The 144,179-nt window shown below is 41.3% G+C and overlaps 2 protein-coding genes and 1 long non-coding RNA gene across 9 annotated transcripts in view; 2 read left to right on the top strand and 1 right to left on the bottom strand.

Annotated features, from left to right (window-relative positions):
- Positions 1-10,397: 10,397 nt before the first annotated feature.
- Positions 10,398-86,196, bottom strand: syk (spleen tyrosine kinase). Of its 5 annotated transcripts, none has more exons than XM_076757256.1 (15): positions 85,394-86,196; positions 63,475-63,595; positions 59,124-59,582; positions 55,574-55,734; positions 31,208-31,346; positions 24,939-25,020; positions 24,753-24,799; positions 23,965-24,027; positions 22,617-22,698; positions 18,939-19,098; positions 17,045-17,254; positions 15,360-15,549; positions 12,896-13,036; positions 11,735-11,847; positions 10,398-11,592 (listed from the first exon to the last, which is right to left on the bottom strand). In XM_076757256.1, the coding sequence occupies exons 3-15, from the start codon at positions 59,523-59,525 to the stop codon at positions 11,520-11,522; spliced, it is 1,863 nt and encodes a 620-aa protein (XP_076613371.1). In that variant the 5' UTR covers positions 59,526-59,582; positions 63,475-63,595; positions 85,394-86,196; the 3' UTR covers positions 10,398-11,519. The 5 variants fall into 5 exon arrangements, with proteins under 5 accessions (XP_076613371.1, XP_076613373.1, XP_076613372.1 ...); XM_076757258.1 differs by lacking the exon at positions 85,394-86,196 and adding an exon at positions 63,001-63,062 and having other exon boundaries at positions 63,475-63,973; XM_076757257.1 differs by lacking the exon at positions 63,475-63,595.
- On the top strand, positions 67,368-71,838 carry LOC143338212 (uncharacterized). The gene is made up of 3 exons (XR_013079229.1): positions 67,368-69,945; positions 70,744-70,919; positions 71,140-71,838. It is a non-coding gene; the product is annotated as an uncharacterized LOC143338212 (long non-coding RNA).
- A 13,836-nt stretch (positions 86,197-100,032) lies between the features above and the next one.
- The window catches only part of chd1 (chromodomain helicase DNA binding protein 1), a 57,453-nt gene continuing 13,306 nt past the window's right edge, over positions 100,033-144,179 (top strand). For 2 of the 3 annotated variants that reach the window (XM_076757419.1, XM_076757422.1), the window contains exons 1-27: positions 100,033-100,385; positions 101,827-101,941; positions 102,737-102,944; positions 103,349-103,459; positions 103,729-103,925; positions 104,230-104,504; positions 104,782-105,007; positions 108,521-108,621; positions 108,732-108,910; positions 110,577-110,701; positions 112,292-112,508; positions 112,713-112,802; positions 112,957-113,147; positions 114,944-115,132; positions 116,096-116,258; positions 117,045-117,197; positions 122,828-122,899; positions 123,004-123,153; positions 123,497-123,645; positions 123,825-123,921; positions 124,456-124,551; positions 124,661-124,837; positions 124,995-125,155; positions 125,243-125,284; positions 125,372-125,505; positions 125,604-125,742; positions 127,431-127,581. In XM_076757419.1, the coding sequence (XP_076613534.1) occupies positions 101,889-101,941; positions 102,737-102,944; positions 103,349-103,459; positions 103,729-103,925; positions 104,230-104,504; positions 104,782-105,007; positions 108,521-108,621; positions 108,732-108,910; positions 110,577-110,701; positions 112,292-112,508; positions 112,713-112,802; positions 112,957-113,147; positions 114,944-115,132; positions 116,096-116,258; positions 117,045-117,197; positions 122,828-122,899; positions 123,004-123,153; positions 123,497-123,645; positions 123,825-123,921; positions 124,456-124,551; positions 124,661-124,837; positions 124,995-125,155; positions 125,243-125,284; positions 125,372-125,505; positions 125,604-125,742; positions 127,431-127,581 (3,846 nt within the window). In that variant the 5' untranslated portion in view covers positions 100,033-100,385; positions 101,827-101,888. Of the gene's footprint in view, positions 100,406-101,826; positions 101,942-102,736; positions 102,945-103,348; positions 103,460-103,728; positions 103,926-104,229; positions 104,505-104,781; positions 105,008-108,520; positions 108,622-108,731; positions 108,911-110,576; positions 110,702-112,291; positions 112,509-112,712; positions 112,803-112,956; positions 113,148-114,943; positions 115,133-116,095; positions 116,259-117,044; positions 117,198-122,827; positions 122,900-123,003; positions 123,154-123,496; positions 123,646-123,824; positions 123,922-124,455; positions 124,552-124,660; positions 124,838-124,994; positions 125,156-125,242; positions 125,285-125,371; positions 125,506-125,603; positions 125,743-127,430; positions 127,582-144,179 lie in introns of all 3 variants that reach the window. The other variant, XM_076757421.1, reaches the window with a different exon arrangement.

Consider the following 144,179-nt stretch of genomic DNA (forward strand, 5'->3'; position numbering starts at 1 on the left):
TCAGCCTGTGCAGGTGCTTTAAGCAGGTCATACAAAGGGCTGGCAATATGGGAAAAATCTTTGATATACTGCCGGTAATAACTCAACAGTCCAAAGATGACTCTCAATTCACCAACAGTGCCTGGCTGTTTGTTTTTCAGGGCCGTGACTGCAACTGTCAGCTGGGTCCATCTTACTTCCATCAGCTGACACGATCCTGCCATGATATCATACTTCTGGTTTAAACAACTCACATTTTCGAGGCCTCAGTTTTATCCCATGCTCTCTTAAGTGCTGCAGCACCCTCCTGACACCACTGACATGATCTTCAAATGTTCTGCTATACACAAGGATATCATCTAGATAGGGCACACATATTTCTTCTCTTAAACCATCCAAACACTCTTTCATGCAGCGCTGGAACACTGCTGGTGCATTCATGAGCCCAAACAGGATTCGGATCCATTCATATAAGCCCCAGGGGGTGACAAAAGCTTGACTGCCCTTGGCTATGAACCCCTGGTGATATGCCTTACCCTGATCCAGCAGTGTAAAGAGGGATTTTCCTCCCAAATTGTCCATAATGTCCTGTACTCTGGGGATGGGATGGTGATCTGGGTGCGTTTTTCTGTTGAGCTCCCTATAGTCAATACATAACTGCCGTCTTTTTTCCTTACACAGACGACAGGGGAAAAGTAGGAAGAAGTGGACTTTTCAACCCACCCTTGCACTATCAAGTCTTGCAAATAGTCTTTCATTTCCTTGTATAAAGGTTTTGGAACAGAGAGGTATGTTCTTGACACTGGCTCGTGATCTTTTAATGAAATGTTCATTTGCAGATTTTCCACACAGCCTATGTCATCATCAGACCTGGAGAATGACCTGACCCCTCTCCCAACATCTGGCTGACTTTTGTTTCTGCTGTTCATCAAGGTGGGCCAATTCAACAGGAGGATCACACTGTTCATGAGCAGGGGTGCTTTCGCTGGAACTCTGTGCCTGGACATGGTGGATAGATGCAGTTGGTGCATATTCTGTTTTAAAAATGTTGGCAGGATACACTGACCTGACAGACTGCACAGTTCCAATCACAGTTCTTCCTCCCGGTATGATGTCATGACTAGTAGGGTTCTGCACACTGACAATAAGCTTTGGGGTTGTGCCTGCCTTCACTGACACAAGAGTATCACAAAAACTCTAGTCCTTCAGGGCATTGTGGGTTCTCATGAGGTTCAAAAATCAGAGTCTTATCTTCTCTGAAAGGTGGAGCCTGTATGCAGCACTCAACTAGCACAGAGCTACGTTTAGGCACACTGATTCTTTCATTTGCTGTCCTCACATTATGTTCACATGTCTGTCCCACACTCACTGCTTTAATAAAGGTTTTTTGATGAGGAAAAGCCATTTTCACTGCCTTCACAAGTTTTTCCTTGTCTCCATGTTCTTTCTTGTCCTGCAAACTGTCCAATAAAAGGCATTCAATGACATTAAAACCTATGATAGGACACTGTTGCTGGTCTCCTTTTAGCACTTGTATGAGTATTATCAGTTCACCATCACTAGCAGCAAACTTAAAGGATACTTCAAGCCAACCAACATATGGCATTTCTGTCACATTGGCAGCTTCAATTTGTAGGGGATCAAGTGGGTCAATGAGCTCTGCAACGTCTCTCAGTGGCACATCAGGTAAGTGGCTTGCTTTTCACGCTTCATCTATAGAACAAACTTGTGAGCCTGTATCCCAAAATGCCTGAACCTTCTCTTTGTGTAGGTAACATCGGATGGTGCACTTTTTTCCTACTAACTCCCTTACTGTAGGTGTTTTCTCTGGGGCACCATTTTCTTGTTGCCTCATGTGACTTATGTGACTCATGTGACTTTGTTTGCTTCTTTACACTTGAACATATATGTGGTTTACAGTGTTTTTTGTGTGTGGGCCAGTGAGCTTCCTGGCATTCTTTTGAACAGTACAGTGTAGTCTTGCAAGATGAACAGCATTTTAGTGTCTCTCTTGTTTTTTCTTTTTCACAACTTACACAAAATTGGGACTTTATCATGTCACTGTTAGTTTAAAGGGCTCTTCCTTGCTGGTTCTGCTCGTCTCTGTGCTTTACAGCCTGCTCTGAAATGTTCACTGCTTCCACACTTAAAGCAACACTGACAGGATTCTTCACCTGCTTGGACACAAGCTGAACACCTTGAGTGGGGGCGTGGTGCTGGGTAATGTCACTGTGGTGCAAACCTTTGTTGGAATTGAGCCGTTCCTCTCATCCGTCCGGAGCCGAAGCCTTGCTGGTACTCCTGCACTGCTGTGGGTGACTGCTGGTGGTAAAAAGGCATGCTGTTTGATTCAATCTGATAAGGTGAGGGCTGTGGATGTGGGAACACTGGATAGGGGGTAGAAACATTTGCTGGCTCTGCGCTTGGTGGGGGATACAGTGGGGTTATAGGTGTGGACTTTTGGATGGCTTCCCTGATTTGGCAGACCACAGTTCTCAAATCTTTCAGCAGCACCATATCAGAATACATTTCTTTAATCTCAGACAGTTCTTTGCTGGGTGGTACTTTTCTTCTCCACTGGATCTTCACTTGACTGGATTGTACTCACATTAGTTACTCCTGGTGGAGCAGCATGTTTCTTTTTGTCCTGTCTGTCTTTCTCATTGGTGCAGGCAATGTTCAGTTTCTCCAGCAGCAGTTCATCTGAAGTGTTTGTCTGCAGGAGGTAAGGCTGCAGGTCACTTTTAAAATTGTCATTCTGCAGGCCAGTTGAGACAGTGTGCATGAAAAGCCTGAGAAGCGAAAAGAATTTTCTGTCTCAAGTCCATCGCCCTATTCAGGAAATTGTGGGGGATTTCTTTACTGCTCTGCACTTCAGAGGTGAGTTGTTTATATAGTTCTGTAGCACCTCTCTCCTGGTAATGACACCTCAGGATTCTGCGAAGGGCAGGCAGTGTCAGTTTTCCTTTGCCTTCGAGCACTGCCTGTCCTCTGGTTCCATATTCTTCCACTTCTTCCAGCTCTACTTCTGAAAAGTCATCCAGAGACTTCAAGCAATCCAGATGAGGCAAGTGACTCTTGAAAATGAAAGTGGACAGTTGACTGCCTTGCCTTCAACAGTGACTTGAGCAGTGCATTTTGTTCCTACTAGCCCTGTTGACATTCTGATGCATGTTGTTTCAGCATAAATGCACTTGCTGGCCACTCTCTTACTACTTACTTTGTTCCTCTTTGCCCTGGACCGGGGCTACTAGCAGCTTAACTGCTGGGTGGTGCAGGTCTGATGAACCCATTGCTGTTGCCTCCCTTTGAGCAGCTGTCTCCTCTCTTCAACCAAAAGAGGATTTGGTTCACTCCCACAGTTGACTATAAGGTGTCCGTCCACTCCCCCATAGGCACATCAACTTTCATGGAACTCTTTCGTGAGTGTGCTGATGCCACTGTCTGGTGACTCTGAGCTTAGTCACCCAAGCTTAGAGCTTTGCAAGCTGATGTTTCTTATGGTCTTAATCTCTGCAGTTTCTGGGTGGTCATTCTCAGTCTCAGCCACTTCTAAATCAATTACAATTACAATTAGTCATTTGGCAGACTTCGCGACTTTATCCAACATGGTTATTCGTCTTAATTCAGTCTGAAACCCTAAAAAAGAGACAGATTGTGAAAACGGACAGTTTATTCAAGTAACTTCAAAACTCATTGTCATTTCCTGAGTGAGTTTTAAGTGTCGTTTCGTGTCCACTGTGGATAACTCGGCATGAGCAAAACAGAGGATTTGTTTCAAGTATTCATCATGGAGGGCGGCACAGTGGCGCAGCAGGTAGTGCGGAGGTCGCTGGTTCGATCCCCGGGTCGGGTAGGGCCTTTCTGTGTGAAGTTTGCATGTTCTTCCCATGCATGCGTGGGTTCTCTCCGGGCACTCCGGCTTCCTCCCACAGACTAAAAACATGCTCATTAGGTTAATTGGTGACTCTAAATTGTCCGTAGCTGTGAGTGTGAGTGTGAATGGTTGTCTGTCTGTGTGTCTGTCTATGTTGCCCTGCGATCGGCTGGCGACCGGTTCAGGGTGTACCCCGCCTCTCGCCCATTGCTAGCTAGCTGGGATAGGCTCCAGCCCCCCGCAACCCCGAAAGGGATATGCGGGTATAGAAGAATGAATGAATGAATGAATGAATGTTCATCATGGACTGAGAACAAAGGGGTTTCACCAGTGCCGTGAGTTCTGAAAGAAGACAGATTTGGTTGTGCTGGAGAAGAGTGAAGTAAACATCAGACACACTATAATTGGTTAACCATGCGTTTTTCTGTTTACAGTACACATCCACACACACGCCATTGGAGTGACAGTGGTAGGATCTTCTCGGGTTCCCTACCATCCAGCAAATTCTTCTCAGTGTCTCTACTCGGCTCATCTCCCTTCAACAGACCGGTATTTGGTTCCATTTTTATTTTCAGTAAACAAGAGACTAAAATATGGTTTATTTTCACTTATTAAACTTAGCAAAGTGAATGATTAACATCATCACTGACAGTTCACTGGAAAATGGATGAGTTATTTGTTTACAGACATTTATTGAGCTAAAGGGAAGCTTAAAGATGTTTCAAAGACTTGTTAGGGGGAAAGTTGATGTTGATGTTCAACTGGTTCTGATTTAAAATTGAACTGAGGTGGAAATATTTGGGTTTATCTGTATTGTGTGATTTAATGTTTTGAAGTGAACAGCGACTATAAGGAAATATTGAAATTGCTGAAGGGAAAAAATTTGAGGAAAAAAATGTCATTGTATATATATATATACATCATATATATTGTGGAGGATATACACTGAACAAAAATATAAATGCAACACTTTTGTTTTTGCTCACATTTTTATTAGCTGAACTCAAAGATCTAAAACATTTTCTATATACACACACACACACACAAAAAAATATTTCTCTGAAATATTGTTAACAAATCTGTCTAAATCTGTTAGTGAGCCCTTCTCCTTTGCCGAGATAATCCATCCCACCTCACAGGTGTGGCATATCAAGATGCTGATTAGACAGCGTGAATATTGCACAGGTGTGCCTTAGGCTGGCCACAATAAAAGGCCACTCTGAAATGTGCAGTTTTGCTTTATTGGGGGGGTCTGGGGGCGGGGGGGGGGGGGGGGGGGGGGGTCAGAAAACCAGTCAGTATCTGGTGTGACCACCATTTGCCGCACGCAGTGCAACACATCTCCTTTGCATAGAGTTGATCAGGTTGTTGATTGTGGCCTGTGGAATGTTGGTCCACTCCTCTTCAATGGCTATGCAAAGTTGCTGGATATTGGCAGGAAGTGGAACACGCTGTCGTATACGCCAATCCAGAGCATCCCAAGCATGCTCAATAGGTGACATGTCCGGTGAGTATGCTGGCCATGCAAGAACTCGGATGTTTTCAGCTTCCAGGAATTGTGTACAGATCCTTGCAACATGGGGCCGTGCATTATCATGCTGCAACATGAGGTGATGATCGTGGGTGAATGGCACAGCAATGGGCCTCAGGATCTCGTCACGGTATCTGTGCATTCAGAATGCCATCGATAAAATGCACCTGTGTTCATTGTCTATAACATATGCCTGGCCATACTATAACCCCATCGCCACCATGGGCCACTCGATCCACAATGCTGACATCAGCAAACCACTCACCCACACAACGCCACACACGCTGTCTGCCATCTGCCCTGAACAGTGAAATACGGGATTCATCCATGAAGAGAACACCTCTCCAACGTGCCAGATGCCATCGAATATGAGCATTTGTCCACTCAAGTCAGTTACAACAACAAACTGCAGTCAGGTCGAGACCCCGATGAGGACGACAAGCATGCAGATGAGCTTCCCTGAGACCGTTTCTGACAGTTTGTGCAGAAATTCTTTAGTTATGCAAACAGATTGTTGCAGCAGCTGTCTGGTCTCAGACGATCTTGGAGGTGAACATGCTGGATGTGGAGGTCCTGGGCTGGTGTGGTTACACGTGGTCTGTGGTTGTGAGGCTGGTTGGATGTACTGAAATGCCTTTGGAGACGGCTTATGGTAGAAAAATGAACATTCAATTCACAGGCAACAGCTCTGGTGGACATTCCTGCAGTCAGCATGCCAATTGCACACTCCCTCAAAACTTGCGACATCTGTGCCATAGAGCTGTGTGATAAAACTGAACACTTTAGAGTGGCCTTTTATTGTGGCCAGCCTAAGGCACACCTGTGCAATAATCATGCTGTCTAATCAGCACCTTGATATACCACACCTGTGAGGTGGGGTGGATTATCTCGGCAAAGGAGAAGTGCTCTCTAACAGATTTAGACAGATTTGTGAACAATGTTTGAGAGAAATGTTTGTTTTTTTTTGTGTGTGTGTGTGTGTGTGTGTGTGTGTGTATATATATGTTTTAGATCTTAGAGTTCAGCTCATAAAAAATGGGAGCAAAAACAAAAGTGTTGCGTTCAAATTTTTGTTCTGTGTGTGTGTGTGTGTGTGTGTGTATGTGTATGTGTATAAATATACACACACATATATATATATATATATATTTTTTTTTTTCATTCATATCTAATTGGGATTCCACTGAACCTGAAAAGGAATACAAATTCTCCAAAAGAAAAAGTCAAATAATACAAAATTGATGTGTAATAAATCCAGTGTACTATTGTGAAACTTAATTTTCTCATGTTCTTTTATGTGTATGTGACTGACCGTAGAGTAGGGGCATCTCACTCATCCAGGTAGATCTGGGGAGGGAGGGTTCATGCTTGGACTGGTAAGAAGTTTGAACTTATACTATAAACTTCAGGTAGCTATTGTGATAGAGAGAAATCCTGAAGCCCACCTCACCACATCTCAGGCAAGTTTATTATGCTAAATTCATGCAGCAGGATAAGCACAAATATACCTATGTGTGTACAGACACTAATCATATTGGGCGGTAGGGACATAGATCCTGTAATCATCCAATTGTCTACGGTAAGGACACTGTATTTACCCCTACACAATGGTGGCATTACCCCTCCGCTACAGTCAGTTATTTCTTATCCTGCACTCCTTTAATAAAAGGCAGTAGCATCAGAGATGGCAAAAGTACCCAGATTCCTTACTTGAGTAGAAGTAAAATACCTATGTAAAAAACCGACTTGAGTAAAAGTAAAAAGCACTGATCCAAATATCTACTCAAGTAAAAGTAAAAAGTACAGGCTCTGAAATGTACTCAAAAGTACTTTTAAAAGTAAAAAGTATTTCTATTGCACAATTCACTGGCTGCAAAGCTATTAAACAGGATAATTTATATGGAATCTACTTTAGCAATGTTGTTGTTTGAATAAACACTACCTGCCTAGTATCCCAATGTACTTCACTATATAGTCCTTTAGGCATTTGTATTGTACACTTAAGGTTAACACATCACACTTCTGAACACTGAATTTTGAACCAGGATTAGCTTCTAAACTATGGTGTCACAAATCATGCTCATAGGCCCACTCTTAACCAACTTTTTTAATAGCACTTTTTTTAACAGCACATCAGGCAACAATTGTTTCTCACTGTACAGGTGTTGTGTTATTGTGAGTAACACACCCAGGGACTGCAGATGAAAATAACTAAGCTTCTCTAGCCATTATGTCCCTGCCAATTAAATTAATAAAAAATGAAAAGACAAAACAAATTTGTACACTGTGCATTCAGTGAAGCTCAATGAAAAACCCTTCACATTAAAGACACAATTCTTGTGCTCCTCAGATAAGATTATTATAATTATTATATGTTTACACCTACACAACACATACTAGACCCCCCTCTCCATCTCTCTACACTGCATCACTCCATCCCTCTAAGCGAGTCTAATGTGAAGGCATGATAAACAAAACAAATCTAACAAAACCTTTTGTCGAGCTTCATGAGAAGCAGGTTTTCCAAGTTCCCAGAAAGTAGCTTAGTCCTCTTGGGTCTAAAAATCATTCCTGCTGTGCTAAAAAGCCTCTCACAGGTAGCTGAGGCAGGTAGTGGTGTGTTGAGCTTAAGAGACAGGTGGCACACAGATGGAAATGTTTTCAGGATGTCCATGGTATCAGTTGGACTGGCCAGGTAGGACTCTAGTTGCTTGGTGTTACCATCCCGTTGATCTGTCTGTTTGAGTGTCGAAAAGAAGTCCTCCTCCTCCGCCGACGACAGAGAGTCACCAGACTGGGCTCCACTACTTCGGGTGGGTTTTGAGCACCAGAGGTTGTTTCTTGGTGGCTCTCATTTTTTCATGTCTGAGTCATGGTTCAGATATTTTTTCTGATAAAATAAGATTCAATACAAAATTGGGAATTGAATAAAACCTACAGATTAACATCTGACTTCATGAAATGAAAAAGAAAAAACCCCCACAAGTTTCACTACAACATTACTGCTGTTAACAGTACTGTTTACCTTTTTTGAATTTTAACAGTAGCACCACCTACCTAAAATCATTTCCCCAGACAATGTTTGTATCCCTAAGAACAAGAACATGAATTCATGTTAATCTAGATGCTCATAGCAATAATGTCTGCACTGTAAAATGTCAGGTACTCAAATGAGCACTAACACTCTTGGATGTGGTGCTCATTTTAATATTTTCAGCACTCATGAGTACTGAGCACCAAGCTTATGTGCAGCCCTGGTCATAACATTACAGCGCACTAGTACAAAAAAAAGCGCAATTTCGGCCGTTTCTGCTTAAACCCAAAACGACTGTGGCAGCTAACGTTAATGCTTGCCAGCTTTCAGCATAGTCTGATAACTAGTGATGGGCACGGCAGTTCTTTTAGATGTACTGAATCTCGAGAATCAGTTCACTAGAAAGATTCGTTCAAAAGATTCGTTCACCGAATCACCGAATTATTCAGTGCTTGGCAGGAGGAGCCTGCGACTCCTGAATTGATATATGGCTGAACGGTTCAGGTTTCAGTTCAGTTCACAGCTTCCAGGACCGGGAGACGAGAGTGTTGTGACTGTGTTGCTTTGACAAACACATTTGTAAATATAAAACTCGTTTATAAATCATGATGTTTTAAGTGTCCTATGGTATGCTATTTAACTGGTCTACTCGGCAAATTGGGCTCAGTGAGTGATCCGTTCACTGATCGTATACCCCACAGTACATTCAGTGAAGGATTCACACTGAATATGCACCGTTCCCTCGCAAATTGTCGCAATGAGATGATCAGACAGTCACGCATTTTCTCAAACTGCGGGTTTTATACACTACTTGTTACATGCTGTGTCCTACTGTACGTGAGTTGTTGCGGTGGCAAATTTAGCAGAGTTTAAAAAAAAGTTAGTTTTCTCTGAGGTACACTTGAACATAACACACCCCTGTCTCCCTCCGTCGCTCCTGCCTAGTGCCTGCTACAGCCGGTGAGTCTCACTCTCTTCTCATTACTGCCAGCCTAACGTTTTAAGTTTGTTTATCTGGAAACTAAATCTGTTAAAACAATGGGGAACAACGGTCGCCATGAAAGTGTATCCCTCAGAGGAAAATGATTCAGGAGAGTGTAGTTCACTGAGTGATTCATGCGTCGGTGACGCGGTGCAGTCGGCGCGTGCGGTCCCTCCCTCAAGTGATTCGTTCGTTTCTCAGTTCAGTTGAACTGTCAGCAGCGCCGCCTGCTGACAGTTCACTTTCTCAGTTCATTTTCTCAGTTCAGTTGAACTGTCAAGTGATTTGTTCGTTTCTCAGTTCGGTTGAACTGTCAGCAGGTGGCGCTGCTGACAGTTGAACTGTCAGCAGGCGGCGGCACTGCTGACAGTTCAACTGAACTGAGAAACGAACGAATCACTTGAGGAAGTGATTCGGTTCAGTACGTTCACTTAAAAGATTCGTTCTTTTGAACAAATCGTTCGCGAACGAGACAACACTACCTCCAAGAACGTGTGTAAAAAACGCTGTTTTGCGCATCAAAATGCGCGTAAAATACACGCATTTGTGCGCATCACAACGCGCGTAGAAAACAGCGTTTTCCTAGTATGATAATAATCTCCATCCTTCTTTTCTCTCAGCCACTGAACTTGAAGCGTCTGCGCCCAATCGCTGATCAAGACAAGCAGACCAAATCAGTTCAGCACAGACCTCCTTTGTGGCAAAGTTTGTCCTGACTTACCTTGTAGTTTATATAGAGGTTTTGGATCAACATATTTTGCCAAGTAGACAGCATCATTTTCAGGGAAGGCCATGCTTATTCCAGCAAGACGGTGCCAAACCACATTTTGCATGTATTACAACAGCATGGCTCAATAGTAAGAGTTTGAGTGCTACACTAATGTGCTGCAGTCCTAACTTGTCACCCATGAAAATGTTTTGCACATTATGAAATATAACAGACTCCGAAATGCCTATTCCAGACAAGAGATTAGCAGATGAAATCACAATTCAGTGAAAGGCATGATGTCAATGTACTAATACTGAATATCATCAAATGATATATAGTATTAAGAGTTGGTGGGCGACTTAGCAAAGCAGCAGTGGTAGAAGAGATGAAACATCCTATCATACCAGCCTAAGATTTTCATATTTCAATCTAATTCTTTGACATGCTCATGAAGAGTGGGTCATGGTGGTCACAAACCTGTTATCCAGACTATGGCAAAAATATTGGATTCCTGGTGCCACTGTCAGAAAAATCCTCTCAATGTGTTTGTTGGCATCGCATATTTGCCCCTGGATTAAGTTTCTTCATCTCCCTTCCCTTCATATATTGGAGTCAGTTATTTTGGACCCTTTGGAGTAAAGCTTGGAAGGAGTGTTGTGAAGCACTATAGTGTTTTGTTTTGATATACATGTTTGAATGTAAGAGCAATTCACATTGAAATGGCATCAGAACTTGGCAAAGAGTGTCATCAATGCCCTTTGGCGGTTTACAGCTTAACATGCTCAAGTGAAACAACTACAACCTGACAACCAATTGTTGTGGGAGCTCAGCTTTAGTTGAGGAAGGCAACTAAATGCTGGAAGTCAGATCCAAATTTGCATTAAGCACACTTCAGCGACATTTTACTAGTCATGTGACTTTTACATCTCAGGTCATATGCTGACCATGTGACTTCTTTGTGTATATTTCTTTCCAGAGTTACTTCTTCTCATTTTACAACTGTTGATGTTGTTTGGATAAACAATGAACAGGATGTTTTTTTTAGTTTCACTTTAATGACATTGCAATGGTGCAGCTATCACACATTAATGCACTTAATGAATGAATGAAACACTTCCACGAAATGAATCAGTTAGCTGTAACATGAATGTTTGTTCATAGAATAAGCTGGATTTGTATTACAGCTTTCATATTGTTTAGATTAAGGAGGAAAAAGAAATGTAATAAAAATGTCATTTGCATGACTGTGGTTTATGTTGAAAAGTAAGATAAATTCTCCATTTGAAGTCAGTATTTTACAGTAGCATTTATAATTCATAACCATCTCCAGTCATTCCTGTATCATTAAATGCAGTTTTTTCTCATCAGCCAATAGTTTGCATAGTCTCATAGCATCCATGTGAACGATCACTGCGCAATGTCGTAATAATACTCTCGTAGTCTTGGCTCAACAACATTGAATCCAGGCCTTTCGTCTGCCCTGTAAGACAAGAAAACAGCAAGTAGTTAACAAAAATTAGGTCTCCTGACATACACTGCCCTTATTATTCCCATCTGGTGTAAGACAGTCTTGTTGATCCAACCATTACCTTGTGATTACTTAGAGACAACTTGTGACTTACTTGTATGTCCAGCAGGTCCTCATCAGGTCATACATCTCTGGTGGACAGTTCACTGGGGCATCCATACGCTTTCCACTTTCAATCATCTGCATGACGTCATTTCCTTTCATTCCCTATGAACAGTGATATGTTCAGATTAAAAGTGACACAATCAGGCAGATACTGCTTAGCACCTATGAAAGGAAAAGGTTGATACACAATAGTTTCTCTGGAACTTCATATAACATATGTTTTGTTTTTTTTTGTATTACTCTTTGAGAAAGTAATCAGGGTACTCAATATATAACCTTTAAAGCCTAGGAGGATCGTGACACATGCAATTAAGAGGTCATTAAAATTTGCAAAACAGATTAGAGTCAACTAGAAGTAGTCTAAATTAGCTGAATGCTTTACACAATAGCACAAAATACCATACATCAACATATAAGTAAAACACGAATTTAAAAACATATGTGAATTGTTTTGGTTTAGCCCTTATGTATATGAAACAGCTGTTTAAAAAAAAAAAAAAAAAAAAAAAAGAATCTGGAGCAGCTTTCACTTCCAAATTGAACAAACAATAGGCCAGTTTCAGTTTTACATACATCTTGTCTTGGGCAGTGGTTCCCGAACAGTGTGCCTTTTTCTTGAGTCTGTCTCAGGAGGAGGAAAAAGCCTCATTTTTAATTTTGTGACCTGTCTGGATTAAATGGGTGTTGCTACTTTGATGTAATTTTACAAAGTTTCAAATGAATTCTTGAATTATTTTGTTAATATACACTGCATTAGTAATATAGTTTTATATAGCTTCAGATTGTATTTGGCAACAGTAACTAAAAATAAATATTTACAGAGTGATGAGAGTAAAGATAGCACATGTTATAGAGGCTGTTTTGCACAGATATGAATACAGGTGTGCTTTGAGATTTGCCTTTTGGTGTGCCTTGGGCACAAAAAGTTTAAAAATGATAGGGTCTAGGTCATGGAGGTAATTATCTCTGAACAGACTGTGAAGTATATGTCTAGTCATTACAGTCAGACTAGTATGTCCCTCAACACTGAAATCTGGTCTTTGCATCCAACCTATCACTGCTCCAATAAGATATTGCTTGAATGAAATATTTGGCTTAATCTGTGAAGTAAGTGTCATCATGTCTCTGGTTGGTTAGAGATTGCTTATACCTTGTATGGTTTCTGGCCACAGGAGTAAGCTTCCCACATGAGCACCCCAAAGCTCCACACATCACTTTTGGATGAGAATTTGAAGTAATTTATACATTCAGGAGCATACCATTTCACTGGCCACTTGCCGTGACCCTTTGCCTGTAGGATGAGACACATACAAAACATCAGTGGGCGTGATTTCAAGTTATGTTAACCACCCTTCGATTGCAGTCTGCTCACGACACTGAGGGGATTCTAGTTATTCTGATGCATGTAATTTTCTTTCTTTCTTTTTTTTCTTGGTTGACGAGCAAGTGCAACTACCTATGATTGTCTGCTGGATTATATTTACTATATGCTAATGATAATTGAGATACAAAAGTAAGCAGATAGGTTCTTGTTAATATTGCATTAATTGTAAGGCTTTGCATGTATGCAATGAATTAGATTAACTGGCAACATGTTAGTGACATGATTGGGTATAAAAAGAGCATCCCAGAGAGGCTGAGTCTTTCTGAAGTAAAGATTTGAAGGGATTCAGGGGCAGCTGTGGCTCAGGAGGTAGAGCGGTCATCCACCTATCAGAAGATTGGTGGTTCGATTTCTGTGCTCGGCAGTCCACATGCCGAAGTATGCTTGGGCAAGATACTGAACCCCAGAACCGCCAGATGCACGATGCTGTGCCATAGGTGTGTGAATGTATAACGCTCATAATGAGCAGGTGGCTTAGATACCATATGAATGTGTGTGCAAACGGGTGAATGCAGACTTCAGACATAAAAGCGCTTTGAGTGGTTTTCAGACTATACAAATACTGTACAGATACAAATCCATTTACCATTTCGCCACTCTGTGACAGAGCTCTCGGGCTCATTTAAAATGGACTGTGGTGAAGTGGAAAGCTCTCTTGCAATCTGATGAGTCAAAATTTGAAATTGTTTTTGGAAGTCATGGACGCTGCATCCTGCAGGCTAAAGAGGAGATGGACCATCCAGCTTGTTACAAGTGCACGGTTCAAAAGTCATACATGATGGTATGGGGGTGCATTAGTGCACGTCATGGGTAACCTCCACATTTGTGAAAGCACCAATAATGCTGAATGATATATACAGGTTTTGGATCAACATATGTTGCCAAGTAGACAGCATCTTTTTCAGGGAAGGCCATGCTTATTCCAGCAAGACGGTGCCAAACCACATTTTGCATGTATTACAACAGCATGGCTCAATAGTAAGAGTTTGGGCGCTACACTGATGTGCTGCAGTCCTAACTTGTCACCCATGAAAATGTTTTGCACATTATGAAATATAACAGACTCCGAACTGTTGAGTAGCTGAAATTGTACATCAAGCAAGAATGGGAAAACCCACCATCAACATTACAGCAGTTGGTCTCCTTAATTCCCAAACACCTACGGTGCTGTTAAAAGCAGAGGTGATGCTACAGAGTGACCCTGTCTCAATTTTTTGAAACATGTTGTTGACATGAAATTCTAAATGAGGATATAATTTTTAACAATAAAATTTCTCAGTTTCAACATTTACTATGTTGTTTTTGTGCTATTTTCAATTAAATATGGGGTTTCAGTGTTTTTGAGAGAATGCCAAGAGTGTGCAAAGCTGTCATCAAAGCAAATGGAGGCTACTTTGAAGAATCTGAAATATAAAACATATTCTGGTTTGTTTAACACTTTTTTGTTTACTACATATCCACTACTACATCCATATGTGTTCCTTCATAGTTTGGATGTCTTCAATATTAATCTACAATTTAGAAAATAAAAAATAAGGAAAAAACATTGAATGAGAAGGTATGTCCAAACTTTTGACTGTATATATATATATGTGTGTGTGTGTGTGTATACATATGTACACATGTATATATATATATATGTGTGTGTATATATATATATACACACACACACACACACACACACATATGTGTGTGTGTCTGTATACATATGTATATATATATGTGTGTATATGTGTGTGTGTGTGTGTGTGTGTGTGTGTGTGTGTGTATATACTTTTGCAAAACACTGAAACCCCATATTTAATTTTAGATAGCACAAAGAGCAAGTTGCTGATAATCAAAAAATGGGACTCATCTTTAAAGTGCTTCCCAGTGTTTCCCCGTATTTTCTCTCTCTCTCTCTCTCTCTCTCTCTCTCTCTCTCTCTCTCTCTCTCTCCATTCTCATTCTTATCTCTATCTATCTATCTATCTATCTATCTATCTATCTATCTATCTATCTATCTGAGAGAGGAAAATATGGAGGAACACCGGGAAACACCAACTTTACAGTCTAGTTCCATGTTCTGATTATCAGCAACTTGCTTTAATGATTTCAGTTTTGGTCACCAAGAGCAGGATGTTGCAGTGTTACACAGGCATTCAGACAGAACATGGTCGTCGGATGAACTTCATGCTGAGCTACAACCAATAGGATGTATCCATGACTGTTTGTTCCTGTCAGCAGTTACCTTGTAGTAGTTTTGTTCCTCAGCAACAGCTTTGGACAGGCCAAAGTCACTGATCTTGGCGTAGTGCTGTGTGACCAGCAGCACGTTCCTGGCAGCAAGGTCCCTGTGGACAAAGTTATGCTCCTCCAGGTACTTCATACCCATAGACACTTGGTGGACCAGCTCTGTAATGTTCTTTAGGGTTGTTTGCCTGTAGATGATCAATCATTATTTTAAGTATGAAAGTCATTTATTCAAATTATTTAAACTGTAAGTGTACCTCAATGGTATGAATGCTGATTTGTTAATAATTATATAAAAGTATACATTTGATAATAGCTGAAATGTTGAACTGAACTAAAACTACAATAAAACTTTCTTTAAAAATCTATTAAGCTATTAAGCTCCTGTGGAAGCATCTTCCAGTCTGTCCAGTCTCTACACTTACAAGTAGGCTTAAAACTTTCGTTCCTGGCTCAGGCTTGCCTTGGACCAGCTCTTAGTTATGCTACTATAGGATTAGACTGTCAGGGGACTTCCAAAGATACACCAAGCTCCTCTGCTCTTCTCTCCCTCTCCATCTGCATGCTTTCATGTCTTACCAAAGCATGTTACTAACTTAGCTTCTTCCCCAGAGTCTTTGAGCTTTGTCATCTTGTACGTTCTTATGGATAGTGGCTGAACCTGGATTGTGGATGGTAGGAACTTGTGTTGTTGTTCAATAACAAAATTATTTCAATTAGAGCCAGCATTGCTGATGTAAACACAGGTGACCTCTGCAAACCCAGTAAAAAAGATCTAACCATGGAAACAGTATCTTGTATAACATTAATTAAAGCTGAATGTAACCCTTTACCTACAGCATTTTTAAAGTGGGGATTCAACAGTGTTTCAAGTCATGAAAGTCATGAACGAATCTCTGCAAACAGGCATCTTCCCAGATGTCTTCAAAACAGTTGTTGTAGCTATTACTATTAAGTGGTTTTACTCTCCATCTTAATTCACATAAATTTTCTGTCCTTGTTTTCAGGTTCATTCTGTGTCTTTTTTGATGAGACCCACTTCGTGCATATGATTTCACTGTTATGAAGCATTTTAAGCTACAATTCTTGTATGAATGGTACTATATAAAGTTTATTATTACTACTATTATTATTATTATTATTATTATTACTAATAATTGCTGCCAAATGCATTGCTACAGGCCAGCGCCTTTCAAAATCTTATTTCAAATAGATGTGTATAATCATATGCTTAGTAGTAATTAGTAATAAGCAATGTCAGGAACCAGTTGTACAACCCCATTCAAGAAAAAGCTGGGACACTGAGTAAAACGGAAATAGAAACAGAATGTTACGATTTGCAAAACAAGGAAACCCCATATTTAATTTAAAATAGCACAAAGACGACATATCAAATGCTGCAATTTAGAGTGTGAGGCCAGCAACACATTTCAAAAAAGTCTGGTCAGTGGCAACAAAAGAATGGAAAAGTTATGAATTGAAAAGAAAACACCTGGTGGAACATCTCACAATTAATTATGTTAACTGGCAACTGAGATCTTTTTTGACGTGTTGCTGGCATTGTCTTTGTCCTATTTTCAATGAAATATGAGGTTTCAATCTTTTACAAATCATCACATTCTGTTTCTATTTCGGTTTTACACGGCATCCCAACTTTTTTGGAAATGGGGTTGTAATACATACTTGTTTTTCTGCAGGAACTTGTTGAGCGGTCCCAGTTCAGCCAGCTCCATTACCAGCATGAGGTTCTCTGCTTCACAGATACCAATCATCCGGACAATATAAGGATTGTCCAGCTGCTGCATCACATTGGCTTCTCGCAACATTTCTTCACGTACTGATGGGTTGTTATCATCATTCTTCAGGATTTTGACTGCAACTGGCTTCTCAGTCCTAATATATAGGGAGGGTTAATGTCAAGATGACTGTACTGTACTGACAATAATTACAAATGCACCTTGCAGATATTTTGGCTCAAGCACAGTAAGCCACATTTTTTTAAACAGAAACAAGGATCAACAACATACAATGACTAACGGGATGGAATAAGGGTAGACAATAACACACACTGAGTCTACATCAATGCTCTACATGCAGAGTGCACAAGTAAGATAAAGGGTGTTAAACAGATTTACTTTTTGTGGTGTATTACTGCATTAACAGTAATACCCATAAAATGGGTTGAGGGGGCGATAGGGTTATGTGCTATGGTGAGTGCCATGTGAGTAATCAGCAACATTGAAATAGGTCTTGCTGCAGTTCTTGTAATCATTCCTTTTGTTCACAGTGCACCTCTGAATAGTGCACTTTCAATGTATGCAAGTGATGGGGGACAAAAGTTCCCTTTCACTGGAAAAATTATTTCTGAGGCTTATCTGAAGTTGATGTGAGGCTTCAGCAGTCTGAGTGAAACAAATCAAATGAGTGTCTTCCAAAGTTTAGTCTTTTCAGTACAAAATCCTCTCTTCATGTTAGTATCTCCCCATAACAGCTCAGCACAGAAACACTGTTTGTTTAACTGTCTCTTTAAATATAAAGAGGAGATTTCATACTGAAAAGAAACTCTATAAGATCTGCAATTGATTTGATGAACTTAGACTGTTGAAGTAAACAAGGATTGTGGACTTCGTCCCCCAATCATTTTATATTTTAGAATGTGAGTATTATTTTAAGCCGAAGCCGAAGTTGCTGTGATATCTGAGGGACTTACCAGAAGTGCTGGTGCTAGCTACCACTGCTTCATTTGAGCTGGAATTTGCTGGAAGAAAATGTGTAAGCGCATATATGCCATATGCTATGCAGCACCCCTCAGTGAAAATATGTTCCCACACAGGTACAAGATGTTCAATTAATGAAGTGAATAAAAAGGGTTATACATCATAGACTAGTTGCTGATTTAAATCCAACAAATCCAATTAAATACAATCTATATGTATCAATGAAGGGATGACTGGTTATGCTCATGGTTTTATCACACAAGTGATCAAGTTTGGCAGCTTTAACACTGTTGGTTCTTTTCTTGGTTCTGATGAATATGATCTGTGTGTTTAGGAATTTGATAGTTGAATAGAATTTGTCTTACAGAAAATAGAATAAGATCCCAAAAATGTTTAAAAAAGTTTGGGTTTTTGCCTTTCTGTTGGGCAGGGAAATCAGTGCTTTCTTAGTCCCACATAAAGTTGAATGTTTTTCTAAGCAATATGATTGAGTATCAGTTCAGGAAGGGAGGCATTTCTCAAAAGAAAACTAGGATCTCTTGAACTAGGATCTTTTATTTTAGAATCTTGGGAGATTGTGCCAGTTACATCTTAAAAGTTTGTAACTGCAGTTTTTCCCTGTTGTGCTATTTTAATTAGTGTGCTAATCTTTTGCCAGTTTTCTCCCAAAACTCAAAATACTACTTCAAGTCAGGACTATGATTTATGATGAGGAGAATAATATCCAAATTTAGGGATAGCAAAGTCTGCAGATGTCTGTCAATCCATAATCATGGCATCATGACATACAGGGCAATTGAAGTGGAGGAGTGGTGGTGTGTGTGTGCAGATGTAATGTAATGTGACCTGATTTAGCATACTTCCTCATCTTGTAGATGCCCTTCATGACTGTACCAAAGTTCCCAGAGCCTAGTTCTCCATCCTCCAAGAACAGCTGGTTGCGATCCACTGTGGAACTCCTCAATTCATCTGGGTCTGCATATGGACTCTCATATACCTCTGTGTCCATTGGCATGGCCTCTGGTGGAGAAATGGCATTGTCAAATTAGAGGAATAGTTTTAGAATGGTTGACACATCAGTCTGCCTTTTACAGTATGCAAACTTGTATATGAGCAAGTTGAAACATAAACAGGTTTTCTTTCCAACCAAGTGTCGAACCTGAATGATGTAAGTAATTTGTCATTGCCTTCGAAACTGACCCATATGAGCCATTACACAGTAAAAATGATTTGGTTAAGCTTTAGGAAGTCTAAGCTTGAGGTTTCTAATCAACCAGCCTGACTTAGTAAAATGACATGGCATAAAGCATGAGGAAAGTTCACCTATGGAGGAGGTTGGGGTGTTTGAATTAGTCAAACACAGGAATTTCATCCAGGAGATTGGGATTTGTGTCCAGTGTGACATCTGAATTGAAGGTTGATTTCTTTTGTAACGTAATGTACATGTGTTAATGTACAGATGTAACATATGTAACTAACATACAAATGCCACCTGCCAATAAAACAAGAAGGCTCAAAAATTTGTGCAAGTATATCACCAAATGGAGGATGCTGATCTTTTTGTCAGTCAAAGTTGTGCTTTTTGTAAAACATGCTACACAGATTTTTGTATATCACATGGAGGGAAAAGTGACAAATCTACCAGCACAAGCATGCCCATGAAGAGCAGAAACATGCTCCGCCAATGACCGTATTTAGAGTATGTCTCCCATCCAATTTTGGAATCACCCTCTCTCACTCATTGTCTCACTTGCCAGTAGTTTCTCTGAAAAATCATAACTGAAGTAAAATGTGTCAGTGATGTGTACATATCATTCAAGTAATATGTATTGCCCTTTAGTGTTTTCACTTATATAATGTCGGTGTTACGGCCACCGACCCCCCCCCCCACCACCACCACCACCTTTTTTTTTTTTGGTCTAACCCGCCGTGCATCTGAGGAGTGTGTGTGCGGAGCAGGCGGAGCAGACCTCGGCGTGGGATTGGCTCGTTCTGCAAGTGTGATGTCCCTTCGCCTCCCACCGTCGGCTGTCCGCTCGCAGGATTGGTGCAGAGTCGGGCCCGTTCACCAATCACCAGGCGCCAATCGGGGACGGGATGCTGAAAGGCGGACCGGTACTCTGGGCGGCTGAGGAGCAGCGCGCCAGACGTTTGTTGTGTGTGGTCATAATTTGTGAAGAGGCATTTTTGTAGTTGGTGAAGGACTGGGCCAGGGCCAGCTTGAAAACACTGATCTCACTAGTGATACCGTGGTAGTGAAGTTTTGTTAGAGTACACTAGGAAGAAGGGGTGCTGATCTGCTGTTTTTGTTCAGTTTTAGTTAAGCAGAGAGGGTTTTATTTTTGGATGGTTTCTTTTGTTTGACAAAGTAGGATAGTTCCAGAGAGTCCTCTTTTGGTTTTGATTGTTTTTTGATTTATCAGCACTCTTTCTGTGCTGATGTTGCACTGTGCTGCACTGGTGTTTTTTGTTTGTACATATCATTTACCTTACCTTTGAAATAAATAACTTTGTTTAACCAATTACAACTGGTTTATGTTGCTTCCCTTTTCCCACTACGTGCTAGGGGTTGTAACAGTTGGTATGTTCACAGCGTTTCACTTTCAACCAGATATATGATTCTTACTTCATGTAGGAACTAGTTGACCCAGTCCTTGATGTTCTGATACATGAAAGCAAGGGGTGGTGAGACGGCACAGGCTGAGGTGCTGGAAAATTTCCCTTAATTTCAAATCCCAGTGTTTACAGGTATGCTATATGTTATGAGTTGGGAGTGAGAATGTTTTGGTTTGAACTTTGTGTATACTGTAAGAGTTATGTGAATAAAATCCAGGTTGTAATACACTATTTTTTCCTTTAAGTTTAGTCAACAGCAACTGCTTAGTTATGGTTAGGGAACAGCCATGGTCATTATTAAAAGAATCCAACATTAACTGCATCCCAGCTGGCAAGAGATGGGATGCAAGTTCTCTTGCCAGCTGGGATGCTAACAGTGGTTTCTGGTGTGAAAGTCAGAGGCTTTGAACTTTGCTGGCCCAACCATAAAGCTCAGCCTCCTCCCTAAGTGGTGACACCTTTTGTCTGAGAGTCATGATTGGCCACTAAATGTCACTTGAGTGTAATTATTAGTGTTTGAACAAATGACAAATGCTGTCATTGCTCCAAAATAGTTCCTAGCCATGGAGTCACTTGTTTCATTTGCTGATATACTGAATTGCCTCTAGGATCTCTGTCACCACCACAACAGGTGCAGCATTCAGCATTTTAATAAAACCCTTAAAACAAAAACGATTCCATTTGAAAAAAAAAATAAAAAATACAACACTTATTAAGCTATTATCACATGAGGTCTAGTCCAGTCACAGTGGGCCATCATTGGTCACCCCAGAGATGTTACATTTGCGCACGCAATCTGGCAGTTGTTCAGCAAAAAATGGTGACTGAGAAGGGCAATGGATTCTATATTGTAGGCATATGCTGCTACAGTTAAATGAATGCACTTGTAGTTAAAGGATATTTTGTGCATTTTTAGTCAGGCTTTCGCCCTCTGTTTTATGTTGAATACAGTAACACGTCAATTTCCAACTATGTAGAAGCAGTGTATTTAGGAAATCATATCATTCCTTTTTTTATATACCTGCAAATGCATTTCCCATTGAAACTAGAAGTTGTAGAAAATATAGACAATATGGGAGATAGAGTTAAATACCCCTGCCTGACTTGACTGTCTTCAGATTACCTTTACAGATAGTTAAGGTCATGAATGAACAGTGCAGCACAGTGCACTGCGCTCTCTCTCCTGTTAAAAGTCATTGCAGCTCACCCAGTACTCTGATTGCTCTGTTTCTCCCCCTCTCCTTGCAATCAATTTAAAGAGTAATCCAGTCAGATCAAACAAAAATGAATTAACAGGCATTAAAATGTCTGTTATTGTAATGAATTGATGTATATATCCACTTGATCCGTAGTGAAAATATAGATAACGAGATAAGCTGCGTGTGCCACTTGTAATAAATACCAACTTTTGCGGTGAAATAATAAGCTACAGCATGTAGCCAATGTTTTTTAAAAAGATTTTGAACATGTCATAATCAGTTAGATGTACTAGTCTCCTTCCACAGCATGATACCAGTCATTTTTGTTTAAGTGAGACTACCAGTTGGAAACACTGTTAACTTTTGTAATTAAGAGGCCCACCCAAAGTAACTGTGGCCCATCAAAAATTGAAATCCTGGTGCTGTGCCTGCACCACAATACAGCAGATGGAAAAATCATTTCACTTGTGGTGGCCAAATGAAACTATAAGGAGTAAAAAATATTGTGCAATGTCTTCTTTAATTTGCATAGACTAACTCTTTAAAGGAAGGTTGTTTAATGAAGAGAATATACATTCGTACAGAAATCTAAGTGATCATGTGCAGGGGAGCTTGTGCTAATTAACTAGCAAGTCAGCAATAGCCACTGAACATCGGGACACTCAACTTTGTGTTGAATGCAGGGTGTACTTACACATCCACTGTGTATTTTAAATAACTTACCTTTGTTGGTTGCTTGATTATTGGACACTGTGGTTTCATAAGGATTGAGATGATCTGTGGTGTTGTGTCGAGATCCCCGGCTCTATTATCAGTTCATCAGAGAAGACAATGTTTGAGAGAACATACAGAGTGAAAACACATAAAGCATATTTTCACAGGGCAGGCGTAATCTACAATGAGTGAATTAATTCAATACTCAATATTCTGATGTAGCAGGATGCCACTATTCATATTGAACATGTGTTACAGTGATAGACTTTCCCTCAGAATGCTTAGGTTTAATAAAGATGGATTGTTCCAAATACAACCTCGATTCCAAAAAATTGTGATGCTGTGTCAAACAAATAAAACAGAACGTGATGATTTCTTTATCCTTTTTGACATGTATTCAATTGAAAATAGTACAAAGATAATATATTTAATGTTTTACCTCATCAACTTCATTGATTTTTGTAAATGTATGCTTATTCTGAATTTGATACAAGCAACACATTTGAAATAAGTTGAGACAGGAGCAACAAAAGACTGGGAAAGTTGTGGAATGCTCAAAAAACACCAGATTGGGACATTTCACAGGTAAACAGGTTCCATGGTATTAGTTTTAATTTCAACAAATAAGTGGAAATAATGACTTCAGAGAACTTGTGGAATTCACAAATTGTCTTGTGATTAGAATTTTCTGTTTGGTACTACAGAAATTTGTGGTTGGTCCAGACCTGTCATATAAATTATGCAGACATAGTCAGCATGCAACCACAACAATACCTACTTGACATAAGGATCATAATGCCTCAGTTTAAATATGATGCCAAATTCTTGTTGTTTAATTCTGGTGCAGTTCATTTGTGATGTGAAAACAAAACAGACCAACGACAGGACTGTGTGACAAATTTAATTTAAAAGCTAAACTGCTGTTAATTATTGCAGATGAAAAGCTTTTTCACTAGCTAAATGAACACTTCGAGCTGCTAGTGGATGGAAAATTCCCCTAAGTCATAATTTCTGTAGCAATCAATAGCAATAATATTTCAGATATTTCAGTGTCTTAGTGATTTCTTAGGAAACTGCAGAACCCCTAACATATATTTCCCCATCAAATAAACTCAACAAAGTGACCAGTGCACAGTAGATATTGGGATACAGGGGTCTTAAAAGGATGCACCAGTTGTGAAACTGTCTGCTCTGCTCTGGGATCTGTCAGAGACATGGAGAAGGGACGTGATAAAGCAAAGAGTGTTAGTAAGTCGTAATCCATACTGAAGCAAAATCAGACACGGGGAAGAGTTAAGGTGGGCTTGCACACAACTGTGACCAATAGATTTATTAGGCAGAAGGAGTGGTAGAGCACCTGTTTTCGGCCAGGTATGGGAACAGTTCTGAGTCTGGAGAGAATTCCACCTGCCGCATTTTGCTAGAAACCAACATGTCAGAGAAGTTATCAGACGGTGACCTGGTAATGTAATAGTCATGCACATGATCATTACAGTAGAAACAGATTCAGGGGAAAGGTTATCTCCAAACAAGGATGTGTCAAGTTTATCAGTCATCTTACTGATTCATTCAACTACAAACTATGGGAAGTAGAAAGACACTGTTTGAAGTATTGTTTAAACAATATACAGCATTTCCATGTACAGTTTACTGCACAGTATGCCTGTCAGGAGGAAGACAAAAATAAAAGAGCTGGTTCATCCAAATTATGAAAAGACATTTTCCTGACCTCTCTCTAGTGGTATCTATTCATGTGGACAGATTATGTCCCCAGATATCTGCCTTTGAGATTTCTGCCTCCAACCCAAGTCAGTGGAGGTGAAAGATCTAGTGGTACTATGTGTATATATACACACACACACACACACACACACACACACACACATCAGAAAACAGAATACCAGCTCAATCTATGATTTAAACCCATTTCAGGCACAAACTTGTGATTAACAAAATATTTAAAAAATAAAGATAATACAAGCAGCATCCTCATTTCTATTCACAGATCATATTAAAGATGTAAGTGAGTGTATGACCTTACTTCCTGCTTTTTGGACATATGCAAAGGGTCATGACAATATGCAAATGTATTAATGACACATATGTACACATACATGCACACAGACACACACGCACAGAACTTACAAGGGCAGAACTTAATCCAGGATGGTCCCGTGGGAGTATTGGTCGTCCTATCAGCAATATGATCACAGAATATGACAAAGGGGCATCAGATTTGAAAATACTCCCACACTTTTGTTAGACATTGATTAATATGCAGTGGATTTAAGTTTGCGTGACAGTCATGCATTCATCTTGTAGGTGTCTTACCAGTTTCTCCATCAGGTCTTGGACAGGGCTCTGTTAGCACTCGTAGCAGGCCGTCTGGTTTGCATGAATAGTGCTCCACCAGCTGTGGAAATGAGAGAAGTTCACACACATTAGACACTCATCACAATGGTCAGGACTACATACATGCATCAATAACTATGCAAGACTAAAAGTGCAAAGTCTGAAAAATAACACACTTTTTTCATTTTATATGGATCTTTTTATTTTGATGTGTTATTTGTCAAAGCCATTTTTTTTTTTTTACAGACTCACTGGTTTTCAGCTTCAACTTTCTGTCACCTTTTTGGCATGGAAGAAAGGTTTGAGGGGAGGGGCAAAGAGAGTGTGATTTACAAATCATGTAAACTAATGATTTACATACTACATACAATATTGGCCCCCACTAGTTTGCCAGATACTCCCAAACCAGAAGTAAGTTAAGTCTGGTTCACTGTGCTATTATTTTTCCACATAAAACCGGCTGGGTTTAAGATAGGGTTGAGCCGGGTACTCGTTTCAGACGAGTATCCGGTACAGATAAAGCATTTTTGACGAGTACGAGCATGATACAAGTAAAACTCGTCAATATCCGTGCTCGTGCCGAAGGAAAATCCTCATTGGGTAACTGACTGTCTTCACGCTGTGCTCTGTTAATATAGCTGAACACACAAAGTAACCTATATTAATATATTGATTGTATATCAATTTCAGACTTAAAATAATGTACTGATTTAAGCCCCACCCATTTCCAATTTTACTATCACGACCATTTCTGGTTTAGCTCCCGCCCACTCCAAGTACAGATATGGATACAGGTAATTTAGATGGTTGAACAGATACAGATACAGATACAGATAGTGGTGTACTCACTCATCACAACTTTTCACTGACGTTACGTTGGTTTGGCAGCATAATTTCTACCTTAGGTTAACAGCAATGTCAGCTATCAGAGCTAAGCTAAATCAAATCCAGCCATCTGGTTTTGATGTGCACCATGCAATTGCAATACAAGTGCTTGGAGTGGCTGAAAAAAGGACTAATAAAGACTTTTTATACCCAGCAAGATTGATGCCACACACCTATGGTTCTAAGTTCACCTAGAACTCCCAAACTTCAAATAAATCTGATTCTCTCTTCCATTGTTTTTCACATAGAACCTAACTTTAGCTATGATCACCAACATTAGTTAGCGTTGGCTCTGATAGATGACATTAGCTCTCATTAGCTATGATAGCTGACATAAAGATAAGGTTAGAGCTTGTTCCAGCTGACCGCTGCTAGACCACTATTACATAAAAGTTATCTTTCACCCAGCCTGATCTTATGTTACGACAGTTTTACGGCCACATTGAGCAGAAAAACATTTTTTGAGATCTTGAGAATAAAGTCGTAGTATTATGAAAAAAAAGTCATAATACTATGAGAATACAGTCATAATATTATGACAATGAGGTCAGAATTTTATGAGAAAAGGATATTACGGTACCTATCCTACAACAGAAGAAAACAAAACAGGCAAGAGCACGGGCAGCCCCCGAGCAACCACTGTCTCCAGCGTTGTGCCCTGCCACAGAGTCTACAGGAAATGTCACGGTTTTGCTCATCAAGGAGCTTCCAAAGAGCTTACATTAACTAATTTATGCTAATGTGTGTGAACAACAACAACAAGTTCTCCACGACCCTCATTTTAACTGCACTTCTGATATCTCTCTTCTAAAATAACAGACAAGAATTATGACTTTATTGTCCTAATATTTCAACTTTATTCTTGAAAAAATACGACTTTATTCTTGCAGAAATTATTACTTTTTTCTCGTAGAATTACGGCTGTATTCTCGTAAGATTACGACTTCATTCTTATAATATTTTGACTTTATTCTTGTAAAATTACGACTTCGTTCTCGTAAAATTGCAACTTTATTTTTGTAAAATTACAACTTCATTCTCGTAAAATTACAACTTCACTCTCATAAAATTATGACTTTATTCTCGTAAAATTCTGACTTTTTATTGTATTATGACTTTTTTCATATGAAAGAATGACTTTATTCTCATAATATTATGACTTTATTCTCGAAATCTTGGATTTTCTTTTTTGCTCACTGATCAACCCCAAGATTTGGGGTACAGTAAAGTTACTTGTGATTTATGGCTGCTTCCAAAGAGCCTACATTAGCTAATTTATGCTAATGTGTGTGAAGTACAACTTCACCAAGTTCTGCACGACCCTCATTTTAACTGCTCTTTTGATATCTCTCTTCTAAAATAACAGACAAGAATTACAACTTTATTGTCCGAGTATTTCAATTTAATTCTCATAAAATTACGACTTTATTCTCATTAAAATACATGTTTATTCTCGTGAAATTCTGCCTTTATTTTTGTAATATTTTGAGTTTATTTTCGCAAAATTATGACTTTTTATTGGCAAAATTATGACTTTGTATTGTAATATTATGACTTTTTGTCTTATGACAACAATTTTATTCTCATAATATTACGACGACGCAGGTAGTGCGCGTGCCTCACAGCAAGAAGGTCGCCAGTTCGATCCCTGGGTCGGGCAGGGCCTTTCTGTGTGAAGTTTGCATATTCTTCCCGTGCATGAGTCGGTTCTCTTTAGGCACTCCGGCTTCCTCCCATAGACCAAAAACATGCTCATTAGGCTAATTGGCAACTCTAAAAAAAAAAATTGTCCTTAGGTGTGAGTGTGAGCGTGAGTGGTTGTCTGTCTCTATATGTTGCCCTGCAATCGACTGGCGATCGGTTCAGGGTGTACCCCGCCTCTCGCCCATTGACAGCTGGGATAGGCTTCAGCCCCCCCGCAGAAGATGAATGAATGAATTTTACGACTTTATTTTCATAATTTTTGACTTTAATCTCGAAATCTTGGATTTTTTTTTTCTCAGTGTGATCCCAATACTCCTGTAGGAGAACCAGTGACCTCCAATTCACCTTTCCCTCCCGCATTCCTTCAGGAGAGCTGCAGTGGAAAAACATTCCAACTACAAAGAGTTACTTATCATTTAAACTGTTTGCAGGAAGGTGTTAATGTAGAGAGCCAAGATGTCTGGCCTTAACACCTTTTCCTCCGCATTCCTTCAGGAGGGCTGGGAGGAAGAATATGTCAACTACAAAGGATCACCTATTATTTAAACTGTTGCCATGGAGATGCTAATCTTTTCTTACAGCTCCACACTAGATGAAGGCGTTAGACATTCAACAGGCCTCAAGAGGCCTCAAGAACCAGATAGCCCTGACAAGTTGCAAAGCAAGCATTCCTGGAGCAAACTGTTTTGCAAGTCTGTGTGCTTTCTCTTCTACCACATCAGGATAATGCAAACGATATGTTTGATTCAACGTTGGATGTTCCCACAGCACTAAACTCATAATTTGTAGGGTATCAATGTTTTCCCCGTGTTTCTAGCTTGTAAAATGACAAACTATGATCTTAACTCTCATATGCATTTTTGTCTGGGTTTCTACCATGGAATCATACTGCCATCTAGAGGCTAGAAGCGGTTAGGTTTCAGATACGCGACATGAGACAGTTATAATTACCAGTGCTTAATTCCCCAAATATAATCTGCCTTTCCTTGTTTCTTTGTCCTATTAGTAAGTTATACTATTAGTTATCATATAAGTTAGTATTAGTAGTGGCACGGTGGCACGGTGGCAACACTGTCGCCTCACAGCAAGAAGGTCCTTCACCATGCCTTCGGTGCCTGCTGCAAAAAAAAGAGGGCCTTTCTGTGTGGAGTTTACATGTTCTCCCCGTGTTCACCTGGGGTATCCCCCGTAAAATATATCCCCACTAAAAACATGTAAGAAGATCACCACCTGACCAATGGTGACAAAAAGGAACTGGGTGGCAGCCCACCGTTCCCGGTATGCCGTGGAAGAAGGACGACCGGGATGGGTGAAACGCGGAAGACAAATTTCTCCTTCGTGTGCAGTGTCCTGCATGTGCATGATGTGTGACAATAAAGGGGAATGTCTCCCACTGATTCTTCTTCTAATTATTCTTCTTCTTCTTCTTCTGAAGTTGCCATTAATCAACAAAATGTGTCAGATACATGTATATTGGTGTCAACATACATGTTGTAAACAATGTTGATGTGTGATTGAAAACTGATCATTTAAACTCTGTGACTGACCATAGTGAAAAGCAGATGAGTCCATCACACGCAATTGTTAGTTAATGTTTTCTCTCTATAGGATGCAGTAACAACATTCACCTGTAAATCATTCTAAAGCAAGCAAAGGCCTGTTTGTCACAGACACGCCCCTGAGCGCCAGAGGGTATATTCCCCGCAGCCCGTGGCAAGCACCCATTTCTTTTTGTCACTTCTTCTTTTACTTTTACCTTGACTTCATGTTTACTGACTTCACTTCTTCGGCACTTTTGTTTTTCTTTAGTTTTTCTAACTTCAGTTTTTGCTTGTCAGTTGTCTCTTGCCCGCCTATTGGCGTCTTATTGTAATCTTTTGTCTACTTTTGCTTGCCACAATACTTTTTCAGAGTTAAAGCCGAACTTTCTCTAACCATTAAGGTAATCACGTAATAATATTTTTGCAGATATTTTCAACTGGCCATTAAAAGTATTCTCAACTTTATTATTAACTGAGAAGTTTTGCCATATGGCCGTCAACCTCTTCGGACTGAAGTCCTACAGCCAGCCTCAACCTATCTGTCTGGGTCAAACAGCCATCGAAAGAGCTGCTCCTCGTCTGTTACCGACGGCAAAGGTCCAGCCCCCAAAGCGTCTCTTTCCAATATTGGCTCTCAACACCGCGGTTGTACTGGTTCCCCCCATTGGACTGCGGTGCAGATCAGAGCCACGAGTGACAGCCTGGGGGCCCCATCCCTTTGTGTCAGTTCGGGACAGACCACCATCAGAGCACCGCTGGCACAGAAGTAGGCATTTTCCATTGAATAAGAGTTGGTGTCATAGGCTCATTTCAAAAAATGAACACTACCTTTGTGTTGTTAGCCCCAATTCTTTTGTTGGAAGCCCAAGAACAAGACTGGAGAAATCTTCAGTTCACAGATGTAGAATTTATTCAGGTCACAGGTAAAGTAAGGCAGCACTGAGTTTGAAGTGGCAGAGCTCTCACAGGATCTCAGTCAAAACAAGCCCAGATATCTGGGTGTATTCCCATTTTGTCTTCTTGGGCTGGGGCCTGCCCCGTATAACTGTCTTTTAGTTCTATTCATGCAATCAGATTTAGATGATAGGGCCTGTGATCGGGTTTCAAATGTGTTTCGCCAATGTTTGCGAATCATTATCTCCTGGGAACGGAGCTGTTTGTACTAATCCATTCACCACTACTACTCTAGTGGAACCATCTCTTTCAGTTGCATCATTTGACCCCATTCCTGCAGCAACCCCGGTTCGAATCTGTGTCATGGCACCAAATTTGTTAGCCCAGCTAGCTCAGTCAGTAGCGCATGAGACTCTTAATCTTAGGCTCGTGGGTTCAAGCCCCTCGTTGGGTAACCTACGAACACCTTGAAGTGCCTTACCCATTGGCTCCACCACAGGCGTTTCCCCCAATCTTGACCCCTGTTAAACATAACCACACATGTCTAGTGAGAACTGATGCCACAGGCTCACCTGTTGATGACATCTCAGACGACTGCTGTATTAATACCATCAATGTCACTTCAAACCCAGCGCTGCCTTACTTTACCTGTGACCTGCATAAATCCTCATTTTTCTTCAAAACTACTTCTCACTATTGCCAAACACTTTCCTTTTATTATTTTGCTATAGCTTCTTCATCTAGTTGTTTGTGTTACATCATAGAATCCATATTATTTGTCATATCATTCATTTTTCATATCCATTCTCATTATTGTGTCAAATAAATAATACTTTTCATTTAAGTCATTGTCAGACAGTGTCTTTTGAGCTGGAAATGGACAGTCACTGTATCGAGAGCTTACGCTTCAGATGATGAGACTGATCTACCATTAATTCATTAATTATTATTAAATCAGCATTAAAAGAAAAGAATAAATTAAATCCTGGATGCAGTCACAGCCTTGGGATGTGCTCAGCACATCCCAAGACAGTGTTCATAAGGGATGTTATTGTAACTTTCACAATCATGAATTACATTATATTATTTCTGAGAAAATAAAATTGGTCACAATCACTGAACAATCAATCAGACACCTGCAGGGAAACCCTGCATCTAATGCTGCGACTCATAGTTAAACACCAACATGAAAATGACCAGATATATGACAATAATTATGTTAACCTGCCACAGGGTGTCAAACTTCTTGCCATCTGGAATAGAGAGCTTGCCCGTCCTGTCCCTGTCAATGCGATAGTGCATGACTTGTCCTTCATGTAGTAAACACAGAGCATAGGATCCATTCAGATCTCTTTGTCGGATCCTGCACACACAAGAAGAAGAAAAGGAAGAAAAGAAAGTCACAAAGTAAGAGGATGATGATGAGGACATTGGCAGATGAGGAGACAACAACAACAACATGTAAGTTTGCAACAACAACAACAACATGTAAGTTTGCAATTAAAGCCTTTCTTCTGTTGTTTTGTTTGTATTGCCAGTATGGTGAAATCTGTTTTCTGCAGTGAATATGGTATAAGTATGATCTATACCTCAGAGATGTGAATGATGTTTCGTGAGGTGCCAGCATAGTTTTGTGAAATGTATACCCAGTTCACATGACAATAATCAGAAATGCAAAGTATGAGTCAGAGATCTGTGTCTTTTTTTGTCTTTTATTCCATCTGATACAACCAAAGTAATAGCATTGTTATGTCATGGTAAGTCAAGAAAAAGTCCACACATGCATCAAATAGCATTTGCATTTTATTCACATGTATTCATTAGGAATGCATTCAGAATTATGTCACAGTTGTATGTCCTGCGGAAATTGAGTTGTCTCATCGAAATGACTACAAGTTTGTTTCACTCAAGAGTACTACGTGTTGCTGCTATAACCAACAGCTATCACAAAGACAACTTTGTAATGACCCTCTATCCTGACACCTGAAAAGTATGGCATCTCAGTAAGTAAAGTTAGTAGGGCACAGATATTGGTAAATGTGCAAAAATCACAGATATTTTCTGCAATGGCTGCAACATCTACGGTGACAGCAGCATCTGCCATTATGTAACAGGTGGAAGGACGAGAGGTAACTGGCCATGGCTACTGCCAGATAGAGGAGCAAGCGTGTAACAGGGAAGCCAAGGACAAGAAGTGAGCTGAACGAGGGTGTAGCTGAAGTGTAACATTAAGGAAGGAGAAACATGGGGAAAAAAGGGATGACAAAGGGAGGTAGTTTTTGTGCCATAATGACAATGATGAATGGTGATTAATTCAATTAATGACAATGATAATAACGAAAGATAACATGATCGTAATGCTATCACAAAGTGAGACCATCAGCTACTGCTGGTCCTCACTCACTCAGTCATTCAATGCCAAATAACATAGCATGAGCTATTTGGCATTGTTTTTGTACCCTAGATAGTTCCCTAATGCTGTCGCAATTTTGGCTGACTGTTCTAGTTAAATAGCTAACATTAGTGTTGGAAAAGAAGCGAGTGATCTAGGTCCATATCAGAACATTACCAAAACTAGAATTACCGGTTCTTGTTTGTGTGCCTCCGCCAACCAGTCAAGTTGCAGTTTACATGTATTAGTATATGTATGCTCACATTATCCATTTCACCTGGTGCAATTTCTAAGTTGTGTATTTCTCTCAACTGTGCAATAACGCTATTTATTATCCATTTTGACAACTGTATTTTTATAAAACTGTATATATTGTGCATATACATAAACCCAGTATTTCTCAAGCAAAATAGTATTTCCTCAAGTACAATAGCCTTCTCAAGTGCAATACAATATGCAATGTCAGCAGTAATAAGACTGCTAGCAACAATACCTCTCCACAGCAGTAGGATTATTTGGCATTTACTATTTTTTATAAACCGTAAAAATGTACATACACATTGTTGTTTTTTTTATATTCTGTATCGCCTAAATATATTATATATTATTATTTTTGGACCTCTTATGCCACTGTGCCTGCTTTTTGTAACCTGGCTGTAATGACTAAATTTCCCTGGTGTGGGATCAATAAAGTCCTATCTCATCTTAATAAAGACTCCAAAGATTTGGGGTATTTTTTGCCATAATAAAAGTTATCACTATATTGACATGTATAATGTATAATAAGTACTGGCAGAAATGAAGAAAGTTCAAGATTTCTAACAGAAGTTAAACCACCAGCATTGGTATGTATTACAATTACAATTAGTCATTTGGCAGATGCTTTTTTCCAAAGTGATGTACATATGAATTCACACACCGATGGCACACCATCAGGGGCAGTTTTGGGATTCAGTCAGGGATCAAACCACTGACCTCCTGATCAGTGGATGACCACTCTACCTCCTGAGCCTCAGCCACTTATGTTATGTAGCTCAGACTGTGAGAAGACCATATCCAGGTAGAATAAGATGTGTACTTCTCACCGACAGTAATGTTAAAATTAGGCAGTTAGCAAGTTAGCAACAACTTAACTCTAGTTAACATATTTTAAATGGCTAATGGCATTTAACTTCAACAATTTGAGCTATTTACATGAGTATTTCCATTTCATGCTACTTCATGCTGCTGCTCCATTCCATCTCGGGGGGAAATATACAATGCTGAAACAGGGCTGTTTTTTTGAGCTCATGAAAAGTTGATTGGAGATATCTGGTTCTGACATGACAGCATCACTCCAAACATTGGATGATCTTGCTGATGTTGCATTGCTGTATATCAAACTACCCAACAGTATATAAAGCAAGTTAAAATGAGCTCAATCATAAGCAAAATGCAACATACACATTAATGCATGAGTAATAATCCAAAGACATCAGATATCATAAGAACACAACTGAGTCATTACTGACTTTTACTTTTCATACTTGACGTACATTTTGCTGGTAATACTTCTATACTTTTTCTTAAGTAAGTGTAGCCCCGGCTAATTTAAGTTACTCCTTAATATTCAAATAACTGTTTCTTGAAAACCAATATGTTCATGTAAATCCTGCTCCATATTAATATGTGTTAATGTTATTAATGTGGTTATTTGAATACAAGTGTTATACTGCAGCTTTAAGTTGGTTGGTTGTAGTGTACTTTACTTGCATGTGGCATATGCCGACTACAACCTATGTTGTTTCATTTTAATGTTTGTGATTCGCTGCTCGTTAGTGATGTTACGTTTCAAGTTGTGTGATTGGTGGTGGAGCTGGGAGGTGGGGTGGTTGGACGGGAGGAATGGGAAGTACGACTGCGGGAGATGATCAGGAGAGTGAGACGAAATAAAAGTTTAAAAAAATTACTGAAGAGTTTTTCTTTGGGCTGATTAACCCAGTCAGTCAGCAATCGTCGGTGTAGGAGTTCTTTCACCACAAGTGGAGGTGAGGAGTGAGACCGACTGGAGACGTGACTGTTTGGAGACGGAGAACAGCGGCTAGCTGCACTTTTAGCCTATCGTGGAGGAAGACGATTTCTGCCGCCGAGGGTCCTCCACGGTCATTGCCTGCCTGCCTGCATCTCCTGTTGGCGCTGAGGTGCAATTCTGAGATTTTTAGGACACAAACTAGGATACTGTGAGTACTCACCTTCTGTTTCTGCAGTCAAAGTGTGCGGATTTCCACTATACTCGGCCGCCCCGCTCCCCAGCTTTGATCAGGCCTGCAACGGGGGTTTGTTCATGTTTTGCTTTTCCTTCGTTGCCGGCTTGTACGAGTGTGTGTGTGTGCGTGCGTGTGTGGCTGGGCCCAGAAAAAAAGGTGTTAACAGCGGTTAAATACAGAACCATATTATTGGTTTAGTAAGAGATTTGGAGGTTATTTCAGGTCAGTGCAAGTATATGGGGGTTTTTTTTTCTCTTTTCTTTTTTTTGTTGTTATTAATAAACTAAGTCAAATCCATTGGAATCCTACTTGTCAAGTGATCCTTTTCTAGTGAAATTAAAATGACATTGCTATGTGGTTGAAAGAGTTCATGATATATAAATAGAGGGTTAACTAACTCATTTGGGAATTAAAATTTATGAACCTAGGGCACTGCCTATGGTAAGGGGTACAGAAAGCACTACATAAGGTTTTGAATGCAGGACTTTTACTTGTAGTGGAGTATTTTCCACAGTGTAGTATTAGTACTTTTACCTCAGTGAAAGATCTGAATACTTCATCCAACAATGAAAATAGCCCTAACTCTAGTAAAAAAAAAAAAAATAAAAAAAATAAATATCCAAGGTCTCTACACTTCATATACTTGATTTATATACTTAATTTCTAGTAATTATTCATTTAACAGCTTTTCTTCATTTGACATCACTAACTAGCCTGTTATTTTCACCAAGATTTGAGGTTTAATGCCCTTGACAAAAATCCAATCATCACCAGCTTGCAAAGAGTCTTGGATCCAGCCATTGGACCCATCAATTTCCTGAAAAGAAGGCCACATTTCTCGGTCGCATTTGAAGGAGCCTTTGAACAGGGACAGTCTTGTGATGCTGTGATGCATTCAGTCATTAAATGAAGCCCCTGAATGGAGACACAGCTGTTGAATCTTATGCAGAGTGTAATTGGCCCAGTGAGAAGACGCTGTGCCCCCCATCATAGTATGAAGTTAAGCTAGGGTATTGCGAAAAAACAGCACATTGTCTACGCTGCAGACAAGACACCTACAGGCCCTCTTTCTCATCTCTGGGGACTTCAGTCATGCCTCTCTGCCACTCTCTCCAACTTCACACAGTATGTTAACTGCCACACAAGGGACAATAAAACTCTGGAACTTCTGGATGCTGATGTCAGGGATTCATACACCTCCACCCCCCTCCCCCCTCTCGGTCGCTCTGATCACAACCTCGTCGACTGTTTTAACACCACCAACTGGGACATACTGTGCAGCTCTCATGGGGAGGACATTGACAGTCTGACTCACTGCATCACAGACTATATCAACTTCTGTGTGGAAAACACCGTGCCCTCCAAGAGAGCACACTGTTTTCCCAACAACAAGCCCTGGGTGACCCCTGAACTGAAGGCTCTGCTAAATGAGAAGAAGAGGACCTCATCTCAGGGGACAAGGAGGAGCTGCAGAGAGTACAGCTGGGGCTGAAGTATAACAATAGGAGCTGTAAGAAAAACTAAAAACTACAGAGAGAACCTGGAGCAGTGCCGGGAGAGGAACAATGTCCGAGATGTGTGGAGAGGTCTGAAACATATCTTGGGCCGTGGCAAAAGTGGGGATGGGCAAGCCGCCACTGGAGATCAGGCCTGGGCAAATGAGTTAAACTTGTTTTTTAACAGATTTGACTCTGCTCCCACTCCAGTCCTTTCTCATTGGGGCCCCACTTCTTCACACCTCTCCAGGCCAGTCGTCTCCCCTCAGCTGCAGTCCTTAACACCTCAGCTCCCCTCAAACCACTCTGCTCCAACCCCCGTTGTCATCAAGGTCCCCCCACCACCACCACCTACAGCTCTGAACTACCCCCACAGTCACCCCTCTCCCCCCTCTCTATCACTACGGACCAGGGGCCTCATTTATAAAACATTGCGTAGAATCCATACTAAAAGTGTGCGTACGCCAAAAAATATTCGGATTTATAAAACGTGCGTACTCACACCTGCACGCAATTTTCCCTTTATAAATCACACTCCACCTGGAAGATTGCGCAGGTGGATTCACCTCACATCCCGCCCCCGACACACCCACATTTTACCATGAATGGTCAATGCAAAGTACCTCATGAATGACTTTGCATATAAATATACCTGCTGATCAATGGCATTTTACGTTCGATCATGGCAGAGAAAAGAAAAAGAAATTTTACGGAGACTGAAATCGAGGGGCTTGTGGGTGAGGTGGAGGCCAGAAAGGATATTTTGTTTGGTGGCCACGGTAGTGGCGTCACGAATAAAATAATAATAATTAAAAAAAATGAGTGGCGGCACGTCGTCACCGCAGTGAATAGTTCCAGTGCCACAGCGCGATCTGTGGCAGAAACTACAGATCCCTACACTACTGTGCGTCAGGATGAATGATTCATGTGCTGACCCAGGCCACCGTGCCACTACATTCGTCAAGATCATGTCCGAGGTACAAATAATTTGTACATTGAGTGAATGCACATTTTTTCGATTCACATAAGCAAATTCATTTTCACTCGGAGCCCTTATAGCAATGTGAGTGCAGTCAATTGCGCCGATTAAATTTGGGAAACCGGACATTGCTGCAAATTGCCTTTTAATGTTGGCCTGTTCACCCACAGTGTAAGGAAACCTGATGTATCGACTGGTCATTTTTATAATGCCATCCAAAATGGCTGGCATTATGGCGCTGAGGGATGGCTGCGATATCCCAGACCTAAGGACATAATTTAACTGAATTATACCCAAAAGGGGCTTTAGACAGACAATGTAATATTATATAATATTAATCATATCAGACACTTACCTGTCGGCTAATTCCCACTGAAAGGAGCCAGTCGCCAGAAACCCCAGAGTGGTCAGCACCTGGATATGCACCGGGATGGCGCGGTTCCGGCGAGTGGGTCTATCTAACACTGGGCCCAGTTCAGCACATAGATCCAAGAGCACCGCTCTAGGGAATCTAAATCGGCTTATTAGCCAGTCATCATCATGGGCCAGGGAATCTCCGTGGTCCCGAAAACTTCTCTCCATCCTGATGCTACCATTTGCGTGATCTTCCAGCAGTGCCAGCACATCCATTGTGCAGCATTACGCACGACTGTCACCGCACTATTTATATGCTTACTCAGCAAACTGAATGATTGTTACACACCTTGTCACAATTAATACTAATCCATCAGTGCCATCCACCGCTCTGTATCATTTGAAGATGGAAGTATGATATATGAATATTGTGCATACATATTGTGTAGGCCTAACGGCTCATTAAAGGAACACATCTATAACACTGCAGACTTGGGTGTTTATGATTACGCGGGTCTATAAGTCTGATATGTGATGACATTAAATGTATGAGATCAATCTGGCTTCAATTCACCACCTCACCATCTGCACCGCCAGTTTCCCCGTCTCCAAAATGTTCGTACGCAAGCATCAAAGTTGGCGTACCGGTGCGCACATTCTCACGCTAAGTTTATTTTTATAAATCACAACCTTTGCGTAGAAAGTTGCGTACGCAACTTTTAAGCCCCGTTTTGTGCGTAAGCAAGTTTTATAAATGAGGCCCCTGGTGAGGTGGGAGCTCAGGAAGACAAAGGCCAGGAAAGCCACAGGCCCAGACATCATCAGCTCCAGGGTGCTCAGGGAGTGTGCAGACCAGCTCAGTCAGGTGGTTCTGAACATGTTCAACCTGAGTCTCAGGCTGGAGGGAGTCCCGGCCCTGTGGACGACCTCCTGCGTGGTGCCAGTTCCAAAAACAGCCCATCCCAGGGAACCAAGCCACTACAGACCTGCTGCCCTGACCTCCCACCTCATGAAGACCATGGAGAGGATTGTCCTGGGCCACCTCCGCGCCCAGGTGAGCTCTGCACTGGACCCGCTGCAGTTTGCATATCGACCTGGTATCGGGATGGACAACGGCATCACGTACCTGCTACACCGGGCGCTATCTCACCTGGAGTCCCCCCGAGAGCATTGTGACAGTCATGTTTTTTTACTTCTCCAGTGCTTTCAACACCATCCAGCCGTCAATGCTGTGGGGGAAAATGGAGGAAACTGGTGTGGACAAACAGCTGGCTGCGTGGACTATGGACTACCTCACTGACAGACCGCAGTACGTGAGGCTACACAGCTGTGTGTCAGATGTGGGAGTCAGCATCACAGGGGCCCCCCAGGGAATGGTGCTGCCGTTCCTTTTTGCACTCTACACCTCAGACTTCATGTACAACTCCACCCTCTGTCATCTGCAGAAATTCTCTGATTACAGTGCCATTGTTGGCTGTGTTCCAGAGGAGAATGAACAGGAGTACAGGGGGGTCATCACGGACTTCGTGGACTGGTGTCAGCAGAACCACCTGATCCTAAACTCCAGCAAGCCCAGGGAAATGATTATTGATTTCCAAAGGAAACCTTCCCCTCACACACCGGTGAACATCCAAGGCTCGGTCATTGACATGGTGGACTCATTTAAGTACCTGGGTGTTCCCCTCAACAATAAACTGGACTGGACAGACAATACTAACGCCCTGTACAGGAAGGGCCAGAGTCGCCTACACCTGCTGAGGAGACTGAGGTCCTTTGGTGTGTGCAGAGCTCTACTCTGGACTTTCTATGACACTGTGGTGGCCTCTGCAGTGTTTTATGCCATAGTGTGCTGGGGAGGGGGCAGCACGGACAGAGACAGGAAGAGACTGAACAAACTGAGAGAGAGAGAAAGAGAGCCAGCTCTGTCCTGGGTTGCCCACTGGACTCCATCGAGGAGGTGGCGGACAGAAGGATGTTAGCCAAGCTGACATCCATCATGGACAACTCCTCCCACCCCCTGCGCCACACTGTGAGGACCCTGAGCAGCTCCTTCAGCACAAGACTTTTACGTCCCCAGTGCAGGAAGGAGCGCTACCGCAGGTCATTCCTGCCCACAGCCATCAGACTGTATAACAGTGCACAATAACATCCACTCAAATGCAAGTTGAACTGATAACCTGATCACATCTCACATTTTTCCTCTGTTTTCATGTGCAATCATCATTTTTAAATTACCCCAGTGTGTATGTATTGTATATATGTGATGGAATCTAGGAAAACCTGTCAGATGTCGCGCTGGCACTTTTCCAGGAAAACGTGAAAATAGGTCAAAAGTCAAAATATTGGAGAAATTGGGTTTTCATTAAACTATTATTTTACAACATATTGTCTAACGTTCCTGAAAATATCTCATTATATTTCGCTTGTTTAATATGTTAAAAATCTCCTATGAATGAAAAATGAACAGCGCATGAAATCCGCCCCTAATGTGTTAGTCTACATAGCCTACAAAGACAGTTTATCTATCATAGTTAGGGTGACCAGATGTCCCGCTTTGTGCAGGACAGCCACGCATTTACATTACTTTTCACACGTCCTGCAAATTGTGACGTTGTCGCAAATTATTATTGACAATGTCGCTAACAATTCACGATAACGTCACAATTTGTTGGACACGAAAAGTAATGGAAATGCATGATTGTCCTGCACAAAGCGGGACATCTGGTCACCCTAATCATCAAAACATTATTTTGACACCTAAGTCAGATGCTATGAGATACACAGAGAGAGATGTCAAAGCTTCAGAGACGGAGAGAGTTTGAGGTAGCTGGTCGTGTTCTGATTTAGAATCCTTGTCTTTAAACCTGTTTTTCCCAAAATTCTGCTCCAAAAAAATCCTACTGGTCAGCTGACTTTGAGTGATCATAACACTTGATACAAACCAGATATAAAAATAATGACAACAGATTTGAAAAGAGTTTGAAATAAGCTTCTAGGTGATATTAAAATCCCCAAAAGGTAAAATTTCGACCTGTGAAGAAATAGGAAGCCTGAAGACTGTGACTGACTATGTCACTTGAAAAAGCTAGGACAGGACAGTTACTTTGGCAGTTCATGGACTCAGCAAATAGAGATATTGTGGACTTACTACTAATTTACTAAAATGGAGGGTCTGTGAACAAGGTAAGCAATGCCCTAGCAAAATCCCAGCCAGACACAAGGAAACACCACAGATAACCACTTGGCTAAGGTTTGCAGGTTTGCCAGGAAATGCCACAACTGTGGGAAGATGGGACTTATAAAAAGGGCCAGCAGAATGGGAGTGGGAAAAGAAACATTCCATTCAGGAGAGAGTGACAAGGAGGAAGTTTTCACTATGTATATAAGGAAGACTAGTGACATGACCATGTAAAATATGAATGACGACATAGTCTTTCTCCAAGGAGAGCCAGTAAAAAAAAAGGAAAAAAAAAGAAAAAGAAAGAGCTAAAAGTAAACGGAGAAAATGTAACCTATGAAGAAGACACTGGCTTTGGATACATACATACATGTCATGTCATTTCAGTTGTTCAAGTTGTTCAATCATACAAAGAAATCCATGCAAGCCATGTGCAATATAAAACTGAAACTGAACTGAACATATGGTGGACATAAAGTGCTGATATTTACAATGGTAAAGGTCTGAGTGGAACACAAAGGCATTGTTAATATGTTAGCAGCTGTGGTTGTCAAAGATTCAGGGACCAGTCTAGTGAGATGAGGTTGAATTAAGGCTCTCAAGGTAGCATGGCAACCAGTACAAAAGATAGAGGACAGAGGAGTTTAGAATGTTGAAAGGCTTCACAGCAAAAACACATGGAGCCAGTGATACCCTGTTTCCTAAAGCCAAGGTCAGGGTGTTTTGCTTTGCCAGTGAAATTTGCAGAATGGGCTGCACACATTGTACAAGTCCTAAAACCAGACTCCAGGGCAGGATTTAGTGGAGATTATAACCTGACAGTAAACAAAGTGTCACTCACCGAAAAGTACCCCATTCCAAAAATGGGCATGATAGTCAGTTTAACTGGGAGAGAGAAATACACAAAGTTAAGACGTACACCACGCATATCAACAGATTGTACTAGATGAAAAGTCCAGAAAGTACACCACAGTGAAAACAAAGAAGGTGCTGTACACAAGGTTACCTTTTGGGGTAAGTTCCAATTTTTCACTACTACAGAGGGCGTACTACAGAGAATCAAAAATGTTGCAGTGTACCTTGATGACATCATTCTGGACTGGAAAGGGTGACAAAGACCACCTCCAGACACTGGACCAAATATGCTTTAAGATAAGCAAGTGCCCATTTATGGAGAAAGAAGTGACATTGACCAGTGGACAAGACAGGGCTTCATCCACTTCCAGCAAAGTTGAAAGCTGTGCAGGAGGCTCCAACACCCACCCCAGTGCCTGAGCTCAAAGCTTATTTGGGACTTTTGAACTTTTACAATAAGTTCCTGTCAAACCTTATTGATACCTCTGCATAACTTCCTTGGGAAGGACGAACTGTGTTCTTGGGGGCAAAGCAAGAAAGGGCGTTCAAGCACTCAAAAATAACTGATACTTCCTGTGATGCTTCACACACAGAGTTGGAGCAGTACTAGTTCACTGCATGTCAGATTGAGAAAAAAAAAAAAAAAAACCCAATAGGGTTTGCATCACTCACACTGTCACCTGCAGAAACAAAAACTATTCCTAGCTAGATAAAGAGGGGTAGGCTGTTATTTTGGGAATACACTATTTTCACAAGAATTTTTATGGAAGGACATTTCAATCTGCACAGATCATAAGCCAACGATAAGTTTATTTCATGACATGAAAGCCATGATAGCATTCCAAATGGCATCACTGCATGATGATGTCATCTCTGAGGAAAATGAGATGGGCTGTACTGTTAAGAGCATATGAGTATGTCATCATGTATACAGCAGGCAGAAATAATGGCAATACCGACACTCTGAGCTAGGGATGAGCGAGTACACCACTATCTGTATCTGTATCTGTATCTGTTCAACCATCTAAGTTATCCGTATCCATATCGTTACTCTGAGTGGGTGGAGCCTGAACCGGAAGTGGGTGTGGTAGGAAATTGGAAATGGGTGTGGCTTAAATCTGTACATTATTTTAAGTCTGAAATTGATATACAATAAAATATTAATATAGGCTACTTTGTGTGTTCAGCTATATGTGTGTATGTGTGTAAGTGGTCTGTAAGACTGTTTATTTTTTAATGATCTGTGTGAACTTGGTGATTCATGCAAACATCCAGTAATGGGAAACAGGGAAATAATGTCAGCCTTGTTCACTGTATTCTTCTCAAAAGCACCACGTTCAGTACGAGCAAAGTTTTCCAACTGACTTTATATCACCAACCAAACTAAGAGCAAGCAGACGGTAAAAAAAAAAAAAAAAACCCGACCGGAGTGGAGGTAGTGACCGACGCGACACAAGCCGTTTTCTGCTCTGTCTTGTCAAATACATAGCGTACGTTACGAAACAAGTCATGAGAACAGAGCAGAGCGTGAAGACAGTCAGTTACCCAATGAGGATTTTCCTTCAGCACGAGCATGGATATTGACGAGTTTTACTCGTATCATGCTCGTACTCGTCAAAAATGCTTTATCCGTACCGGATACTCATCTGAAACGAGTATCCGGCTCAACCCTACTGTGAGCTCTCTTCCACAGTCTATAACCAAAGGAACCAGGGGATGTCTTAATTTTGGCCCAGGAGCTTGGACCACTGTTGGCATCAGAACAGCTTCCGAAATGGACAACTAAGGATTCCTTTCAAGGGTGCATGAGTATGTCCCGAGAGGATGGCCAAATAACTGGCACAGAGATTTTATTCCTTATAGGCAGACTTAATATGAACTAAGTGCACAGGATGGTTGTGTGCTGTGGGAAGCCTGCATGGTGACTCAAGCTCTTATAATGGAACAGCTACATCAGTCACACCAAGGAATGAGCTGCATGAAAGGCCTGGCAAGACGTTACATGTGATGGCCCCACATGGACACTAACATAGAGAACGAGATAAAATCATGCACCACATGGCAAGAACACAGAAAGGCACTTGCATGTCCACCACTCCATGCCTGAGAGTGGCATGAGAAGCTATGGAAAAGACTCCACATAGATTATGCAGGTCTGTTTATGGGCAAAATTGTTTTTGTCTATTTAGTGTGTTTTCCGTTGTTTTTTTAACAACGGAAAACACAATGGTTGCATGCAGTTTTACAACTTTTTTAGTGGCCCTTATGTTACTTTTTGCACTCTTCATAATGGTGGGCCATACAGAGAGGAGTTGGGGCATTGTTTACACATGCAAGCAGCTGATCGCGTTGTGTAAACCCATGCTCCTGCTGGGAGAGAGGATTGTAGTCCTGGATGAGTTAAAGAGGCGACGTCAGGGCTGCAGAGTCGGAGCTAAATGTAGGACCAAGGCATGGAGATACAGATTGTCCGTTCTAGTGATCATCACGGGGAATGTGAGGTCTTTGGCGAATAAGACAGACAAGCTTGTCATGCTGGTTAGGACTCAGTGGGAATACCATCTAATAGCCTTTACCGAGTCATGGCTTCACTCACACGTACAAGACCGGAGCGTGGAGGTACCCAGCTTCAGCTGTGTGTGGGTGGACACAGATGTGGCTGAGAGTGGTAAAAAGAAGGGTCGAGGGATGTTTGGGAATGAGAAGTAGTGTAATCCCAGACATTACTGTCAAGGAACGTTTCTGTAGCCTGGACATTAAGCTGCTAGCTGTGGGGATGCAGCCTTATTATTTGCCTCGGGAGTTCACTTCCGCCATCATGATCACTGTTTACATCCCTCCGAAGGTTGACGGGGAAGCAGCGCGTGACCACTGTAGTGGAGCTACAAATGCAGCAACCAAATGTGTTTATAGTAATAACTGGGGACATGAATCACAACACTTTGGGACAAAACTCTGCCAAATTTATTAACTGCCCCACCAGAGACAACACCACACTGGACCTACTGTATGCTAATGCACTGTAGGACTGCTTTGAGACAACAGACTGGGATGTGTTGTGTGAGCCACATGGGAAGGACATCAACAGCCTGACAAAGTGTATCATGGAGTACATCAAATTCTGTGAACAGACCATACTGCCAACCTGGACTGTACACTGCTTTCCCAACTACAAGTCCTGGATCACCAGTGACCTGAAAAGTCTGCTTAATAGGAAGAAACAAGCCTTCAAGTCAGGGGACAAAAAAGAACTGAGGAGTGTTCAGCACAAGCTGAGAGAGAAGCTGAGGCAAAGCAGAGATGCCTACAGGAGGAAGTGAGGCCAAATTCCAGCAGAAAAGAGTGTGTGGACAGAAATGAAGGCAATCACAGGGCTCAAGGCAAGAGACAGACCAGCAGCCTCGAGAGGGCCAATGAGCTAAACTATTTTTTCCAACAGGTTTAGCTCACAGCCAGGAGTGGCCTCGCATTCTCCCGCACCTCACCACTGTCCACAACAGCCTCAACAACCCCCCTCTGTCCATGCTTTCTCTCTCAAACCCTCAACCCCCCCCCCCCCGGGATCCCTCCCTTGGACTAAACTCCCACATGCCTTACCATTCCCCACAGCAACCCCTCCACTAGCACCATCCCCTGCCTGACTGTGGGCCAGATAAGAAGACAGCTGGAGATGCTGCACCTGGGCAAGGCTGCTGGCCCTGATGGTATAATTTCCGGAGTCGTGAGGACTTGTGCCAGCCAGCTATCGTTCATCTGGGGATGCCTCTTCAACCTGAGCCTGAGCCTGCAGAGAGTCCCGGCACTCTGGAATACGTCCTGCATGGTTCCTGTTCCAAAGAAGAAGTCTCCATCTGGCCTTAATGACTACCGACCCATTGCCCTTACATCACTCATGATGAAGGTGCTGGGGCGGCTGGTCCTGGCCCACTGCCAACCGCAGGTGGAATCATCACTGGATCCTCGACAGTTTGCCTACCAACCTCATCTAGGTGTGAACGATGGCATCATACACCTGCTGCACCTGAACTGTAATGGCAGCACAGTGAGGATCACTTTCTTTGATTTTTCCAGTGCATTTAATAGTATCCAGACGCTGCTACTGTGTGAGGAGCTGTAAGTGATGGGGGTTGACGTGCCCACAATCTCCTGGATTACTGACTACCCGACAGACAGACAACAGATTGTTTGACTGGGCAGCGTTCTGTCTGAGACCGTAGAAAGTAGTAGAGGAGCACCATAGTGGACCGCTCTGTGTCCTTTTCTCTTCACCTTGTACATCTCAGACTTCCAGTACAACTCCTCATTGTGCCACCTCCAGAAGTTTTCAGACAACTGGCGGGGTGTATAAAGGATGGACGAGAGGAGGAATACAGAGCAGTGATAAATGATTTTGTAGAATGGTCTGGTAGAAATCACATGCTGCTTAACGTGACCAAGACCAAGGATGATTGATGATTGATTTCAGATGGAACAGGATGACCACACAGCCACTGTGTATTCTCTGGGAGAATGTCACAGTCATGGAAATACCTCAGAGTGCACCTCGACAACAGACTAAACTGGAAAACCAACATCAATGCTGTCCACAAGAAGGGGATGAGTAGACTCTATTTCCTGAGGAGGCTCAGATCATTCAACATGTGCAGCAAGATGTTGCACATGTTGAACATCCTCTTCACTACCTCGTGGACAGACAGCGGACACCCTTCTCCAATAGACTGCTCCAGCTCCACTGTCACAAGGACTGCTTTAGGTAATCATTCCTGCCTCGAGCCATCACACTATACAACAGTAAATCCCCACCAACCTCACAAATTCCAATAGGTTGATGTTTACATAGTATGTGAACTACTGCAGCATTGCACATTACTGTTTAATAATGTTGATATGTTTAATAATGTTTGCATTTTGCACACATTTTTTCTGGTATATAGTTTATAGCTCTGGCTCTCTGGCTCTCTTTAAGAATGGCTGTTATTCTTTGTTTCTATACTTAGGTAAATTGTATTTTATTATAATACATATTCTATAACTATATGCTTTCTTATATTTTTTTAAGAACATTTGTCTTATTTTTATTCTCATCCTTATTCTTCTTTATTGTATATATTTTATGTTTGTTTGTACAGTCATGGACGAAAGTATTGGCTCCCCTCTGGAAGTGTTAGATTTCTAGCAAAAGTCGCAGGTTTGGAGGTTTTTGATAAAATAACCAAACCAGGATCATTTCAATAACTTAACACAATTAAAACAACAATTGGTTTCCCCAAATTCAACACAAAATACCACCAAAATGCTGCAGGAAATGAAAACTGTGTGGTCAAAAGTATTGGCACCCCTTCACGACAAGTGTCTTTTATACTAATAAAAGCACATTTGTCATTGTTAGAATCTTTTGTTAAGGTTATGGGTAGTCAGACATCAGCTCTGGTAGCATTCCTGACAAATATCAGTCCATTTCTAAAGGACAATAGGCTCCAGTTGACTAACATTACAGTTCGATTGATTTCTATGGAATGCATGATGTTTTCTCCTTGGATTTCCAAATATGTCAATAAATCAATCTTCTCCTTCACCTTCTACTGATTTACAGTGCCAGAGGAAGCCAAATAGCCCTAGAGCATCACCTGGCCATAGCCATGTGAGATGTGAGCCGAACATCAGCTCCCTCATCAAGAAAGCACAGCAGAGGATGTACGTCCTATGGCAGCTGAAGAAATTCAATCTGCCAAAGACAATGACGGTGCACTTCTACACAGCCATCATTGAGTTCATCCTCACCTCCTCCATCACCATCTGGTACGCTGCTGCCACTGCCAAGGACAAGGGCAGACTGCAGCATGTCATTCAGTCTGCAGAGAAGAGAAGTCTGCAATCTCCCGTTTCTTCAGGACCTGTACACCTCCAGGACCCTGAGGCGTGCAGGAACGATTGTAGCTGATCCCTCCCACCCCGGACACAAACTCTTCGAAACACTCCCCTCTGGCAGGAGGCTGCGGTCCATCCGGACCAAAACCTCACGCCACAAGAACAGTTTTTTCCCGTCTGCTGTCAGCCTTATCAACAAGGCCCAGAACCCAGAATCCAAAGAGCCACAAGGACCTTCTGCCCTTCACCACATTCCAAGACAGCAATAACATAACACAGGTTTGAAAACTCAGTTTTGCTCCAAGGCTCGGCCTTGTACCATTGTATGTCAAGGGTAATGCTCAACACCAACTCAAACCCACTGAGTTACACTACTACTATAGTTACACACTGTGTGTGCTAACAGATGATGTTTAATCTATGGCAACAAATGCAGCAAAATAAATAGTAAACAATATATTATAAAGAGAACACACACATCACAGTTGTATCAGCACAAAGATCAAGAATAAACCATACAGGAAATATATTGAAATGACAAGAAAAGCTTGACTTGACTTGAAGAGTCTGTAGGGGAGCCATGTAGTGTCTCTTTAAAATCATTTTTATCTCTGTAACGACTTGCCTGTCATTAAAGTTGTTTGAGAGGATGAGGTCCTGTATGTTTGTGTGACGCGCTGCTGCTGGTTCATAAGCACGCTGAGTCCAGGAAAGTTCCAATCATTTAATACCTCAAAACATCACAGCTACTTCAGCGGCTTTCAGGTTACACACGCCTAAAGGATGGTAAACGTGCACTGGCGGCGAATATGTAACAAAGCAATAAACTGAACAAAGGCGGTCAACAAAAATTGCAGCTACCTACACTCCTCTCTCTCCTGCCCCGTGCAGGTAAACCAGCTCCCTATATCACCTACGGCAATCATCCCCATTTAAGAAAAATTATGCAATATACAAAATCATTAATTTCACATGTGCGTTTTTATAAGGTGACAAACACATGCCGTAAAAATGTGAAGCTAGGTGGGCGCATGTGCCTGTATGCACCAAGGATGAAGAATTCAGTGGATTCAGTGATGTGGAATGAGACCGGGAGCTTGAACTTGCTCACAGGTAACTTGCTTGTTGGACTTGCCGGCTTGTTATGTTAATTTAACCTATTCAGCCTCCCAGGTATGTTCTTTAAGCGATTGTTTAGCTGAATAACTAACATACCGGACACCTATTCAGCCTGTTGTTCTGTGTGCTATTGTATCGTTGAATAACTGTTAATGTATCCCTTATATATGTTTATTTCCCATTCATGATGAATTTTTTGACTGATATGACTTATACTCTGGAGTGACTTATAGTCCAGAAAATACGGTAATTCATTCTTGTTTCCTTGAACCTCTGTAGTCCATTTCAATTCTGAAAACAGCCTTGGCTGTAAATGTTGAACCTCATCTTCAGTTTATAGGAAATGCAACTGCCAAGCTGTCAGAGATCCCACTGACCACGGTTACAGCACTTCATAGGTTGGTTTACAGTAAATGCTAATTCTATATGAAATAGATCTTAAAGAGCCCATAGTACCTTATTACCCCACAAAAACACTGCATTCCCAGAATGCAGGCTTACTTATGGTTCCTAAAGTCTCCAAAAGCAGAACGGGAGCCAGAGCCTTTAGCTATCAAGCTCCTCTCCTGTGAACCATCTTCAAGTCTTTGTCTGGGAGGCAGACACTGTCTCTACATTTAAGAGTAGGCTTAAAACTTTCCTTTTTAATAAATCTTATAGTTAGGGCTGGCTCAAGGCTTGAGCCAGCCCTAACTCTCTAAACAATCTATGCCCACTCTCACCCAAACTTCCTCATAAAAAACCCCACCAGTCCATGGCTCCCAGTGTTATCAGAGAACAACAGGCGGTGCTCAGAGCAGCCGAGAGAAAATGGAGCAAAACCAGAGATCCCTCTGACTTCAGGGACCATCAAACTCTCACTACTCAACCCTCCATCCCCTCCAACTTCAACTTTGCTCACAGGCGATCACTTTGCATCTTTCGTTACTGATAAGGTTTGCTTACTCTTCTCATTTTCCCATGTCACAGAGGAGCAAGTCTCCAATCTTCTGTTCAACTCTCGCTACTACCTGTCCATTTGACTCTATACTCTCCAACCTCCTGCAGACCATCTCACCCACACTTATCCCTGCTGCTGTTGCCCAGTCATGCCAATTTGCCCTGTACAACATCAGGAAGATCAGAATCAGAATCAGAAATTGCTTTATTGCCAGGTATGATTTTGCACACACGGGGAATTTGTTGTGGTGAAGTTGGTGCAGACACATCTACTAAAAATGAAAGTACAAAATATAACAATATAAATATATATACACAAGTCTGTTTTTTGTTTGTTTTTTCCAGAAACACAGTCTGTTGTTTTTTTTTGGGAAAAAAGTCCAAACTGAGCGTTAATGTAAAGCATAGAGTTGTGTGTGTCTGTGCTTCCAGAAAAAAAAAACAAAAACAAAAAAAACAGACTTGTGTGTATATATATTTATATTGTTATATTTTGTACTTTCATTTTTAGTAGATGTGTCTGCACCAACTTCACCACAAGAAATTCCTCGTGTGTGTAAAATCATACCTGGCAATAAAGCAATTTCTGATTCTGATTCTGATTCTGAGGCTTTTTCTGCTGCCTCCACATTGTTGCTTATGGCTCTTCTTCGGGTGGCACTTGTTATGCCCAGTGTGCCGTAGGCCTTGCTCAGGGAGTGACTAGCAAATCCCCGACTGCCCATCTCCACTGGCATACACCTGGTCCTCCACCCGTTCCTTCGACAATCCTCCACCAGCTCCTGGTACTTCTCCCTCTTTCTTTCATGCGCCTCCTCCATCCTCTCCTCCCAGGGAACCATTAGCTCCAGCAAGAGGAGTTGTTATGTGGCCTCTGAGACCACAATGATGTCAGGACTGGGTGATGTGCGGTGGAATTTTCAGCTGCCTCTCCAGGTCAAATCTCATCACCCAGTCTCGGGCCACAGAGAGCAAACCAACAGAACGGTTCTTTGATGTATTCTCTGGGCTTTGTCCTTCCTTGACAAAGTAAATGGCCTTTGCTGTGGCTTGAGTGTATCGGCTTCCTTTGAGCCCCTTGCTGATTGCTTCAGCGATGGATTTGAGGACCTGGTCGTGCCTCCATCAATACTGGCCCTCACCCAGCGCCTTGGAGTAGCTGCTCAGTATGTGTTCCAGTGTCCCTATTTTGGAACACAGGGGGCATGCAGGTGTTCCCATTTTGCCCCGTCTGCACAGGTTGAATGGGCTTGGGAGGACATCGTAGACCCCCTGAATCAAGAACTTGATCCTCTGGGGATTCCACTTCCAGATATCCTTCCAGGTGACACTCTGCTCCATCGCCTGCTCCCACTTCATCCATGCGCCCTGCTGCCCCATGGCCACTGCTCTGCTGGTTCGCTCTTCCTCGACTGAAGCTCACATCTCCTCCTGCACCAGCCTCTGCCTTTCCCTCCTGCTGGCAGTGTCGTATCGGGTTGCTGTTAGGCTCCCAAGTCTGGCTCTGCCTTGCGCCACTGTTCCAATGATGGCCTTGTGCTTCAGTCGAGTTTCAGCTTGCTGGACTGCCTCGGCTGCCCTCCACTTCCTCCCTGTCCTCACAACAATCCCTGCCCCGAACACTCTGGCACTCTCTCTCTCTAGATCCAGATTACTAAAGATGTTCCCGTGCCCATGCCACGATACACTCCTCCCTGACTGAGCTGACAGGGAGCCTGAGCTTACTGGTGTTCCAATACAGAGCAATGTTACTTCGGCTGCGCAGCAGTCCCAGCCATCTGCATAGATAGCTGCTCACCCTTTGCTCGAAGCCTTCCATCACAGTCATGGGGACCTCGTAGATGGGCAGAGGCCAGAGGATTCTTGGGAGGATTCCATGCTGATAGATCCATGCAATGAATCTTCCAGGGAGCCCAGACCTGTCCACTGTTCTCAACCAGCCCTCCAGTTCTGCACTGGTTGCCTTGATTGAATCTCTGTCATTCAGACTGCAGTTGAAGACCTTCCCCCGACTCTTCACTGGCTTCTCAGTGACAGATGGGATCTGGTGTTCTTCCAGCCTGAAGGAGAATTTGTCTGTGACCTTCCCCTTCTTTAGAACCAAGGACCTGGACTTTGCAGGTTTGAAACTCATGCATGCCCATGTCATGAGCCTCTCCAACCCCTGGGGGATCCACCTAGCTCCCAGCACAGCTGTTGTTGTCAGTACACACTGTACCTTGTTGGTAGATGACTGGATGTAACTATTTTCAAACATCAAGAAGAACCAGCACTAACAATAGAGTAATACAGAGAAGATCAGTTACAAGAACTACAGCCATGGCCAAAAGTTTTGAGAATGACACAAATATTCATTTTCACAAAGTCTGCTGCCTCAGTTTTTATGATAGCAATTTACATATACTCCAGAATGTTATGAAGACTGATCAGATGAATTGCAATTGATTGCAAAGTCCTTCGTTGCCATGAAATTGAACCTAATCCCCCCAAAAAATTTACACTGCATTGCAGCCCCACCACAGAAGGAATAGCTGACATCATGTCAGTGATTCTCTCGTTAACATAGGTGAGAGAGTTGATGAGGACAAGGCTGGAGATCACTCTGTCATGCTGACTGAGTTAGAATAACAGACTGGAAGCTTTAAAAGGAGGGTCTTGCTTGAAATCATTGTTCTTCCTCCATTAACCATGGTTACCTGCACGGAAACATTGCTTTGCACAAAAAAGGCTTCACAGGCAAGGATATTGCTGCTAGTAAGATTGCACCTAAATCAACCATTTATCAGATCATCAAGAACTTCAAGGAGAGAGGTTCAATTGTTGTGAAGAAGGCTTCAGGGCACCCAAGAAAGTCCAGTAAGCGCCAGGACCGTCTCCTAAAGTTGATTCAGCTGTAGGATCGGGGCACCACCAGTGCAGAGCTTGCTCAGGAATGGCAGCAGGCAGGTGTGAGTGCCTCTACATGCACAGGGAGGTGAAGACTTTTGGAGGATGGCCTGGTGTCAAGAAGGGCAGCAAAGAAACCACTTCTCTCCAGGGAAAACATCAGGGACAGACTGATATTCTGCAAAAGGTACAGGGATAGGACTGCTGAGGTCTGGTATAAAGTCATTTTCTCTTATGAATCTCCTTTGCGATTATTTGGGGCATCCGGAAAAAAGCTTGTCCGGAGAAGAAAAGGTGAGCGCTACCTCCAGTCCTGTGTCATGCCAACAGTAAAGCATCCTGAGACCATTCATGTGTGGAGTTGCTTCTCAGCCAAGGGTGTGGGCTCACTCACAATTTTGCCTAAGATCACAGCCATGAATAAAGAATGGTACCAAAACATCCTCCAACAGCAACTTCTCCCAACCATCCAAGAACAGTTAGGGGATGAACAATGCCTTTTCCAACATGATGGAGCACTTTGCCATAAGGCAAAAGTGATAACTAAGTGGCTCGGGGAACAAAACATCGAAATTTTGTGTCCATGTCCAAGAAACTCCCCAGACCTGAATCCCATCCTCAAGTTGTGGGTGGACAAACAAGAACCCACAAATTCTGACAAACTCCAAGCATTCGTTATGCAAGAATGGGCTGCCATCAGTCAGGATGAGGAAGTTAATTGACAGCATGCCAGGGTGAATTGCAGAGGTCTTGAAAAAGAAGGGTCAACATTGCAAATATTGACTCTTTGCATAAACTTAATGTAATTGTCAGTAAAAGCCTTTGACACTTGTGAAATGCTTGTAATTATACTTCAGTGTACCATAGTAACATCTGACAAAAAGATCTAAAAACACTGAAGCGGCAAACTTTGTGAAAACCAAAACTTTTGTCATTCTCAAAACTTTTGGCCACGGCTGTACAGTGGAACTCAAATATTCATACCTGCACTGGTCGTTTGGGAACTAAATTATATTGTAATAATGTAAAAAAAAAATGTTATAGAATTAAAAATATCAACATAGCACAACCAATTGTAACAGTGTTTTGTGCCACCCTTGGCCAGAGCCTAAGCCTTGCAAGGGACTCCAGAATATTGTATGGGTACACTATGTCTGGAATATTGTCATAAAAATTAATATTAAGCTATGATCTGAACATGAGGTTGTGTTTCAGTGGAAATACAGTTTTTCCTCCTAGACACATCATGAGAAAAGGGACAGAACAGTCACCTCTCGTCTTAGTGTCATTCTTCCTCTTGTTTGGCCACTTCAGGAAGTCCTTTGCAAACTGCCAGAGCGGAAACCACATTGTGTGTGTACATATGTGTGTGTGTGTGTGTGTGTGTGTGTGTGTGTGTGTGTGTTGTGTGTTTTACTGTGTTTCTTCAGCTGAGACCACTGCCTCTCAACTGAAGCTTCAGCGGCTATAAATATTCTACTTTCGCTTTGTTCATACGTAACAAAGCAAAAAGCATTTTAAACCTTTAATATATTGACAGGGTCATATTTACCACTCTGTTGCATCACCTCTTCTTTTAACAACACTGTAAGTGTTTGGGAACTCTTTACATTGAAACACATTATTCTTAAATTGTTGCACTATTTGCTAGCAGTCTGTCGCAGAGCGGTGAACCCCTCCCCATCTTTACTTCAGAAAGACTCAGCCCTCAGCTCTTTTAGCATTTCACAACTCTTCCAGTCGTTTGTTGCCACTGTCACAACTTTTATGAAATGTGTTGCTGGCATCAAATTCTAAAAGAGGATGTAACATTTGATATGTTGTCTTTGTGCTATTTTCAATTAAATATGGGGTTTCAATGTTTTGCAAATCATCACATTCCCTTTCTATTTACATTTTACACAGCATCTCAACTTTGTTGGAAATGGGGTTGTAACTTTAATATCTGTACATTGAATTAAATAATTTCCTAAATTACTAACCCAAAAGCACAATGTTTAGCTGTGCTGGTTTTCTGTCATTTGGTCGTTGTCATGAATATAAAACAACTAAAGCTTGTATAGTTAGTTGTTATCAGATCAAATATTATTCCCATGCAGCAAGGGATAAGTTCTTTGCATAGGTAACCCAAACCCCATTTGAGATGAAATCTCAGTTATACACAGAAATGAAAGCATCTTCCTAGTGGGTATCCTGATATTTAGACTGAACCATTTCTTCACATTTAGTTCATTCAGTGTGGCATCATGTTCATTGTAGTCATTTGTGTTTAGGAGGTGGGTCTATTTTGTTTAATTTTACCCTGGGGCATAGGCTGAAATATCTGACCCATTTTTTTAAGTCTTTTTCCTATGCAAGTACATTGAGTGCAATGTTAAACTTGTATGTTTATACATACTTGGCAAATAATGCCAATTTTGACTTAACAAAAAAATGAAGTAACTCAAATCCAAATGTTTTCTTTCAAGCAGGGTTTCAGATGTTCTTCAGATGTTCAATTGAGGTTAAAAGTTTGGAATTGTTTTCTGAGATTTTCTTTAATTGTTTTCTTTAATCATTTGAAAGTTGTTGGGGGACTTGCACAGGAAAACCTGCCTGAAATGATGACTTCAATGGCAAGAAAGATTTTAAGGAATTAACCTTGCGATGAAGTACGTTTTGGAGACAGGTTTATTTTTGTGTGACCTAGACCATAACAATGCATCTTCATTCATTCATCTTCTATACCCGCGCATCCCATTTCGGGGTTGTGGGGGGCTGGAGCCTATCCCAGCTAGCAATGGGCGAGAGGCGGGGTACACCTTGAACCAGTCACCAGCCGATCGCAGGGCTACATACACACAGACAGACAACTCACACTCACACCTACGGACAATTTAGAGACCAATTAACCTAATGAGCATGTTTTTGGTCTGTGGGAGGAAGCCGGAGTGCCCGGAGAGAACCCACGCATGCACGGGAAGAACATGCAAACTTCACACAGAAAGGCCCTGCCCGACCCAGGGTTCGACCCAGCAACCTTCTTGCTGTGAGGCACGCGCACTACCTGCTACGCCACCGTGCCATCCTAACAATGCATCTGAATTTGATTATTTAATGTGGAGAATGGTGTTCTTCATGAGTATATTCTTTGACCATATTATGGATATTGTGAGCTCTGGATATATTTGATTCAAAAAATAGTGACATAATTGGCAATTTGAATGTTATTGTTAGAATTCATTTTACATCATGTACCATAAGTACAGCCAAAATCTATATGGTGACAGAATACTTACAGAAATTTTCCATTTGTACGGGAGCCATTTTGAAGCCTGGGCTCAGAGTCTTCTCGTGTTATTGTTCCATGGAACCAGGGCATTTTTTCATGTGCAGTGGTGGCAATGAGCTTCTCCAGCTGTGGCCTCTGGCTGATGATGGCCTGTTCCAGAGCTGCTCCCTGCACACACACATTAGCTATGAGCCCACACATAAAATACTGTCAAAAACTTCTGATAACATTTGACAACAAAATGGCATTTTATGATGAATACAACTACTTCTCCAAAGGTGTCCCCTGTATGTGATTTGAACCAAATGTGGGCATTTTTACATTATATGTGAGCGCCCATCAGAAAAGTGTCTGGGAGCAAATAACACACCTATCTGAAACACTTGATTTAGAGATGGACTGCTCTCAATAATGTACGCTGCTGAATGACAATTAATGGCAGAATCTTAACCACACTCAAAGACAGCTGTGGCATGTGGCATCAGCATGCACTGGTGCTAAAAAGATGTTGCCAGTTAGGCAGTAGCCACTGCACGATCTTTGTATTCTTCATTGGAATCACTCTTTAATAGAGATTTTATCTATGGCACTCCCTGGTGCTAGGATGAGAGGGGCAGGCCAGTTCATGCTTGAGGGTAGGAAAGAGGCTGTCAGTGCAGCTAAAACCATGATATAAGCTTTTACTATTTTGTTTCCTTATTTACTTTGCAAGGCACTGATAGGATATATCCTGCCTGTATAGTGGAAATAAGAGAAAGACACATGGGGAAGGGGTAGATCAGGGTATCTTTTACTGTCTTAGTCATAATGGCATGGCTGTATCGCAACTGTTATGCGTTATGAATTTATCAAGGAAGAAAAACATTTATTTGGTTATTATCAGTTTCAGGGCAGGGATGATAATGGTCGATGCCATGGATGCCCAAGTGTCTGGACGTAATGCCCCTTCTACCACATGGCCAGTTTGGCATGCCCTGTCGAGAGCTGTGTGTTGTTTCCTAAAAGAAAGTTGTGGATTTCTCATTTAAACATTACAACAATGTCAGGTTTCCCGGTGTGTCCACCATTATGCTGTCTCCCACTAAAATAGCACAGCTAACCAAAAGAGGCTGGCAGGGAGTTGAGGCAACAAAATCCAACATCTGTAAAGTTTCTATGGAAATACAGTTTATTTTTATGGATTATATTGATGGTGAATTGACAAGAAGACTGTAACCATATGATGCCTTACATCTTGTTGGCCAAGAGTAATGTGTTCTTTGCTTATGCATCAGGAATTGTTAATATGTCATATTCCTTAAAGGGAGTTAGGCGTATTATTTTCCCTGGAGAGCACAATGAGCTTCCATTTAATTCAAATACTGCATGTATATTTTTAATGTTTTGTTACCACCACAGAAACACTAGATAACAGCTAAAGTATGCTATGGCAGTCTGGCATTCATTGACTTTGGTTAGTTATTAGTTTGATTAATGGTTTACAGTCTAATAATGTGTGTTTGTTTTGATTACTGACGGTGGCTGATCAGGCTACTCATCTTCGTTTCTAACTACAGTACGCAATAAATGGTTGCACTTGTGTGTGTTTTTAAACTACTTTTCTACACCTGATATGTTCGATGGTGTCATTAGAAGAAGAATCCTTTATTAATCACAACACAACATTAATTACTTAGCTCAGCTCAGCATTGTTGTTGCCCTTTTTTGCTTCCCTTTTATAAGTAATATTAACATTTATTTACCCAGAAGTATCTAATATTTCTCTATTAATATGACCTCCTCTTTCTGTCAGATATTGTGTGTCTGCAGTGTGTCTAGTGACAAGAATACACTACTTCAATACACTAACTTCTAATTGTTGACTGGATACTGTTTTGTCTTAACAATCTGCAATTATGACTTATTGCTATTGCACCACTGGTTTTTCCTGTGATGCCCCAATAAATCTTTATTTATTGGGGCATCGCAGGAATCTAAAATCTAAATCTAAAAATTATTTAATTCCAGGCCTGCTGTTTCATTTATTTACCTGTCAATGGCCTGGTACACAGAGGTTATTTGTTGATGTTCACCTTTAAACCTTGTTGCAAATACAATGAATGAAGAAAAAGAAAAAATTGCAGTAACATAGTGATTTATATTTGTCATATTTAACAGTGATTTTGAAAGTTAAGGTTATGTTTTACATGTAAAGACATGAGAGTGATCTACTTCTGTAAAACGGAGATCTGTGCATAGAGAGCATGGGATATAAAATGAGACACAAACATGCATTCATGAGCCACCAACACACCTATTGTGTTCACGGTTGCTAACACTAACATGAAGCAGGAAGACTTCAGTGAGTACTACCAGTGCATTTTGGAGTCCATTTATACACTGACTACTGACAGGAATAAATTAGCTTTTGGAGAACCTGATGATGTACCTCGTCAATCAGAAATATCAGGAAGAACAAATTTCTTTATCTCATATATTGGCAAAATTTGCCAATGTGCACCTGAATGACGCAAAGTTTTGGAGAGAAACTAGTAGAGATTTTTCTACAGTGATATCAACATTAACAATATAGTAACCTCCTCAACTGCTGCCATGATTACCTTTGTTTACTTGTGCAAAATTGGAAGAGTACTTCCAAAACAGTGTAAACATATTCTAGTGACGCTGATATGTGCCCTGGGCACAAAGTACGCAGGTAGGTGCACTGTAACACTGGATTGCAGCTGCTTGTATACACATACATGTTGGTAAAAAAAAAAAAAAAAAAAAAAACTAGTATATGATAAGTCTTATTGATAATGTATGAGGTAAATCTTGAGCTTGACAGTTCATTGTTAACTTGGAAATAAAAACATTATCACAAGATGTGCAAAGCTTTCAAATTTCAAACCAAGAAAGTGAACTTTGTCACAATTTTTTTTGTGAAATAATAAAATTAATTGTTTTCATCACAAGGCATTTCAGAATTTTGAGAAATCTTGTTAGGAAAACTACAGTTCATTACAGCTTTACTTTTATTTAGAAATGTATTTTATTGTTTTAGCTCTGGCCATCAGTCTAACATAATGATGATATTATATTTGCCAAAGTGATTATTGAGATCAGGGAACTTGACGGCTGTAATTCAGGAGGTAGAGTGGTCGTCTACCAATCAGAGGGTCAATGGTTCAATCCCTGGCCTCAACAGTCCGCATGCCAAAGTATCCATGGGCAAGATATTGAACCCCAAAAACTGCCCCTGATGCTGTGCCATTGGTGTGTGAATGGATAACGTTCATAATGAGCAGGTGGCTGAGCCACCGTATGAATGTGTGAGTGAATGGGTGAATACAGACTTCAGTTGTAAAAGCTCTTTGAGTGGTCTTCAGGCTAGAAAAGCGCTATACAAATACAGTCTATTTATTACTAAAAAGAAGTTAGGCGGGCCAAGAAACACAACAGTATAATTACAGACATTATCACACTCTGACTTCCTGCTTTACGTTTGATCTACTGTACTTACTGACTTCACTCACTCTATATTCTAAATGACCTTCCAGGATAGAGTTGAAACTAACCTGCAGGTTCCAGGTCTGTTTCACATACTCTCGGATCAGTTTTTCCTTCAGGTCCTCAAATGCCCCCACCTTTGGCTGCATGTTCTTGGGCCTGTTACAGGGCTTCTTTAGCAGACACACAAGGCCATCCATCTCTTGAGAATGATAATCAATCACATCCACAGGGGTCCTGTGGCTCTTACCACCTGCAATGGCATATGTTTCATTGGGTTCTCTTTCGATCGTGTAGTGGTAACAGCGGCCTGAATATGACACAGACAGTGCAAAGCCTCCAAGATAGTTTCGGCTTTGCCGTAGCAGGTACAAGCCATTGCTCATGCCTGCCTGCTGCAGGTAGTCCTCTGCTTCCTCCCTGGTGATGTTGCCATAGAAGAATGGCAATGTATTCACTTTGTCAGCCATGTTGGCTTCTGGATGGTGGCTTGCTTAAGGAAGTCCCCTCACAAATTTGCAATTTACCTAAAAAAAAAAAAAAAGTAGAACCAAATAAGAATAAAGATTGACTATGAACAAGTTATTCTTACATAAAACTTCATTTTCTGACATTTGTTCCTCATTTTACAGAAATTAATAATATGTACCTACAAAAATGAAAAATGGAGTCACAAAATACTGAGTTCCAACAGGAAGTGTTGGATGTTTAATCAGTCAACCCACAGTACTGTCATGGTTCTAAGTGTTAGTTTTGTTATTTCCTGTTTTATGTTGAAAGTTTACCTCATGTGTCTTCTTTTGCTTTACTTCCTGTTTTCCTGCCCTTGTGATGATTTAAGTCACCTGTCCCTCATTTGTTGTCACTTGTCCTGAAGATGTTGTCACCTGTGCCTCATTAGCCCTCTATTTAATCCAGTGTTTTTTCCTCTGTCTTTGCCAGATCCTCTTTGTACCTTTTTATGTCAAGTGTTTCCTTCCACTCCCTGTGATTTTGGACTTTTGCTTTGTTTTACACTGGACCTTGCTTAATTTCTCATTTTTTGGACTTTTTGGACTTATGCCCCCTTATTGGATTTACGTGCCAAGATTTTTTACTTTGGCTTTGACCCTCACCTACCTCACCATTCAGTATGTCTTGATTTGATGTGACTAATTTAAGTAAATTTATAAAACTGCACCAGTCTTTTGGGTCTGCATTTTGGATTCAATCCTTGGTTCCTCTGTGACTCATTACAACAAGTACATGGAATGTATCAACGCGTATGGTAAATTTACAAGGATACAGTGCTTCTGTGTGATATTGTACTTACTATTATTATACCAACAAAACCTAGTCAGTTGATCATCCTGAGATGCTACATTTACATAACAGAGAGTTCTAACATCATAAAACTTAAAACTTAAAAGTGGTGTACTTACAGACTGACAGTGACACTGCCATCCATAGAGCCACATGCATGGCTAAAAAGTTCAAGAGGTTACCAAAACAACAAGATTGTGACTGACATCTAACCACTGTTATGCTATACTTGCAGGGCAAAAGTGACAAGTGCAAAAAATCACCAGCCATGCAAAAGGCCTTGTGCTATGAAAAGATTTCCACACAGTGTCACTGACATCAGTAGGATCCTTGTCACAATAAACAGAGTAACCACAATAGAGCTACAGCAAGACACCTGTACAAAGTCCTGCAGTCATGCATATCTGCAGTCTTAACAGTTATTGCCAAAAGCATTTCAGACCACTGTGGCAAATTATTTTAATATCAAATCATTTCACTTGACAATGCGTTATCAAATAGTTGCAATAATAATTACTGACATGTCAAGTCACTGGCACGGTTTTAACAATAAGAACAATATACTCATAAAAGTCATTTGAATGACACACATCAGTTTGTTGCATACACTGAGATATTTTGAATTCTGCTTGAATAGTAAAGATGATAAGGATTGTCTATAAACCAAACGTGATCAGTTTAAGCTGAAGCAGTGCCTATTCTTTCCACTAACTGAGAATTTCATTATCTAAATCTTAGCAGAAACTAAACAGCAGTCTGAACACAGAGCATGTCTATCTATGGCTGTTTTTTGAATGGTCAGACAGTTCAAAATATCTATGAATACATTTTTACTTATCTCCAAAATGAGGCCTGTCAAAACTCTTTTCAAGGTATGCCTACTCTGTTTGTAGATATCTTAAATTGACTTTTTGACAAGTAATAACCTCATCTTGTGAAAGGGGAACCAATACTGCAGTGGCAGGAAACTTGTTGCAATGCAAAATGACTGCTCAGGAGACAGTAACATTACTACTTGAGTTGTACCCTATGAAGAAAAGTTTTACATTTTTACATTACATGGGGATGCACATGAATGCTGTCAAAATGTACTGACCAAAAGAGGTGATATTACATGAATATGACATGGTGATATTGTGTTACAGTTACATTAAGGCACTGCTCGTGTAAGTGACAGGACCAGCTTTAATGGAATAGCTTATTGTTTTGATCAAGAAAATGGAAAAAACAAACAAACAAAAAAAAAACATTCATGTGGTTGATGATTCCATTAGTCTGCATACTGATGCCATTTGCACTGAACATGGACTCATGAGACACAGTGGTGAAGAACAGCAACTTATTGTTGGAGATTCCCAGAAAATTTCCTATCTAAACTGTGTCTTTTGCATGTATGCAAAACCCAGTGTGAGAGAGAGAGAGACAGAGATATCTCCACAGATAGATAGATAGATAGATAGATAGATAGATAGATAGATAGATAGATGTAAACAGTATATTTTCTTTTATTCTATTCTAATTAAAATATTTGTATACTGTAATACGATATTTGTATACTGCTAATACAGCAAAATAAATGTGTCAGAACCTGGGAAGAGCATCTTGTTTTGCCAAGTTCTGCCATATTTTTCATATTTCTCCCCTCTCTTAATAGCTGGTCACTACTAATGCTACATTAACATTACAGAATACATTATGGTCTGTTTTTCAAAACGTACAGCACAGTATGTAGTCAAAAAGTTCCAGACTGAAAGGTTCAATCACTTAAAGGAGTTCAACAGCACTTCTCAATCTGATGAGAAAACAAACCACTTTGCACAGCCTTGAATTCACCCTCATACATCCATGCACACTCAAACAGAGATCACTACTAAGCTGTTATATAAGGTTCTAGGCTGCACACCTGGAACAATTTGATGTCCAATATTACACTACCAACACACAGGGCTCTACTATTACTCTACTTAGCAATTACAAATATGCTGAGACAGCTATTGACAACAAGCAGTGTTTTGCCCTAATGTTGAATTTGTTTGTAAGAAGGTCCAACAAGGCCTTTATTGTTACAGAAAATATAGCTTTTAATGTTTGCAGCTCCATGAGGACTCTGTTCTCATCCAATTGGATTTAATCTCTTGTATCATTTTGCAATTTAAGTTAACGTAGATAACTCTCAGGGATTTGATGCACAAATACATTTTAGATTTTTGATGTTGAAAGCTTTATACCTTGGACCCAATACAAACAATATCTGATTCAGCTGTAATTTTCAAGTTTGAAATAACAAACTTCAATTCATGATCCTTAAAATTTAGGCAGCAGTGATGGTTATTTTTAACTTTGCTGAGCAGCAATGCACAACATACATATCAATATTATTATTAACAATAATATCCGAATGCCAAAAAAGAAAAAAAAAAAAAATGACATTCACTTTTTCTTAATTGTATATAACAGCCCAAAACCAATAAAGTGAAAGGTTCAGAAAAATTAAAATCTGTTCATTCATCTTGACAATTCTATCTGCAAAGGGAGATTATGTGATATCAAAAGCTCTAGAGTAGCTGCTAAATAGACCTTGTCTGAATACAGGTTTTTTCATTTCTTTAAGAAATTATTAGGCTTATAACTAAATCTACTCACTCCCCACCCACACACAAACTCAATCCATCTGGTAAGTTAGGAGGGAAAAGGTATCTTGAAATCTGCAAAAAAAAAAAAAAGGAGTGGAGTAATATTATATATAAGTATTAAGTAACAGAAAATGGAAATACTAAAGTAAAGTTCTTTCCACCTCTAATAAAAGACCTGGAAAATAAAAGTTCTTCATAGTTGTCTGAGTCAGCACCCAACATGTAACAAGTGCTTTCCTGAGTCCTAAAATACTTATTAAATTTCCAATAAAACTGTAAGTTCATAAAAGAATAATACCAGGCCAATTAATTTGTGTTGGAAACGTACATTTATTCTATGCTGTTACTGGTTTCATTCATTTCTATAGTTAATTTCCTGAAACACAAGAAACTGGTAGATATTTTTTGTTTGTTTTATGAAAAATAAGTCAGTAAAGTGAGAGGGTAAATAACTTAAGACAAAAAACAATAATGCTGCACTTACTTTATGTGGTGAGTTCCGGAGTATTGATCTTCTCCGAGCTCTGTTCTTTCAGTCCTTCAGCATATTACCTGCCAGCTGTCTGAACAACATCTGAGCAGGTCATCTTAAATTCAGCCAGCTCCTGACAAATAAAATTATGTGCTGTCAAAACCACTTCACTTAAAATTGATCCTAGTTGTGTTTTCCAGTTGGAGCAGATTAACTGTCAGTCTGTATGCAGACACACTGTGAGGTGCTGGAGCACTGAAGCTTCCTCTTTTCAACGACTTCCTTGACATTTTAATTCTGTGACTTCCTTTTTTTTATCTGAACACTGACCAACATGTGTGCTACGTGCAGGAAATGATGTGACAGCTGCAATGACATTGCTAATTACTTCAGTACGAAACTTAATTGCTGACCTTGAAAACAGCAGTTGGACAAAAATATCTTCAGAAAAAAAACGGCTGAGGAGACCAGTTGAAAGCTAAAAAAAAAAACACTGTGATTGGACTTTGAGTTTGCTTTTGTTTTGTTTGTTTGTTTGCAAACTTTATTTCCAATATTTACTTTTTTGTGTCTTAAAGCTCTGGCCTATACTGCAATAATTAATGTGTATTGACATTTTATTATAAAATTATTTTTATTCATCAGTCTTGATGATTTCAGTATATTTGTGTCAGTGTTGTGCTATTACATGTGATTGCACATATAAAAATGGTCCTGTTTTACTCTGCAGAAACTTTTATTTTTTTTTTAACTTTGTTGATAATTGTTGTGGCCTATTTTGCTAATTTATTGTTTTTATGTGAAGCTAATGTATGGCGCAAATTGTGTAGATGGACTTGGCATTCTGTCAAGTGATTTAAATCACTGATTACTATTGTCATTGATGTATCAAAAAGCAGCATATGTACTATGAAGCAGCTGGACAGGGTAGTGCTAGTTTTCATATACCATTGGTAGTTTAATCTGCACACATCACATGCCAGACATCATTTAACCTTTTCATATGTTTCTAAAAAAAATGTAAATCTGAAATGTAACTAGCAACTATGAAATTGCTGTCAGATAAATGTCGTAAAGACTACAATAATAATCTCTAAAAAGAATGAAGTAACATAAGAATGGAAATACTCAAGTTAAATTCCAGTAACCTCAAATTTGTACTTGAGTTCACTACTTGAGTGAATGTACTTATTTCCTCCTCAAATTTTTCGAAACACACAAACACACACACACACACACACACATATATACATATGTACATATACATATGCATGTATATGCATGTATGTATGTATGTATGTATGTATGTATGTATGCGTGTGTGTGTGTGTGTGTGTGTGTGTGTGTGTATACATATGTATATGTATGTATGTATGTATACACACACACACACCTATGTATACTTATGTATGTATGTACTTACATATGCATACATCATGGACAGCCCGTTTCACCCCTGCATGAGACAGTGGGGGCCCTAAGTAGCTCCTTCAGGAACAAACTGCTGCATCTACTCTGTAAGAAGGAACGCTACCACTGGTCCTTCATTCAGCTGCCAGACTTTTCAGCCATAGCATTGTTTAATGTAGCACTGTGCTTACATACATACTGTTTGCACTACTGTGTGATTTATGTTTACCACCTTGCTATTACATCCGTGCAATATGGATATATGGTATATACTGTGTGTGTGTGTGTGTGTGTGTGTGTGTGTGTTCGTTGGAGTGTTAGCACTGAGCAGTTTAAGCAGGGACAGAAAGTCAGTCATGTGTCATAAGCAGAACATGCTAACCACACAGGAAGTGCCAGCTGATTTCATACTCACAACATACCGTCAGTAAAATGCGCACGCTGGCCCAGAAGCTACAGCCTCATGCCTACTGGTAGTTATGTCCTAAAAATTTGTTTCAGTTATTTAAATTAAGAATTAAATTGAATTCACAAAAATCTAAAGTTTACTGCTTTTAACTACAGCATGAGAGAAGACTGTAATTTGATGAGGACGAAATAGAGTTTTAGACCGTCAGAGTCGTTTCCTTTTTTGGAAAGTGGGGACATTTGGTTGTAACTTCCTGAAGGGGCTGTTAGATGGTTCAAACTTGGTTTTAGGGTGTTGGTTACGTAAAGAGTTGGGGTTAGGCATGCAGTTGTAATGGTTACAGTTAAGGGCTTGGCAATTATGTTTAAGAGTATCCTCAGAAACACAGAAATAAAAATTTGTGTGTGGCATCTGCTCTTACTACACTATGGCACCTTAGCAGCTTTTCACAAATGTTTTTGCATCATTTGTGTGATCACACTCATCTTGCATACTTTATTCTTGCATGCCTTTTTTTACTCACCTATAACTTGAAAACTATTAATGCTACATTTGCCATTCATATATCAATATACACATAACTTTGTACTGCCTGCTGCAATTTTAGGCTACAAAGACAACTGATATGTCAAATTGTAATTTTTTGTAGATGTCTGCTGACATATATTTGATTACTGTTGGCTGTGATATATTTATATCTCTACTATTGTCTCTTATTAATCCCTTAACTTCTATTTTGAATGAAACACCAAATAATGCAACAAAAAAAAAAAAGAAAGAAAGAAAAAGAAAAGAAAAGAAAAGAAAAGAAAAAAACATTCCAGTCAAGTATCATTTTTTGGATCCTGCTGCTGCAATCTGTGACTGTCAGAGTGAAAGTGAAAAGGAGAACAGCAAAGCTATCTACAACACAGCATTTAAGAGATCTCAACACTGTGACATTTTGAGTTAAATAGGCTATATTCAGATTCCATCTTTAAGGTGATGTGGTTCACATTTGTTTAGAGTTGATGCTGTGGGGATGTAAAATCTCATAATATGATGTGTACTATACATTTTGTGGTCTTTTACTTACTTACTGTAACTATGTCAAACTGCTCACGTCAACCCTCACTGAAGAAAGTGAGCTGTCTTCACTTCTGTCGTTTTTACCTTAGATGAAATGTGGCCTTAAAGGGCAATGTAGGCGTCAGTTTAATAAAATCATATTAGATGTCACATGAAATTCTTTTACGTTTTATGACCCATCACGTGCAGAGCTCTCACTAAGACAATCTTCACTTGTTTTACTTTTTTTCTTAGCAGGGTTTTTTGTTATTATGTAATTTTAATATGCCAAAATTTCCCAACAAGGGAATATTATGAAATCACTACGACTACCCTGGGGAGGTTCCCCAGTTTTACCAGCACAAACTGTAGTATCATGTAGAAATACATTGGAAAGAGAAACTCGGTTTCATGTTTCAGCTTTCTAGAAATCTTACTTTTCTTTTAATCTCTGTATTTCATATTGAGTATCCACCTATACTGACTCTGATCTATTTTTATTTATTAATTTAACGTAACACCACATAACCGGTACAGCTGCATACATACTGCAGACTGAGTGTGTTTTCCATAAGGCATTACATTGCCACCTGATGGCCGTTTTTGGCATTACTACTACTAATACTTCCTTTGCCCTCTAGGTGGTGTTTGTTTGATATTACATGTTTAGGACCTGAACTTCCTGTAAAGCAAGAAAAGAGTGTTAGACAGGAGGTGCTTTCTTTTCATCACAGCTAAAGAAGAGCAATCAGTGGAAAATAATCTGCGACCATCCTTTTATTGATAGCGCCTTGAGTGGCATAATCAGTGAATTTATTGTTTATCATCATCATCTTTATTTTGCAGAATAATCATTTTGGGGAATTTGTTGATTTGCTTTTTTTTGAGACACTATGTCACTGAACATGTTACTATCTTAAACTTATCAGTGAATAGGCTATTTGCTATCACAGTATGATCCCTCAGGTTGAGATTATAACTCACATGGTGCAGTGCCATACCTGTATGTTTGCTAAAATTTATTTCCTTTTTTGTGCTTACCTGTTATCCAGCCAGTGGTTTGATGTCATTATTTTACAGAGGTCTATTTGTAATGTTTTTTTTTTTGTTTGTTTGTTTGTTTTTTTTTGCAGTTTCACACATAGTCATATTAAATCTACTTAAAGACAACTATCGCCTGGTTCCTTGAGAGAGGATGATATGAAGAGGAGTTAAGTGAGCTGTGAAAACTCAGTATAGGCTCACTTGGAGGACACTGAGGAACAACTGTATAGTGAAATGATTGCACTCTGTGAGGAATGTAAACAAGATGGCGAAATCTAATGTCAATGGCACAAGCAGTCAACGACATACAGATTCACAGGAAATGGAAGAGTCTAACCAGCAACAACAAGACTCAGTCACCAGACTCAACAAACTTATTCGCAAGGCCAGTGACATTGTGGGAATGGAGTGTGACTCTCTGACGGTGGTGTCAGAGAGGAGGATGCTGACTACGCTACGGACTATCTTTGACAACGTCTCACACCCACTTCATGATGTGCTGGTCAGGCATATACTTTCAATGAGAGACTCATCCCACCAAAATGCACTACTGAACGCCAGGAAATCATTCCTGCCTGTGGCCATCAAACTGTACAACTCCTCCCTCTGAATGGCCCTTGGACTTTTTCACTACCTGCCAAATCATTCATATCTATACTGCAGTTCACTACTGACTTAATATAATAATCATGTGCAATAACCAGCAGTGTAATTACTCTGTTCAATAATTCAACTTGTGTAATATCCACTGTCATACATTTAATCTGTCATACATTTATTTATTATTTGTTTTTTACACTGTTATATAACTTATGTTTGTAAATACATGTAAATCTCTCTATCCCTTCTATTCTTTTAAGGAGCACGTGTAACACAAAAAGAATTTCCCGTCGGGGATCAATAAAGTATTTCTGATTCTGATTCTGATTCATATCAGGAAAGGATATCACCACAAGTGATATCCTTACCAAAGCATGAAAAAGTCAGTACACCAGCAAAGCTATCATCCTGCAGAAATGATTATCAGCAGTGCAACTACTCTCCTGATACAAAAGAACGTTCAACAAAGGACAATCATTCCAGCTCACTCCTCAGCACCTCCAACCACAATCAGCACTGATGTACAACTCCTCACCAGAGGAAGACAATACCACAACAGAACTTGCTAGGTTTCTAGCAAAGATCAAGCTGGTGAGTGGAGGGTTGACCAAGTTTCATGATAGGATGGAAAATTACCTAAGCTGGAGATCCACTTTCAAGACAACTATTTCTGGCCTGGGCCTTACTGCTAGCAAAGAGATGAACTTATTAATCAAGTAGTTGGGTTCTGAATCCGCAGAACATGCCCAAAGAATAAAAGCTGTGAACATTAACTATCCCTCTGCCGGCCTAGCCATGATTTGGACGAGACTGGATGAATGTTATGGTTTGCCAAAGGCTATCGAAACAGCGCTGTTCTCTAAAATAGAGAATTTTCCAAAGCTGTCAGCCAAAGACCACCAAAAACTATGTGAGTTAGAAGATTGGTGCAGGAGTTGGAGACTTCAAAGATGGAAGGATACCTGCCTGACCAAAGCTATCTAGACACAGCTAGATGGGTGTTACCCATCGTTGATCAACTACCCTTTCATCTCCAGGAGAAGTGGTTGACAGTGGGGTCAAAATATAAGGAGGATTTCGGAGTAGCATTCCCACCATTTTCATTTTTCTCAGAATTTATACGAAAACAGACCAAGGTGAGAAATTAACCTAGCTTCAATACAGCTATGTACACAGCCAAACCTACGAAAGAAAAGTCTTTCAGCAGAAGTCACACCAAAACACCAGTGTCTGTGCATAAGACAGATGTGTCAATGGGATCAACGACCATGTATGTCAAAACAGGGGAAGAAGCAAGAAAGATCAGTCCTATACACCACAAGCCACACACCCTGAAAGGTGCAAAGGGTTTAGAACCATGTTGCTTGAGTACAGAAAGAAGTTTCTTAAAGGTCCCATATTATGAAAACCCCACTTTTTCTGGGATTTGGGGTGTTATTTTGTGTCTCTGGTGCTACCACACGCATACAAAGTGTGAAATAAGGCCGTCCGTGCTTTTTTGAGTGAGATACGGATTTGTGAAAGCACCCTTCCAAACGAGCTGATCGAATTCGGGGAGTACTGTTACGTAACAAGCCTGCATATTTGCATGCTCCCACCCACCATCCACCACCCCCTACTCTTCTCCCTGGTGTCTCTCCACCCACCAGATACGCTACCTTCTCACAGATCGGAAGCACCGTGTTAGGAATCATGTTGAGCCGTCACACCCAGTGTTCTGTTGGTGGATGTAAATACGAGCACACATCGCTTCATCGGCTCCCAGCCACAGAGGACAGAAGAGCAGTATGAATTGAACTTTTGAGGGCAACGACCCTGCTACAGTTGGCAAAAACCTGTTGGTGTGTGCTAACCACTTTGAGGCTGAGTGTTTCTCCAACCTCAGTCAGTACGAGGCAGGATTAGCTGGGAGACTTTCTCTAAAGGAGGGCTCACTTCCAGCTTTGCATGGAATACGTGCAGACGAGGGACATGTAAGTATACAAATAATTAGCTGTATGTTTCTTTAGTAGATTAGCGCGAACTCTTGCATGTTGTAGTGTGTGTATTTTGCCATTGAGACGATGTAAGGCCAACCGCTAGCTTCGAGACTACGACTTCAGCCATCAAAGGTTAGCTCGCTGCTACCGTAGCTTCTGGTACATCACATCATGTTTCTGATCTTGCAGATGATTTAATACAAGTTCGAGGGAGATGCCAGCATTCACAAATATTAAGCTGTGTTCATTTTGTAGTTTTACACGAATTAACCAAGAAGTGCTTTACCACATAGCACAAGCTAACGCTAACCGCTAACTTCTAGTTAGCAATCAGCATGGTCTCCATATGCAAACCCAGCGACCCGGTCGGTCAAGTGATGCATACACAGACGCTCCGCAGGGTCTAAGCTTCGGGAAATTGAGAAAATAAGGCATTTGGAAACGTTTCTAAACTGGAGTATGTTAGAAAAGCCCAGGGCAAAATGAGTGTATGGTTGAGACTGCTACATCACAGCACAATTTACACTCCAAGCGTCTTTTCTCCTGGAGTTTATTTATGAGTGATCCTTCTTACACTGTATGTAGCTGTTGGCATGGCTATATATGTAAGATAAGGTTGATGTCACTTCTCTCTTTTTATATAGGTCAGTGCGTCATTACAGTTACCTGCTGTTGATCAAGTGTAGCAGTGTGCTGTTGCAGCCTTTAGTGCTTGAATTTACACTGTAAAAGTGCTGTCATGTTTTACTCCTAAGTATGCCCTGTTATCATAACAATATACTGTTGTTACAGCTGTCCAGGCTACTGTGTCCTGCAAGGACTACTGTTGTTATGCACCGCATTACAACGACAATGCTGATAGAGGACAAGCCACCACATCATCAGGGGATCCTCTTTTCAAACTAAGCTTTCCAAAGTCCATGAAGGGAGAGTGCAGAGCCAAACCAGTGAAGACTGAGGCCACATTTGTAAGTATTAACTCAAAAAACAAACATTTGTATTGCACATGACACAAAGTACCACAACTCGGTACTTTCAACACAATAAATAAACCAAAAAATACACACTTAAAAACCTGAGAAACTACAACATTCAAAGTGCAAAATGTCACTATATTTGCAGTTGTTGAATAATCTAATAAATGATACTAATGATTCACTTTTCTCTGTGTGTTTGTGTATTGCACAGGGCATATTGATGATTTGATGGACACTATCATGGAGAAGATCTTTGTCGACCCATCATCATACAGAGCTGAGATTCTGAAGATAAACATCCTACCAGACGTGTCTTCACAATATGAGCATCCAGACAAGGAGGAGGTCATCACCAGCTACGAGTCCAGATTCAATCTCCTACAATCTGGTATGGAGGTTCAGGAGCCTCCGTTCCCACACCAGCAGCACAGGAACAGCTTCTTCCCCAGAGCTGTTACCCTGCCCCCCAGAGATGAACATTACAACTCAGCCCATGTCATAGTGCACATACTGCACATTGCACATATCACTTTATATTCTATATTGTATATACACTGTATACCTCATCTGTTCACTTATACTTTTTACTGCACTGCCACTCACTACCTGTTGAACATGTCACCTGTTTACATACCGTGTTGCACATGTTTTTATGGTTTCATAGAAATTACTCGCACTACCTGCACCTACCTCATACTGTTTATACTTCATGCACTACTTACATGTATTTATATTTTTTGGATATTATGACTATTTGCACTTCTGGTTAGATGCTAAACTGCATTTCGTTGTCTCTGTGTTGCACTCTGATGATGACAATAAAGTTGAATCTAATCTAAACCAAGAAATGACGTCACTCCAAGTCATGGTGTCACAGCTACATGCACAGAAGTACACTATATTGCCAAAAGTATTCACTCACCCATCCAAATAATTGCAATTAGGTGTTCCAATCACTTCCATGGCCACAGGTGTATGAAATCAAACACCAAGGCATGCAGACTGTTTCTACAAACATTTGTGAAAGAATGGGTCGCTCTCAGGAGCTCAGTGAATTCCAGCATGGTACTGTGATAGGATGCTACCTGTGCAACAAGTCGTGAAATTTCCTCCCTCCTAAATATTCCACAGTCAACTGTCAGTGGTATAACAAAGTGGAAGCAATTGGGAATGACAGCAACTCAGCCACAAAGTGGTAGGCCATGTAAAATGATGGAGCAGGGTCAGCGGATGCTGAGGCGCATAGTGCGCAGAGGTCAGCAACTTTCTGCAGAGTCAATCGCTACAGACCTCCAAACTTCACGTGGCCTTTGGATTAGCTCAAAAACAGTGCATAGAGAGCTTCATGGGATGGGTTCCCATGGCTGAGGAGCTGCATCCAAGCCATACATCACGTTGGATGCAGCGACAGATTCTTGTCCAACATCAGTGTGTGACCTCACGAATGCGCTTCTGGAAGAATGGCAAAAAATTCCCATAAACAGAGTCCTAAACCTTGTGGAAAGCCTTCCCAGAGGAGTTGAAGCTGTTATAGCTGCAAAGGGTGGGCTGACGAAACCCTATGGATTAAGAATGGAATGTCATTTAAGTTCATATGCAAGTCAAGGCAGGTAAGCCAATTCTTTTGCCAATATAGTGTATGTGGACCTGGCTTCCCCTGGAAAATCTTGTTCCTAGATTTCGTCGCTGTCCAATGAAAACCACGTACCCTCACTTTTGGTGATTTTCTGTTTTAATTATGAATGGATTGTGGACAATCTCTTCCATGTACTGTCAGTTCTAGGCATCTATTTGACCAATGAAAAGATGTTTGAAAAGAGTTTTATTACATTGTCAATTTTACAAGTATCGCCATTCCCTGTCAAATGTGTAAAACAAAACACGTATGTCCCACTCAATGCCCCTCCCTCCCGCTTTCTGTTTGACGAAAATTTACTGCAAGTCACAGCTTCTTGTTGAAGATACCTCTGTTCAGGTAAAGTATAACCATGAGATAACTGTTTGACAACTGTATTGTAGTTTGCACTGGTTGACATTAATTCACGTTTGTCATGCATGGTTTGCTGACATTATTGCAAATTATTTACTATTCGTGCAAACACGTAACTTTCCTAGCTTGCGAGATAGCGCAGGCTGATGAACAGGGTCGATTTGTAGTGTGGTTGACACTGAATTATCATCTTCAATTAAACATCAAGTTTGCTGTTGTTAACTTCAGCCTATATACCTATATATCAGATTATTTTCCATGTCCTTATTATCGCACTTTTAACTAGCAGTCTTCAAAATTATTACAGTGTCTTATTTCTCCAATCGAGTACCTTAAGTTGTATTGACTGTTTGCAATGTTACATGGATACGTCTTTCTCTATAGAAGAGCTTTGTGCTTTGGTGAAAGTGAAATATAATAGAAAGCTATATGGAAAACAAGGGTTAAGTCAGACACACGAAAGGATGCAAACTCCAGCATTATATTCATCATATTTAACGTGTTCCTTTTTATCTTTTCAAGATTCACTTGAAAGTGAACAGGCAGACTCTCCTTATGTCCCACATGAATCTGAAAATGAAGGTATGTATTGATATCATTATATTTACCATGTTTGTATTGAACCTTTGATGCAAAAATACAACTGAGTGTGCTTCACACATCTACATTTAGTTTCTTAAATAGAGAATAATAATAATTAATGCTGGATTGCACAAAGTGTTATGCCATTCGATTCTGTGAGTGTCTTTGAAGACTCAGAGTTTAAGAAAACACAAAGGCGATACTTATGTACAGCACTAGTAAAGTAAACTAGAATTAGGTCAGCTTGAGCAAAGGATGCACTCTCTAAACTAAATGTGTTTGTCTTTTCAAGAGTCCCTTCAGAGTGACACCTTCAAGAACTGAAGAAGGTTTTGCCGAAGGACTTCCATGCCTTCTTTGATGGGGTTTGAGTGTTATGAGTGGGCTATGAGTGATACACACACACACACACACACACACACACACACACACACACACACACAAATACAGTGCATTCAGAAAGTACTCACACAACTTCACTTTCTCCACATTTTATGTTACAGCGTTTTTCCAAAAAGGATTAAATTCCTTTTTTGTCTCATCAATTGACACACAATACCCCATAATGACAAAGTGAAAAAAGTTTTTTAGAAATTTTGCAAATATTTTAAAATTGAAAAACTTAAATATCACATGTACATAAGTATTCACACCCTTTGCTATGACAATCAAAATTGAGCTCAGGTGAATCCTGTTTCCACTGATCATCCTTGAGATGTTTCGACAACTTGATTGGAGTCTACCTGTAGTGAATTCAATTGATTGGATGTGATTTGAAAGGAACTGTCTGTAGACCTCCGAGACAGGATTGTATCGAGGCACAGATCTGGGGAAGGGTACAAAAAATTTTCCACAGCATTGAAGGTCCTGAAAAGCACAGTGGTCTCCATCATTCGTAAATTGAAGAAGCTTGGAACCACCAGGACTCTTCCTAGATCTGGCTGCCTGGCCAAACTGAGCAATCAGGGGAGAAGGGCCTTGGTCAGGAAGGTGACCAAGAACAGAGCTCCAGCATTCCTCTGTGGCAATGAGAGAACATACCAGAGGGACAACCATCTCTGCAGCACTCTACCAATCAGGCCTTTATAGAGGAGCAGCCAGATGGAAGCCTCTACTCAGCAAAAGGCACATGACAGCCCGCTTGGAGGTTGCCAAAAGGCACCTAAAGGACTCTCAAACCATGAGAAACAAGATTCTCTGATCTGATGAAACAAAGATTGAACTTTTTGGCCTGAATGCCAAGCGTCACATCTGGATGAAACCAGGAACGTCTCATCACCTGGCTAATACCATCCCTACAGTGAAGCATGGTGGTGGCAACATCATGCTGTGGGGATGTTTTTCAGTAGCAGGAACTGCGAGACTAGTCAGGATCGAGGGAAAGATGAACGGAGCAAAGTACAGAGAGATCCTTGATGAAACCTTGCTCCATAGTGCTCTGGACTTCATACTGGGGCGAAGGTTTACCTTCCAATGGGACAATGACCCTAAGCACACAGCCAAAACAATGAAGGAGTGGCTGCGGGACAAGTCTGTGAATGTCCTTGAGTTGCCCAGCCAGAGCCCAGACTTGAACCTGCTTGAACATCTCTGGAAAGACCTGAAAATAGCTGTCCTGTGCAGTGACAGAGCTTCAGAGGATCTGCAGAGAGGAATGGGAGAAACACAAGCACAGGTCTGCCAAGCTTGTAGCATCATGCCCAAGAAGACTCTAGGCTGTAATTGCTGCCAAGGATGCCTCGACTAAGTACTGAGTAAAGGGTGTGAGATGGTGATGAGCTAAACAAAACAACAAACAAATGTCACGGGCGCTGGCCGAGAGAATTAAGCCGAGCAGAGAGCAGAGAAGAGCGGAGCAGAGCCGAGAGAGAGAGAGAGAGAGGTGCCAATCAGCCACGGCATTTAACTCTTTCCATGCACCGGGCCCAGGTGCTCACGATCAGTCTAATTGAAAGGCTGGATCAGCTGATGACTTTGGAAGAAAACAATGATAAGTCTACGTCAGACCACACACCCACTTTCTCAAACCAAATGGCCAGCACAGCCGTAACAGGCGATATTTCAGTTTTTTAGTTTTAAAAAATTAGCAAAAATTTCTAAAAAAAACTTTTTCACCTTGTCATTATGGGGTATTGTGTCTAGATTGATGAGACAAAAAAGGAATTTAATTAATTTTGGAAAAAGGCTGTAACATAACACAATGTGGGGAAAGTGAAGGGGATGTGAATACTTTCCAAATGCACTATATACATAGACAGACTGATTACAGTTTTGAGGTTATGGTTACAGTTTTGTTTATTATTGAGTGTAATTGCATTTTAACTTAATTTTGCGATGGGTTTAGTGAGTTTACATATTAATAGAATTATGATTTTATAATTAAATCAGTTATTAAGTTCTATTAAAAAGTATTGACAATTATCTCTATGTCTTTCCTGGTGGTTCATAATAGTAGAAATAAATATAAAGATATTTGTAAGGTCCAAACATTTTAATGTTTTTTACATGAAAACATGACATTTTGCCAGTAGTGAGTGTTGAATGAGCCAGTTTTAAATTATTTGGTCATCATTGTCTGGTAACATTCACAACGGTCAAGAAAGCCTGTTACATTAGTAACATTGTTTTTAAAACCTGCACGAGTGGATTATCTCAGATTGCATTAGTTATGCTGTTGATTGAGACCACATGTAAGTTTGACAAACTGTAGCCAAATGTACCTGTTTTGGAGGAAAGCCAAGGAAAAAGAGGAAAGCTACTTTCATCTCAGTAACCTGTGGACACATTATTGCCAAAAGGTAGGTTCTAGTAGTAATTACTACTAATAACAGTACTACAATGCAGTTTTCTGAAAAAACAAACAAACAAAAACAATCATGCAAGGAGTCCAAAATTATCGTTGGGGTTAAACAATATTAAGTTTTGAGCTGAGCATAGACAATAAACTCTGATTTCCCTGAATGGATTTAGACTAATGGATGCAGTGACGGATAATTATATATCAGCTTTTAGCCTGTGGATTCTGCTGATTTAAGTGTAAAATAAAAGACAAATCTTTGATTATGCCAATGTGATATGGCATGATATATACACGTAGGGCAGCTTGTTATCGATCGTTTAGTGCGACATGAACAGGTGATTTGAGGCTCTTACCTAACTGCGCCCTGTGGGAATTTATTTTAAAAAAAAACAAAAAACGTATGTCCCCTTTTCTTCACAACAGTCTATGTAAATCCACTTAAAGTAGTAAACATTTCAGTGATGACTGTGTAATGACAGATTTTTCATTTATGGCACTAAATGTGTGTATTTACAGCATTTTATGTATATTTTGTAAGTTACTTTCTCAGAAAACATTTTGTTAGAAAAAAATATTTTTTTGGACATACATGTTTTTCATCGGACAGCAACGATTTGTTTCATCCAAGTCTACCATAATGGCCATCGTCAGGAGATCAAAACAATTTACGCAGTCTTGGACGATCAGAGCAATATGTCATCAGTAAGGACTGAGTTCTTCAACATGTTTGATACCCAAGGTGTACCGGCTCCATACACCCTGTGCACCTCTTCTGGGGTGGTGCAAACGGCTGGATGAAGAGCACAAAACTCTGCCCACACTCAAGTGTAACGAATACCCAAAAACCAAGCAGAGACACCAACACCTGACGCTGCTCACCACCATCAGCACGTAAAGCCAATAGCTGCTGAAATTCCACCCCTGGACCCAAATGCAGACATCCTGCTGCTCCTTGGACATGATCTGTTGTGAGTCCACAAAGTATGGCATCATGTTAATGGCCCTCATGATGCCCCATATGCTCAGAAGCTTGACTTGGGCTGGGTTATCATGGGCAGTGTTTGCCTTGGCAGTGCCCACATGCCAGGTGAAGTCAGCGCTTTGAGAAAAGAACAAATAGCCATCACTGCCAACATTGAGCAGTTGTTTACTCGTTTGTCGTACAGGAAGACAACACAGATGTCCTGTGCTTTCTCTGGTACCAAGACAACGATCACCAAGGCTGTTGTTGACTACCGAATAAGGGTACACATCTTTGGTAACAGTCCCTCTTCAGCTGTTGCAATCTTCAGCTTGAGAAAGGCAGCTAGAGAGGGAGAAAACGAGTATGGCAGTGACGCTCGACACTTCATAGCGAGAGACTTCTATGTGGACGATGCCCTAAAGTCCTTTACCACAGAAGGTGAAGCTATCAATGTCCTGTACAGACCCGACATCATATTGCCAGTTTGCTCATCTGCCATCATCATGAAGCAGTGCGACATCAAGGGAGACACTAGACAGAGGGAGCAGTCCGAGCAAAAGGACTGTGGACAATAAGAGCAATAAGACACAGCATCATTCACAAATTTGTGACCTGTAGAAAGCTGCAGGGGAGATTGGAACAGCAACAAATTGCAGACTTACCTGAAGAACATCTCCAGAAGGATCCTCTTTTTTCCTATGTTGGGCTCCACATCTTCAGCCCACTGGAGATTACTACACGTCGCACCAGAGGAGGCCAAGACAGGGGCAAGAGGTGGCAGTCCCATTCACCTGTTTGTGTCAACTAGGGCTGTTATAGAGGTCATAGAGGGCATGAGCTCCTCCAGTTTCATCAACTCTCTGTGCAGATTCTTTGCTATCAGGAGACTTGCCAAGCAGCTACGGTCAGACTGCAGTACCAACTTTGTTGGTGCAGCCAAGGAACTGAAGTTTGATCCTCCAAATCCCAGCAATACTAGTGTGGAGGATTCTCTTCTCAAGCAAAGATGCACCTGGGTGTTCAACCTTCCACACTCGTCACACATGGGAGGCACTTCGGAGCACATGATTGGGGTTACATGCCGAATCCTCGACTCTATGCTTCCACAAAGTGACCACTCAAACTTGACCCATGAGGCCTTGAACACTCTCATGGCTGAAGTCACCACCATCATCAACACAAGACCTCTAGTGTCTGTTTCATCAGATCCAGAAGCACCCTTCATCTTAATCCCTGCAACTCTTCTCACTCAGAAGATAGGGGCAGCGTTATCTTCTCCTGGGGACTTCTCTAAAGCAGACCTCTTCACGCACCAATGGAAGAGGGTTCAAGTCCTGGCAGACACCTATTGGGCTCGATGGCATAAAGAATACCTCAACACTCTACAAAGTCATCAGAAATGGCAGTATAGGATGCAAAACCTGAAAGAAGGACAGTCAAGTGAAAAGGAATGAATGGCCAATGGAAGTCATTGTGAAACCCATTCCAAGCAGAGACGGAATTGTGCGGAAAGTGGAAGTGAAGGTGATGCGGCCTCAAAGACTTTCTCAAGACCCATTCCAGAGGTTATCCTACTTCTATCTCTGGAAGATCGGGAGATGTGAATTATGTTAATGTGGCATCTTAAATGATGCCAGGTGGGGAGTGTGTTGGAACATTTTCATAAGCCATTTATTTACATGTATTTTAATGCATGTATTTACTTCCTTTGCCCTCTAGGTACTGTTTATTTGATATTGCATGTTTAAGAACTGAACTTCCTGTAAAGTAGAGAAGAAGAGTGTTCCACAGGAGATGCTTTCTTTTCATCACAGCTAAAGAGGGGCAATCAGCGAAAGATATTCTGCGACCATCCTTTTGTTGATAGTGCCATAATCAGTAAGTTTATTGTTTATCATCAGCTTTATGTTATGGAATAATCATTTTTGGGAATTTGTTGATTTTGAGATGCTATGTAAGTGAACATGTTACTATCTTAAAATTACCAGTGAATAGGCTATTTGCTAGTACGATCCCTCAGGTTGAGATTATAACTTGCGTGGTGCAGTGCCATGCCTGTGTGTTTGTTGAAAAATACTTCCTTTTTTGTGCTTACCCATTATCCAGCCAGTGGTTTGATGTCATTATTTTACTGAGGTGTATTTGTATTGTATTTTTTGCAGTTTCACACTTCTTCATATTAAATCTACTTTAAGATAATTATTGCCTGGTTCCCTGAGAGATGGTGGTATGAAGAGGAGTTTAGCTAGCTGTGAAAACTCAGTATAGGCTCATTTGGAGGACACTGAGGAACAACAGTATACTGAAGTAAACCCACATTAAATCAGAATCAGAATCAGCTATATTCTTCAAGTATGTGTGCACATAAAGGGAAGTTGACTCAGGTTTAAACACTGCACCCAATGTACTTGCATAGGAAAAAAGACATACAAAAGTTAACAATAGGTTAAATAGTGCAAAAATATAAAATAAACAATAACCAATATGTACAAAGAATGGTGAGGCAATAAACAAAATATACAATGAAATTTACAATGTGTGTTGACAGTGACATTGAGTGATGAATGTGGATGATAAATGGCCAGTCAGTGGATATTTTGATGTCAGAGGTTTAGTGACACTGTGTGACTTGCTTACTGTTCATCAGGGTGATGGCTTGTGAGAAGAATAAGGATTTAGAGGGTATCCCCTGATGGCCCCTCTGCATTTTGAGTGTTTCATCTTTATTGACACACCTAAATGATACAGAGCCATCATTAATATTATTGGTCGTATCTCTCATTATCTTGTTATGACAAGTCCAAATGTCTGTTGTGCAAAATATAAATAGACCTTTCAATTCTTTGCAAAATATTTGAATTTGGTTAACAAACTTGTGCATTGCTGACAGAGCTTGGCTAGAGCACAACAACTCTGTACATGGAATATATGTGTGTTGAGTTCTTCAGATTTTATGTATGTCAAGCCCAAAATTATTCATAACCCTGGCAAATTTTGACTTAAAGTTACTTTAATTCAACCAGCAAGTTTTTCTTGATTGAAAATGACACAGGTGTCTCCCAGAAGATAATAAGACAATATACAAGAGGCATCATTGTGGAAAAAAATATTTCCCTGCTTTTATTTACATTTGAATAAAAAGTGGCACATCCCAAATTATTCATACCCTTCTCAATAATCAATAGAAAAGCCTTTATTGGCTATTACAGCAATCAAATGCTTACTATAATTGCTGACCAGCTTTTTGCATGTCTCCCTCGACAGATTCTCAGTTGGATTCAAGTCAGGATTCCGGCTGAGCCACTGCAAAACATTAATGTTTTTGTCCACTAACCATTTCTTCACCACTTCTGCTGTGTGTTTTGGGTCGCTGTCGTGCTGAAATGTCCACTGGTGCCTAAGGCCAAGTTTCTCTGCAGACTGCCTGATGTTGTTGTTGAGGATCTTGATGTATCGTTCTTTTTTCATGGTGCTATTTACTGTGATTAGGTTCCCTGGTCCAATGGCTGAAAAACACCCCCAAAGCATTTGGTTTCCACCACCATGTTTGACAGTGGGGATGGTGTTCTTAGGGTTCAAGGCTTCTCCTTTTTTACGCCTAATGAAGGATACATCATTGTGGCCAAACAATTCAATTTTTGTTTCATCTGACCATAAAACAGAAGACCAGAAGTCTTCTTTGTCCAGATGAGCATTTGCAAAGGCCAAGCAGGCTTTTGTGTGCCTTATCTGGAGAAGTGGCTTGTGAACAGCCACAATGCGCAGCCGCAGGTCCTCAGTAAGCTCCTTTGTCTTAGCCATGACTGTCTACAAACCAACTGCAGAGAGCTGCTGTTTTTCACCTATTGGGTCGATTAAAACAGCTGTTCCCAATGATTCAGGGTAATTAGGATGCTTTAGAACAGCTTGGACTATTTGGAATGGTATAGAACTTTGGATTTTCTCAAAGACTGTGACAGTTTGCAAAGGGTATGAATAATTTCGGACATGCCACTTTTTCTTGAAATGTAAATAAAAGCTGAGAAATATTTTTTTTCCACAATGATGCCCTTCTACATCGTCTTATTATCTTCTGGGAGACGATGAATAATTTCGGGCTTGACTGTATGTTAACAGTATATCTGTCTTTACGAGTTGCAGTAGTGCTCTTATTGCTTCTGTCAAGTTCCTGTTTTCTGTTAAAAATCTTCATCAATATATTGTGTTGATGCATGCCTTTAAAGACATTTCCTTAATTTTTAGATAGACATTTTACTGTTGTATATTTAAATTGTTATTACTTACTCATCAGGAGCAGAAATGCTTTCTCTAATGAACAGTGGGAGGTATTTTATTCTCAAACCATTTTATGATTCCATAACCTTATTTTAATACTTTAATTCTCAAACAAAATGTCTGAGAGATGCTAGTCCTTACAAGGACACACAATTCATTTCTTTGTAAACATAAAATATGGCAAAGCATAGAACATACAAGGTGACAAAAAAAAGACAAGAGACTAGAAAGAGACTAAATTTCATATGCCTGTTAGGGTTTTCAAAAACATAAAAAAGACAAAAAAGGATCAGTTGGAAAAAAATCAAAAATGACAAATGACAAGTAAGATCAGTTTTACTATTCATATTTTATTGAACTCATTTTCACTTTACAGATAGTTGTGGACAATTACTATACTGACGTACACCATTAGGCATTTATAAAATTAATATATACAGTACAGTAAATGTCAACAGCATTGCTCATGTAAAATGCTAATCTATCACCATGTATTGAACTGTATTGTAAAATGAAAACTGCTAAATATGTTTTTATGATTAAATATTCATATACTTAATGTTCTCTCCTGCTTTCTTGCAGTCACTTTCTACCTCTTAAATGACACACCAATGACAATTCATACTTTGTGTGAATTATGTGAAGAAGGAAAATAGCAAAAAAAGAGAAAAATAGAAAAAGAAACATAAAAATGCAAAATGGTAATGTCAAATAAATCAGTAAATGACTGAAATAATATGTTGTAGCCATTTCCAATGTTAAGAGGTACAACCTCAAAAAAGTTGGCACGCTGTGTAAAACATCAATAGAAACAGAATGTGATGATTTGCCAAATACTGAAACCCATACTGAATAAGACAACATTACAAATGCTATATAACAACAACATTAAAAATGCTGATATAGAATTTGATGCCAGCAACACCTTTCAAAAAAGTTGGAGCAGTCACAAAAAAAACTGGAAAACCAAGAAGATGCTTTAATTTCTGTGTACAACTGAGATCTCATATCAAATGGGCTTAGGGTAAGGAATACTGTATGTGCCCATGCAGAAACTAATATATCCCTTGCTGCATGGAAATAACACTCTTGATCTTATAGGAACTAACTGAAAACTAAAGTTGTTTTTATATTCAATGACAATAACCAAATGACAGAAAAGCAACACAGCTAAACATTGCATGTTTTGGTTAGTAATTTCATTAATTAATTAAATTTATACATTTTAAAGGTACAACCCTGTTTCCAACAAAGTTGGAACGCTGTGCAAAACATTAATAGAAACAGAATATGATGATTTGCAAAAAACACTGATACCCCATATTTAACTGAAAATAGCACAAGACAACATATCAAATGCTGAAAATGAGAAATTTGATTGTTTATTGAAAATGGCATCCTCATTTAGAATTTGATGTCAGCAATATGTTTCAAAAAAGTTCAGACAGTGGTGACAAAAGACTGAAAATTTATGAAATGCTACAAGAAAACACCTGGTGGAACATCTTACAATTAATTAGGTGATGATTGGGTATAAAAAAATAAAGATGGGTAAAGATGGGGAGGGGTCCATCACTCTGTGTCAGACCGCCCAAGCTCATTTAAAATGAACTGAGGCAAGGAGGAAAACTTTCCTGTGGTCAAAATTTGAAATTTTTTTTGGAAATCATGGACGGCAGGTCCTCCAGGCTAGAAAGCAGAGGGACCACCTGGCTTGTTATCAGCGCACAGTTCAAAATCCAGCAGTTATGATGGTATGGGGGTGCATTAGTACACATGTCATGGGTAACCTGCACATTTGTGAAGGCACCATTAATGCTGGACAATATATACAGGTTTTGGAGCAACATATGCTGACAAGTAGACAATGACTGTGTGTCTGATGTGGTGTTTGCAGCACATGGGCTCTGCAGGGGACAGTGCTCTCTCCTTTCCTCTTCACCCTCTACACAACGGACTTCAGACACGACACTGACAGCTGTAACATCCAGAAGTTCTCAGATGATACAGCCATCGTTGGACGTGTATCAGAGGGGAACAAACTTGAATACAGGGAGGTCATCTCCAACTGGTGTGGACTGAACAACCCTCACATAAATGCCAACGAGACAAAGGAGGTGCTGATAAACTTTGGCAGGAATGTGCCATGGAATACACTGGTGAACAGCCAGGGTTTGGACATTGCAATTGTGAACTAGTACAAATACCTTGTTGTTCACCTCAACCACAAACTGGACTAGACAAATCACACAGATGTCCTGTACAGGGCCAAAGTCGTCTCCACATGCTAAGAAGACTGAAGTGATTTCTCCGGCAAGGGGAGGTTTATCTTATCAAAATTACAGCAATTGGTCTCCTCAGTTTTCAAATGCTTGCAGTTAAAGAAGAGGTGATGTAACAGAGTGGTAAACATGACCCTGTCCCCAACTTTTTTTTTGAAATGTGTTGCTGGTATCAAATTCTAACAGAGGATATAATTTCAGTTAAACATGGGGTATCGGTGTTTTGCAAATCATCAGTGTCCCAATTTATTTGGAAACAAGGTTGTATAACTGATTAAACTTGTCCTAAACATCCTCTGTTACATTTCAACAAGAACAATAATAAAACCAGTGACTTCCACTGATATTAAAGCTCCATATATCTCTTAAACAAAATCAAGAAATATGACTTTTCTTCAAAGTGTTATGAGAGTAGGCCAGACATGTATTAAAGTAGTATTAACCACAGTTGCCATTAGACCATTTTTAATGACAACAATTTTTACAACATTATAACATTAGACAAGTTTTTACTCATTTTCACCACTTTTGCATAAAAATTACAGCCATCCATATGAATTACGTCCTAATGAAATGTCAATGTGTGATGACCCACAAGTAGTTCTCAAATTGCACTTTGGGTGAACTGACCCTTTAAAGACTGACTCGAGGCATGGGTGATAGGGGTTGGGCAGATTAGTAAGGAATGCGCAGATTAAATACACATTATAAGTTGTGAGTGATAGTTACGTTATGGTCCTAAATGTTGGTCCAATGCCACAAAAAGATTCATCCTGCACAGGTTTGATTACCAACCTGGCAAAGCAGGCAACTGCCCCAGTATCCCAGACCCTCAAGGGGCTCAAAGGCTCCAGGCTCACTGTGAGGCAAATAGTTTGTGATTATTGAAAATGTCTTTGGTAACACTGTGGCTTCTGAATTATTCCTGATCTTGAGGCCCTGTCTTGTGGCAGAGCTCTGTGTCATAAAATTGCTAACTTTGGAATTTCAGTTGAAATTTTTCCTCACATGATGCTATTTCTAAAATAAATAAATAAATAAATAAAAATACAATATATGTTCGATCAATTTTCCACAAACTAACAAATAGCAAAACTGAAGTCAGGTAATATTTCAGCACACATAATGTAAATGCAAAATACACGTGTAGTCTGCATTGTGCTCTGTGCCTGACACTCAAAAGCAACATGCCGCTGGAACCCATATTTTATTATTTCCTCTGGGCTCCTAGTTGGTTAATCCAACCCGAACTTCTGCTCCGTCTTCGTATTTGCATTGAGTTATATTCAAGCTCATATTCTTTAACTGTACCTTTAAAATCATGTAGCTGCTGGTTAGAGTTATTACTGAAAAAAAAACAGATAAATACTAGGCCAAGTCTTCGATAGATAGATAGATAGATAGATAGATAGATAGATAGATAGGGTTGGAAGCTTAATTCGCCCCTTCAACATTGTCTGCTTCATATTTACTACTAAGTGAATTAACGTTATATCTGATGGATGCACTCTAAATGAAACCATGTGAATATTGCGGTTAAATGGTCTAATGTATTAACTGTAAAATACTCACCCTCTGGCGTACAGTCTATTTCTTCCACGCAGTCAGTCTCTGTAACCCAACTGTTATTATTCTCTATGGTCGCTTTGAATTTTAACATCATCTTTGTGACATGAGTCTTCTGCACTGTGAACACGACAAAGGCTCTTTTCGTGGCCCTTCTTCTTCTTCTTCTTCTTCTTCTTCTTCTTCTTCTTCTTCTTCTTCTTCTTCTTCTTCTTCTTCTTCACTCTATTACTACAGCGGCTGCAACCTTCGGAGGACCCAGCCTACGCGGTCTCCGGAGACTGGGTCCTTCGGAGTCGCCTTCGGAGCATTCCGTGATTGCGTCACGACGTCATAACTTCTTCCCTCCTAACCCGGGAAAAACACACGTACGGGGTGCAGAGATGCGCCCGTGCAGCTCCTGTCGCTTGTAAGAGGAGCGAAATGTATACAACTTACGAGAACAAATTCACCTGATGTGAATATCTTCACAGTTACAATAAGATATTAGTAGATATCCGAGCTTGTAACATTTGTAAGTGAAGGGTTTTAATAAGGCTAACAGTTAACTGAGCTCCTCATATCAACAGGTCGCCATTGTTAATAAAAACAATCGGTGCGTTTGTGCGCAAAGCCGCGAAGGATAGTAGCGATGCGTCCTCCGAATACAGGGAAAAGGAAGACGCATTTGTCGGCTGCATTTGGATGAGCCTTCGAATTTGGACGAACATGAGCTGTGTCCCAATTCAGAGGATGCATCCTTCGGAGGATGGATTTGAAGGCCGAGTACGTTATAACGCTGCGCGAAGGCTGTCCCAATTCGTCCAAATTCGACGGATCCTCCAAATGCGTCCTCCTTTTCCCTGTATTCGGAGGACGCATCGCTACTATCCTTCACGCCTCCCATATCCCAAGATGCTTTGCGCACCAATTTTTTTTTTTTTTTATGATGGCGACCTGTTGATACGACGAGCTTAGTTAATTGTTAGCCTTATTAAAACCCTTCACTTACAAATGTTACAAGCTCGCATGTCAACTAATATCCTATTGTAACTGTGAAGATATTCACATCAGGTGAATTTGTAAGTTGTATAATAGGCTACATATCGCTCCTCTAACAAGCGATAGGAGCGGTACGGCCGCATCTCTGCACCCCGTACGTGTGTTTTTCCCTGCCTTCGCGCAGCGTTATGACGTAATCGGCCTTCAAATCCACCCTCCGAAGGATGCAGCCGCTGAATTGGGACACAGATGACTACGACTAATACCGCTACGTCTTCTTAGGCTGCTGCTGCCGCTGCCTCTGTGTGTATTGGCAGTTGGCAAACTGTCTTAGAGATGCATTACTGCCAGCAACTGGACTGGAGTGTATAGCGAATTAAATATATAGTGATGGGAATTCCGGCTCTTTTAAGAGAGCCAGTTATCACGGCTCGGCTCTCATAGAAGAGCCGGCTCTTTCGGCTCCCAAGTGGCTCTTCAGATTTTTTGTTGCTTAAAATTATTTATTACCAAAATAATGTAAAATTATGTGAAAAATTAATTACTAATGTACAAAACATACTTTATATCAAATGTTACTGCATTTCCTGCAGTCACTCATTTTCTCACCTTTCCAGCGTTTTCCCCACTCACCAACATGAGCAGGAACCCATTGGAAGCATGTAAATATACTCTTAATTTCCATCCTGTACAAAATAGGAATATTTTATTGTTGAAATCTCTTCCAAATGATGATCTGCCAGATCATATGCTTGCTAATGCTGAAAAGCTGTCAGAGGGCACTGTTTCAGCAAAAGCCAAGGTATGGCAATGTGATATGACATCACAAAAATACTCATCATTATAGGATTTTAAAAACATAACAATGCCTACTGTTTGCATGAAATTTGATACTTAGAGCAGTGAAAAAGCCTTTCATCCTAACCATTTTGGTGCATATTTGAGCACCATGGACAGAGAGCAGAGGTCTAATTATGATTAGTCATTTGTTTGAGGGTTTGGGTACTTGTATAAAGCAGCGAAAATTCTTCTAACACACCATCAAAAATCATAGAGGAACAAACAAGACTCCAACAAGATACTGACAAGATACAAGATACTCACTGACACTCAATCACTGACAGGCATATAATGGATCTATCAGAGATCTATCTTCTTTTTGTAGACAAATAGGCCTGAACCTCAGTGGTAGATGCCACTATTGTTGAGATTGTAACATTAGTTTTGACTTCATGGGAACGCTAATTATGATATAATTCATCAAATAGCATCAGGTTGCTTGTTGTAGGCAATTTGCTCTTTGCAAAGCACAAATTTTAGTCAGCAGATTAGTGGAGGAAGACATTTCCATCTCTTACATTATGGTACAGTAGGTTGCTATTTGATTTGTATATAAGAGGGTAGTATCTGGGCCTTACCTGGGCAAAGTCTGCCACCCGATCATCGATGTTTAATGTCTTTGTCAATGTATATTCCACAGCCATAAACATGAGGTGAGTTATTCTCTCATCACTTGTTGTTCTGAGATTTTTGTTTGTTTGCTTGTTTGTTGTAATAAACACTGAATCTGAGAAATGCTGACCAAAATAGTTATTGACTATGCGCCACACTAAAAGTTACATTGACTTGTTCTTCAATTTCTGCTGTATGTTGAGGTCTACACTCGGAAAGGGGAATAACTGGGAGGAATGAAAGAAGCTGAAACTGTGGGGCTGTACTGTAATTAATACTACATTTTTTTTCATTAACAATCCACCCAAAACTTTGGAAATTTGTCTCATTATGTTCCTTGCTGTTGAAACACTCTTGGCAGGATCTGTGTCATATTGTCCATGGAGATTAGCCCAGTATGCCAGCATCAACTTCACTCTTCAGAATTTTTCTAACTCTGTTACAATGTTTCCTCCACAAACATTGTAACAGAAAAAATCAGATTTAAAATAAACATAATCTAATTGATGATGCATTAAGTATGTATCACCAGCAGATGGGGATGCCATTACATGAGCGGTTGATTTAACAACCATAGAGATAACTACTGTACATTTTGTAGTTTTTCATATCACTCAGATCAATAGGCTCTGTGCACAAGCCTCGTGACGTACTTCCGATTCCGCCTGAAATCGGCAAACCAGTTTCCGGTTTACTTCCCTCTCCAGTCAAAACAGCGCTAAAATAAATACAAGGAATGAAAAATGAATCAACATCCACGAAAGAAGACGAAGTATAATGTGAGGGGGACTTTTAAGTTCCAGAAGACGGTGAATGGCTCTAATGAGCACTGTTGTGTGCCACTTTGTGCCAGCTCAAGTCGCTATAACAGCGAGCTTAGCTTCCACTGCTTCCCGAAGGACACCGAACTTCGTGCACAGTGGCTGCAGAAAATATGCAGAACGGGATTTTCGGTAACTCAGCATACGAAGGTATGCAGCCGACATTTCGAAAATGCCCAAATTCGAAATACCCCCAAAGGTAGACGGGTTTTAGCAGCAAACGCAGTGCCAACACTGTTTGAATGGAACAGTTACACAGCAACCAAGACAAGAGCCGGTGTTTGGGATCGCCGCCCTCGACTGACATCAAGCCGAGAAACATCACCTGTGCCCTGATCTTTGTCTGACACTGAAATGGACATAAAGTCAACACAGTTAGCAACAGTAAAGAACATACGAAGCAAACACAAAACTAAAAAATTAGCATGTTGCTAACGTCAGCTAGTCAGCTAACGTCACCAATAAATCACTTATCCTCGTACTGGTGAACGTAACTAGAGATGTAGAGACGAAACCCTTTTTCCCGTTTGCTCTTCGGAGCAGGAGAGTGGGCATCCACGATACGATGAACATCGTTGATAGATATCTTTGACAGATTTTGCAGGCATCTTGTAAAGTTCATTGTGATGACTAGCTGACGTTAGCAACGTATGTTCTTTACTGTTACTTGTTGTGCTAACTGTGTTGACTTAATGTCCATTTCAGTGTCAGACAAAGATCAGGGCACAGGTGGTGTTTCTCGGCTTGATGTCAGTCGAGGGCGGCGATCCCAAACACCGGCTCTTGTCTTGGTTGCTGTGTAACTGTTCCATTCAAACAGTGTTGGCACTGCGTTTGCTGCTAAAACCCGTCTACTTTTGGGGTATTTCGAATTTGGGCATTTTCGAAATGTCAGCTGCATACCTTCGTATGCTGAGTTACCGAAAATCCCGTTCTGCATATTTTCTGCAGCCACTGTGCACGAAGTTCGGTGTCCTTCGGGAAGCAGTGGAAGCTAAGCTCGCTGTTATAGCGACTTGAGCTGGCACAAAGTGGCACACAACAGTGCTCATTAGAGCCATTCACCATCTTCTGGAACTTAAAAGTCCCCCTCACATTATACTTCGTCTTCTTTCGTGGATGTTGATTCATTTTTCATTCCTTGTATTTATTTTAGCGTTGTTTTGACTGGAGAGGGAAGTAAACCGGAAACTGGTTTGCCGATTTCAGGCGGAATCGGAAGTACGTCACGAGGCTTGTGCACAGAGCCTATTCAGTTCATTCCAGATGGCGTAAATAGCCTGCATAATACCATACCTCACATCAACAACACAATCACATACACATGATCCAAAAAGTCAGTGGAATAAGATGAAACTCTGGTTTTTCCCTTCATTGTCACATTTCAAGTTTCAAGTTTATTTACCTGTTCAATCAACCATCACAGCTGAGATGAAACGTTTCTTTGGGATATGGGCTCAAAAAAATGCACAAAACTTCCAAATACAAACATGTTAACATCAAAAGCCTATGAATGCATCAAAAAAGTGATTGCAATAAAAGCTTTAAGTTTGAATTCAAAGTGCACCTGGGTAAAAAGATAAAAATAACATCTTAATTGCTGCTAAAAATGATGTGAGATTTGACAACTTTAGATGAGTGTGTCTGTGTTGAATAAGGGATGTATGAGTGCTGGTATACAAGTTTTATAAATGCCATTAGATCTTGCATTTGCAAAATGAGATTAATACTACCTTTTTTCTTGCAAACATTCCCATAGGCTATACAGAAAAAATGCATTGTCAGCAGGATATAGATCTAGAGGCATACAGTTCTATTCCCAGTGAGATACAGTATGGTGATCATCTTTCCTGTCTTGCTTTCAATTCAGAAACCATCAACAGATGGAAATTCTGTGTTTTCTAAATCAGAGAATCATCCTAATCCTTAAAACAAATCTCAATTTGTACTTCCCCATCCAGAAGCCTTGGGTGAACAGTAAGGTCCACCTCCTACTAAAGCAGTGTTTCTCGATTCCGATCCTCGGGCCCCCCTGCCCTGCATTTTTAGATATTTCCTGCTCCAATTCAAATGAGTGGCTCGTTATCAAGCCATCGAGCCGATCATTTGAATCAGCTGTGGTGGAGGAGGGAAACATCTAAAACATGCAGGGCAGGGGGGCCCGAGGACCGAAATTGAGAAACACTGTAGAATCAGAATCAGAATCAGAAACAGCTTTATTGCCAAGTACGCTTTTACACATACGAGGAATTTGTTCTGGTGAAATTGGTGCATGACACATCTACTAAAATAAGAGCATAAAATATAACAATTTAAATATATATACACAAGTCTGTTTTTTGTTGTTTGCTATTTTCCGGAAACACAGTCTGTTTTTCAGAAAGAAGAGTCCAAGTTGAGCGTTAATGTAAAGCATAGGGTTGTATTTATATTAATGTGACAAAATGAGTCCGAGGTGGAATGTGAAGAGTGTCGGGGGGGTTCCGGGCCTTGTTGGTAAGGCTGACAGCAGACGGGAAAAAACTGTTCTTGTGGCGTGAGGTTTTGGTCCTGATGGACCGCAGCCTCCTGCCAGAGGGGAGTGACTCAAAGAGTTTGTGTCCGGGGTGAGAGGGATCAGCCACAATCTTTTCTGCACGCCTCAGGGTCCTGGAGGCGTACAGGTCCTGAAGAGATGGGAGATTGCAGCCAATCACCTTCTCTGCAGACCGAATGACACGCTGCAGTCTGCCCTTGTCCTTGGCGGTGGCAGCAGCATACCAGATAGTGATGGAGGAGGTGAGGATGGACTCAATGTTGGCTGTGTAGAAGTGCACCATCATTGTCTTTGGCAGGCTGAATTTCTTCAGCTGCCGTAGGAAGTACATCCTCTGCTGTGCTTTCCTGATGAGGGAGCTGATGTTCAGCTCCCACTTGAGGTCCTGGGAGATGATAGTTCCCAGGAAGCGGAAAGACTCCACAGTGTCAATAGTGGAGTCACAGAGGGTGATGGGGGCAGGTGAGGCTGAGTTCTTCCTGTTGTCCACAACCGTCTCCACTGTCTTTAGAGCATTGAGCTCCAGGTTGTTCTGATTGCACCAGGTCACCAGATGGTCAACCTCCCACCTGTAGGCGGACTCGTCGCCATCAGAGATGAGTCCGATGAGGGTGGTGTCGTCCGCAAACTTCAGGAGCTTGACAGACTGGTGACTGGAGGTGCAGCTGTTCGTGTACAGGGAGAAGAGCAGAGGAGAAAGAACACAGCCCTGGGGGGATCCGGTGCTGATGGTCTTAGCGTCGGAGACGTGTTTCCCCAGCTTCACGCACTGTTTCCTGTCAGACAGGAAGTCTGTAATCCACCTGCAGGTGGAGGCACGCTCAGCTGGGAGAGCTTCTCCTGAAGCAAAGTTGGGATGATGGTGTTGAAGGCAGAGCTGAAATCCACAAACAGGATCCTAGCGTAGGTTACTGCGGAGTCCAGGTGCTGGAGGATGAAGTGGAGAGCCAAGTTGACTGCATCGTCTACAGACCTGTTGGTTCTGTAGGCAAACTGCAGGGGGTCCAGGAGAGGGTCAGTGATATCTCTGAGGTGTGAGAGCACAAGGCGCTCAAAGGACTTCATGACCACAGAGGTCAGGGCAAGGGGTCTGAAGTCATTAAGTCCTGTGGTCCTTGGCTTCTTGGGAACAGGGATGATGGTTGAAGACTTGAAGCAGGCTGGCACGTGACATGTCTCCAATGAGGTGTTAAAAATGTCTGTGAACACTGGAGACAGCTGATCAGCGCAGTGCTTCAAGGCAGATGGGGAGACAGAATCCGGTCCAGCTGCTTTCCGGGGGTTCTGTCTCCTAGAGTCTGTTGGTGTCCCTTTCATGGATGGAAAGAGTCGTCACTGAGGTGGGTGGGGAGGGGGGGGGGGGGGCTTTAAGGTGGGCATTGGTGGAGGAGACTGGAGCTGGAGCTGTTCAGAGGTGTTGTGAGGGATGGTTGCTGGACTGTCCCTTTGTCTTTCAAAGCGGCAGTAGAACTGGTTCGGGTCGTTGGCTAGGCATCGATCGTTGATGGAGTGGGGGGCTTTAGGCTTGTAGTTAGTGATCTGCCTGAGCCCTTTCCAGACAGACGCAGAGTCGTTAGCTGAGAATTGGTGTTGGAGCTTCTCAGAGTACAGCTGTTTAGCCTCTTTCACCGCCTTGCTAAACTTGTACTTCGACTCTTTGTATCTGTCTTTGTCCCCACTCCTGAAGGCCTCTTCCTTTGCCAACCTTAGCTGCCCGAGTTGGGCTGTGAACCAGGGTTTGTCATTGTTGTAACTCACCCTGGTGCGTGATGGAACACAGCAGTCCTCACAGAAGCTGATCTAGGACGTCACAGTCTCCGTGTACTCGTCCAGACTGTTGGTCGCAGTCCTGAACACATCCCAGTCAGTAGAGTCCAAACACGCCTGGAGATCCTCCACAGCCTCGCTGGTCCACTTCCTTGATGTCCTCACTACAGGTTTGCAGAGCTTTAGTTTCTGCCTGTACGCAGGAATCAGGTGTAGCATGATGTGGTCAGAGTGGCCCAGTGCAGCACGGGGGATGGCGTGATAAGCATCCCTGACTGTGGTGTAACAGTGATCCAGAATGTTCTCCTCTCTGGTCGGGCATTTGATAAACTGTCTGTATTTAGGGAGTTCGTGCGTGAGGTTACCTTTGTTAAAGTCGCCAAGGACAATAACTAAAGAGTCCGGGTTGGTCCGCTCCACACGCAGTATCTGGTCAGCGAGCATACGCTGTGCATCCTGCACGTTGGCTTGCGGAGGGATGTAAACGCCGACCAGAATGAATGAAGCGAACTCACGGGGTGAATAAAAAGACTTACAGTTAATGGTGAAAGATTCCAGGTCAGGAGAACAGTGCTAATGGATCACTGTCACGTCGTTGCACCAACCACTGTTGATGTAGAAACAGATTCCTCCACCTTTAGTTTTGCAGGAAAGTTCCGTGTCTCTGTCCGCGCGGTGGAGTTGGAAGCCAGCCAGCTGCAGCGCAGAGTCCGGTATTAATCCACAGAGCCACGTCTCGATGAAGCACAAAACCGCAGATGAAGAAAAGTCCCTGTTTTTACCCAACAGCAGTTGCAATTCCTCCAGTTTGTTGGGCAGTGAACGCACGTTAGAGAGAAATATTCCCGGTAACGCTGTGCGTAGTCCGTGCTAGCGAAGACGCACAAGCGTGCCGGCCCGTTTTCCTCTCCTCCGGCGTTTCACTGCATGAGCAAGGGTGAGCGCACCTTTGACCAGTATGTCCAAAATTTCCACTGTTGGGAGCAGAAATTTAGGAAATAAATTCTCCGGTGTTGCTCCCCTGTTGTTCATGAGCTGTTCGTGAAAACAGGTTTAAAACACAAAACAAAACAAAACAATGCGCACCAACACACCGAGGCAGCCGTCCGCAGCGAGGCAGCCGTCCGCGGCACCATCTTGTACTAAAGGAACGTGACACTGCCTTCAGATCTGGTGATGCAATGGCCTACAGCTCATCCAGAGCTAACCTGAAGAGGGACATCAGGGAAGCTAAACATGCTGACAAGCTACAGATTGAGGAGCACTTCCACAACAATGCCGACCCCCACCGCATGTGGCAGGGTATCCAGGCCATCAAAGACTATCAGCCAAAAAAGACAGCCTCACCAACCAGCAATGCCTTCCTCCCTGATGAGCTCAACAGCTTCTACGCTCACTTCCACCGGGACAACACACAACCATCCAGCAAAACTGCTCCCCACCCAGATGAACAGCACCTCATGCTCTCCACTTATGACATGCGTTCTGCACTCAGCAGGGTGAATGTCCGTAAGGCTGCTGGCCCTGGCGGTATACCCAGCTGCATGCTCAAGGCTTGTGCAGAACAGCTGGTTGGAGTCTTCACTGACATTTTCAACCTGTCACTGGCCGAGGCAGCAGTCCCCATGTGCCTCAAGACCACCACCATCTGCCGGTACCGAAGCAGTCAGCTGCAGTGGGCCTTCCTGTTAAACCAAGATGGCGGCGCGTGCAGACGCAGCAGCTTGTGGCTCCCGTGTTTACATTTTTGTTTGTTTGTTTTTACTCATTTCTACGTTCACCACTCTTCTGGAAGCTCTCACACAGTACAGCAGGTCCAAACTGTGGAACTTTGGGGTACAGTTCGGACTCCACACACCCCCTAAACTGGACTTTATTCCACCGGAGCTGCTACAGACTCCAGAGCCCACCACCATCCCCCCACTGCTGCCTAGGAGACGGAGGAGGCACCGTAAACAAAAGAGGGGCAAGAGAGCCGGCTTGCGTGCTAGGCTACAAGCTAACCCTCACAGACCGGTGCTCCCCAGGCTCTTCCTCACTAACGCCAGGTCTCTCGCAAACAAAATCGACGAGGTCCATCTAAGGACTGTCTCTCGCTGGATGGACAGCTGTGTGACCGTTGTCACAGAGACCTGGCTGGACGATAACATCCTGGACGCAGCGGTGGAGCTAGCAGGGCGCTCTCTGTATCGGGCGGACAGGTCTGCAGCTTCGGGTAAGAGCAGAGGCAGAGGTTTGGCGCTGTACGTACACAATGCCTGGTGTACAGCTGCACACACCGTCGGCACATTCTGCTCTCCTGGTTTGGAATACCTGGCGGTGAAATGCCGACCATTCAAGCTGGTTAGAGAACTCTCGTCCATTGTTATTGTGGCCACCTACATCCCACCGCGGGCTAATGCTAAGCTAACATTAGAGGAGCTGTACTGCCTAATCAGCGGGCAGATGAACGACAACCCAGAAGCGGCTGTGATTGTGGCGGGAGACTTTAATTATGTCGAACTGAAGGCAGTGTTTCCCAAATTTCACAAGTACATAGTCTTTCCTACCAGAGACAATAACATTTTGGATCAGGTCTACTGCAACATCCCTGCTGCTTACAAGGCTGCAGCAGCTCCACACCTGGGCATGTCAGACCACATGTCAGTGGAACTGATTCCTGCATACAAGCCTCTGGCCTGCAGAACAAAGCCGACCACCAGGACAATACAGGTATGGACTGTGGAGGCCTCCTCTGCACTTCAGGACTGCTTTGAGCACACAGACTGGAGTGTGTTCAGTGAAGGGGCAGACCTGGAGGAGTATACATCATCTGTATTGTTCTACGTTCAGTTCTGCACTGATGCTGTCCTCCCTGTTAAGACCATCACAGTGTTTCCCAACCAGAAACCATGGCTGGATGGCACAGTACGGTCCCTGCTGAAAGCCCGGGACACCACCTACAGATCTGGAGATAGGCTGGCTTATAGCAGGGCTCGAGCAGAGCTGAAGAAAGGAATTAAGCAGGCCAAGCTCCGATATAAACAGAAAATTGACCACTTCAATAACAACAACCCCCAGAACATGTGGAGAGGCATCAGAACCATGACGGACTACAGGTCCAGCACTCAGCTCGCCAGCCACGACCCCACTCTGCCTGACACCTTAAACAGCTTCTTTGCCCGCTTTGACACGTCAGGCAGCAGAGAAGCTACACATCTACCCCGGCTGGAGGAGCAGCACCAGCCCCTCGTCCTACAGCAGCACCAGGTGACATCCACCCTGAGGAGGATCAACACCCGCAAAGCTACAGGACCGGATAAGGTGTCAGGCCAGACTCTGAGAACATGCGCTGACCAGACAGCAGGAGTGTTCCTGGACATTTTCAATCTGTCCCTGCAGCTGTCCATGGTTCCTGAGTGCCTCAAGTCGTCCACCATCATACCGGTGCCTAAGAAGACGTCCGCCACCTGCCTGAACGATTACCAGCCTGTTGCTCTAACCCCGGTAATCATGAAGTGCTTTGAACAGATTCTTCTCAGGTACATCAGAGACTTCATCCCCTCGGACCTAGACAGCCTTCAGTTTGCCTACAGAGGGAATCGGTCTACAGAGGATGCTGTCTCCATCACCCTGCACACAGCCCTGACCCATCTGCAGCAGCCCAACACCTATGTCAGGATGCTATTTGTTGACTTCAGCTCAGCTTTTAACACCATCATCCCAGACAAGCTGGCGCTGAAGCTACACGTGGTGGGTCTGCCTGTGTCACTGTGCCACTGAGAGACTTTCTCACCAACAGGCCTCAGGTGGTGAGAATAGGGAACGCAACATCATCCCCTCTGGTCCTCAGCACGGGCACGCCACAGGGTTGTGTGCTCAGCCCAGCCCTCTTCACCCTGTCCACACATGACTGTGCTGCCATCCACCCCACGAACACGGTCGTGAAGTTCGCGGACGACACTACAGTAGTGGGTCTCATCTCAGACAACAACGAGACCCACTACAGAGAGGAGATTTACCAGCTCACCCAGTGGTGTTCAGCCTACAACCTGGTTCTGAACACAGGGAAGACCAAGGAGGTCATTGTGGACTTTAGGAGGTCCAGGAAGACGGATCACGCCCCCCTCCTCATGGACGGAGAAGTGGTGGAGCGTGTGGACAACATCAAGTTCCTGGGCCTCCACATCACATCTGACCTCTCCTGGTCCATGAACACCTCCCGCCTGGTGAAGAAGGCACAACAAAGGCTTTTCTTCCTCAGTAAACTGAAACGGGCTGGACTTTCCTCTCGGCTGCTCGTGAACTTTTACAGGGCCACGATCGAGAGTATCCTCTGCCTCAGTGTGACAGTGTGGTATGGCAGCTGCACGGCACAGGGGAGGAAACAACTGGCACGGGTGGTAAAAACTGCACAAGGCATCGTGGGCTGCCCCCTTCTTGACCTGGACTCTATATATGCAGGCCGGGTCAAGAAGAGGGCAAGATCCATCGCCACGGACCCCAGCCACCCGGGCCACAGACTGAAGGACAGCTTCTTCCCCAGAGCTGTCAGAGCTATCACCCCCTGCAGCACCTCACACACACCTCACCACCCCGCAGCAACATCCACACACTCCCCCCCCCGCAGTCACACACACACCCCTTCCCCTGCCGCCTCACACCCACACCCCCTCCCCCCGCTGCCGAACACACATTCCCCCCCAAATAGCCACACACAGTCACTCCCACCTATTGGAGGGAGAAACTGTGAGGACACTTCTTTTTGCACACTGCACTCTGACCACCTTCACTTGCACCTTCTGTGTACTTGACATTTAAGTATACACACAGTACTTACTTTATTGCTGCTACATTTCAGTCTATTTCACTGCATTTTATGTATATTTTTATTGCATCTCGGTATATTTTCATTGCATTTTATGTATATTGTATATACGTTTTAAATGCTGACTTTTTATGCCCTGTGAGTTTATTTTATCTTATTTGCGAGTTTATTTTATCTTAGTTGTGAGTTCATTTTATTTTATCTTATTTTCTTTTCTTTTCTTTCTACACAGGGGTTGCAATGCAAATTTCGTTGACATGTCCATGCTCAATGACAATAAAAGCAATCTTGAATCTTGAATCTTGAATAATGACTTTTCCCCTGTCGCACTCATCCCCGTCATCATCATCAAGTGCTTTGAGAGGCTGGTCTTGGCCCACCTCAAAGGCTGTCTTCCCCCAACACTGGATTCCCATCAGTTTGCCTACCGACCAAACAGGTCGATGGAGAATGCCACGGCACTGCACTCCACCCTGACGCACCTGGACAACAACAACACCTATGCAGGGATGCTGTTCATCGACTTCAGCTCAGCATTCAACACAGTTATCCCCTCCAAGCTGGTCAACAAACTCAGTGATCTCGGCATCAGCACCTCCCTCTGCAACTGAACCCTGGACTTCCTGACCAACTGACCCCAATCTGTTAGGTTAGACAACCACACCTCCACCACCCTGACCCTGAACACCAGCATCCTACAGGGCTGTGTGCTAAGCCCTCTCCTCTACTTCCGCTTCACCCATGACTGCATGCCTGTGCATGGCTCCAACTCCATCATGAATTTCACAGCCGACACCATGGTGATAGGCCTGATTAACAACAACGACGAGTCAGCCTACAGGGATGAGGCTCAGCAGCTGCTGATGTGGAGCGCCAACAACAACCTGACCCTCAACACCAAGAAGACCAAGGAGCTCATCATGGACTACAGGAAAAACTAAAGGCTGCAGTCACACCCCCATTCACATCAATGGGGCTGAGGTTGAATGTGTCTCCATCTTCAAGTTCATGGGCATCTCCGAGGACCTCTCCTGGACCCTCAACTCCTTCGTCCTGATAAAGAAGGTTCAACAGCACCTCTATTCCCTGAGAAGACTGTGGAAAGTTAACCTGGCTCCCTAAACCCTAGTTAACTTCTACCGCTGCACCATCGAGAGCATCCTGACCAACTGCATCTCAGTATGGTACAGCAGCTGTACAGCCTCTGAGCAGAAGGCTCTGCTAACTGCCATCGAGGACCTCCATTGCAAGTGGTGTCTAAGATGGGCACGCAGCATCAGCAGAGACAGCTCCCACCCCAACCATGGACTGTTTGCCTCCCTTCCATCTGGTAGGAGGTTCAGGAGCCTCCATTCCTGCACCACAGGAACAGTGAAGTAGTATTTTCCTTGGGTGCAATAGTATTTTCTCAGGTGCAATAGTATTTCTCAAGTGCAATACAATACATGTCATGTCAGCAGTTAGTTTTTCTCAATAAGACCACTAGCAACAGTACTTTTTTTTATGGCAGTAGGATTCTTTGGCATTTACTATTTTTACTATTTTTAATAATCTGTACAAATGTACATAGACATAGTTAGTTCATAGTTCTATTCTGTATCTATATATTTTTATTTTTTGACCTGTTATGCCACCGTGCTTGCTTTTTGTAACCTGCTTGCTGCAACGACTAAATTTCCCCGATGTGGGATCAGTAAAGTCCTATCTTATCTTATCGTATCTTTTAATCCAAACTCCATTCACGTTCGTCATCTTCAGTGTCTTGCACTGTTGGGCGACCTACCAACAACCTCCCTTTGCTAACAAAAAAAAAGTGCTTCTTCAATAGACCTATTTTCTTGACGTACCGCCTTCGTGAGCTTCACTGGATGTCACTGGTCACTGGAATGTTATCTGAACTCAGTGATTACCCTCCACTCATCTTTCCCTTTTTCCTTTTTTTTTTCTTTTTTAATCCCTTTCATTTGTTCTGGACTGGCTGTTACTTGATATCGAATTCGTCTTCCTTGTATTCTGCGATTTTACTGCAATCCATACTCGTTAATCTACTTCCGATTCACTTGCCATTGATTAAAGGATAGGTTCAGCATTTTCAAAATTCAACGCCTTTCTCCTGCAGTAGGCCTACAACCATTCACAGGCTTCTGTTGTTGGGATTGAAGTTGTATACCATTAATTCCATTTGTTTTAATTAAACATTTGTTGTCTAAAAATACCCTTTGCCAGATGTTTACTGCTGTTGTAGCGTATAGAGCAGCTCAGCCGTTACGTCACTGTCCGGGGTTTCCTAGAGAAGTGAACCCTACGGCGTCATGGCGGAGGCCGGTTGTCGGAAGATCCTGGATTGAAATGCCAGCTTTCTACTGTCGCAGCTGACCGACGAGCGATAGACTTTGTTTACATCTAGAACGAAAAAGGGGACTTACTTGATTTTTGGAGGGAGAGGAAAACCAACACTGCGTCTGCTCTACCGAACTGAGTGGTTCGGGGCTGCTCTCCCTAACTGGGAGATAGCTAGCTAGCTAGCGTAGTGTTAGCTATAAGCGGCTGCTAGCTCACTAGTTAAATAAGAGAAGAAAGGACCTCTGACGTGGGAACGCGGATTTAGACTGTTGTTTTGTTGGAGTTTCACAGGTAACATAAAATAATATCAGGTAACCTACAGCGTGGAGGTACTTGTCCTTTAGTTCAGTGAAACAGTAGGCTAACTTGCATGTTGATGTGGTAAAAGCCGCGAGACGTGAGCGGCTAATGAAAACAAGATGGAAGAGGGTGAAGTTGGGTTAGCTAATTTGGGTTTGTGGGTTTAATAATGAATACTAAATTCTTTTTGTGCTCTGCTGTGGCCCACTACTTATACGGACATTTGCATAGTTAAATACAGTTGACTGTTAAATGCTGTGTATTGGTTTTAACCAGAAAGGGAACATTCCAGCGGTTCACTGCTAAGATAAAGTAGCGCAAAGTTTTGTCATTTTGTTAGCTTCCGTGCTAGCCTCGTGCTTCATACTGTTAGTTAACGCTACTATCCTTGACAACACCAGTAAACGCTGGTCTAACCTCCTTCTCACTTTATTTTTATTGAAACACGTTGACTTTTAAAAAATGACCACACAGTTGCGCCACATCCTGTGGAATTATATAACTGTTGCTTTTACTGTTTTACAAGTTTGACGATTTTCAAATCCACAATATCAGAATACTAGCATAGCATAAAAGAGCCAGCAAACTAATCAGTTATACATGGGGGGCAACCATTATACTGGAGCAATAAAGTGGCTAGCATTAATCAGGCAACTGGTGGCGATACGATAATGTTGCGTGATATTGTTCTCCGTTTGGATTTCGAGACGAGACACTGCTAGCGCGTCGGCTGTGTATGCATAAGGCTGCAGTAATGCAGCCGTACCCCGCCAATAGCTAATACTGGCGTCAGTAGCCGGTATTAGCTAGTTAGCTACAAGCTAAACTGTAGCCACACTAAGACTTGATGACACCAAGGTTGGCTGAGGAGCCTTTACTTAAATGCGTTTTGGCCTTAGCTGAGGATAAGGTGATTATTTAATGTTTAGAGTGCCCACGGAACTGTGTGTGGATGCGAAAACACGCACAGGCCTTATAGGCCTCCGGTGAGTGAACGAATACAGCGAAGTTTCGTGTAACGTAAGCTATAGTCAACCGCACAGCTGCGTATGTTTTGGTCTTAACTTAAGATGATCATATAAATGTATATGAGCATGAATGTTTTCAGATATGTTCCAATTTGAGAAAGTCTTGTGCGAAACCATATTGACAACCTCACAAAGACAATTCATTTGTTAAACTTTGATGCAGTCGGTATAGTTGGTCAGCGATTGTGTGATCAGCTGCAGATGGTTTTACTTTGTAAACATGAGGATTTGTAGGCCTACCTGTCTTGAATTATTCTGCCATATTGTGCCGATTTTAACAAGCACAGCTTTATCAGAACCCATTCATACATACTAGTGACAAAGCATAATGTTATTGAAAGTAGTCAGCCATGATGAAGGTACAGTCCCGGATAGTATTTCTAATGTTGTTAATGTGTATACAGGTTAACCACGTGGAACATAATACAGCAGGCTGTCAGGGAAGTCTATATTTTTGGACTTCAACATGGCTGGACGCAGTGAGGATGAAAGTGTAAGCAACAGCAGTGGAGAATCAAGGTAAATCAACTAATTATCTTTCGCAAAAGGACATCAGAGTTGTTTTGTTGATATTGATGTGTGTTTTGGTTTTTATTAAAATATCATCTCAGATGATACTGCTGATAGTGTATTAATAGTAATTTGCATTCTGTTTACTTCCAATTTGTATGTATGTGACACTGCCATCTCCAGTATGTTTATAATGAGTTTTACTGATGTCTATACCACTTTCTACAGTGTCGTTTTTTTCCATACATGATTGTTGTTTACACTACACAGCAGTATATAGTGTATTGAGGCAAGATTTTACATATCTGGAATGTTATGATGGCTGCAATAATTAGCGCCTGATTGCAAGTTAAACTGTTGAATGCCAGGTAACCCTACTCAAATTTGCACTTGCACATATGTAATTGGCTAACATATCTCATTACCAGGTGACACTATGTTGTGCTAAAAGTTTAGCAATTGGCACTCCAGCTGCATTAACACAGTTTTCTTATTCTGATGTTGTCATTATCTAAATAAATGAGCTACTGCATGCAGTACAATAGATACACACGTCTAAGTACTGTCATGTTTATCTGTGTACCAGACTTGGATTGCTGTCAATAACATTTAAAGGCTGAACACCCTCTGTAATTTTTCTTGTTGAAAAACATGTTAATAATTAGTAAAAGAGTGGTATAGAAAAGGGCAATATTTTTGGCACCAGTGTTTATATTGGTCTAAAAATGTTTTGAATGATGGTTAATCTAGTAATGACTAATACACAAATATGCTTTTTGTTGATTTTCTCTTTACATGTGACAGTAATTCTGATGATGAATCCGGTTCTGGATCAGGCTCTGCATCAGGGTCTGGCTCAGGCTCCAGTTCCAGCTCCTCCAGCAGCAGCAGCCAGTCAGGGAGCAGTGACTCAGGTAGTGGCTCAGAGTCCGGCAGCCAGTCAGATTCTGACACAGAGAAATCCAAGGAGAAGATGGAACAGCCAAATAAGTCAAACATCGATGGAGCTGAGGTAAAAAAAAAGAAAAGAAATTATGTAAAATATATAGGCAACTACTGGCTCATATTTGTTAGTCGAACTGCACATGTGTATTAAATGATTCAGACAAGAAAATGTTTGATCATTATGTTTTCACAATAAAGCTGCCGTTATATAATCGTGAAATTGCTCAATGCTGCATGACAGTCAAAATAGACTAGATTAGAGTGCATTTCCTTGCATCTTTGTGGCAACACTTCCTTTAATGCAGAGAACTGGTTAAAAATGCTGTCCAGTTGTCAAAGTTGAATTGGTTTGACCTTTGACCTAGTTTGACACTTTGTCAGTGTTCTGCTGGTGATACACTGCTAATCATGTGAAAGCTTTCAACCATTCACAATTTTTGGCTAACCTTGCATCGTGCTCATTGATTGCAGTTCTGGAAGTCTAACCCGAGTATCCTAGCAGTGCAAAGATCTGCAATGCTCAGGAAACAACAGCTTCAGCAGCAGCAGAGGCAAAGCTCCTCAAACGGTGGATCTGATGAGGTTTGTTTCAAACAGATTCCCATTATACTTTTTCTCTGCTATTTGAATCAGAATCAGAACCAGAAAAAGCTTAATTGCCAAGTACGATTTTACACATATGAGGAATTTGTTGTGGTGAAATTGGTGTATGACACATCTACTAAAATAATTTTAGTAAAACTGGAAACTAATCACCATTTGGAGATGTTGTTGATGTACTTAAACCTGTAACTGAGGTACGCTACCCGATTATTTAGAAACATTCTTTCTTTGATGATAATCTTCTGTAGAACTCGTCAAGTAGTGATGAGTCTGACTCATCAAGTGGATCCAAAAGGAGAAGAAATTCAGGCTCCTCCGACTCTGCATCGGGTTCTGGATCTGGGAGTGGTTCTGTATCAGACTCATCAGCAGAGGACAACAGTGAGGAAACAGCATCAGACTATGAGCCCAGTCACAAAATCAAAAGCAGAAAACCTCCAACCAAGTAAGTGGACAGTTTCTAAAGAGCATGGCCGGTACCAGCTCTATATGAAAAGTGTCCTGAGACAACTTCTGTGCTTCTGTGATTTGCCGCTCTATAAATATAATTGAATTGAACTTTCCTTTCATGGCTGCCTGGGTACACAGAGTTACATTATTCTCTTAACTATTTCCCTTTGTAGTGGTTGCTCACCTCAGCGGTCTTGATCATAAGACCTTTAAAAGAATACGTAAGAAAAAGAATACATAGCGGGGTTTCAGTTTAACTCAACACATGAATTATCTCTTCACCTCTTGTCATATCTCAGGATGAATTTTCGGAATGGGAAGAAAAGCAGCACCCAGAGGAAGAAAGCCCAAAAGTGTTCTTCCTCAGAGGATGAGGATGATAACTACAAGAAGGTGGCGTCTGCGGGTCCACGGCGGCAGGCCACAGTCAACATCAGCTACAAGGAGGATGAGGAGCTGAAGACTGACTCAGATGACCTGGTGGAAGTTCTGGGTGAAGATGTTCCTCAGCCTGAGGAAGATGAGTTTGAAACCCTGGAGAGAGTGATGGACAGCAGGATAGGAAGGAAAAGAGGTAAGAAACACTGTGCTAAGATTCATGTCATTCCATGGGAAGATGGGAATGCATGGAATATCTGAACTATTATAAAATTTTAAGAGTTGTTAGGAAAATTATGGACTTGTAGACAAAAGGTCATAAGATAACAGGGAGATAGCCTTGAACTCTTCTGTGAGGCAAAAACAGTTTTTTGTTGCTCTGTACTGTTCGCCTTTAAACAAAAAATATTTCAGCCAAGGATAAATAAATCAATATTGTAGACAGTATTACTTTGTTTTTTTTTATCTAACAGCAACAGGAAGTGCAACTACTGTGTATGCTGTAGAAGCAGACGGAGACCCCAATGCCAACTTCAGTTCCAACAAAGAAGTTGGTGAGATCCAGTATTTGATAAAATGGAAGAACTGGGCCCATATCCACAACACTTGGGAGACAGAGGAGACACTCAAGTTACAGAATGTCAAAGGTATGAAGAAACTGGACAATTTCAAGAAGAAGGACCAGGAGAAAAAGAAATGGTGAGAGCTTGTTTAATTAATAATACTGTATCTATAGTTTAACACACTGAGAGCTGGGACAAATATGATGACAACCACGACAGACAAAAGTAATCAAAGTCTCAGTAGCTAGCTGTCCTCCCTTGTTAGTGCAGTGACCTTGTCAATGCTGAACCCCATAATTGAATTTACCTATTTCTATCTCAATACATACTAGTGTTGTCACGATACCAACATTTTGGTATCGATACCGGTACCAAAATGTATTTCGATACTTTTCAATACTTTCGATACTTTTCCAAATAAAAAGAAAACACAATAAACGTCATTATTGACTTTATTTTATTGGAAAATCTAACTATGCATCAGTAAATAAAATAAAATACCACAAAGACAGGCTTTTCTAATGCAATGCAATTTTTTATCCGCGTTTAGACGAGCGTTCTCAGCAGGAATTGTTTGTTTATACGAAGACGCAAAAGTGGGCGAATTCGATTGGATATGCATGCCAGGCCGCAGGGTGGTACTGTGATAGAGCGCCTACGACGTGTTGGGGCATCCAAAATTTGACACATGCAATTGTATACACGTCTCTGTTCGCCTGTAGTATCCGTATACATTCTATACAATTGTTGAAATGACTCTTGTATGTTGACTACAGCTGCTAGCACAGCTTGAACATCGGTGGGATCCACGTAGTCAAACATATTGTTTGTTGTTGTTTTACCGGCTTGGCGCGTTGAGTGTGACGTAAGGTGTAGTTGCTATGCGACGTGACGTGACGCGACGTGGTTTTGCGCTTCTTGCCGTTTAGACGGAGATGCAACCCGAGTCGTCTTCAAAACTCTGCACTCTGGAAGGCGTCTTCAGATTTTTGCGGTTTCAGACCTCGACGGCGCCGTCGCCGTGTAAACGAAAGGCACTTCCGATAAAATATTTTGTCGTTTTCATTCGCAATCGTCTTCGTATAAACGGGGTCTCAATTTCTCTCTGTCTTCAGACTCCTGCTCCGTTTGCAGCTTCACGCTGCTCACTCGGTCGCTCGCTCACTCGCCGGATCGCTCGCCTCGGCTGAAATTACAATGCGGTGACGTCACGCGGCGACGTAAAAAAAAAAAAAAAAGTACCGGTCCCATCCAAGCGCAGTATAGTACCGTTTTAAATGCCTCAGTACCCCGGTACCAATTTAGTACCGGTATACCGAACAAGCCTAATACATACACATAGATGAAAGAAGTTAAACAAACAAACGTCATTGTTTCTAACTTTATCCTATCCTTTATCCTGTCCTATCCTTTATCCTTTATCCTATCCTATCCTAGTAACTGTCCAATCATAGCTTAGTATCTTTAGAAATGGTAGAGCGTGCAGGAGTCATCCATAATGACAACTGTTTTTGTGTTGATAACGTTGATACGTTTTAACTGAAATGTTAACAACAGAGTGAAAATCAATACACAGGCATACAGAAAAGAGCATTTACCCTCCTTGCAGTGTCATCAACATGCTCACCTCCTTGCTATGTGTCAGAGTAATAGTGTACACACTGTGAATGTGTCTGTGTGTGGATATGCCTCAAGGGATAGCTCCTCTGGTGGAAACAGTATTGTAAAATTTTGACCAGTGGGAACATTTCTACCGTTGCATGGTATATATCATACTGCACTCTACACTGAAATACACAAACAATGCTCCTCCCCTTTATATGTTACATGAATCAATAACTGGTGAGGATGTGATTTGATGTCATGCCTGGGACATGTAGCTTTAGCCTCAGTCTTTTACCATTATATCATGTTTGCAGCCATGAAGTACATATTTAAGAGCCTTTTACAGGGTTCCTATTTTAATATGTGTCACATGGTAACATCAGCTGGAGACAGACTTCACAGCTATCTCATTGAGTTTAAGATCATTTTTATCTTGTGTTAGGTTGCTACGTGAATAAAATCTAACCTAAAACATCTTAGCTGACAAAATCAATGCCATCTAGCCGTCAGCTAGAAATGAGAGGCCTGGTCTTTTTTATTTTTTTAAGTTTTGGGAGAAATCAAAGGCTTAGTGTTTCAAAAATTTCTGCTAATTCCAGTGGTAAATTTGCCACAGTTATCACTGTAAGCTCCATATGTGCAGTGGGAGATTGAAAGGCTTGACAGGCATAGCAACAGTAGCTAAGGAGGGCAGGGCATAGCAAAAGATCAATTGTTAATATGATATATCAAAATAGCCATATTGTGACGGTTTGCTGTGGGCATGTGACGGGGAAGTTTCTTTTAGGGCGCCAGCCAGGTCTCTCTCCTGACATGTAAGATGTTTGATTTAGTCGGTCAGTTAAGTCTTTGCCTATTGTTATTTTCATTTAACCCAACACATCTCTTTTCCCCACATCAATACACACAAAGGCAATACATTTAACTATGCACACCTTCACTCATGAAAAAAAAAAACCTGAGCAACACAAAATCACAACACCACAAAATATTAAGGTTAACGCAAACACTGTATTTGTGGATCTCAGAGTCACAGTGGCAGTTCAGACAGTTCGATTCAGTCAGAAAAAAACAAAACAAATAAATATAAATATAAATATAAATAAATCTAAATCTAAATATATATATATCTATATATCTATCTATATATCTATATAGATATATCTATCTATATATATATAGATAGATATATCTATATAGATATATATATATATAAAAATGAAGAAACCCTTCAGGACAAAGCAAAAATTCATAAAGAACAAAAAGCGCCTCAGTCCGAGTAAAAAAAAAAAAAAAAAGACTCGGTACCTGAGTGGTATTTGTCAGTCAGTCTTTGTCTTTGTCTTTGAGGGCTTCCAAACTGCTCCGGAGGGGTGGGATTGCTGAGAGCAAGATGCAGAAAAAAAGTGGAATGAGGAAATGAATGAACTGAGGGAGTAAGTGTACTCGCTAACTTTTAATAATGGAGATGAATGAAAACATCAGGTTACCTGAGAGGTTATGGCAAAAGGGACGGAGATATGAAGATGTGGCAGGAGTGGATGTCAGATGAGGTCCGGGTCGGGCACTTAAAAACAAATGTTATCAGGTGGAACCTCTACTCGGTAAGCCTGCCAGTGTAAACAACTGACCTAACTGTCATGCATGTCATGCTGTAAGACCCCACAAAACTTCATCGCACCTCTAAAATAGCCCTCAACCACCCTCAGCCACATGTGCTTGATGGCATTTTTGGCTACCCTCCATTGGGTAAAATTTTAATCACTTTCTGAACTGCAGTGTCTTCTGAGCAATTAAAAAGATATATATTTATTTCAGTCAGACCATTGTCTTGGTATTGAAAAATGAAAGGTATACTCTTGTTTATCTTGTCAGTGCCTACTCTTTCCTAGCATCTATAGGTATTGAAACTGGTCATTGTTTGAAAATGAGAATTTGTCGAAGTTTCAATTTAATTTACTAGCCTTCTGAAAAATTGTTGATTGAATAGAAATGGAAGACAGTCTGTTGGCTACTTTCTAATGCTTTCTTTTTTTCTCCCCAGGTTAAAGGCAGCTTCACCAGAGGATATAGAGTATTTCAATTGTCAGGAAGAATTGATGGATGACCTGCACTCTCAGTACCAGCTTGTAGAGCGAATCATAGGTGCACTTTCTATAATGTGTCACTTTTTGTTTGTATAAAACTGCTTTTGAATATAGTTGATATCACTGGAATTGTATAACTAAACAGATATCTGAATTGATTTTGAGCAGGACATTCAAACCAGAAGTCAGCAGCTGGTTACCCAGACTATCTGTGCAAGTGGCAGGGTTTACCATACTCAGAGTGTAGCTGGGAGGATGGTGCTCTGATTGCCAAAAAGTTCCAGAAGTGCATCGATGACTACATGAGCAGAAACCAGTCCAAGACCATTCCATCCAGAGACTGCAAGGTAACTTGCTGCCAAGTCTCTACTGGCAGTGGTAATACAGTACACCTTTGTAAGGTGGTACGGTTTTGAATTTAGTCCAGCTTGTTGTGATGTCTTCTGTGTCAGTTTCCATTCTGAAATAGAGTTTCGACTTAAACATAGACTTTATTACCAGCTGCTAGGGTTGTAACAACACACAAAATTGACAGTTTATGGACCTCGGTTTTGGGGTAACCATGTGTTTATATTGTAAACAGCATTGATTCCTTCATTTATGGTTGGAATGCCTTTCTTTAGCCATTTTCTGCTTAAAGCCTTTTTGCCTGTCACTAAGAACACCGTCAATAAGTTTTTATCTTACTTTGCACAGTTCAGCTCTTCTAGATTTCAAAGGTACACTTAAAATAGATTTTCATCTCAAAAACTACTTCTACGACACTGTGGACACTTCTCCAAAATGGTTCAGTAAGATGTGAAAGTGGCTTTCACTGCATTTGCAGGGGACCCCCTATAGGTTGTCTGATTAGAAAGGTAGTCTAGTACAGAAAAATCAAGTCACATTTTATTAGCCAATTCTCCAGGAGGAAGAGCCTGTAACTAACCATTGATGTTGGCAGATTTTATCCCATTCTTACATTGTAAGACCCTGTTTTCCATCTTACTTTGATATTCAGAGCATTGTCTCTCTATAAATATAATTTAGATACAACTTTTTGATAAATGGCATTTTTATAGACTTTTTGAAAAAATATTAAAGAATTCCTTGTAGTGTCATCTTTTAGAAATTTCTTGCCAGCATAATTGCTGATTTGTACATACCTAAAGTGATCCCGATTTTGCAGATCAAAGTTGTTAAAGTTAAATTTCAAAACCGTACCTTGATTTAAGGGTTAGTACAAAACGATGTAAGACAATTTCTAGTCCATCTTCTAAACCTCGTGTCATATTTGCTGGACATGAAATCTGGGTCATAGGGAAGCCCTTCAGGGATTTTAGCCCTACCCTTCACTTGGCACCTATTAATTAATTTCATATCTTTAGGCAGATAGTTATCTAAGGATTACTGGGGACAGAAAGATGATTTGTTCATGAAGGATCTCTAGCTAACATGTCAACTGGTAGAAAACTTGACGGGGAAGGGACTCAAAGTTGAGTGTACCATTGGCCCAGCAGTGGACAAATGTGAGCTACTCCATAATAATCTTTTAGACATAGAGGGGTTAATCCACCTCTCTCCTGGCGTAGTTATAGAGTTTTATATTTCAGTCTTTGTTTTTTCCCCCAGCCCAAATAAATCTAGAAATAGCTTTATCCCACTTCACAAAACGCTGTTCTGGTGTGTCAATAGGTACTGATTGGAATAAATGCAAAAGTCTTGGTAGAATATTCTTTTTTATCTGTACTTGAGCTGATGTTAAAATTTGGAATTGAATTCCATTTGTAATATCTGCTGCAATGTCCTTTTGAGAGGACTGTAAATAATTTCTTCAAAAGTGAATAACTCTATAGGCAGAAAATTTCTCAAGTATTTTACAGATTTCTTATTCCAGCCCATTTGATACCTACAGCCAATATACTGAGGGGGAATATTATTGATATTTAGGACCTGGGTTTTTTTTATTTTTTATTTTTATTTATTTTATAGCCTGACTATGCCCATATTCTCATATGCTCTTCTTCCCTGTAGGTGCTGAAGCAGAGACCCAGGTTTGTGCCCATGAAGAAGCAGCCAGCTTACATAGGAGGTGATGGGCTGGAGCTTCGAGACTACCAGTTGGACAGTTTGAACTGGATGGCTCACTCCTGGTGCAAGTATGACTCAAGCAATACTTAAATTCTCAGTTTGCATTGTCCTTAATGTCCATTTTGTAATAATGGGTAAAACAACTTAAGGGTTTCCCTGGATTCACACAAAACAGTGGCACTGAATACACTGCTCAACAAAATGAAGGGAACACTTAATCATCACAGTATAACACCAAGTCAGTTAAACTTCAGGGATATCAGTCTTTCCATTTAGTAAGCACAAGTGATTGTGACTCAATTATACCTGCTTTGGTGCAAATGAAAGTGACAATAGGTGCAATGTGAGAGGCAAAAGAAATACAGCCCCCAAAAAGGTAATGGTTTTGCATGTGGTGGCCATAGACAATTGCTCTCTCCTTAGCCTTCCTACTGCTTCTTCTCTAGTTTTGAGTTCTGTTAGTGTCCTTGCCACTACTGGTAGCATGAGGTGGTACCTGCAGCCCAGTCAGGTAGCACAGGTAGTCCAGCTCCTCCAGGATGGCACATCCATATGTGCAGTCACAAGAAGGTTTGCTCTGTCTCCCAGCACAGTCTCAAGAGCATGGAGGAGATAGCAGGAGGCTGGCCGTTATACGAGGAGAGCTGGCCAGGGCTGTAGAAGGGCATCAACCCAGCAGTAGGAATGGTATCTGCTCCTTTGTGCGAGGAGGAACAGGAAGCATGACTGGTTTGGCGGTGGGTCAGTGATGATTTGGGGAGGCATATCCTTGGAGGGTCGCACAGACCTGTCATAGCCAATGGTACCCTGACTGCTGTTAGGTACCGGGATTAAATCCTCAGAGCGATTGTCAGACCTTGCGCTGGTGCAGTGGGTCCTGGGTTCTTCTTGGTGCAGGACAATGCCTGGCGTCATTTGACCAGAGTGTGTAGGCAGTTCCTGGATGACAAAAGCATTGATGCCATGGACTGGCCTTCACATTTCCCTGACCAAAATCCAATTGAGTACCTGTAGGATGTTATGTATCTGTGCCCCCGTTGTCCAGGAGCTCATTGATGCCCCGATCTAGGGCTGGGAGGATATCCCCCAGGACATCATCTGTCAGCATGCCCAGATTGTCAGGAGTGCATACAGGCACACAGGTCACTGATGGATTGGGGCAGTTTTGAAGTTCAGTATCTTGCCCAAGGATACATCGGCATGTGGACTGCTGAGGCCAGGGATTGAACCACTGGCCTCTTGATTGTTGGACAACCACTCTACGTCCAAAGCCACAGCCGCCCCACCATTGAGTCACATTTTGAGTTACTGTGATGAAATTCATGCAAGTTGGTATCAGCCTGTGATTTACATTTACTTTGATTTTCGGTGTGATTTTGAATCCTGCCCTCAATGGATTTATGATTTTGGTTTCCATTGACAGTTGCATCATTTTGTCCTCCACAAATTTTACATTGTACATCAGTAAAGACCGTCAACCTGAATAATTCGTTCATCATGATCACATGTGTGATTTATGTGTTCCCTTAATTTTTTTGAGCAGTGTATATGAATGTAGTATGTCCCATGGTAATGGGATGCTCTATCACCCAGCAGTGTAGGAGCCGCACAGTCTGAGCTTATGCCTTTGCTTTCTTATACTCTGGCTTCATTCATAGAGGTAACAGTTGCATCCTTGCTGATGAGATGGGTTTAGGGAAGACCATCCAGACCATTTGCTTCCTCAACTACCTGTTTAATGAGCACCAACTATATGGGCCCTTCTTGCTGGTTGTGCCTCTCTCTACACTAACCTCCTGGCAGAGAGAAATCCAGCTGTGGGCCCCTCAGATGAATGTTGTGGTCTACTTGGGAGACATCAGCAGCAGGAACATGGTATGGTGCTTACACACACACACACACACACATGCACATAGAAGAGGGGGAATGGCTGCTATTAATACAATTTCATATTCCCCTTTCCTTGTAATTACAAGTTAAGATTTATTCGATGCAAGCAGGAAAGACTTGCAGACAGATTGTTACTGACTGTTTTAACATTTTTAATGTGTCTTTTTCTCCTCTGGGTTCACTTAATAGATCAGGACACATGAGTGGATGCATGTCCATAGCAAGAGAATGAAATTTAACATCCTACTCACAACATATGAGATTCTTCTCAAAGACAAGGTCAGTGCTACTTGACTTTACCATGGATCATGGTCTTGCTAATGTTTGCCACTTAATCTCCTTTGTGTATGATACATATGAAACAGTAACAGCCAACTCTAAAGCTGTGCAGTATGATGATTGCACATGAAAACAAATGTGTGTGCGTCTCCAGTCATTTTTGGGCAGTGTGAACTGGGCCTTCATTGGTGTGGACGAGGCACATCGACTGAAGAATGATGACTCCCTCCTCTACAAGACCATGATTGACTTTAAGTCCAATCACAGGCTTCTGATCACAGGAACACCGCTGCAGAATTCCCTGAAAGAGCTCTGGTCCCTGTTGCACTTCATTATGCCTGAGAAGTAGGTCATATCTGTTGTTACTTTTAAAGACCAATTAGTTCTTTCCTTGCTGCAGTGATGTATGAGCACTCTCTAAGCATCAGTACTCCTTGATTCCACTTTCAGGTGTGTTTAGAGTGCAACAGAGTAGACTCTTACTTACAGCAAACAGTGATGTTGTGCACCAGATTTTAATATTTCACTAGAAGAGTTCAGAGAAATAATGCGTATCATCATGGTGTTTAAGAAGAACGCGACTCATTTTGCACATCAATGTAAGGAGTGCTAATGCATTTGTGAAAAAGTTGCATTAAGTCATTTGTCATTATCATTAACATAATCATTAATAATAATCACTATCATCACTAACATTTATTCACCCTGAAAAGGCTAGTATTTCTCTATATATAGTATGACCTCTTTCTGTCAGCTGCTGTGTATCATAGGGCTGTTATGAGTATTCTTAATTCAAATTTATATTCTAATTGTAAAAACACCCATACATTTGATTGTTAAAATTAATATTTGAATGTGAAAAAAAATGCATTATGGCTGCAGCAGCTGCACTGAAAGCACTGCATGACAGACAGGAGTTTTCTTTTTTTTTTTTTAAACCAGTAAAATTTGTTGAAGTCCCACATATTTATGTCTCTCCTGTCATAATGTCCTGTGAAAGTAATTTGTGAGTTAGTTGTGAAAATGTAAGCTACACACGCTGTTTCCCCTGCTGCTTCTCTGATGTTTGCCCTCTTTCTCGCTCCTCTCCCAATTTGGTGAATTAAGAGTTTATATCAACAAATCCAGAATTAGTGATGATTGTTGGAAGAGTGAAAAGATGAACCAAGAAGTTTTTTTGAGTTTTATTTTGTTTTTGTCGTGTTTTAATGAACCCTATTTTTCTGATCATAAGCTTGTAGTAATTTTTGTGAAAGCTATTATGATCTCAGACTCAACTTCTAGTAGTTGCACTTAACACACTTCTTGATCACCCTTAGCCCATTTATATTTCTTTTATGAAATTATAAGAGTAACAATATGAGTGGTACACATTTGAAAACAGCGTTTTGTGAAAAAGCCAAATGTTAAGGTTACAGTTTTCATAAACTCTGTGCTATTTTTCAATACACTGACTCCCAATTGTTGACTGGGTACCATTTTGTCGTCATAATATGTTATAATCACTTAATGCTATTAGACCATTGCTTTTGGCCATGATGTCCCAATAAATTTGCATTTACTGCAAGGCCAAAGTGGCCTTGCAGTAAATGCCAAAGTGGCCTTGCAGTAAAAATTACTTTATTTTGGCCTGATATTGCTGTTATTTAGCAGTTGCAATGCCAATCACATTTTTAGTTGGAATGCTAATCTTTGCATTTCATTTTCACCGAAAAAAATAAAATAATTGTGTGATTTATCTATTTTTTTCCCCTGGGGTCTGTATTAAATAAGCCTGTTCTCTTGCATCTGGAGAATATGATTTATAGGCCAGACCAACTCTGTGGCACCACGATGCTTCATTTATAATGTTTTGATGAATTATCCCTTTATCAAAAACTTGCAGTTCCTGCAATTTGGATATTGCTCTTGCCCATATTACAAGTTTGATAATATTTCCATGAATTGCTCAGCCCCAATTCAAATGCAGCTATCTCGCAAAAGACATGGATAAACCCATACACATATGCAACATGTGACAGTGGTCACAAATATATGCTCCAAGGAAGAATATAGAAGGAATGTTATTCTGTAGGTTGTACAGTGAGTTTACTGTATTGCTATACCATCACTGATGTGTGTTGTATGTTTTGTTTCTCAAGATTTCACTCTTGGGAGCTGTTTGAGGAGGAACATGGTAAAGGCAGGGACTCTGGCTACACCAGTCTACACAAAGAGCTGGAACCTTTTCTGCTGCGCCGAGTCAAGAAGGACGTGGAGAAATCTCTTCCTGCCAAAGTAGAGCAGATCCTCCGAGTGGAGATGAGTGCTATCCAGAAACAGTATTACAAGTAAGAGTTGGACAGTAATTTAGTAATTTTATGGTCTTATTGAAGAAAACATGTAGATGTTTGATTTCTCATTACTATGCACCTTTTAAGTAAACCACATGAGTGGATCTAAGGTAATGAGTGCTGACCAGCAAGCAGTAATGTGTAGAAAACTTTGGTACATTACTATTTTTGTTCAGTCTCAGAAGAATACCGTGAGTTTATGGCATGGATGTGTTGCCAGTGAGAAGGTGAAATATGAACCAGGAAGCCCAGCTGAATGAGTAAGGATCTGAAGTTTTTGGTGTAGGGACAATTAGTCTGAACACAGCCTTACTTCCTCATCATACACAAAACTCTCTGTAAGTTCCATGCAACTTTTTCAATCAGTTTATGTGTTAAGCTCCTGTTTGAGTGATTTCTAAAAGAGTCAGTCATTATGGAAGAGGAACTTTTAGTTCATCTGATTTTACTGCAGGAAAAATATTGTCATACAACCCTGATTTCAAAAAGTTGGGACACTGTGTAAAACATAACTAAAAACAGAATGCAATAATTTATAAGTGAACCATGTTTATGTTTTTACGAAGTGCTCCTGAACCATGTAGCAGTATCTTTTATACAATAGTGTGTTTCATGAAGCGGTGAAACTCACCCCATACTTTTTTATGAACAACTGAGCCTTTCAAGGACATACCTTTCATAACCAGTCATGATACTATCATCTGCATGTTTTTTGAGCGTTCCATTGGTTTTAAACATGTTGGTGCCATCAAATTCAGAATAATCATGTATTTATAAAAATCAGTGAAGTTGATGGGTTAAAACAGTAAATATGTTGTCTTTGTACTGCTTTCAATTGAGTAGATGTCAAAAAGGACTAGCAAAGTATCACATTCTGTTTTATGCTTTTCTCAGCGTTCATACTTTTTTGGAATAGGGGTTGTAGTAATGTGTATTTGCATGTCCTCTGTTTGTGAACAGATGGATCCTGACCAGGAACTACAAGGCTCTGAGTAAAGGTACCAAAGGCAGCACATCAGGCTTCCTAAACATCATGATGGAGCTGAAGAAGTGTTGTAACCACTGTTACCTTATCAAGCCCCCAGAGGACAATGAGTTCCTCAACAAAGCTGAAGCCTTACAGGTCTGTATATATTATGTTGTTGTGTTGCAACATCGACTGTTGGCCCTGACAGAGTGTGTTTTTTATTTTTTTACTTAAAACTTTTGGAATACAATTTTTTTTAATGAATTTAGATTTATGATAATTTTGAATTCCTATAGTATGTGTTTGCATACGTAAACATCATATCCTGCTTTTGAGGAATCCAGATAATGTTAGCATCATGTTTGCAGGGATACGAATAAAAAATTATATCGTCTCCAATTTCTGCAGGAAAAATATGTCTGTACTTTTTGGTGCTGAGCAGTTTGTGTAAAGTGAGTTTTTAGAGGTTTTCCTCTGCCTACTGAAATCATCTCTATGCTAGCAGTGAGAGTGAACCAAAACATTAAAGTTATTGGCTACAGTAAGCTGAAACTCACTGTAAAGCTTCATTAAAGGGGAGCTGCCGATTTGAGGGGTAGTTCTCTGCTTATACATCACTATGAGCAACTACTTTCATATTGTCATATTATTATTATAGAAATATTGACTGTAGCTGCTTTAATTTCACCATAATGTCAACTCTTTCTATGTAGGAGGTCACAGCAAAGTGTGGTTCACTTATGTGGATGTATGTTGGGAGGTGGGGGAATTCTTGAAAAATATTTTTATCTGCAAAAGACCAAAACATTTTTGTAACAACAAATTTGGTTAATGTGGTTGATTCCAGCAGCGAACTGAATGAACACAGTTGCGTAAAGGTTGATTACATGTTACTTGGAGAGGAAAGACAAGCAATTGTTAGCCCCTCATTTCATCTTACAGCAACTGATCCGCAGCAGTGGGAAGCTGGTTCTATTGGACAAACTGCTTGTGCGTCTGAAGGAGCGAGGCCACAGAGTTCTCATTTTCTCCCAGATGGTACGGATGCTGGATATCCTGGCTGAATACCTGAGGAGCCGACAGTTCCTCTTTCAGGTAGCTACACGCTGTTCTCACATGACCATGAGTACATTATGCATACCATACCAGTCAAAAGTTTAGACATACAGTGCATTCAGAAGGTATTCACACCCCATTCACTTTCCCCACATTTTGTTAAGTTTGCAGCCTTTTCCAAAATGGATGAAATTCCTTTTTTATCTCATCAATTGACACACAATAACCCCATAATGACCAAGTGAAAAACATTTCCAAAAAACTTTTTGCACTTTGTCATTATGGGGTATTGTGTGTCGATTGATGAGACAAAAAAGGAATTTTCCATTTTGAAAAAAGGCTGTAACATAACAAAATGAGGGGAAAGTGAAGGGATGTGAATATTTTTTGAATGCACTGTACCTTCATATTCAGTAGTTTTTCTTTATTTCTATTGGTTTCTACATTGTAGATCAACACTGAAGGCATCACAACGATGAAAGGACACATGGAATTATGTAGTAAACAAAGCAAAATATATTTAAGATTTTAGATTCCTCAAAGCAGCCACCTTTTGTTTTGATGTTAACTTTGCACACTTTTGACAATGTCTCAACCCGCTTCATGACGTAGTTATTTGGAATGCTTTCCCAACAATTTTGAAATTGTTTCCATATAAGATGAGTATAAGTTGAATAGGCTTTTTACTGTATATTAACACTGCCTCTGCACAACACAACTGATGGTCTCAAATACATTTAAGAGGCAAGAAATTCCACAAATAAACTTTTGACGAGACACTGCAGATGTAAACCAATACCAAAAACTCACAGTACGATAATACCTCGATATAAAGTCCATGATTCAATACTTACTGCACTTTATTAAAATAGTGTGTACTAGAGCTGGGTGGTATCCAATTTTTGATACCGTCAAACCTTCCCCACATTTTCCCGGGGTATACGGTATTACTTTGCATGACATGCTCGCAGTTCAGACTGTCACTGCTCATGCTAGGAAGCACCAGCATACCAGAATGAAGGTGATGAACTCAGCTAAAAGCCTCTACCAAGCTTTGCCACCAGGGGTGCTGGCCCTCGATTCTCTTGACTCTCGCTGGTTGATTGAGGTGTCGGTCATCAAAATAGACCAAGGGGTCGCTGAGCTATTGACTGATGTAACTACGCAGTTAGTTTCACCGCTCCGTCTCATTCACACATGAATGAGCAGAGCATTCACAGAGGACTTTGCTGAGCAGCCTGAGGTGTTATTTAGGGCTGCCACAAACGATTATTTTGATAGTCAACTAATCACCGATTATTTTTGCGATTAGTCGACTAGTTGGATCATACGTAAGTTGCAGCTTATCGCACCAGCATGCGGCTGCTCTTATATAACCATCATTACCTTCCAGCTTGAAGTGTTTACAGTATTTGCTAACTAAAAATAAAGACAATTAAGATGATAGTTCATTCAACTTTTAATGAACCTTGTAGCAACAAACAATTCTTTAAATGTAGCATAAAGTGCAGCTGATAAAAATAAGGACAAGGCACTGGTCTAAAGAACACAAAAATAAATACTTCATTTGTCTCTGGCATGAAACATAGCTACATTTTCAAGTATTGAATAGTACAAAATCAAATGAGGGAGGCACCTGAAACTAAGACATTATCCACAAAACATAAGTTTTGGTCTCGCTCAAACATAACGAAAGTGCATTTTGTGCTCGGTGCTCACAACTGTATTCAACTTTACTACACTCTGACTCTATATAATCCAATCTACACAAGGCTCTTGTTCATGGCCAGGAAAGTTAGCATTTCTACATGTGCTGGAGAAAGGCTTGTTCTGTTTTTTTATGTGTGGTAAGGCTGATGAAATCGTCATTGTTAATGTTAACGTTTGCAGCGATCAATATAAGTAAGTAGCTCAATGTTTACGTTAATGTTAGCAGCTAACTAGCCAATTAGCTTAGCGAGATGACTGTCCCTCTTCGTCAATCAATCAATCAATCAAACTTTATTTGTATAGCACCTTTCATACATAAAAATGCAACACAAGGTGCTTGACAAAGGATAAAAACATGAAACAATAGCACACAACCACACACACACCCATCCCAACGAAACCGTCGGTGTAATAACATGGCAGGGCACTGAGGAATCAAGAGAGGAAAAAAACCACCTATGGGGAGCTCATCCACACTGCAAAGGATCACAGCCCACGGCCACAGCCCATGGCCACAGGGAGCGCCGCCGCAACAGAGACCCCTGTGTGGGGTCTATCCCACATAAACCGGGATGGACCCCACACATAGTGCAGAGCCCCCCGGTCCCCCGACTCGGGCAGACTGGGGTGGACTCCACACACAGAGCATAGCCCCCCAGTCCTCCGGGCCCGAGGGGTCCCCAGGATGACGCCCTGGCGGGCAGACCAGACACACCTCCCAGCATGGAGGCCCCCCACGAGGAAGCACTGGAGCTAAAACATAAAAGACAATGGAATAAAAAGACCTGAAACCTAAAAGACAATAGAATAAGAGACCTAAGACCTAAAATAGAATAGAGTAAAAGGACCTAAAAGCTAAAAGACAATAGGCTAGGGTAAAACAGGTCTGAATTAAACGAGTAAAAGAAATCAATTAAAAGCCAAACTAAAAAGGTGAGTCTTGAGTCTCCTTTTAAAAACACCAACGGTCTCTGCGGTCCTGATGCCCTCCGGCAGGCTGTTCCAAAGCTTCGGACCATAATGACTGAATGCCGCCTCCCCGTGGGTTTTGGTCCGAACCCTTGGAACGATTATTAACCATTCGTTGTCAGAAGTTGAACCAGCCACAACGATGTGCTTCCTTTTCAGACGCTCCTGCATTGCCATCGTACTGCCATGGAAGGCAAGTTCTGCCTTGCAGATTTTGCATTGCACATGCTTGTCTTTTGTTTTGTGAAAATGTCCCCAAACTTTAGAGCTCCGTTGCCGCGAAGCCATGATACTGGTCAGGCAGTCCGGTGACATCACGGCTGACACTGATTGCAGCTAAAAAAGGAAAAGGATGTGCATATACGTCAAGGACAGAAAGGCAGACAAGGTAGCGGAGGGTACAGCGGCAGTTTCGAGAGAAAAACAAAGCTTCAAAAAAATAAACGACATGTCGACTACTAAATTAGTCGTCAATGATTTTGATAGTCAACTTAGTTGTGACTAGTCGACTAATCGTGACAGCCCTAGTGTTATTTTGCTGTTTTATTTGCATTTTGTCCTTTTATGAGAGCTAAGAACAATGGCAAGCAGAAAAAAGGCTGAAGAAGTGTTTTCAACAGAGGAGTTTCTCCGTATGCTTGGACGAGATAACGGTACTCTGCCCAGATGCGCCTAAATGAGCGCCTGGACATACCTGTGTTAAAACATCTGTAAAACTGCTCAGGTTCATTTTTTTAGCATATACTTTTGCACAGTCACCTTTTTGTCGAGTAAAAATTCAACCAGATACATTGAACGGAGTGGACTTCATTCTTGTTATGACGATGCTACAATTATGTTCGGCCCCTATAGACCTATATGGGCAGTATTTTTGTTTATGACGGTAATGAAACTGATACCGTTGCTATTTTTTAGATACCGCGGGATACCTTATTACTTTGGAATTTGTTTTTAAATTAAGTGCTTCTGCTTTCCTTTTTTCATAAAGTAAAATAAAAAATAGCCAGCCATGACCTAAGTATGTGCAAAAAATTGGCATGAATTGTCTTTGGCAATGAATGACTGAACCATGTACAATTTCAAAACCAAAACAAAGCAGCAGTCAGTAGCAGTCTTTTATAAAATGATTGAAAAAGCATTTCCATCGGATGTCCACATCCATCATCAGTTTATGTAATGGCAGGTTTAGCAGTCTCTGTTTGATGGTCAGCACAGCTGTTTCAATCGAACATACCTAACTCGACCAAGCAGACGGTTGGTGTAGCCTTTGTTCCAACCGGTTTGTGAAGCAAGGTTTAAAGTGCGTGCAAAACATTTTATGTGTGGGGACAATCCGGCCTCTCTCACCACTACACCGAGGGAGCTTCATGTCAAGCTCCCTCTCCAAAACAGCAGCAGATTTCATAACCTCAGCCATATTCAGTCTAGTATGTGATTTGAAAAGAGGCTGCATCTGTAGGACAAAACTTTAAATTTCCCATTCGCTTGTTATGACACGAGCTGTGAGTGTAATATAGCTCTGTGTAGCTTGTGAAGTCCACCCATCTGTGTTTATTGAGATGCACTCTGCTTCCTTGAGGCTCTGTGTCACTTAAGCTTTCATCTCTTGGTGTAGAGCTCATCACTGTGACTGAAGTGTTACCTCGATAGAATTCTATACTTTGGCTCCAATGTGTTTACGAACCTCTAAAATCTATCATTGTCAACCGCAGAAAACGGCTTTAAGTCTGGCTATATATTCACTCATGCATTGTGTTATTTCTTCAGCTCCCTGACTGTTATGGGAGGGCAGGGCTCCAAATGCTTCTTGCGGGCTCCTTTGTAAGAAAAAGATTCAGCAATGTTGTTGTTGTATTTTGAGCTGTTCTGGGTGGCAATGTGCCAAATGGCTTCTCATATTTGATGTGTTTCCCATAGAGTAGGTTACTGTTGTCAGGCATTTTTGCATTTCTCAGTTTCATTGTGAGTTCTTGAAAAGGGAAAACCGAAATGCTGCCACACATCAGCTCTGAAAGTAGATGGAGCATCCTCAATCTCTTTCATTATCGGCATGTCCATCCGTGATTTACTCACTGGGTTTATTTTTTAGCAGTGCTTGGCTTGTAAGCAAAGGATGACAGGTGTCGGTCTTCTTGGCTACTATGATTGCACTCTCTGCTGTTCAAATAAAAACAATAAAATTTGTGATAAAGAGAGATAGTAAATAACCATGTAATGTCACGGTAGATTGTGACACAGTCCAACGATGGCATAAAGTCATATTTCTATCGTGATTTCTGAGATTTCATTCATTCATCTTCTATACCGCCTATCCCTTTTGGGGTTGCAGGGGGGCTGGAGCCTATCCCAGCTGTCAACGGGCGAGAGGCGGGGTACACCCTGAACCGGTCGCCAGTCGATTGCAAGGCAACATATAGAGACAGACAACCATTCACGCTCACACTCACACCTAAGGACAATTTTAGAGTCACCAATTAACCTAATGAGCATGTTTTTGGTCTGTGGGAGGAAGCCGGAGTGCCCGGAGAGAACCCACGCATGCATGGGAAGAACATGCAAACTATTTCTGAGATTTGACATATCGATACATCCCTGCAAGGCGCATTTGTTAGTTGAAATTCATTCCAGGTGACTCACAAAGTTGGCTGAGAGAATGTCAGTAGTATGCAAAGTTGTGATCAAAGCAAAAGGTGGCTCCTTTGAAGAATCTTAAATGTAAAACCTATTTGTTTAGACTTTATTTGTTTATTACTAATACGTGTTCTCATAGCTTTGATGTATTAAGTATCTACAATGAAGAAAACAATAAAAATTAAGAAAAATCATCAGTGTCCACTTTTGACAGGTACTCTACATACACAGACATACCCAATAAAAGCACTCTGAGAATGTTTTTCCGCCTAATCAGAAAATGTGAAATGTCATCTACATATTTCTGTTCAAATTTTCTGAATTTAATATCTGATCTTGAAATCTCTAAATTTGTGTAGAGATTAGATGGCTCTATTAAAGGGGAGATGAGGAAGCAGGCGTTGGATCATTTTAATGCTGATGGGTCAGAGGTAAGTACTGTGCTCTGGATACAAAAAATGCAGTTTGTGCTTCACTAGTATAAACTAGTATACCAGGACTGTAACATATAGTGAACCTCCACTGGTGTGCCCAGGATTTCTGCTTCTTGTTATCAACGCGTGCCGGTGGTCTGGGTATCAATTTGGCATCAGCTGACACAGTAGTCATCTTTGACTCAGACTGGAACCCCCAGAATGATCTGCAAGCCCAAGCCAGAGCCCACAGGATTGGACAGAAAAGACAGGTAAACAACAGTTGTCATAAAGTAAAACAGCTAACATCTCTATTAACTCTGATTTATCACCACGTGGTTGCACTTTTGCTTGAGTGTGGAAGTATGCTAATGGTAATTCCTAATGTTAAATACCGTGTTTTGTTAACACTCAGCTAGTGGTAGGTTTTTATATATACACACACACACACACACACACACACACACACACACACACACACACACATATGTGTGTGTGTGTATATATATATATATATATATATATATATATGTGTGAGTGAGTGAGTGAGCATCTCTAGTAGACATAAATTATTGTTGTATCCCACTGTCACACTGTTTGCTTGGGCAATGGCAGGTGAATATCTACCGTCTGGTGACGAAGGGCTCAGTGGAGGAGGACATCATTGAGAGGGCAAAGAAGAAAATGGTGCTAGACCACCTTGTCATTCAGAGGATGGACACCACGGGGAAAACTGTACTCCATACCGGTGCTGCTCCCTCCAGGCAAGTAAAACATCCCTCTTGTACTAAAACTTCTGTGCTTGTTGAGCACCTTGTTATTGACAGAGCTGCTGTGCTTGTTGAGCACCTTGTTATTGACAGAGCTGCTGTGTTTGTAGTCTTCTCAAAGGTTGCTGTTATTTTTGTTGTTATCTCACTTCAATGTGTTTTATTACACACAGTTCCGCACCATTCAACAAGGAGGAGCTGTCTGCCATCCTGAAGTTTGGTGCTGAAGAGCTTTTCAAAGAGCCAGAGGGTGAAGAGCAGGAGCCTCAGGTATGCAGTTATATACCGAATTGTATGCTGTGTTTCCGTTATGCAGTAATAAGTTGAAGTCTGACATTTAAATTTCTCCGGTCATAATGTCTGGTGACATTAATTCCATCTAAATAATCCCTACATATCCTTCTTTTTGAAAAATGAATCTTTTTTTTAATCAATATGTAGGCTATTCTATGTGATGAATGAAACAGACACTACATTTGTTTCATTGTTGCTTCACTTTCATAAAACGTGATCAGATTAAATGCCTAGCCTGAAAAAACACCATAACAGCAAATAACAATGAGTGAGAGAGATCAGACATGGTCAAACAAGCAAACCTTAACATTTTTTTTAAACCATGATATCATTGGTTATATACTCTGTCTAGCCAATGTTTTTAAGATCAATAAACACAGATAATATTTGACTGGAACTTTGCCATTTGTCTGGGACTGAATCAAATGGAAGTGCTGATTGTATGTATACAATCACAGTTTTTTTTTAAATATATTGGATTAGCATGTCATGGCCTGTTTGGCTCTGTAGGAAATGGACATTGATGAGATCCTCAAAAGAGCTGAGACCAGGGAAAATGATCCTGGACCCTCCACGGTGGGAGAAGAACTGCTGTCTCAATTCAAGGTGAAAAAAAAAATCTGTTTCTTGTTTCAAAAACTGGTTAACAGTATCCCAAGTTATACTCTGTTTTCCAACACCATAACATCTGTAGTTGTTGACCTGACCTGTGCAGGTGGCCAACTTTTCCATGATGGAGGATGAGGAAATAGACATTGACTCTGAGCGTAGTCATCGCAGTTGGGACGAAATCATTCCTGAGGAGCAGAGAAGGAGGATGGAGGAAGAGGAGAGACAGAAGGAGCTGGAAGAAATCTACTTGCTGCCACGCATGAGGAATTGTGCTAAACAGGTACACAAGTGGTCCTGCCAAATATAATAAGGACTCATGATTTAGGTTTTTAGTTTTCAAAAAAGTGTTCACTCTAAGTTGTGTGCTATTCAGTGGTATTATGTGTATTCAGGTCTTGATGAAGTTCCTGGTGAATTTTCTCGGTTTGTGTTAACAGATAAGCTTTAATGCTAGTGAGGGCCGGCAGAACAGGAACAGAAGGTACTCTGGGTCTGACAGCGACTCACCCTCAGACCGAAAGAGACCAAAGAAACGAGGACGGCCTCGGACCATTCCTCGGGAAAATATCAAAGGCTTCAGTGATGCAGAGATCCGGAGGTGATTGTATTGATCGATTTCTCAATTTGGCTATTCATCGACTCCTACTAGTTTATTCCTGTTAACATCTCTGTTAACTATTTACAGATTTGTGAAGAGTTATAAAAAATTTGGAGGACCATTGGAAAGGTAAGTTGCATCAATTTTTTTTTTTTCACTGTTTTTAACAAATAACAAGAACAACATGCCACAGTCTGCTGTGTCATCTTCACACAGGTTGGATGCTATTGCTCGTGATGCTGAACTTATGGATAAGTCTGAACATGATCTGAAACGCTTGGCAGAGACGGTTCACAATGGCTGTGTGAGAACGCTACGAGAAAATCCCTGTGGACCAGAGAAGACCTCGGGTAACCATACTTAGTCGTTTAATAATACTGCTTTAGAAAAGAAAATACCTACCCTAAATGGTTAACAAAATATTACTTTCCACTTGATTGATCATCAGGAGGCAGAAGAGGTAAAGTCAAAGGCCCTACATTCAGGATCTCTGGAGTACAGGTGAATGCTAAGCTTGTCATCTCCCATGAGGAAGAGCTGGCTCCACTCCACAAGGCCATTCCTGCTGACCCAGAGGAGAGAAAGAAGTAAGTGTGATTTTTGTTAGACAGAACTGGGCATGAGCGCATAATTTCAGACCTGCCAACCTGTACGCATTTTGCGTAGCAAGTACGCAATTTGACATCTAAATACGCTGGTACGACTTGCCCCTCTAAACTACGCAAAAAGCTGCGGACATGTGACTTCTGTGGCAAATGTACACGTGCGGTACTCATGTCTGACAACACGATGCAGCGGCGTGGTGAAGCAGTTTCAGTCAATCATTGTAGAAAAGCGGAGAATAATGAGTCCGCTGAACCTATAGCGTAACATCCCCGCCCCCCTCCTCCCTGCCTCCTCCTGCCCTCTGCCTCCCTCTCCATCCTCCATTCCCCACTCGCTGCAGTTGGAGCTTAAAAAGGTAAGTGTGTCTGGGACCTGCCAGCTTTTGGTAAATGTGAATCGTTACGCGTAACGTTACTTTCACTATGGAAACATTCGAGCCGAAGTCTAAGTGGGAAAAAAAGAAAAAAAAAAAAAAGATTTTAGCCTTTATATATATCCATTGCAGATAGAGTAGGCCTGTATATAAGGAGGAATGTGATTATTTATACAGTTTTAACATGTAGCCAACAAATCTTTTGCAGCAAGTTTTGCAACCACTATCATGGCAGATGAGGAATACAAAGACAGGGAGGGACAGGACAGCAGACCTGCCAAAAAGAAGAGGGTCTGTGTCCCCCAGAAGTTTTTGAGTAAATATCAAGAACAGTGGCCATGCTTCCGACCTTCTAAAGTTCCTCGTCATGCATTTTGCACAGTGTGCAATTATGATGTGGACATAAGCCACCAGGGAGCTGCAGGTGATATATAAATTAGCTCCGGTGATGTGTGCATATGTGCTGTAAGCCAATTTTAATTATTACATTCTTGAAAACAAAAACACCTATTGCAATATACAAAATAAATTATTACCATTTTAATTAAATACATATTAAAATATTTTTTAATTTTAATTAAATAACTGTTGAACACTGACATGATCAGTGTTTTGGTGACAAGAAAGGTGAGCATGGCTGCAAAAGGGACCATCTGTCAAATGGAGGGTTTCAGTGATGCTCTATTAAAGAAGGCAAAGTCAGCAACCTATGAGGCAAAACAGTCAGCGCAAGTTCCACTCTAGGAAGGAGTGATGACTGATGCAAAAACTGTATTTAAAAGGGCATCAGGGTCAAGGTCAACAAAATAAAAAAATTAAATAATATAGTTACCTTGTTTTGAAAGTGTTTCTGTGTTCCATTGAAAGGCTGTCATGATACAGTATATACATGGCTTAGAAGGACATAGCATTTTTTGGTTTTCTGTTTGGATATTCATGTTAAGAAATAGAGAAGGTAATTACAGAGTGCAATATGTCTACATTTTCTTTATTAAAGGTATTGTAATCAAAAATATAGGTTTTATTGTTTTTTTATAACCGATTTCCAGCCAGTGAATGGGGAAATTACTGCGTGCAAAGCAATGGAGTTGCAAAAGTCTGCGAAAAAAAAAGCTGCACAAGTGATACTCAAAATATTTTGACAAGGTTGGCAGGTCTGTAATTTATAGGTTTGTGTGACATCCAGTAAGTTAATGGCATACTCTCATAGTTTTCCTATATCAAGCAACCCTGTCCATAATGTGACCTGACCAAATATGTTGTATGTCTAGTTTTTAAATGTGTGTATTTGCATAGGTATATGATTCCATGCCACTCGAAGGCAGCACACTTTGACATTGAGTGGGGAAAGGAGGACGACTCCAGCCTTCTCATAGGAATCTATGAGTATGGTTATGGCAGTTGGGAGATGATCAAGATGGACCCAGACCTCAATCTCACACACAAGGTGAATTCAAGCACAGTACATTTCTTATCCCTTTGTGTAATTTTCTGCAGGTCATGCATATTGTCCAGTTATCTTATTTTTAATATTACATGCAAACCATTTACATTAGGGCTGTCAAAATTGGCCAAAAAGGACGTTTGAATATTTCTTCTAAAACATACACATAGGTTTGAACCATTCAAATATCTATTTTTTGCGCATTGTCCATAAGAGGGAAAACTAGTACAACCAGAGACTACTTTTTAAATGTAAATGTCTTTTAAAAGAGCTCCATACCTACACATTACAAAATACAACCCAAAAAAATGTCATGTGCTGAATGCTTTGCACGACAAGATCCTGTATGATTTGGATAGAGGTGATCATGTTTAAAGTGATCTGTTCTGTTGTATAAGGTGGTGAAGGTTTCCACATGCATACAGTTGCCTTAGTCAGCTTAATAAGTCGCCAAAACGGGGGGAGGTCAGTAGGGCAAAAATGATGCTTGATTAGTACTCCAGAAAAAACACACAGGCTCGAACCATTCAAAATCTATTTTTGTGCATTATGCCCATGATAGGGCAAACCAGGAGGCTCCAAGGAGAGACATGTTTAGGTATATTTATTTCAACTTAAACATGGATTTTAAAAGCTCTACATACCTACACACTAAGTATAAACTAATAAGATAATGTCCTATACCGGGTTGTTGGATTATGTGCTCGTTTCAGCTTGACCTACATTGTATTTTTTATCAATGAAAGTGACATTATTTTTTAAAGACTATTTATATTTATATTTATATTTATATTTATATTTATATTTATCTATCAATCAATCAATCAATCAATGAAAGTGACATTGTGGTGGGCAATTGCACAGGGCCACACGTCCTGGAAGACTTCATGTCCCGGACAAATGGGAAGAATTCCGGTCACTTATGATCTGATAATGGACTCTGTTTACGCATGTTTTTTTGATATTGACTGAGCACCCACCAGCAGCCTTGAAACAGACTGCAAGTCCATGGATGCATTGGTGTGTGAGGAGGGAGACCTTGTACTCAATCCTAGTGGAGACAGGAAGCAAGTGGAGTGAGTGGGGAATGGGGGTAATGTGCTCATGTTTCAGCACTCTCATCAGGATCCTAGCTGCAGAGTTTTGGATATACTGAAGCCTCGGGAGACTCTTGCTAGGGATCCCAATGAGACGTGCATTACAGTAGTCCAGTGTGGAGGAGACAAAGGCATGAACCAGCTTTTCGACATTTGAGAGGGGCAGAATGGGGCGGAGTTTGGAAATGTTACGGAGATGGTAGAAGGAGGTCTTGAAGAGGTGATTTATATGAGCTTCAAAGGTGAGTTGGGAGTCCATTTTTACACAAGATTTGTGACTGTTGATGAAAGGGGGATGTTGGATCCAGAAAAGGTGATGCTGGCAGTGTTTCCTCTAGGATTTTTTTCAGCAGTGGGGGCAGGCTCTCCAGGGAGCCGTGGCGGCGTAAACAAATGACACTTGCCTGCAGATTTTACTTTTACAACCTATTTATTTAATGGCCAGTTGAAAATTGCTTTTTAAAGGCTGAATGTAAAAATAAAAAATAAAAATAAATAAAACAATAAAATTAAATAAATACAAATTAAAAACAATAAATAATAATTTTTTGATGGGGCTGTAGAATCAGTGGCAAAGTTTGCACCCAGGCTGCAGGTGTGTGTGTGTGTGTGCGCATGCGCTGTCTGTAACCCCCACCCCTCCAGAAGCCACCACACATCATATAGTTGACCAATTACGTGCAGCTTGGACACAAAAAAAAGTCGAGAAAAAAAACAAAGCGGCTCCCACTCCGGCCCCCAGACAGGAGCCGGCTCCAATCGTTCACTTCTAAGAGCCGTTTCGTTCGTGACCGACACTGTTATGAAATATAGTGAAGCAACTTGGTGGGCCTTATCCAGGTAATTTCTCTGCGTGAGAAATACAAGGTGTGGCATATGAGCGTGTGAACAGGTTGAAATGCGTGTCTCACGCTCAATGCGTGAGACTTGAGAGCCCTGAGTCAGCAGTTACATCATGGTGTGTAGATGTTAGTTTAATGCTATCAATTAATTTACTCACGTTAGCAACACTGAGTTGGCACCGGGCCCATTAACTTAAGCTACCGATATGTTACATAATGTTAGCTGGCCATCAATATTTTGTGAATGTCTATTTAACTTGTAAAATCTATTATGAGTTATCTTAAGCTAATAAGTCTACCTTTTCTCCGGTAAGTCGCTGCCCTACTTTCCAAGACGACACTGCTCTGACTCTCTGACCTGGTGCCTGGGTGCTTGACGTGATTTCACTTTCAAGGCTGCGCTCTTGCGAGTAATTAATGTCAAACTCTGCTGTGCAGCTGGAGACATGCAGTGGTGGTGTATTTGCGACAATAAAAAAAAATTAAAAATAAAAGAAATTTGATGGAGCGGTGGCTAGGATTTAGGAATGGTGGCCCGCCACTCCTAAATGAATGTAGATGAAACACTGGCTGGTTATGGATGATGATGTGCTCTGGTGAGGGGTGCCAACCAGAATGGCTTCGGTTTTGGAGCTGTTGAGTTGGGGGAAGTTGTGCTCCATCCATACCTTTATCTCCTCCAGACAGGTGGTAAGTTTTGATGGGGATGACTGTGAAGTTGGGGTTGCAGCTGTGGCATTTACATAGAGCTGTGTGTCATTGGTATAGCAGTGGAATTAAATTTTGTGATGGCTGCTGATTTGTCCAAGGGAAGTCAGGTAGAGGATGGGGCCCAGGACTGACCCCTGGGGGACTCCGCAAGTGACTGTGTGTTTGGAGTGGCCCGAGCCACGGCCGAGCCGGTTTAATAGAATGCCGTGGTCGACAGTATCAAATGCAGTGGAAAGACAGGGGCAACATGACCAGTTTGGAGGGAGTGATTTATGACAGCAGTGATCAGGGGACTTAGGACAGTGATATGGGTTTTTACTAGGGCGGTCAGGAGAGGGTCCAGGGGACAGGTGGAGGATTTCATCTTCCTGATGATGTTCTGCAACTCTTCTGATGAATGCTCAGGAAAGCAGTTCAAGGGTTGGGAGACGGTATATGTTGGGGCAACAGTTGGGGTGGGGAAAAAGTCCATGAATTTATTGCACTGCTCTTCTGTAGTGGCAGTGAGTGTGGGGGATTGTGGTTTGAGAAGGTGGTTGACAGTGAAGAAAAGCTGCTTGGAATTTCCTGGACTGTTTCTGATGGCATTGGAGTAAAACTGTGACCTTGCCTCTTTGAGTGACTGTGCAGGTCATACACCTGCAGGTTGGTGAGAGGGGGCAGAGTTTGTAATGACCAGGTCCAAGGTGTGCCCCCTGGTGTGTAAGGGGACATCAACAAGTTGTTTTAAATTAAAGCAGTCCATTACTTGAAGAAATTCAGCTGCAAAGCAGCAGGAGGGGGTGTCAACGTGGATGTTCAGATCACCTAAAATTATTACATCAGCAGAGGATGTGCAGAAAGCTGTGAGAAGATTTGACATCTGAGTGATAAATGATGTGTTTGAGTTTGGTGGTCAGTAAATGAGGAGAAACAGCACAGGGGAAGGGGACTTACATTTAAATGCAAGGCATTCAAATGAAGACAGCTCAGGCAATGGTTGAGGAGATAGCTCCAGATCACTGCGATGGATGACTGACAGGCCACCACCACGTCCTGTGCTGCAGGCTTTCTGGAGGTGGCTATATCGTTGGGGACAGCACTCATTTAAAGAGGAAAAAGTATTTGGTTGGTGCCAGGTCTCTGTAATGCACATGTAATCCAGACGTTTAGCCAGGATGCTACAGTAGCCACAAGGACTTCCAACTCTGTGGCGACAGCGATGGGTGGTTTCAGGCTATCCGGATGCACTTCACGATGGCAGGGACAGCTGAGTCCAGGCAGTCCAGGAGGAGACTTTTCCGACTGCGGTAGAAGCGGTGATGGCCAATTCCAGGGAGTCTCTGAGCAGGGTTATGCTAGCAGCAACAGGTAGGCCACCGCTAGACTCAAAAACTACCTGATAACTATCCAGAAAGGTCCACTGTTCGGTGGTGCTGTTCAATGGTGCGGAAAGTAAAAGGTCCACTGGTCAGTGGCGTGGATAGTAAAAAGATTATTTCAAAAGTTTGCTTAAACTTTTAAAAGATGTTATTTTGGCTCAACTGGAGAAGCGGCGAACAGACAGTGCCAGTGTCCTCCCCAGCCGAATCCAGTAATATCTAAGTCTTTGATTTAATTTCTGAAAAGATCCCTGCAAGGATACCTTCTTGTCAAAGAATGGTATCTGTTTCGTTTTACCAGAAACAGCTGTTATGTTGCTCTGGCCAAAGCCACCAGATTCCATTCAGAGAAACAGTGATTCTATCATTGTAAAAGACACTTCATTCAAATGTAAAGAAAACCTCATCAAAACCTTTTTGGTTTGTCTTCTCACTGCTCTAACAATCATCGCCAACTTTGGTTTGGTTGAAATAAACTCTTAACTCACTGAATCGGGAGAGGAGCCAGAGAGAGTGCAGATGCAGACCGGCCAACCTGTACGCATTTTGCGTAGCAAGTATGCAATTTGACATCTAAATACGCTGGTACAACTCGCCCCTCTAAACTATGCAAAAAGCTGCGGACATGTGAGTTCTGTGGCAAATGTGTACGTGCGGTACTCATGTCTGACAACAAGATGCAGCAGCAAATATCAAGAACAGTGGCCATGCTTCCAAAGTTCCTCATCATGCATTTTGCACAGTGTGCAATTATGATGTGGACATAAGCCACTAGGGAGCTGCAGGTAATATATAAATTAGCTCCGGTGATGTGTGCATATGTGGTGTAAGCCAATTTTAATTATTACATTCTTGAAAACAAGAACACCTATTGCAATATACAAAATAAATTATTACCATTTTAATTAAATATTAAAATATTTTTTAATTTTAATTAAATAAGTATTGAACACTGACATGATCAGTGTTTTGGTGACAAGAAAGGTAAGCATGGCTGCAAAAGGGACCATCTGTCACATGAAGGGTTTCAGTGATGCTCTATTAAAGAAGGCAAAGTCAGCAAACTATGAGGCAAAACAGTCCAAAGCAAGTTCCACTCCAGGAAGGAGTGATGACTGATGCAAAAAATGTATTTAAGAGGGCATCAGGGTCAAGGTCAACAAAATAAAAAAATGTAAATAATATAGTTACCTTGGTTTGTTAACAGCATTTTTATGTTTTGAAAGTGTTTCTGTGTTCCATTGAAAGGCTGTCATGATACAGTATATACATGGCTTAGAAGGACATAGCATTTTTTGGTTTTCTGTTGATGGGTTTGGATATTGATGTTGCAATGGAGTTGCAAAAGTCTGCAGAAAAAAAGCCACACAACGCAAGTGGTACTCAGAATATTTTGACAAGGTTGACAGGTCTGCAGATGTCCAAGAAGCAGCAGGGGTAACAGCCCATAAAGCCAGAATATTTTCACATCTAAGTTGGGATTTATTTTTACAGGACATTATGACAGGAGAGACTTAAATATGATTTCAACACACTGTTCCAGTAAAACAAACAAAAACAGTAATTACTGCAAAACTGAAACTCTGTTTTTGTGACTCCTCTCTGTCTTCAGTGCAGCCATGGCAGTAGTGCTGCTTCTTTTTCCACCATCGAAATCAATTGATTTTAATTCTTTTTCACAATTAAATGCATGGATTTTTTTTTTACAATTCGAGTTTAAATTTGAGTTTAGAATATTCCTGTACAGTCATACATATTGTGAAAAACAGCTTATTAAACTGGAGAACACCATTTCTGAATAAATTGCAAAGATTGTTGTCCTCTGGAAAAGCTGATACTAAATTGCCTTTGTGATGGCTAAAGAAAGGCTGAAGCTGAGCTTCACTGCTGGAATTGCTGGAAACTAATCTGGACTGTCTGCATAAATATTTATGAAGGAGTAGATTAAGTTGTCTGGAGTGTAGTTGTATTGATAAACTTGTTATTTTATCAATTCTGTAAAAGCTTCAATTTAAAAGTAACTCGTAACTAAAGGTGGAAAATAAATGTAGTCGAGTAGAAAGTACAATATTTCCCTTTCAAATGTTGCAGAGTGGAAGTATGAAGTGGCCTGAAATGGAAACAGTCAAGTAGAGTGCGTGTATCTCAAAACTGTACTGAAGCACAGTACTTTGTACCACCAAGGATAAGCAAATAGTAGTTATCAAGGTTCCCATGCCTTCTGGAAAACAGTCATGAAAAACACACCGACAATAAGTGTAAAATTTTGTGCTGTCCTGGAAGATTAATTGTACAAATCTATGTATCAGAGCTTGCAAAAACAGAGAATATTGCCTCCTGAAAGGCTTTGTTATGTTTTGGAAATTACTGTTTCAATGTTAGTTTATGGACAAGAGTATTTTGAATAGGCTGGTCTTGTTTATGTTGTGGAAACCATGTGTGCTCACAGCAGATCACTTCCTTCACACTACGATCAGCTAGGGCTACTGGACACTCCTCTGTTCTACTATTGCTTGACCTATAGGCTGCCTTTGACACGGTTAACCACCAAATCCTCCTCTCCACACTCGCTGAGCTTGGTTTCTCAGGATCTGCTCTCTGCTGGTTTGAGTCCTACCTCTCAGGGAGATCCTTTGCAGTATCTTTGAGGGGAGAAGGGTCCAAATCCCACTGCTTGTCCACAGGAGTACCACAAGGGTCAGTGCTTGGACCCCTTCTCTTCTCAATATACACCACCGCACTTGGTGCAGTCATCTGCTCACATGGCCTCTCATACCATTCATATGCTGACGATACTCAACTCCTCCTTTCGTTCCCACCAAATGACCCCACGGTCTTGGCTTGGATATCGGCATGCCTTGCCAATATCTCGGCATGGATGAAAGAACGACACCTTCAGCTTAACCTGTCAAAGACTGAGCTCCTTGTCATCCCAGCCGGTCCCTCTATACAACAACAGATCAGTATCCAACTTGACTTGGGCCTACTCACTCCCGCAAAATCTGCCAGAAACTTGGGTGTCTTGATCGATGACCAGCTAACTTTCAAAGAGCATGTGGCCTCTATTGCTCGGTCATGCCGATTCGCCCTGTACAGCATCAGGAAGATCAGACCCTACTTGTCTGAGCATGCAACACAACTCCTAGTACAAGTGCTGGTATTATCACGCCTCAACTGCTGTAATTCCTTACTGGCAGGGCTCCCAGCATGCTCACTAAAACCTTTGCAGATGATACAGAATGCGGCGGCTCGCCTGGTATTCAACCAGCCCAAACGAGTGCATGTCGCTCCGCTGTTCATATCCCTCCACTGGCTCCCAGTTGCTGCCCACATCAAGTATAAGTGCTTGATGCTGGCGTACAAAATTGCCACCAAAACCGCTCTGACCTATCTGAACTCCCTCATTCAGGTTTATGCTCCCTCCCGCTCACTACGCTCTGGCCAGGAGCGGCGCCTGGTGCTGCCACCTCCAAAAAGCCCTAAGTCTCTAGCTAGACTCTTTTCTTCTGTGGTTCCCAGGTGGTGAAACTACTACTACTACTTCATAGTATTGTCTTGTAGCACCTATGTCCAGTTGGAAGTTGTGTTGGGGCACTTATTCCTGTTGTTCTCTCCTGTCTAGAACCTTGCTTGTGTTGTATGAAAATCTCATATGTACTTCGCTTTGGATAAAAGCGTCTGCCAAATGACAAATTGTAATTGTAATTGTAATTGAACACACCTCCCAAGTCACGTCACATGGTTGCACATACAGGTTGAGTGACTTTACAACTTTAGTGTCCAAAACTCTAAATAATTTTAAATTAAATTTAACATTAAATCCCTGAAATCAAAATATTTACCAGTCTTGTAACTGTTGTATTTATTGGGTTTATGAATTAACATTTCTTTCTTTCTGACTTGTTTTAAAAGGCTGAATGATGTTAAATTTGCTGGATGCACGTGCATGTGAATCCCTCCCTGTGAAACCGTTGGTTCTCCCCAATGGACTTCCCTCGTCACCTGACATTGTTCACAAAAGGATTATTTAATTCCACCATATACAGTGGATATAAAAAGTCTACACACCCCTGTTCAAATGCCAGGTTTTCGTGATGTAAAAAAATGACAGCAAGACATATAATTTCACAACTTTTTCCACCTTTAATCTGACCTATAACCTGTACAATGCAAGTGAAAAACAAACTGAAACCTTTAAAGGGGAAAAATATAAAATAAAAAACTTAAAATAACCTGGTTGCATAAATATGCACACCCTTAAACTAATACTTTGTTGCAGCACCTTTGGCTTTTATTACAGCACTCAGTCTTTTTGGGTAGGAGCCTACCAGTGTGGCACATCTTGATGTGGCAATATTTGCCCACTCTTCTTTGCAAAACCGCTCCAAATCTGACAGATTGCGAGGGCATCTCCTGTACACAGCCCTCTTCAGATCACCCCACAGATGTTCGATGGGATTCAGGTCTGGACTCTGGCTGGGCCATTCCAAAGCCTCAATCTTATTCCGGTGAAGCCATTCTTTTGTTGATTTAGATGTGTGCTTTGGGTCATTGTCGTGCTGAAAGATGAAGTTCCTCTTCATCTTCAGCTTTCTAACAGAAGGCCGAAGGTTTTGTGCCAACACTGACTGGTATTTGGAACTGTTCATAATTCCCTCCACCCTGACTAAGGCCCCAGTTCCAGCTGAAGAAAAACAGCCCCAAAGCATGATGCTGCCACCACCATGCTTCACTGTAGGTATGGTGTTATTTAGGTGATGTGCAGTGTTGTTTTTGCGCCAAACATACCGTTTGGAATTATGTCCAAAAAGTTCAACCTTGGTTTCATCAGACCATAACACATTGTCCCACATACGTTTGGGAGATTTCAGATGTCTTTTTGCAAAATTAAGCCGGGCTTGGATGTTCATCTTTGTAAGATAAGGCTTCCGTCTTGCCACCCTACCCCATAGCCCAGACATATGAAGAAGACGGGAGATTGTTGTCACATGTACTACACAGCCAGTACTTGCCAGAAATTCCTGCAGCTCCTTCAGTGTTGCTGTCGGCCTCTTGGTAGCCTCCCTGACTAGTTTTCTTCTTGTCTTATCATCAATTTTGGACGGACGTCCTGTTCTTGGTAATGTCACTGTTTTGCCATATTTTCTCCACTTGATGATGACAGTCTTCACTGTGTTCCATGGTATGTTTAATTCCTTGGAAATTCTTTTGTAGCCTTCACCTGACTGATATCTTTGAATAATGAGATCCCTCTGATGCTTTGGAAGCTCTCTGCGGACCATGGCTTGTGCTGGAAGATGTGGCTACAAAAATGTGAGGAAAAGCCTACTAGAACAGCTGAACTTTATTTGGGGTTGATCAGAGGCACTTTAATTGGCGACAGGTGTGTGCTGATGCTTTAACATGAGTTAGAATGTAATTGGTAAAATCTGAACACAGCCACATCCCCAGTTACAAAAGGGTGTGTACACTTATGCAACCACATTATCTCAGTTGTTTATTTTTACTTCACCCCCTTGAAAGATTTCTGTTTGTTTTTCACTTGCATTGTACAGGTTATAGGTCAGATTAAAGGTGGAAAAAGTTGTGAAATTATATATCTTGCTGTCACTTTTTTACATCACGAAAACCTGGCATTTGAACAGGGGTGTGTAGACTTTTTATATCCACTGTATCTCGTGTGTGTGTTTCACCACGCCTTACTAAGAACTTGAAGGGAGCGGGAGGTGTGGCCATTATGTCCATTTGTTTTGGTCTGAGATGCTGATGGTGTAATGCAACATCTAGTGGCTGAAAATCTCAGCCATAGAGCCCAACTGTATGCGAGTCAAACACAGGCTAAATTCTGCATAACAATACATTTTTACTTTGCTAGCAGTGTCTCTTCAAAGCAATACTGTATTGTTAAGCCAAAATGGACCATAACAACATGATATGAAATGGTTTACTTTTGTTGCAGTAACACACAATGGATGTGATTAGCCTTGTTAAACACTCCTCTTGATATTACTAGTGAAGGGACAAACGCATAGCTGTTGATGTTTACGAGTGGCAGAAACTGCTGATGTCCAGCATAAAGACACCCTGGCAAGGATGGTTGTATAAACTTTGTAGTCAATATTCAGCACCGAAATAGGTTTGTATGAACTACACTCTAATTTGCTTTCCCCTCCTTGGGAATAACAGAAATCGCTGCCTCATTCCAAGATGGGGGCATTTTAGCGTCTGCTAATGTTGTATTACAAGCTTGGAGAAGGATTGGCACTAACTCAGCCCTAAAGACCTTATAGAACCCTGAGGAGAAGCTGTCCGGCCCAGCCGATTTGTTTGCTTTCAGGGTGGAAATGGCCTTATTCAGCTCTATCTTGGTTACAGGGGTTGTTAATATTTCATTTTGTTCTTCTGATATAACAGGTAAATTGAGAGATTTTAAGGAGTTGTCAATTTGCTGGCCACCTTCTAGTTGGGGTTATGTATAAGGCCCTTGTAGTATTTTCTGAATGTTCTTTGTGTTTCATCTTGTTTATACTGTATAGTTTTAGAATCTGTATCTCTTATTTTGTATATCGTGTTGTCTGCTCATTGCTTTTGCAGTTTTCTCACCAAGATTTTTAGTGATTTTGCTCCTGACTCATAGCAAGTTTGTCTTATGAATATCATCTTTTTTTCAGTTTCCTGTGTATATATTATATTCATTTCGTTTCTAATTGCTTTTATTCTAGCTAGTGTTTCTGGTTTTTGTTGTCTTTTATGTTGCGTCTCAAGATCTTTCAATTCTTTAAGGGCTATCAGTCTTAATTGTTTTTGTTTCTTTTCAGGAGCACAGAATGATATTATTCTCCCTCTAAGAACAGTTTTTAAAGTATCCCATACTATAGCTGAGTCAACCTCTCCATTATTGTTTTCTTCTAGAAACCTTTTCATTTCCTCTCTCATTTGGGTTTTGAGTCTTGAATTATTCAGGATATTTGTGTACAACCTCCACAACCGGGGTTATCGTTAATATCTACAGTGCAGGAGAAGGGGGCATGGTCAGATATTCAAATCTCTACCACATATGATGACCCCTGTGCTCCCATCATCAAATCAAATATGTTTCTATAAAAAGCAAAATCACTTCCAGGGGGAGTATAAATATTACAAATTGTTATAAGAACATCATGTTCTCTCCCTGAGACTACTATGTATCTCCCTTGCTTCAGCTGTCTCTGAAACCTGTTCAATTAGATTTCTTTTGATATCAAAGTTGCTATGCCTCTCCTATGGTCTGAATTATAAGATGAATAGTATACCTCTAAAAACCCCATTCTTTTAGTTTTTCATGCTCTAGTGAAGTGAGGTGTGTCTCTTGCAAGAGCACAAACTGCGCATTCTCCCTTTTCATTTTTGTTAATATCTGCCTCCTCTTTGCTGGGTTTAAAATCCCATTCACATTAAAATAAGTCACTTTCAGGGTTTGCCTGTTCATTGTCTACTACTGTGGCCTACATTGATTGTCACACACCCAAAAACCTCTCCTGTTGTCCCTGGAAGTACGTATACAAAACCTATCTTTCCTGAGAAACATGAACGAGAACAATATAGAACAGTCTGAAACAGAACATCACCAGAGCAGTTTAGAACAGTTACTTCTGATGCTGAGGCTCGCTTCAAAAGAGCCTTGCGGGACCTTGTAAAGTCAAAGCCTTCGTAAGGGAACGTCCCATGTCGCAGTGGTGGGGCCCTCAGATGTGGCTGCATTTCAGCCACAAAAAAAAACAAATCGAGGATGACTCGCCAAACAAGTCCCATTTCATTTGATTAAACAAAGAGAATAGAAGTGCAGACTATGATCAGGCGTGTGTCTAGGCCAGGTAAAGCAAAACTGTATGGCGGTCTTCTACATATATAGCTAAACCAAAATGGAATATAGGCTACATGTTTCTCTTTAAAATCAAATAAGACTTACCTGCAAAATGCGAAAAAGGGATCCATCAGTGATCAGTCAATGTCTTGGGAGGGCTGTCTTCTGAACTCCTTAAGTGTCTTTAAAATGAGAGCGTTGGTGTTGTGATTGTGCGTTGCTGCCCACAGCGACAGGCTTCTGATCTCGATGTGCCCGTTCAATTTTGAGATCTCCATCACGTGGAAAGTCAAGTGAGGTTTTTAGCAGGTTATCCAGGAAGCCAGCCATGTCGGTGCTCTCTTTATCTTCAGGTATTCAGTAAATCCTCAGGTTGTCCCTCCATGCTCAAGCCTCCTGGTCAATCAGCCTCACTTCCAAGTTAGCCTGGCGCTGTGTTAGCCGCTTGAGTAACGTTGATGTTGCTTGAAGCACAGTCTCAGTTTCATCTGTTCTCCCTTCTACTTGGCCCAGTCTGTCATTTGCTCGCTTTAACTCTTGTTTAATGTCGGAGAGTTGTGTGCTGTGTGTTGTGTTCTGAATTCACGGATTTCGTTGAGGATACTTTGCAGGCTAGCTTGGTGCTATCTTCCTCACGTGGGTGTAAGTTCCGAGAGCTACTTCGGCTGTGCCTCAAGTCTGGGTCATCTTCTGTCAAACCCATGCTTAATCCACTTCTAGCAGTAACCCCTTTTTTCATTCTTTTATAAAATGTCCACCAGGATTGACAAAACTAGTTTTTTTGGTTAATTGGTAAAACCTTTGGGGAGCTGGAAAATTAGGCTGTCATCCTCACAGTACCAGAACCGGAACAACATTTGTAGTTTTCAAAGTGACCTTGCCCTTAAAAATGACTTAATTCCAGGCTTGAAGTAGTTGCAAAGGTAGTGACGCTAAACATTTAAAAGTTATGCCCAATGAGGCCTACTCTTTTAATCAGATTAGAAAAGTCCTGAAAAATTATGTCTCAAGAGAAAGGGAGCCCTAGTCAGGTTAGGTCTCTAGGACATGATTTGTATATGTGGAGAAGGCTAGAATCCACCAACTGAAATTAACTGCCCAATGACTCCTATCCAAAACTGTACTAAAACAGTGTTTTCAGTGAAAACTGTTGAAATGTCATTGGTCTATACAGTTTGTTTCCACTTTTTAGCTTAGCTTTTTATCTTCTTTGGAATTACAGGCTATTATTTGGTAATTTGACTCAACTATCTCTCAACTGTGGCTACCTAACACTCAGACTGGGCTGTCCTTGTTCACATTCAACAATTCCTGTCTTTGTCCCATAAGGGGAATCTGCTGCTAGGTACCGCCTCGTTTTTAGTCAAAGCAGCTAACTGATGCTCCAAGATCGAGATACTCTCTGGATCGCATCTCACCAACTCTTCGGTGTTCTCTTGTGTCTGTCAGGGACTTATTTGAGATACTGACTGCAAATCTCACCTCTTGCTCTCAACTTGCTGGTCCGGGTTTGGCTAGGCTTATCTAAAACCAAGCGCAGGGGCAGCCACAAGTTTGCCCATGGGTGTGTGTGGGAATCGTCAGCCTGTCTATTCACAGATCAATGAAGACATGCGTTGCCTGCATGACGATCTGAGGAAGGTCGATGAGCCCTTCATGCACCTCTCCACAATCGCCACTGCCAAGGCTAAGTACATTTCATGCAGCATGTTCTCAGTCTTGGCCCCACTGCACTGCAACATCACCCTGCCCTGGTGGGGGGTTCATTCTCAGTGAGGTTGAGATGATACGTGGTTGAGTCTTGGAGCAAAACCCGAGCTTGTTCCGCCCCTCAGGCACAAACTATGGTGAGGGACGGAGGGCTGAAAGGCAAGCGCTCCCATGCCAGAGGCTCTCTGCCTAGACAAGTTTCAAGCCTGATGTCTGATGCCTGATTGTATGAACAACCCAAATCCTTTGTGCCATCATCTGCACCGCAACAAGCCTTCTCACTGAACATGCCTTGCAGTCTACAGCTGCATGCAAAATTATTCAACCCCTCTGTTATGTTTGACATTTTGGCAGACCGAGGAACATTACAACTGCAGAATAGTACAAAATCATACAAGTGATGAACAGATAGTTTATTACCATTTGATATTACAGCAAAAATCAATAATTCTTTCCAAATTCATCAAAAATGGCAACTTAAACACAAAATGCAGGTTGCAAAATTATTCAACCCCTTACGAGGTCGTGTCTTTAGTACTTCATGCAGCACCCCTTAGCTGCAATGACCTGCTGCAGACGGGAACGATAGCCTGACACAAGCTTCTGGCAGCGCTCTTTGGGGATTTTGGCCCACTCCTCATGGGCAAAAGTCTCCAGCTCAGAAATGTTCTTAGGTTTGCGTGCTCCAACAGCTTTCTTCAGATCCCACCACAGATTCTCAATTGGGTTTAAGTCGGGAGACTGTGATGGCCACTCCAGAACCTTCCAGCCTTTCTTTTCCAACCAAGCCTTCGTGGATTTGGATGTGTGCTTGGGGTCGTTGTCTTGCTGGAATGTCCAATGACGCCCCAGCTTCAACTTCTTTACGGACTTGGTGACATTCTTGGCCAGAATATCCTGATATTTGGTCGAATCCATGATGCCGTCAACACGGTGGAGATTCCCAGTGCCATTGGAGGCAAAACACCCCCACAGCATCACAGACCCACCGCCATGCTTCACGGTAGGCAGGGTGTTCTTCTCTGTGTATGCCTGGTTCTTCCTGTGCCTAACTGTGACACTGATCCATCGGGCCAAAGAGCTCCAGTTTTGTTTCGTCAGTCCATAGGACAGTGTCCCAGAACTTCTGTGGCTTTGTCAGGTTGGTCTTAGCATACTGGAGGCGACTTTTCTTGTGGTGTGGCTTCAGCAGCGGTGTGCGTCTGGGGGTTCTGGCATTGAACCCTTCAGCATGAAGTGTGCGGCGTACTGTGTCCACTGAAACATCAGTTCCTTCTTCAGCCAAAACGTGTCTCAAGTCCTTTGCAGTAATCCTGGGGTTTTTGTCCACCTGTCTCCTCAGGAATCTTGTTGTGGCTGCTGAAAGTTTCTTCTTTCGTCCACGACCTGGCTGTGTTGCCACAGTACCAGTTGCTTTAAACTTGCGAATAATGCTCCCAATGGTGTCTCTGGGAACATTTAAGAGCTTGGATATCTTCTTGTATCCATTACCTTTCTTGTGCAAAGCTACAATCTCCTGTCTTAACTTCTTGGACAACTCTCTGACCTTCACCATTTTGCCAGTAGAGAGCAAGGGGCATGTGATGAGTAAAGCCTGGTTTACGCTTCTGCGTCGCGGCGACGCCGTACCTACGGTGTACACCCTACGCCGTCACTGAGCATTCACAGTTCTGCGTTGAGGGAACGAGGGAATGTTGTTGTGCTGCGACCATAGGGCTGCGACTGAACCGAAAATTACGTTCTGAACGGACCAATCACAGTCCTCGACGTTCACGTCACTACGCGTCGACGCGACGCGTAGTCAGGATTTTTTGGAGGTGCGCGTCAGGCTACGGCGTAGGGTCCGCGTAGGGGTCTGTGTTGACGGCGTAGGTACGGCGTCGCCGCGACGCAGAAGTGTAAACCAAGCTTAATGACACATTGGGTGGACATTAACATAATAATACAAATAGAATGGACACCTTGGTGTCACCTATTTGAATTCCTAGTTTTGCTGCATAATGGCATTTAGTTGTAATTATGCGTAATCAACATGAGTTGATTGATTCGATTGGGGGTTGAATAAATTTGCAACATGCTTTTTGTATTAAAGTTCACATTTTGGATGAACTATGAAATAAATGTTGACTTTTACTCTGATTTTAAATTGCAATTAATATCTATTAACCACTTATATGATTTAGTAATATTCTGCAGTTGTAATGTTCCTCATTCTGCCCAAATCCTAAAGATATGAGAGGGGTTGAATAATTTTGCATGCGACTGTATGTGTCGCCTTAGGAGGCACGCCACTGCTATGGCTTATTGCCCGGCAGTTTAGCGTAGCTCAGGTCTTGCCCTCCCTGGGACCAGAGCAGTTGTTGAGGACAGTCATATCTACCCCCCTGCGCTTGTTGTTGGGTCATCTATGGTCCATTGTGCAAATCTACAGGTGCTATGCCGTAAACCACCCCAGTGCCCTTGGTGAGGATATTAACACCTCCATCCTACAGCTGCTATGACCTGCTCTGGTCTGTCAAGATTGTTGGTGTGCCTGTGAACAGTACCAACCTTAAGATGCAACATTCAGAGACACTTTAAGAGGATTTTGTCTGCCTCCTATACATTATTTTCAACATAAGCAAAAAGTGCATGATTTTAGGCCACCCAGTCAATAAATGTTCTAAATTTGAATATAGAATTGAATTGTAAAGGGAAGAAAAAGTCAGACAATCTGTGCTCGACAGTGGCAAAAACAATTTCAGTGAACATATATTGATGGTGTGCAAACGGCCAGAGGGATTATATTGCAGCTCATTTTATGGCTGCTAGCTGATGCTTGAAATTCTGAACACGTCGATTAAACTTTAGTGGGTTATTCACAGCTCCAGCTCATCAAATCAAGATTTTTCTGCACTGTTTCAAGTGATTAATATACTAAATGGCCTCAATATAAAAATATGCGGTGAAAATACAGGTATAAATATCATAAATATGAATATAGATGGCCAAAATGTACATTTCATGAATATAAGTATAGTTATATATGTATATAAAT

Source organism: Chaetodon auriga, chromosome 19 (assembly GCF_051107435.1).
Source record: "Chaetodon auriga isolate fChaAug3 chromosome 19, fChaAug3.hap1, whole genome shotgun sequence".
Lineage (NCBI taxonomy): Eukaryota > Metazoa > Chordata > Actinopteri > Chaetodontiformes > Chaetodontidae > Chaetodon > Chaetodon auriga.

What these genes read in the sequence shown, in the direction of transcription:
- syk (XM_076757257.1), bottom strand. Translation starts at nt 59,525, where the DNA reads ATGGCTGACAAAGTGAATACATTGCCATTCTTCTATGGCAACATCACC. An exon ending in TAATCAAGCAACCAACAAAG is followed by an intron (nt 19,099 to 22,616) that starts GTAAGTTATTTA and finishes TTTCTCCACCAG; the next exon opens with AGGCCATGCCAATGGACACA. An exon ending in AGGACCTGCTGGACATACAA is followed by an intron (nt 11,593 to 11,734) that starts GTAAGTCACAAG and finishes CTTGTCTTACAG; the next exon opens with GGCAGACGAAAGGCCTGGAT.